Below are 144,179 nucleotides of genomic sequence, written 5' to 3'. Positions count from 1 at the left end.
TGAGAGCAGCCATAACTGCTCCCTCCACCCGCTCTGTTGATCCCGTGAGACCAGCCCCACCCAAGCCCTGCGCAGAGCCATTTGCCATATAGCCTCAGGCAAAGGCTAGATTAGCACCTCCCTAGAGGACAGAAGTTTTCCCACTGCCAGTTGGCCTGGAGGTCAAATCCCCCTAGTATTAACTACAACAATCAAGGCTTAACTACAACAAGACTGCACACAAAGACCACTAGGGGGTGCACCAAGAAAGCATAAAAAATGTGGAGACAAAGAAACAGGACAAAACTGTCAATGGAGGATATTGAGTTCAGAACCACACTTTTAAGGTCTCTCAAGAAATGTCTAGAAGCCGCCGATAAAGTTATTGAGATCCTCAAGAAATCTAATGAGACCCTCAATGTTGTGATAAAGAACCAACTAGAAATTAAGCATACACGGACTGAAATAACGAATATTATACAGACTCCCAACAGCAGACCAGAGGAGCGCAAGAATCAAGGCAAAGATTTGAAATGCGAAGAAGCAAAAAACACCCAACCAGAAAAGCAAAATGAAAAAAGAATCCGAAAATACGAAGATAGTGTAAGGAGCCTCTGGGACAGCTTCAAGCGTACCAACATCAGAATTATAGGGGTACCAGAAGATGAGAGAGAGCAAGATATTGAAAACCTATTTGAAGAAATAATGACAGAAAACTTCCCCTACCTGGTGAAAGAAATAGACTTACAAGTCCAGGAAGCGCAGAGAACCCCAAACAAAAGGAATCCAAAGAGGACCACACCAAGACACATCATAATTAAAATGCCAAGAGCAAAAGACAAAGAGAGAATCTTAAAAGCAGCAAGAGAAAGACAGTCAGTTACCTACAAAGGGAGTACCCATACGACTGTCAGCTGATTTCTCAACAGAAACTTTGCAGGCCAGAAGGGAGTGGCAAGAAATATTCAAAGTGATGAATGCCAAGAACCTACAACCAAGATTACTTTATCCAGCAAAGCTATCATTCAGAATTGAAGGTCAGATAAAGAGCTTCACAGATAAGGAAAAGCTAAAGGAGTTCATCACCACCAAAACAGTATTATATGAAATGCTGAAAGGTATCCTTTAAGAAGAGGAAGAAGAAGAAAAAGGTAAAGATACAAATTATGAACAACAAATATGCATCTATCAACAAGTGAATCTAAGAATCAAGTGAATAAATAATCTGATGAACAGAATGAACTGGTGATTATAATAGAATCAGGGACATAGAAAGGGAATGGACTCACTATTCTTGGTGGGGAAAGGGGTGTGGGAGATGCGGGAAGAGACTGGACAAAAATTGTGCACCTAGGGATGAGAACAGTGGGTGGGTAAGGGCAGAGGGTGGGGTGGGAACTGGGTGGAGGGGAGCTATGGGGGGGGGGAAAGAGGAACAAATGTAATAATCTGAACAATAAAGATTTAATAAATAAATAAATAAATAAATAAATAAATATTAAAAAAATAAATAAACTAAAAAAAAATAAAAGAGTTCAATCAACCAGGAGTTTGACTGCTTTGTATGATGTGCATGGACCACTAGGGGGCTGCACGGAATGAAGGAAGGCCCTGGCCAGCAGCCGGAAAGCCCCAATTGGCCCAGATCGCCATCCAGGCCTAGGGACCCTACCATGCATGAATTTCATGCGCCGGGCCTCTAGTTTATAATAATAATCTACCACCACACCTGATTTGTCTCTGGTTTTGAGGTAACTGCAAATATATGTCATAATGATTTCATTTTAATTGACCATGGTATACATAACTAATTGAAATACTAGCAGGCAGCTGCCATAGCAAATTCTCACAAACTGAGTGGCTTGCAACAGAAACTCATTCTCTCATAGTTCTAGAGGCTAAATGTTCAAAATTAAGGTGTTGGCAGGGTCACGTTCCCTCTATACTAGGGAAGCATCCTTCTTTGCCACTTCATAGCTCTGGTGGTTGCCAGCGATTATGGGTGTGCCTGGACTTGTGGCAACATAACTTAAATCCCTGTCTCAGTCTTCCTATGTGTTCTTCCCTGTATTTCCTCTGTGTCTCTGTGTCCAAATTTCCCTCTTTTTTATGAAGACACCTGTTATTGGATTTAGGACTCACCCTAATCAAATATGACCTCATCTTAACTTGATTACATCTGTAGAAACCCTATTCCAAATAATGACTGGGTAGATGTGAATTTTTGAGGGGGTACCAGTCAACCCACAAAAGACAGAGTCAACTGGAACTCTCATCAGTGGGAGGAAATATACCTCAGCAACTTGCTGCCATCGAGGAGCTAAAGAGGAGATCACAGCAGCCAAGAGAAGCAATGGCTATACAGCAAAGATTGATCACCAGTCTTGATCTGAGATGACATTGAAAGCCAGGACTACCTGTGTGTCCTCAGAAATGCCTGGAGACAGAATCTTTAATGATGCAGGGTTCATTCACTCAGCTGACAGCATTCATTGAAAACCTGCCATATGCCGAGTACCTTGTTAGTGTTGGGGATAAAATGCTGAACAAAAGGAGACTGGCCTCTGCTCTTGAGAATTTCATTGTCATCAAGGAGGATGAGAATTTGAAGGGTATCATTTGGATATAAAGTAAAATGCAATCCCAGAAAGCTGAGTTGAAGACACATGTCTTACACTGATTATAGAGTGATCGATAGTGCAATAAATGTTTGTGGATTGTCTCCCACGGGCCACTGTGCTAGGTACTGGCATCAAGCAGCATTCTCCTTGCTCCCTCTCCTTCAGTTTTCCCTTCCCTGTTCCATGGAATCTTTAGCACAACAAATCTACAAGGTACTGATATCCCTATGACCTTCTTAAAACAGTATCTTTGATTGGTGTGCTTCATTTGGAAATAGCCCCATAATAATATCAAATATCAGACACTTGATAATTCAGCATTCCAGCATGAAAAAACCAAATCAATGTCTCCCTGTCCTTCTCCTTAACTTCTGTTTAAATCCTATACCACGACACAAAAACACACAGCAAAGCAGATGTTCACTCACTCACAGTTACCGAGCATCTACCTTTTCTTTCCTAAATAAGTATTGCATATTTGCTTGCTGATCAAATGAATTTAGTGTAAAAGAAAGAGAATTCTGATAAGTGCTGTCATAATTTAGCCAAAGAAGCAATCATTACAGTTCAAAATTTCAGAAAAGTTATGCTTTTCAAGATCTTATAAGAACCAATCTCAAGCTCTTCTTTAAGTTTCAATTTCCCTTCAGACATAGTTCCTGTTGTGTAATGCTCCTTTCTTCTTCCTTTCTCACCTTTTCCTCTGATCACCCACCAAAGATAGAGAATCACTTACTATTAAGTTTAGTCAACCACATGCAATTTTTAATATTTACCTCTACATATAAGTTAGATGAGTAATTTACATCTATCTGATAAGAGCTTCTAGAAATGAAAGTCCAGGCTATGCTTTGTGAGCATACCTGATATGACTTGGTTCACGTTTCTATTACAATTATGACCCCTTGATATTTTGGAGATGACAGCGTAATGTGGTTAAAGACCACAGGCTTTGGGGGCAAGTCTGGTTTTGAGTCCCTACTCTTCCATTTGCTGCCTGAGTGAACATAGGCAAATTACTTAAATTTTTTTCATGTAGACACCATAGCTACAGTTTTGGGCTACAGTGAGAAGTATAAATAATATTTGAAAATTGGCAAACACTAAGCACTTGATTCATGGAAGTTATCACCATTAATCTAGTCATGCCCAGGAATCTACATAATCTCTTGGATCTATTTATGGTAGCTTTTGACCTTTCCACTTTGGGCTTTTTTATATCATCTATGCATGTCCTTATAAATATATAAACCTAGTGTTTTCCAAATGTGAAAGGGAAAATCCAATTAAGATTACATTGCATTAAAGTGAGTGTGCTGAAATTCAAGCTGTGAGATATTAAACAGATTAACTACCATGGGCTGTGGGTGAGGTCATAAGCCTACAATAATTTGGCAGAGCTAAACCAGACTAGCACAGACAGACTTGTGAATTGGCACATAGCACAAAAGGTAATTCTCCTTAACCCCAAATATAGATGTTGACTCATGCAGCCTGGGTAAAACATCTGAGGAACAAAGTGATATCATCCAAGAAGTCAGGATGACATCATTCTGCAAATGTTTCTCATCTGTCTGGTTTTTGGCATTACATTTTTTTAATCTCCCAGTTCTCATAGTTTCCATCAGCTGCTCTTAAAAACTACCCTCTTTGAGGGAGGCAACATCAACTCCTGCCTATCTTTAAATTTCCTATACATTATAAATATTTTTCCATGTCTGACACAGTCTCCAGCTCCCACTCTGCTTATTCTGTCGAAACTGGTCTCAAAGAGTCACTAAAAATAATCTAGTTGCCCAATCCAATGGGTTCTTTTTCATTTCCTTCCCACTGGAACTGTGTGCAGTGGTTGACACTGCTGAGGAATGCCTCATCCTTGCCCCACTCTTTCTGTGCTTCCTTATACTTGTCTCACGATTCTCTTAATTCTGAAGATCACTTCTTACAAGCCTCCTCCGCTTGTTTCTCTTCCACACCTAACCCTTAGATGTGCTCCAGAGCTACCATTCAATCTTCCTCCCGGCCACAACCGTCCTTGGCAAGCTGATCTCCTAAGTCCTCACTCTCAATCACTGCTTCTGCAATGGCCGTCTCAGAACCAAATGTGTTCAGGTCACAGCCCCAACTAAGAATCATTTTCACTGCTCCTTTCAGGATAAGCTCACACATTCTAGGAAGACTGTGAACCATTCATACCCTGGACCTCCCACATCTTTTCAGTTTCATCTCCCCATACTGAGCTTCTCTTCCTCTACGCATGCTGTTTCTTTATTTCTGTACTCTCTGCCTCTAGAAATCTTGGAGATCCTCTAAAATCCAATTCAAATGTCACTTCTGGGGGGGAAAAAGGCACTTCTGCAAAGTCTTTCTTAGCACCTTCCTCCCTGCCACCCTGGGGAAATTAGTGGCTTCCTCAGAATTTGTATAACATAGTTTGTTTACTGGTATAGCACTTACCACATTTTTTTACTGATTGTCTGTTCCTTGAGTTCCAAAGAGCAGTGACAGTACATTCTTTGCCTTATTATTCACACCACTCAGCATAGTGCCTTGCAGGTAATTACGTTCTCAATAAATAGTTCTCCATTTAAACTAAATCTATTTTTCAAAGATTGTCTGATAATCAGGTTCAGTTGTGGAGAGAGAGAGAGAGAGAGAGAGAGAGAGAGAGAGAGAGAGAGAGAGAGTATCTCTGCCATGAATTTAATGTATTTTAGGCCATAGTAGGCTTTCATGGCAAAACTCTTTCCCACTCTTCCATATAATTAAACTGTGGTCAAAAGAAAAGTGTCCCGTGTTTTATATGCACAGTCAACCCCCAGGTCAGCTAGATTCCAATGCAGAATCACCAGAAAGAACCAGAATGCCAATTCTACTCTATGCAAGTAAAGAACCTACTGAATTAAGTTGAGTAAGCTCTTCGAGGACACCAGTGTATCATTTAGTAAATTTCTTCTCCTAGGAGATTAAATAGGGCCTGGTTTTATGTTATAATAAATGCCCATGAGCTCTAATTTTGTTTAGGGGGGAAAAAAAGGTTACTTAAAACTAAGCCTGGATCAACTCAAATGTATCATGTGGCTGACCGAGACAGAAATAAAGCTCATTATAATGGCTGTGAAGAGCACTATTTTTCTTCCTTCACCTGCTCTATTCAGTCAAGATCTACTTTACCAACGCTCTCTCTTTTGGAATATATAGTGGTGTTCCTTGGCTCAGATTCCATAAAGGCAACAGAAAATCTATTGTAAATAACTGAATGGGCACTGCTCAATAAAGGTGCATACAATTTACAATATGTATTTCTATAATGGACAACATATCTTAAGCAATAGCATGTATATGTGAAACACTGGCTATATAACTTATATGGGTTATGTGATTTCCCTAAAATCGCCCTATGAGGTTAGAACTATTATTATCTCCATTTTATAGATGAGGAAACTGAAGGTCAAAAGGCAAGTAATTTCCTAATGTCAAAGAGCTACTGAGCAGTGATCTAGGAGTCAAAGACTAAGTCTGACGCTTGTGAATTTAGAGCATGTAGAATATTTTTTATGTCAGTTACTGGTACCTGTTCATGAAGGGAATGATGACAACCCATAAGCAACGTGGATAAGGAAATGTGAGCAGTCAGGTCTTAATCTTTTGCACTTTCTTCTAGCCCAGTCTTAAGGACTGAGGAATGGAGAAGGGAGAAATGCCAAGGAAGCTAGATTATAAGAATACTCAGTTTCCTGCTCAAACTTCAGCTTATATGCACGTATGGATAAGTGGGGGCTGTGTTCAAAATCCCTTAAGTCCTTCACAGCAGGTCTGACTGCACCTTAGCAGACAATTCTACCATTGCCTGGGTCTCTCTTCCATTTCCCAGGGAGTCTGTAGCATGGAGCCCAGGGAACTCTAGTACATGATTGTCAAGCACTGTGACACAATCACTGAATTTATAAGGACAAAGCTTTTGTAAACCAACATTTCTCTTTCACTTTTTCCAGTATCTACTGGAAAAAATACTCCCATATTGCTTTGGAAGTGGAAGAGCCAAAATTACTTATCTAACTAATTCCATTCTCAGCAGAAATCTTAAAAACAGTTCTGTGACGTCCTACTTCCAAGATAAGCTATCTGCAAATTTATTTTCAGTTGCTAGTTTTTATGCTCCTGGCATGATCAGTCTACTCCTGAGAAACGTGGTTTCCTACGCTGTATCGCCAAGAATAAATGTAACTGTTGCTCAAAACAGTCACTTAGAGGCTATCATTTAAAACAAACGATAATTATTATTATTAAATGTAATAATACATTCTATTGGCTAAAATTGCATTTCAAGATCTTAGATGGATTATTAACAGTCATTAACAATGATGGTATGTCAAAACAAAGCATTTGATAACACTATACTGCTGAGGGTGTGAGAAAACAGACATTCTTACATATTGCTAGTAGGAGTATCAATTGATGGAACTTTTCTTAGGCAGTAATTTGGCAATAGCTATTGAAATTACAAATACATTTACACATGATTCATAGGTGATTCATTGTAGCATTGTTCTGTAGCAGCAAAAGACTGCTGTCTAAACATCCATCAGTAAAGGACATACAAGGCAAACCTAAAAAAGATTGAGAAAGCTCTACTGGTGATATTGATATCTGAAGTGTGTGTGTGTGTGTGTGTACTGTGGTTATGCTGGTCAACGTTTAACCATCAGCTCCCCAAAGTGTAATTCCAGGAATGTTTTTTGACAAGGAAGACGAAAATAAAACATTGAAGATGTATTGGGGAGCTTCACTGGTTCATCAACGATGTAAGTGACTTCTATGTGGAACTGGATAATGATTTTAGATACTGGAAGAGCATTTCCTCATTTTTTTGTTATATTCACAATGATAAACTTTTAAGCTTGACAAATATTAACATTTTTACCATTATTTTGTTTTCAAAATATATCTTTATTGATTTCAGAAAGGAAGGGAGAGGGAGAGAGCGATAGAAACATCAATGATTAGAGAGAATCATAGATTGGCTACCTCCTGCACACCCCTACCTCCCCCTTCCCCCCCCCCCCCACACACACTGGAGATTGAGCCTGCAACCCAGGCCAGGAATTGAACCATGACCTCCTGGTTCATAGATCAATGCTCAACCATGGAGCCACGCTGGTCTGGCACATTATTTTCTTAATTAATAAGTGTATATAATTAATGAAACAAAAAAATTAAGTCCTGATTTGTATCATTGCTGATTTCTGTGGTGGAAATACTCTTACAGCAGCCAGTTTCAAGATACCAATGTGACACCACTGAATACAGAGTTGGGAAAAAATGCACTCTCCTATATGCACATTGTTATATGATATTTTCACCATATAGATACAGCAGACACACATAATCTCAAGATACATAGATAACAGCAAAATATAGTAAAACAATTTTAAAATAATCATTTTTTAGTATTTATTACCTTTTTCATAATTCATTGAGTTGTAGCAGCATCTTTCAGTAAAAGCAGCCTTGCTGCTTGGGTCCTACAACCCAGCAGATTCCATGGTAGCAGGGGTACCTGCGGAAGAAAAGATGCCACGTGAGTTCTTTGGCAAGTCCCAAAGGGAGGATTGCAAGGCAGACCTCTAGGGCTCTCAAAGCAAGGCTGTGCCATCTGCTGCAGAAAACTATGCTTCGTTGCATATGCAGCTCCTGGCAGGCCCTGATATAGTCTAAGGACTTCATCACGGACATCAAGTGATCCTGTGGTCAGAACTGCTCAGCGTGAGCTGGACGCTCTCAAATCCCCAAGTTATAAGGTTAGGCGGGCCCAGCAGCAATCTATGGTAAGAGAGAATCAGTGCACTGGAGCATGTGCTTGAGCAGGTGTGGAAGGCAAAAGGAGCTGCAGGAAAGATGACTCAAGACCCTGGGATCCCCCTGCTATTACACTGACTGGGGTAATAGTCACAGTTCACACCTATGACCTCATGGTGGTTTCCTGTGACCAGCTAACAGGAAGAAAAACCCAGCTTGGTTCACAGATAGATCAGCCTGGCAAAGTTGGTCACAAAAGGATGGGTATGTCTCTGATAGCATCTGCTTCCCCCAAAAGCCACAAGGGCTGGGACCTGTCTCACCTCTGGCTGTTGCTGGTGCCTAGTACCACTTAATAAATGTTTGCTGAATAATTGATTGAACGAATGAATGAGTGGAAGGATCAATTTACTTTTTTACAAAGTAACAGCAATAAAAGCATCTTGGAAAATATCTGTGTGGAGCCCTTCTTGACTATCTTCCCATACGTGGGTTCCAGTTTGCCAGTTCTCACAATGGGTTTTCTGCCCGTTTTTGAGGCTATTTGTGGAATAAATCTAGGTCAATGGTCAGAATATGCTGCTTCAACTGTCTTAGCGTTAAAGAGACAATCCCCAAATAGTGACATGAAGCAATGACATCTTCCCAGGTTCTCCACGCTTGTCTCATAGTCATGTTTACCATGTAATCAAACTATGCCTTTGGGCAGGCAGAAGTGAAACCACGCTACCCATTTATGTTACATTGATCATTAAATCTGATTATTTAGAAGTTTTCAGCTGAGACTGTTGTCACTTGGTTCTCTACATGAAGCTTGCTGAACTGTATGATCAATGAGGACAGCTACTAGAATAGAGAGACATTGGCAGTGGAGATAAGTTTCTGTGGGAGAGGAACCCTTTTCTGGTCCCTTCTCAAGTACGCAATGGAGAGTCAAACCCCCCTTGGCATGCTCAGCAGCAAAGTGAAGTTCCAGAACAGTCCTCTTGGGTGATCAAAAGGGAATGTGATGGGGTGTTATGGAAACCAAGTCTTCCCCCTAAACAAAACGTTCAATGAAAACTAGCAAAATAATGTTTTCAGTGCGGCAAATGTAATGTTCCTGTAGTTGCCTCCGATTTAGTATAGGTGGTCTGAACGAGCTCTAAAATATGATACAATATGATGTAATTTGAAATATGATATGATAAAATGAGATGCTTTACTCCTGTTGGTCATTTATTTTGTCTGTGCTTCCTCACCTATTCCATTGCCTGGTTAAACTCTTCTCTTTCTCTTCATTCACCATGGCCTGGGTTTATTAACTTAACAGAATTATATTTCACACGTTGTGCTGATGGTTTTAAACAGCATTGAGAACTCTAGGCCCTATAAATATAAAAGGTAAAAAAGAACTATAGCAAACTTCCCATAGAAGGGCAGCCTCCGTGAGGATCAGAAGGGGCCTGTGTTCTTTCTCAGAACTAAACTTTTTTGCTGACTTTGCCTTCCATGCAATCCCAGAGACTTCCAAAGAGTTCTGTTCTTGGAGCTCTTTAGTTGTTCCTAAATTTGTTTCACTGTCACAGGGAGCCAGGTCTTTTGCTGATTTTAGTTGCCTGTTTTAAGGCTGCTTTTAAGGTAGACTGGTCCCTCCCCGCCTTACCCCCAATTGCAGTTTACATTCAATATTGTTTTGTATTAGTTTCAGGTGTTCAGATAGTGGTTACACAATCATATACTTTACAAAGTGTTCCTCCTGATATTACCAGTACCCACCTGGCACCATACCTAGTTATTACAATACCAGAGGCCTGGTGCACGGATTCATAAACGGATAGGGTCCGTAGGCCTGGCCAGCGATCAGGACCAATTGGGGCCTTCTGACTGCGGGCTGGGGTCTCCCTTTGTTCTGCGCCACCCCCTGGTGGTCAGCGCATGTCATAGCGAGCAATTGAACTCCCAGTCTTCTGGCCAAACTCCCGAAGGGACACTTTGCATATTAGCCTTTTATATATATATAGATTATCTTAACTGGATTTACTTCACAGTAAAATGGTGAAAGAAAGCAGAAAAAAATCACATTCTGCGTAATATTTATGTCTTGGAACACCTCATTATAAATTCACAGGAGATTTCTTCAGATAAAGCTTTTCATTGTTGCTCCTAACAAAATAATGGATGCCTGGCATTCTGTTCCTGACCTAAAAACTAAAAGGTTTCTTTAATTTCAAAAATAGTGAGTAAGACATACCCCATTCCCAGATCCTTCCCAGTGCCCGCCAAATTCTCTTTCTGGAATACCACCATGCTGTCCAGTTAATAGCTCAAATCCTGTTTCTCTGATGATCCACAAAATAGCAGAGCCCTTATAAAGGAATGGTCAGGAGGGTCTGGACCCTGATGCCAGACTAGCTCTGCCACTTACTACCTGTGCAACACTGGGCACATTGCCTAAACTCTCTGTGCTTCATTTTTCCATTTGTAAAGTAGGGATCATAGTGGCAGGTACCTCACAGACTTATGAGGAGGAGTAAGTGAATTCACCTTTGTGAAGTATTAAGATGGTGCCTGGTAGGTAGTAAGTACTATGTGAGTGTTGTTAAATAAAATTTTATCTAACAAAATCTATTACTGACTTACTTTTTCTCTCCAAAGTCAGAAGTATTTTTATCCCATAAATTCAGTATAAGTATTTGTAATTTTAATGCCTTTTTATATAAATAACATATCTAATCAGAATCTTTATCATAGCTTATAAACAAAGTAGATGTCCAACAATAAATAAATCATTAAAATATTGACATAATTAATGTTTAAATGAAACATAAACATATTTTCAATGTGTTTAAGCAAAAAAAACCAACACAACAGGATGCATAAAAGTATGATTATTTCCTTTTTTTATTGAAACAACGTGTTATACGGTAATGTCTGTTCAGATAGACATAAAAATGTCCATAGTGGTTATTTTGGGTGATGAAATAATGGATGGTTTTTATTTTCTTCTTTTCCAAAGTCTAGGTCTCCTAAATTAACTCCAAAAATATCCATTACTTATGAATAAAAGGAAACTAAACATAATAATAATAATATAATTTTATGGTTGTGAAATTTTATTTTCTCTCCACAGGAATCTCTATGGAAAATGGAGAAATACACAGGAGTGGGCAAAAGTAGGCTTATAGTTATGATATAAGTAAATAATACAAGAATAAACTCTGTTTCACATAAAACTGTAAACCTACATTTAATAATGTAATAAGGAGACTTAATGAGATTTTTTAATAAGGTGATTTTTTTCATCCCATTGCCTTAGATATATCCTAAGGCACTGAACGTTATTTTGAACACTCTTGTATTTACTAGCTGGGGTATTTTGATCATTTGTTCTCACTTTTACTTTACATTAGTTGTGGATATAACCAGTTTGATGTTGGCTTATTTTGTAGAACCAAACTTTGAAAACTCAACACTAAATTTGAGAACTGAAGTAGATATTCTGTGAATAAAATAAAGTTTCTTCAATCTATTAAACAACAGAAATGAAACGTATTAAGGCATTATTTATGAGGTAAGATAGATGGCTACTTAATTGGAAACATTTTCCAAGCGCCAGAGAGAAAACTTACATGTACCATCTTACCAATACTACAATTAGGAAGATTTTACTAGGTCACTTCTGATTTTGCCCTTCTTCAAGTGTGCTTTTGTTTCTCCTCAAGCTCAGTTGTGTTTTTTTCCAAACTCATCTGTGAGCCTTATGTTACTTTCTTCAATCTCCTTTTAAAATGTTCAATAGATGCCTAGCTGGCGTGGCTCAGTGGTTGAGCATTGACCTATGAACCAGGAGGTCACGGTTCGATTCCCAGTCAGGGCACATGCTTGGGTTGCGGGGTCCAGCCCCAATCAATGTGTGGGGTGTGCAGGAGGCAACCAATCAGTGACACTTTCTCATCTTTGATGTTTCTATCTCCCTCTCTCTCCTTCCCTCTCTAATAGATATAGATATAGATATAGATATAGATATAGATAGATATATAGATAGATATATAGTTCAATAGATTCCTAAGTAAAGTCCTGTGAAAATGCCAACGACTACCATTCTCTCCTTTTTTCAAACCATGAAGGGAATTATCTTTCTCTCTCATACTAAGAACCATAAACTTAAAAGCCACAATGAATCAGTACATTGAGGAACTGATAGATTAATACATTTAAATTTGAGAGTAGTCAAATTTGAGGGAAATCAGTACATTTTTGTTCTCCCACAAAACTGAGAACCTAACTTGTCTCTCATTGAATCAACTGTTAACCCAGTAATTTACACACTTTTAAAAAATTGATTTGAGCGAGCGAGAGAGAATATGGATCAGTCCATATTCGCCCCAACTGGCGATCAAACCCAAAACCTATTGTACATGCCCTGATGGGAATTGAACCTGCCATACTTTGGTGTATGGGATGATCTCCAACCAACTGAGCCACACACTTTCTTTAACCACTAGAAATGTTTGTTTCAACCTTCCTAACTCTGTGTGACCATTCTCCCTTGCTATCATACTTCTTTTATTCCTAAGAGGAATTCCCCAGTGAACTGCTGAAAACTTTCCACCTTGCTTCCCTTGAAGAAGTTCTCAGGTTTAGGGGGAAGAAAAAAGTTCTGAAAAGAAGATGACCCAGTTTTCCACAGTGAAAAAATTTTCCTCACCCACAGTGGCAACCTTACAGCATTTCCCCCAAAAGCTATAAGATGGTGGGGGAAAGGAGTATATATTTTTTCTCATTTAGTGTTGAATAAAAGATGTCAAAAATCTTACTTAGAAAATCTACCAACCCAGAATCAGTAGAGAAAACCCAGAAAACTACAAAGAGGTTTTTTAAAAAGAAAAAAAAAATTAAGGCAAGGCCTCTTTTTCCTATAATCAAATTTCTCTATTTACTGAAAGGTTCAATGAGGCTTTCTTGTTGCAAATCGTAAGTACACAGTTTCTTAACCAGTGATACAAGTTAGGAAAATATTTACTTAAGAAAACAGATAGCCCTTTAATGCTATGTAAAAAGACAATGATATTTTAGAAAAACATTCAAATTGAGCTCAGAATAGAAAGTATTAAACTCTTTTTATCTATACAAGGAAATTATGAGATATTTCTGGAAAGCTGAGATTTTCTATTCTTTCTCATATGCTGTTTTCCTTTAACTTATTGGTGTTTTATCTCCTGCTGCTAACTCTACAAGAAAGATTTCAAAGCTATTCTTTTGTAGTGCCTAAAAAGTTAACTCCAAATTTTTTTTACTGCCCCCTCCCTCTCACCACTCCCATGAATCTATTCTAATTACTTCCGTGTAAAATTTTTAATTCACTATTTATTTATTTAACAAATACTTTGAGTGCTCACTATATTTCAGTCAGTGGTTTAGGCCAGTGGTTGGCAAACTGCGGCTCGCGAGCCACATGCAGCTCTTTGGCCCCTTGAGTGTGGCTCTTCCACAAAATTCCACATGCAGGCGCACACGTATAGTGCTATTGAAACTTCGTGGCCCATGTGCAGAAGTCGTTTTTTGGCCTGGGCGAGTCTATTTTGAAGAAGTGGCGTTAGAAGAAGGGGGGGGGGGGGGGGACGGTGTCGGTCAGTCCGGCGACGGGAGACGCGGCGTGGGGTGGTTGTGGGGGAGTGGGGGGGAGGCACGCATGATCCATGCACAAGTTGGGTGAGCCAGTCAGTCAGCAGTCTCATGTGTAGTGGTTAATGTTAGTCGCCTCCGCAAATCGCGCTGGTGACAAAAGTACCTACTCGAAGCATGAGGTTATCTGTATTTTTCCAACCAGCTGTAAATCCTACAGGTATTTTTGTCATCAATTTAAGAATTGTAATTATTTTGTGTTGGTGGCTTTATTATTATAAAATGAGGATGTTTTTAGCAAAGGCCAGCTTAGGAGTACCCTAATTAAGTTAATAACAATGTACCTACCTATACAGTTTAAGTTTAAAAAATTTGGCTCTCAAAAGAAATTTCAATCGTTGTACTGTTGATATTTGGCTCTGTTGACTGAGTTTGCCGACCACTGGGTTAGGCTCTGCGGGTGCTATGGAGAACATAAACAGACATAACCCTGACTTTATGGAGCCGATCATGAAAGGGGCATGCAGATATTAATCAAATAATCACACTAGTAGAGGTAGAATTATGAACTGCGGTTCACATTCTGAAAAAGCACACAGTCCAAGAGAGTGCAAACAACAGGATCCTTCCCTAGACAGAGGGACAGGTAGTGCTTCTCTGAGGACATTAAGGGCCAAAATTGGCTGGATCTATACACAAGATTTAATCTCCTTCTATAATAACATTGCAGATAAGTTGACAAACAACCTATTTATTAATTCTAAAGGTGAGCAGAACAAAACTGCAACTTGATCCTTTCTCCACCAAAAGTGGAGAAAGTTCCTTTTCATCTGATTGGCAATAGTTATTATCGCTCATTAAACATTATACATTAGAGAGGTGTTTTGTTTTCTTGCTATTTCCATAAATTATCTGAGTGGGGGGTTGGGGGAGGGATGTCAACATTTTTTTCACCATTTTGCTTCTCTGTCAAATGAATTATCCTTTGGAAATATTTTCTATATATAAAAGATGTTTCATGGGTTCTTACTGACAAATGCATTTCATATATATTGCTAAGTATAGATTCATAACTTATTCTTTTTCTCTCCTTTGGAAATCTGTAACTCTAGATAAAATTAATCCTCACTTACGTTTCATTGACTGCAGCACATTAAATTTTATTTCCAATTGATCTTTATTATTCATTTGAATCATTGCAAAGAAGGTAGTTTTATATCAAAACTTTTCTAAAACTCCAAATATATTTGGTCACTTTTCATTTGCTTTTATCTGATGTTTTTATTTTATTTTATTGATAATTTTTAATTAAAAAATTTTAATGTTGAGATTATTGCAAGTGTCCCACTTGCCCCTCTTTGCCCATTTCCACCCTTGACACCCCCTCCCTTGACCTTCTCCAAACTATTGTTTATATTATTTTTTTTGTTTATTTTTACTAAAAAGTAAATACATGTATAATAGAGAAAATAAGATTTTCCATATAAAATAAAGTGAAAATTTAGCAACCCTGAGCCAGAGATAATCACCATTAATACTTGGTTGTATACTTACATTATCTATATATATAAAAGCCTAATATTCAAAGTGTCCCCTCAGAAGTTTGACCAACCAGGAGTTCAATCACTCGCTATGACATGCACTAACTACCAGGGGATGGTGCCAAACAAAGGAAGGCCCTGGACAGCAGCCAGCAGCTGGAGAAGGGAGGCCCTGGCTGGCAGCCAGCAGCTGCTAGGGTCCCTACCTGTGCATGAATTTCATGCACTGGGCCTCTAGTTTATAAATAATTTGCTATATTTCCTCAGAATTTTCATAAGGTGGTTGAGTAAACAAAAATGGCAGCACTGTTCCCCTCAACTATAGTGATCCATTTCCATGATTTTTTTCAAGTATTAACTTATGTAAACACTAGAGGCCTGGTGCATGAGATTTGTGCACTTGGGTGGGGGAGGGGGGGTTCCCCTCAGCCCAGTCTGCACTCTTTTGCAGTCCAGGAGCCCTCGGGGGACATCCGACTGACCCGCGGGGAGCAGGCTTAAGGCGGCAGTCAGACATCCTTAGCACTGCCCCAGAGGCAGGAGAGGCTCCTGCCACCACTGCTGCACTCGCCAGCCATGAGCCTGGCTTCTGGGCTTCTGGCTGAGTGGAGCTCCCCCTGTGGGGGCGCACTGACTACCAGGGGGCAGCTCCTGCATTGAGCATATGCCCCCTGGTGGTCAGTGCACATTATAGCAACCGGTTGTTCCTCCATTTGGTCTATTTGCATATTACCCTTTTATTATATAGGATTTATTAAGTCACTACTGTGTGCCTACTGCAAAAATAGCATGTTTTAAAGCTGACACATAAGTAATAGTGCCACCGAGTTTTTTTAAAAAAATAGAGATTTGTCTTCATTTCAGTTACTTTATTCTAATTTTCTCTCATCCTACCTTAAATTTGACCAGGCTTTCTCTTTATCTCATTCATTTCATCATTTTGCTATCGACACAGCATTTCGGTCTACAGAAATCACTAAGAATTTTAATTTTATAATCTGTCATTTTAGCTAACCCTCCTATTTTTGTGTTATCAACATATGTGTCATAATTTCTTCTAAGCCTTCATTTAAATCCCTAATAAAAATGTCAAACCATTTGTAGGGCACAGTAAAGCTGGCTAAAGAGAAAGAACAAAAGCAAGGTAGCTTACCTTCACAACTCCAGTGAAAGGACAATGGGAGACAAAATAAGAAAGAGGCCTATGGATGCAGCAAAGACCTGTTCTGGATGCACAGCGGGAAGTCCAGCATAAAAGAAAGGAGGTTACTGAGCCTACATTGCATACCTAGAGCAGTGCCCATGGTGAGAAAAGGTGGGAGAACGGGAATCAATTCAAACAAGGCAGCACAAATCTTTGATAGTTTACAAGGGAGAGCTATGTATAACTCAAAAAGTTGCATGCTGATGCCATGTACATTTGCCTGGGACATTACAATAAAAATACGTGCTTTTCACTGCTAATTAGAAGACAAAAGGAAGATTTGATTGAGGATGTTTGAGTTAGTGTCTACTGGTATCTTTGTGTAAATTCGAAAGAGATGACTCTCCCGCAGGCTGACGTAGCCCTGGCAAGAACAGCACAGGTTGGACTTCAGCTCTCACTCACACTTTAGCCAGGTGTTCCTGCTCACTGACCCCATGTGGTTTGCTGGGACTTTACAAGCTATGTTTCAGCTTGCCCGCGGGCTTCTTGTTAGGCTCTGACAATAGGGGGTGCTAGAGGGGGTCTGGAGGGCTGGAGGAGGAAGAAGGGACTGGCTACTTCTTTTTTAATTTATTTTTTTATTGTTTACTAGAGGCCTGATGCACGAGAAATTTGTGCATGGGTAGGGGTCCCTAGGCCCAGCCGGTGATCAGGGCCTATTGGGGACGTCTTGCCCAGTCCTGATCAGGACCTGGCTGGCCAGGGCCTGCCGGCTGCCAGCCATGGCCTCCTGCTGGCTGCCAGCTGGGGCCTGCGGGACAGGGCAGGAGGGACAGGGGAGGAACCGCAGGAGGTTTGCCGGTTGGGGGGAGGGACGAGGGAGATTGGCTGGCCGTGGGAGGTTGGCTGACCACCAGGGGGCGGCTTTTGCATTGAGCTCCCCCTGGTGGTCAGTGTAGATCATAGGGACTGGTCAACTGGTCATTCTGGTCATTTGATCACAATGATAGCTTAGGCTTTTCTATATATAGATTGTTTAAAGTATTACATGAGTCTCCTTTTTCCCCCATTGACTTCTCCCCAGCCGCCCCCAACCCCAGCACATGCCCTCACACCTCTGCTGTCTGTCCATTGCTTATGCTCATATGCATGCAAATAGGCTACTTCTTAGTTCTTGCCAGTGACAGCCCATTAACACTTCTACACCGGAACAGCGGTTAGGTCCCCGTTTGCAGTTTCCCTCAACAGTGCCAGTTCCCAGACCCTTCCTCAGAGGTGGGCCCCAGCTCAACGAGGCACCTCCTCCAAACTAGGAGACGCCAACACTAGCTGAACAACACGCGGCTCCTCAGACCGCTGAGTGTCAGCTCCCCAGGGCACCTCCTCTAAGACTCTACGTTTTCATTATTCCAACCTTTTGACTTTGTACCCTCAACCCTGGAGGTCATTAGCAGTTTCCCACAGTTGCTATCGCTGTGATACGTTAGATTTCCCTTTTTGCCTTTATGGGGGAAAAGTAGAAATTGAGTAAACTGATAATAATAAAGTTCTACATGTAGTAAGAAACATGGGTCCTTTGTCGTGAGGCTTTATCTCTTTCTCACGGGAGGGTTTCAGCAGAATAGTCATCAGTTTTCTAAGTGTGCTCCTGCAGGGTCGTAGTCAGTGTCAGGGCAGGGGGTCGTTAGTCATTGCAGCTGGTCCTGGTGTCCCCCACCTGGTTTTGCTGCTTTTCTGGGTCTGGAGCTGAAGTCTAACTGAGGGCGAGATGTTATCTCTAGGGGGGTGACCTATATCTACTGTAAATTGCTCTGGCAGCTTGTCAGCTATCTGTCTCAGTTTCCCTATTCCACTTGTCCTGGCTTGCTGGCCTGTGTCAGTAGTGGCAGAGTTGTAGCAACAGCAGCACAGGACAATTACCAGCTCCAACAACAGCAATCATAGCAAATCTATCAGTAAAAATGGGATGTGGCTTCGAGAATCTGGAACCATCACTGGGACTCTGTGCAGCTTCCTGCCAAGTAGCAGCTGTGGTGGTTCCAACAGCAGCAGGGACAACCGTGGAGTTCGGAAGTCTCAGCAGCACTGTGGGCTGGGCCACACCCTTTTCCCTTTTGCCCCTCCAGGCTTAGGGGTTGGCAGCTTCCTATAATTACTGATATCTGGGAAGCGTCCTTTCACATCTTTGCCTGTTCAGGCCTTCTAACCCTTTTGCAAACTATTCTCTGTATTGACGGCTAAAGATTAGAAATACTTAGAGTTGTTGCTATTGTCCTGACAAGCCACCAGAAGATACAAACATGGCATTACCCTCCTCCCAAGGAAACATAAAATCTTTCATGGCTGCAATATTCTGCATGACATAGTTTAGGAAATGCAAACAGCCCCAAACCTATCTACCTTTCTTCTATCTTCTAATTGTTGTTTATTCTTCAAATGGGTACTTGACTAATTACAGTACTTATTAATTAAAATATAATTATTCCTTATATTTTATTATATATTTTTGACCTAAGTATTACTTAAATTCCATATCTCATTCACATGATTCACCTAAGTATTCTTATTGATACCTATCAGATCAAATACAAAGCTAATTTTGTTTACCATCATTCTGTGTACTAATATAGAAATATAACCATCAACCAACTTATTTATTTTTGAGATAACTTACATGCAGTAAAATGCACAAATATTAAGCATACAGCTTAATGAACTTTTCATATAAATGTAATATAGTTTACATATGCATGCATTATACCAATTATATAAGCATCTGCTAAAGATATACAATACTAGAGGCCTGGTGCACGAAATTTGTGCACAGGTAGGGTCCCTAGTTTTGGCCGGCGATCAGGGCTGATCTGTGGGGCAACTGGAGGGGTGATCAGGGGCCCCCACTGGCACATGCCTTGGCCAGCCTGGCCTTGACTGCTTACCAGCCCCACCCCTGAGCTGCCACCACTGATCACCTCCCTCTGCGGGGCAACCAGTGGGGTGACCAGTGGAGCGATTAGGGAGCCCCCCGCTGGCACCCGCCTTGGCTGGCCTGGGGCCTGTGGGCTGGGGACAGCTCCTGTCTTGAGCATCTGCCCTCTGGTGATCAGTGCATGTCATAGTGACTGATCATTCTGCTGGTTTTTCTGCTATTCAGGTGATTTGCATATAAGGCTTTTATTTTATAGGATTTCCAGCATCCCAGAAAGTTTCCTCATGCCACTCTACCAATACTCCATTAAAGTTAATGAGTATTTTTCTGTGTTTTCTTGAGTAATATTATTTGATCAAAGATTGAGGTCTTTGATCATCTCAAATTAATTAATTAGCTAGGGATGAGGGTTAATTTTTTTTCATATGGGAACTCATTAGACTTGACACCATTTATTGAAACAAGCATCCTTTTTCCTGCTGAACTGCAGTGATCTCTTGTTTGTAAATCATGTGACTATATATACATAGATTTGTTCTAAGCTCAGTATCCTATTTGTCTATTCTTGCACTAATATTTACACTGTCTTAGTTATTGTAGCTTTCAAGTTTAGTTCTGACATACGACAATTTAAATTAGTGTCCAGTTTTTTTCCTCTCCATGATTCCCTTCTTTATTCTTGGCCCTTTGCCTTTCCATATATACATTTTCAAAGAGAGTCTTTAGCCTAATTTAATGTAATTATTGAAATGCTTGGATTTCTATGAACAACTATATGCCAACAAGCTGAACAACCTGGATGAAATGGATATTTTCCTAGAAAAATATAATCTTCCAAAACTGAATCAGGAAGAATCAGAAAATTTGAATAGGCCAATAACAACTGATGAAACTGAAGTGGTAATCAAAACACCCCCAGCAAACAAAAGCCCTGGTCCGATGGCTTCACAGGGAAGTTTAACCAAACATTCAAAAAAGAGCTAACACCTATCCTCCTCAAACTATTTCAAAAAATCCAAGAGGAAGGAACATTTCTAAGATCTTTTTACAAGGCCATCATTATCCTAATTCCAAAACCAGATAAAGACACTACAAAGACAATTATAGGCTGATATCACTAATCATCAGAGAGATGCAAATTAAAACGACAATGAGGTACCACCTCACACCTGCCAGAATGGCTACCATTGATAAGTCAACAAACAACAAGTGCTGGTGAGGATGTGAAGAAAAAGGAACCCCAGTGCACTGCTGTTGGGAATGCAGACTGGTGCAGTCACTGTGGAAACAGTGTGGAGTCGTTACCTGAAAAAGAAAACCATTCCCTTTAGCCATCACCCTCTAATCCCTCATATCCTCAGCCCTGGGCAACCACTAATCTACTTTCTGTTTCTATAGATTTGCCTATTTTGGACACTTCATATAAATGTTTGAAAAAATGCACTCGGTATGAGTGTGGTATTTATCAGTGTGTGTGTGTGTGTGTGTGTGTGTGTGTGTGTGTGTGTGTAAGAAAGCAAGAAGGAAAAGAGCAAGTTGTGAATAATACATTGAGTCAGAGAAAATGGGAAGAAATTAAAAGTAGAGATAGGATGGGGTTTTATATTTTCTTGGGCATGGACAATCATGTGTGCTTAAAGATCAGATTTATAAAGAAGGATACTGAATTCTAGGTCCTCGGTGAAGTTTACCAAGAGAAACTAACATTTCATAGATGAACTAATGCTCCTAAGTATACAAATTTTGGTTCTCAAATATCTGCTGCAGAAAGATTATGCATATTTTAGCACTGCAAAAAGAGTCAACAAGTTGAAACCAGTTTTTTCCTTCAAAGTACTTCAAAGGAAAGGTATACCTCAGCCACTCCTATCCTTATTTCTAAAAGGTAAATAAAGGTGACTAAGACAATTGGTGATCCAAATTAAATCGACATTTTTTTTAAATAGACAAAAAAAAGACCTTATGAGAATTTTGAGTCTCATTACTTATAACGAGTCCTTTTTATTCCTATAACATGCCAAGCTTGTTCCCGCCTTGACTTTTTTGAACTTGCTGTTTCCACTGCCTGAGCCCTGGCTCTTGGCTCAGCTGGTTCTCTCAAATGATCAGTCTCAGCTCAGCCCTAACCGGTTTGGCTCAGTGGGTAGAGCGTAGGCCTGCGGACTCAAGGGTCCCAAGAGCATGTACCTGGGTTGCGGGCACATCCCTAGTAGGGGGCGTGCAGGAGGCAGCTGATCGATGTTTCTCTCTCATCGATGTTTCTAACTCTCTATCCCTCTCCCTTACTCTTTGTAAAAAATCAATAAAATATATATATTTTTTATTTTATTTTTTAATTTTTTTTTATTTTTTTTTTAATTAAATCTTTATTGTTCAGATTATTACATTTGTTCCTCTTTTTTTCCCCCCCATAACTCCCCTCCTCCCAGTTCCCGCCCCACCCTCCGCCCTCACTCCCCACCCACTGGCCTCATCCATAGGTGCACGATTTTTGTCCTGTCTCTTCCCACATCTCCCACACCCCTTTCCCCCCCAAGAATAGTCAGTCCATTCCCTTTCTATGTCCCTGATTCTATTATAATCAACAGTTCATTCTGTTCATCAGATTATTTATTCACTTGATTCTTAGATTCACTTGTTGATAGATGCATATTTGTTGTTCATAATTTGTATCTTTACCTTTTTCTTCCTCTTCCTCTTCTTAAAGGATACCTTTCAGCATTTCATATAATCCTGGTTTGGTGGTGATGAACTCCTTTAGCTTTTCCTTATCTGTGAAGCTCTTTATCTGACCTTCAATTCTGAATGATAGCTTTGCTGGATAAAGTAATCTTGGTTGTAGGTTCTTGGTATTCATCACTTTGAATATTTCTTGCCACTCCCTTCTGGCCTGCAAAGTTTCTGTTGAGAAATCAGCTGACAGTCGTATGGGTATTGCCTTGTAGGTAACTGAGTTTCTTTCTCTTGCTGTTTTTAAGATTCTCTCTTTATCTTTTGCTCTTGGCATTTTAATGATGATGTGTCTTGGTGTGGTCCTCTTTGGATTCCTTTTGTTTGGGGTTCTCCGCGCTTCTTGGACCTGTAAGTCCATTTCTTTCACCAGGTGGGGGAAGTTTTCTGTCATTATTTCTTCAAATAGGTTTTCAATATCTTGCTCTCTCTCATCTTCTGGCACCCCTATAATTCTGATGTTGGTACGCTTGAAGCTGTCCCAGAGGCTCCTTACACTATCCTCGCATTTTTGGATTCTTTTTTCATTTTGCTTTTCCGGTTGGATGTTTTTTGCTTCCTCGCATTTCAAATCATTGACTTGATTCTTGCGCTCCTCTGGTCTGCTGTCGGGCGTCTGTATAATATTCGTTATTTCAGTCCGTGTGTGCTTAATTTCTAGTTGGTTCCCCAATATAAGATCGAGGGTCTTATTAGTTTTCGTGTAGATCTCATTAAGTTTATCGGCAGCTTCTAAACAGTTCTTGAGAGACCTTAAAAGTGTGGTTCTGAACTCTATTTCTTCCATTGACAATTTTGTCCTGTTTCTTTGTCTCCGCATTTTGTTATGCTTCCTTGGTGCACCCCCTAGTGGTCTTTGTTCGCAGTCTTATAGATAAATCTTGATTGTTGTAGCTAATTCCAGGGAGGGTTTGACCTCCAGGACAAGTGGCTATGAGAATCAGCTGTGTCAGCGGTGAGAGAACTTCTGTCCTCTAGGGAGGTGCTAATCTAGCCTTTGCCTGAGGCTATCCGGCAAATGCCTCTGTGCAGGGCTTGGGCGGGGCGGGTCGCACAGGATCAACAGGGTGGGCCGGAGAGAGCAGTTATGGCGGCTCTCAGTCCTGTCCCCAGGGGCTCTGCCTCTCTGAGTCCCAGCACCCTGCTGCAAAGCTCGGAGAGAAAGCTGCACTCGCTCTGACGGAAGCCAGACAGTCCCGCTTCTCCCGTTTGAGTCTGGGTCCCTAAAGACTCGCCCGGATCTGGAGCTCAGAGTCTGCGACTCCCTCCCGATTGAAAACGCCAACCGCGCCCTCCGCCGCCAGCCCGCTCTGCGCACTCCGCACCTCAGAATTTGACTTCAGCACTGCGCCTCCTCTGAGTGTCCGTATGCGTTTCTCTTTCCTCCTAGTTGTAGGACTTCCACTCAGCCAGCGTTCCTGGGGTTCTGGGTGATGTCCGTTCCGTGTTTTAGTTTCACTTTTGAAGTAGTTGTTCAAAGCAGCAAACTCCGGCGTTAACCTATACCGCCATCTTGGTTCTCCTCTATATATTTTTTAAAAGTCTCAGCTCAAACACCACAGATAGGTCTTCCCAGACAACTTACCTGAGATTTCCCACCTCTCCTCACTGTCCCTCCCCACCAGTCTGTATCCCACCACTCTTTTATATTGTCTTCTCAGCTGCAGAAATGGTCCCTGTGCTACTTTCCCTGCCCGGTGATGCAGCTGCTTGGGGCCGTTGCTCCAAGGCCCTGGGCCCGGCAGAGCACACACACTGGGCCCAGTAGTGTTGAGGGCCCGAGGGGAGCCCCTGGTGGCCCTGTTTCTAGCCTTCATAGTTGTCAGGAAACTGACACCTGTGCCCTTTCAGGGGGAATGTGCAGCGATCTAGTGTCATCTGCTTGGGCGTTCCCTGCCCCAAGGAACCCCGACTCATTCCTCACTCCAGCCCTGAAAGAAACAGGGTGGGTTTTCCTCTCTCCTCCCCCAACCCCAGCCCCAGACTTTTATGCTACAGTTTCATTCATGATTGTGATTTCTCCATGGGATTTTTTTTTCCCCTTTGGTGACATTTCTATCATGGAAATGGGAAGATTTCAGAGTGCTCTGTAAAGATCTCAATTGTCTCTGACGTGTGTGAAGGAGATTGTACATTGCCTGATATCTCTTTATCAATGAGAAATGTCACTAGCATTTAAGCATTCTTTGCTTATCCGCCTGAGTTTAGTTTTTACTTTGTTTTACATTTTGTTTGGGGACTTGGGGCAAGCTATTTAATAGAGTTTTGCAACAGAGTATCTGAGACATGGAGTGGTGATGTGACTTAAGTCACATGGCTTGTAAGGGGGATAGCGAGGGTTCAAACCCAGAGTCTATGCTCTAAACCATTTTGTCATGTCTTCCAAATAGAAGAGAGTTGTTCAAAGTTAATGCATCAATAGTCTTTCTTTTCTTTTTTTTTTTTTGAAGATTTATTTTTTATTTTTATTTTTATATATATATTTTTACTGATTTCAGAGAGGAAGGAAGGAAGAGGGAGAGAGAGATAGAAACATCCATAATGAGAGAGAATCATGGATCGGCTGCCTCCCGCAGGCCCCCCTCTGGGGATCAAGCCTGCAACCTGGGCATATGCCCTGACCGGGGATCGAACCGGTGACTTCCTGGTTCCTAAGTTGACGCTCAACCGCTGAGCCACACCCGGCTGGGCAATGCATCAATAGTCTTTCAACCAAGAAGTTCTTACAGCAATATTCAGGAGACTACATCGTGAGTTCTGCGGCTATAATCAGGAGGCTATATACTAAGAGTCTGCCTTTCCTAAACTCAGCTTATGCCTCCTGAGCCTAAAGCCAATGCTTCTGTTATCCTCAGTGGCTGCATCTAATTTCCAGCAAAATCATGAGAGTCCCATTCAATGCTGAGTCACCATAGAAGGCCTGGGTTCTGGGTAGTGTGCTTTAGTTGGCAACTATTCATTTGTTTTCATTTAACCAAACTGAAAGAAGAAAATAAAAAAAAACGCTGACATTGAATTTGCATCTCAAAAATGAAAAAGCTTTCCTGAATTCCTATGTATCAACCATTGTTGGAAAGAATAAGTACGGATGAAGGGAATTAAATTTAATCCCTCTGGTAAATAAAGAGAACCTCAGCCAGGGTGAGGGAGCAATCTCTTCCGGCACCTCTCTGTGCTTAGGCAGGATGGGGATTTACTGTTCTGTTTTGTGTTCTTTGTTGAAGCATTTAGAATAAGCCACTGTCCGAGAGAGCACAGTATGCCAGGATGGAACTTAACCCTTTTAATATTTCAGTCCATATTCAATCTTTGTTGGATGTTTCCCTTTGGAAAAGACTTGTTTTTAATAAGCTATTTCTTTACTGTGAGTTGAGAACAATAATATCAAGATCATAGATATGACCAGTATGTCTAAGGATTTTCTGAAATTTTAAACTCTGGCAGAAAAATATTTGTAACTTAAGAAAAAATCTTCCAATATTAGCCAATCCTGGGTCTGAAAAATATATATGATCATTGTAAATAGTCTGGATAACTACAAGAAAGTGTTTCACTTTAACTGTCAGCAGGGTTATGTGACTTATATGGGTCGTCTATATCGTCAAAATGTTTCTTTTTTTAAAATATGTTTTTATTGATTTTTTTATGGAGAGGAAGGGAGAGGGATAGAGTTAGAAACATCGATCAGCCGCCCCCTACACACACCCTACTGGGGATGTGCCCGAAACCAAGGTACATGCATTGACTGGAATCGAACCTGGGACCCTTCAGTCCGCAGGCCAACGCTCTATCCACTGAGCCAAACGGGTCAGGACTCAAAATGATTCTTGCCAAAATAAAACAAGATAAAATATGAGCCCTGGGCCACATGCTTGCTCAGTGGTCAGAGCATCAGCCTGTGCACCTGAGGGTCATGTGCTCAATTCCAGTCAAGGACATGTACCTGGGTTGCAGGTTCGATCCCTGTCCTGGGTCAAAGTGCATGTGGAAGACAACCAATCGATGTTTCTCTCTCTTCCTCTCTGTCTCTCCCCCTCTCCCCCTCCCCCTCCCTTTTACTCTCTCTAAAAAATTCAATGGAAAAAATAGCCTCATTTCTCAGATGAGGATTGGGGGAAAAAAAAAGATAAACGAAACCATAGCCCTGGCCAGGTGGTTTAGTTGGTTGGAGTGTCGGCCCATACACCAAAAGGTTGCAGTTTTGATTTACAGTCAGGGCACATACCTGTAGTACACTCAGTTAGGGTTCCATCCCTGGTCAGGGCGATTATGGGAGGCAACCAGCAGCCAGCCAATAGATGTTCTTCTCTCTCTCTCTCTCTCTCTCTCTCTCTCTCTCTCTCTCAAAATCAATAAACATATGTCCTCAGGTGAGGACAGGAAACCATAACAGACCTTAACCACAAGAGGAAAGAATAAAGAGAAAAAATGGAACCACTAATTGTTGTATCTGCCCTACCTATCACTGTTTGACATCAGCATTTCTCCTTGTACCTATGCCCTTAAACAATCTTAGTAGGGTAAATGTACCATGCTGTCTTATCTTTCTTTTTGAGATAGCAGTTATCAAAAATTTTGGTCCCAAGACCTCTTATACTCTTAAAAATTATCAAAGAATTTTGGTCATGTGGATTATACCTATTAAAATTAAGATATTGTTAAGGTATTAATTTATTTAAAAATAATAATGAAACCATTACATATAAGTATAAATAATATAGACTTTATGAAAATTTTGTTTTTCAAAACAAAAAACAGTGAGAACAGAAAGATTTTACAAATGCTGAATTGTCATATCTGCTTCTGTGTGCAATCTTTAGATGTTGTTTTGGTTGAAGTATGTGAAAAAACTCTGGATATGCAGTTTAAACAGGGAGGAGTATTTTACTAGCCTTTCAGATAATTGTGGATATTCTTCTTTGATATTGCATTAAGATTCAGCACGTGGCAGTATATAAAAGATTAGTTGCAATGCAAAATCAAAAATCATTACCAGTAAACTTTCTTACTGTATTATATTAACATCAATTGCATTTGAATGGATACTTTACCTGTGAATTATTTTGTAACATCAAGCATTGGTCATTTTGGGGGTGGGGGGATGGTTTGCTGAGCTATTCAGATCTCCCATATGTTGATCTGTTTCATTAAACAATATTTTTAAAATCACAATTATTAATATCATTACTGAACTCATCAAAAAGTTATCAGAAGAGTCTTTAAATATTGGGAAGATATCAAGCTCATGTGAAAGGTACAAGTTTTCCAAAATTATAATTTTTACTTGAACCAAATTTTATGTCATTGGCAACAAATATTATCATTTGTATTCCTTGAAGTGACAGGATTTCTTGGTTCACTTTGGGACAATATCTCTTAATATACCTAAGTATGAATAACTAGTGTATCTCTCAGTTTTAGTAAATGCTATTCCCTGAAAAAAGCTGCTAGTTCACCTCACAACTCAAAAAATTGTCTAAGTTCTTTTTCCTTGACAGAGCCATTGTACATGGATATGTAGAAGAAGTCATATCTACTTATATGAAAACCCTGGGTGTAACATCATAGCCAGAACTGAGACCAACCAGAAGGAAGTCAGTCCTGCATGGGTCGCCTTGGAAACAGCTGTGCCCTCCCCCAGCTGTTTCCTGGAGGGTGAGGTTTCAGGCAGGAACCTGGCCTCAGGGCAAGGTTTAAGGCAGGAACCCGCCCTCAGAGCAGGGCATGGAAGTGAAATGATTTGTAATGGATCTATTATTGAAGCTACCTTTGGAAATATTATATCTATAGATCAGTGGTTCTCAAGCTTGGCTGCACATTAGAATCACCTGGGAATCTTTTCAAAATCCTGATTTATGGGCCTCATCCTCCGCAAATTCTGTTTCTTTGTTACTAATGTTGTGGCCCCACCCCATAACAAAGAAACAATTTCTGGAGGATGAGGCCCAGGAATCAGTATTTTAAAAAGATTCCCAGGTGATTCTAATGTGCAGCCAAGCTTGAGAACCACTGCTATAGATAATATTAAAAATATACTTAAACATGCAATTCTTTGTCCAAAAAATGAGCATGTTCAAAAATTAAATGAAGAAATTTTGGATATACTCGATGGAGATTTTCACACATATCTGAGTGATGATTCCATTGATTCCACAGATGATGCTGAAAAGGAAAATTTTCCCATTGAATTTCTTAATAGTATTACTCCTTCAGGAATGCCATGTCACAAATTAAAATTGAAAGTGGGTGCAATCATCATGCTATTGAGAAATCTCAATAGTAAATGGGGTCTTTGTAATGGTACCAGATTTATTATCAAAAGATTACGACCTAACATTATCGAAGCTGAAGTATTAACAGGATCTGCAGAGGGAGAGGTTGTTCTGATTCCAAGAATTAATTTGTCTCCATCTGACATTGGCCTCCCATTTAAATTGATTCAACAACGGTTTCCCGTGATGCCAGCATTTGTGATGACTATTAATAAATCACAAGGACAAACTCTAGACAAAGTAGGCATATTCCTACATGAACCTGTTTTTGCACATGGTCAGTTATATGTTGCTTTCTCTCGAGTTTGAAGAGCATGTGATGTTACAGTTAAAGTTCTAAATACTTCATCACAAGGGAAATTAGTCAAGCACTCTGAAAGTGTTTTCACTCTTAATGTGGTGTACAGGAAGATATTAGAATAAGTTTAATCACTTTATCAGTCATTGTTTGCATCACTGTTGTTTTTATATCATGTTTTTGTTGTTTTTATATCATGTTTTTGTTGTTTTCATATCATGTTTTTGTTGTTTTTATATCATGCCTCTGTTGTTGTTATATCCTTTGTTACTGTTTATTTATTAATACATGTATATATTATTTTCATATACATTTTACTAATTTCCTTTCATCTCTCACACTTCTATTATAGAGAAAGGGCAAATAGCAATATTAAAATATCTTTGCTAATTAATTACCTTTTAAAAAATATATATATTTTATTGATTTTTTACAGAGAGGAAGGGAGAGGGATAGAGAGTTAGAAACATCGATGAGAAAGAAACATCAATCAGCTGCCTCCTACACACTCCCCACTGGGGATGTGCCCACAACCAAGGTACATGCCCTTGATCAGAATCGAACCTGGGATCCTTGAGTCCACAGGCCAATGCTCTATCCACTGAGCCAAACCAGTTAGGGCAATTAATTCCCTTTTAATGTGCACAAATTTTGTGCACCGGGCTACTAGTCTATATATATATATATATATATATATATATGCCTAAGCGACAGTTCAATCAATAGCTATGACACGCAATGACCACCAGGGGGCAGATGCTCAACACACAGGCATGGAAACGTGGAACAGACTGAAGAATCTCAGAGGGAAGGGGGGTGGGGGGGAGAGCGGGAAGAAATTAACCAAGGTTCTTATATGCATACTAGAGGCCCAGTGCACGGATTCGTGCACCGGTGGGGTCCCTCGGCCTTGCCTGCGGGGATCAGGCCGAAACCAGCAGTCCGATATCCCCCAAGGGATCCCAGATTGTGAGAGGGCGCAGGCCAGGCTGAGAGACCCCACTGGTGCACGAATCCGTGTACCTGGCCTCTAGTAGAATAATAAAAAGATGTATACAAGGGTCAGGATTTAATAAAATTAATTTTTACTGCTTCATCAAGGGAATCCTTAAATGAAATTATTTGTTTTTGTTTGTTCCTGTGCATGTATGACAGTAAAGTCTGTGATGACTAGCTTGAATGCAGTGCCTTGATTTATGCTAAGGATCCAGCAGTTTCCCCAACATTGCTTTTGCCTCATCAGTACAAATGCCAACACAGTGAAAAGGGTAAGTAATGTCTTAGCTGTATTAGAAAAAGGGTTTTGATGGCACAGGCGCAGGGGTCCACTAAGAATTGATTTCTATAGCACATTAATTCATGGATTAACATGTACCACTTTCTAGTTGTTTTTTTTACTTTGATAGTAGGTAAATAATATTTTGAGTAAATGTTGCCATTGAGATAACCTGGTATTTAATTAAATACAGTATATGGGTTGCTTTGTCATCAGGTAGACCCATGATCCTCAAACTTTTTCATTAGATACTCCATCCAAACAAATGTTGAGGTGATATCCCTGGTATGTATATATTTATTTCTTTATAAACTACATGCGTAGTGCTATATATTTGACACACTATAAGTCATGCCTACAAAGATAGGCATTTTGAAAAGATGAGATCGAAATTAAACAATGTTCTTAAATATAATATTTTATTTTCCTATCAATAAAACATTTCTTTGCCTTCACAGAAAAAAGAATGTTAGTAACAGAAATATAATTGAGTATGTTTGTTTTTATAAAATTTGGTTTGGTACCATGGAGTAAAGTGATATGAAGTTCTGGTTACAAATTTAATTTATTTCAATATTTGGTATTAATGGTTCTCACATCTAAAGAAGAAAATCCTGCAAAAAATTAGCTCTTTTGTCTTGGCCGCCAATGTGCCATCCAGACTGAGGAAGACCCGGAAACTTTGGGGCCCAGGAGCCACAGCCATGGCTGCATCAGCAGCACAATGAGCATTGGGAGGCGGAGGCAATGCCGCTGGCACACGCACACCATCACAGAATCAACTTCGACCAATCTCACCCAGGTTCCTTTGGCAATGCTGGTATGAGGATTATGTCTTCAAGAGGAACCAGAGCTTCTGCCCAACTGTCAACCTTGATAAACTGTGGACCTTGGTCAGGGAGCAGAGACAGGTAATTGCTGCCAAAACCAAAACCAAACAACAGGACTGGTGCTGCTCCTATCATTGACATGGTGCAATGGGGCTACTACAAAGTTCTGAGGAAGGGAGAACTCCCAAAGCAGTCTGCATCGTGAAGGCCAATTCTTCAGCAGGAGCGCTGAGGAGAAGATTAGGGCTGTTGGAGAGGCCTGTGTCCTGGTAGCTTGAAGCCACACAGAGGGAAGTTCATCAAATGCCCACAAGTGCTTTTCAAAAAAAGAATTATGGAGTTAATTGAAGAGTTAGCATCATACAAAATCAGAGTACTAATTTTTCAGTACATCCACCAATTATTTTTAAAAAAATTTAAGTAACAAATATCCATTTTCCCAAATGTCAACAATTGTTCTTGCAAAGTTTTTGCATTTTCATATTTTAAACAAATGGGTTCAAAAGTAACTTTTCAGAAGATTTAAAAATAGGACAGATAGTTTTTAGAAATATAATAAGTGTTTTGATGGAAGATTTTTAAAGCTGACATACATAATTTTTGGCAGCAAAATCCCATAAGGATGGAAATATGTCCAAACATCTATTGTCAAAATGCCTTACATTAGAGGTGTTTCTTTCAAAATACCTATTTTCTCAGTCATTGTTAAGTGTTCCCTTTCCCTTAAAATGACAAATGTGTTTATTTTGTGTCTTATTTCCATACAATCTCTTAGAGAACAGTTTTGCAGATTCTTTAAAAAGTTAAATATACACCTATCATATGACCCAGCCATTCTACTCCTAGATAGTTACTCAAGAGAAATAAAAGTATATGTTCATATAAACTCTTGTACATAAAAGTAGTTTCATTTGTGTTGGACAAATATTTAAAACAACCTAAATATCCATACAATTAATAAGGGGTAGTCCTCAGACAGGGTAGCATATGCCTACACTATTCTTCACTAACTACACTGCCTGTCCATACAGGCTGCCCTCCAGCTAGGAAGTGGCAGAGTTCTATTGTGTGGCCTATCCAGCACACACACACAGACATATACGAATGTGCACATAAAAGATAACTTACCATCCAGAGAAAGCACTCACTTCCTTGTGGCTCACCCAGTACTTCTCTATGATGAACCTAAACGTCTTATACCAATGGAGTTGTGTCACTGTGCTTTTGTTTTCAGACAAAAATAAACATTTGATCATCAGACTCAAGTTATTGGCCCCAGGACGACACTAGTTCAAATCAGAATCATAATACTAGCTGTAAGTGGACTCCAGGGGAATCTTAACTCCTGGCTGCTGTTACCAAGCTAGCTAATCCCCAGGTACTCTTGGAGTCACAAAACATCCTATCCAACCACTTCTTTTAAAAAAAAAAAAAATATGGAACGCTTCATAAATTTGCATGTTATCCTTGTGCAGGGGCCATGCTAATCTTCTCTTTATCATTCCAATTTTAGTATATGTGCTGTCAAAGCGAGCACCCAACTACTTCTTTTTTAAAAAATATATATATATGTATATATTTTTATTGACTTTTTACAGAGAGGAAGGGAGAGGGATAGAGAGTTAGAAACATCGATGAGAGAGAAACATCAACCAGCTGCCTCCTGCACACCCCCTACCGGGGATGTGCCCGAAACCAAGGTACATGCCCTTGGCCTGAATCAAACCTGGGACCCTTCAGTCCACAGGCCGATGCTCTATCCACTGAGCCAAACCGGTTAAGGCCAACCACTTCCTAAATAGAACTAAAGTTCAGGGTCAAACTGCCCTCTTGTGGTAAAACACTGATATCTGTTTGGTCTCGGAAGTCACAACCAGCGGCATCAGTGCCTTAAGGGAGTTTTCCCACCACTATCTGAGGCCTTCCTTGGGCAACCAGGGGGGAAAAGATAACCCTAAAGAAGCAGGGGCAAGGATGAGGAGCAGGGGCACAGCAGCGAGCAGATCATCTTTGAAGTTCTAGTTACTGTTGAACTGTTCAGAAGGAATACAAGGGAGAGTGCGGGTTAGTCCTGTGGAGGAAGATCTCCCAGCAATATCTACAATGGGTACTAGCAAGCCAGTTCTGCTAAATTCAAACAGATAAAACAATATCTGATGCTGCTTACAAATGTGCTGCCTTATGCCTTATAGAAACTGTGATTTTAAACATAGTTTGCATTGAATATTAAGTCTTATTAAACGCATACCTCCCAGTTCAAGAAAAAGAATGTTATTATACTGCCTCAAAAGGCCCTGGGTGCTCTTCCCTGATGGCATTCCTTTCTCCCCACCAGAGGAAATCACTACCCTGAAATTTGTCTGTGGAATCTCCCTGCTCTTCTCTAAGTTATTTGAACATGTATGTACAGGCCTGCCCCACATGCAGCCCTGGTGGAGAATATGTGGAAGGCCAGGGGCCACACAGCCAAGTGCATAACATGTATCAAGCTAGCATGTTAATGGGTTTTTTTGTTTTTGTTTTTTTAAATATATTTTATTGATTTTTTGCGGAGAGGAAGGGAGAGGGATAGAGGGTTAGAAACATCGATGAGAGAGAAACATCGATCAGCTGCCTCCTGCACATCTCCCCACTGGGGATGTGCCCGCAACCAAGGTACATGCCCTTGACCGGAATCGAACCCGGGACCCTTGAGTCCACAGGCCGATGCTCTATCCACTGAGCCAAACCGGTCAGGGCGTTAATGGGTTTTTTTAAGTATGCTTTGTCCTCCTGTCTTGAAAAGTGAGCCTTCCTAAAGATGTGGAAGGCCAGTCAAATATTCCTGATTACCAAAGAGGTGGAGCATTTTTGCATCGTTATTGGCAATTCCTCTACTGTGGAATGATGAAGTATTTTGTGATTTTTTCTTTTATTTTTTAAATTGCATTACTGTTTTTCCTTTTTATTGAATTTATTAGGGTACCACTGGTTAAATAGTTAGTTTTCAGGTGCACAATCCCACAACACTGTATACACTGTATTGTGTGTTCACCACTCCAAAGTCAAGTCCCCATCCATTGCCATTTATCCCCACTATACCCTTCACCTCCACCCACCTGCCCCCCTCTCCACCACAATCACCTCACTGTTGTCCATGTCCATGAGTGTTTTTTTTCTTTTTTGATCAATCCCTCTGCCCTCCCCCAGCCACCCAACACCCCAACTCATGTGATTTTTCTAATGGATTGTCTTTTCCTTATTGATTCATCGGAGGGTTTTACATTTCCAGATAGTAACCCTTTGTCCAATTGCAAGTATTGCAAATGCCTGCTCCCAGGTTGAGCTTGCATTTCCACTCTTTTGGAGTACTTTAAAATTTTACTGATTTCAGAGAGGAAGGGAGAGGGAGAGGGAGAGAGAGAAACATCAATGATGAGAGAGAATCATAGATTGGTGGCTTTCTGCATGCCCCCTACTGGGGATCAAGCCTGCAACCGGAGTATGTGCCCTTCACCAGAATCAAACCCTAGACCCTTCATTCTGCAGGTTGCTGCTCTATCCACTGAGCAAACCAGCCAGGGCTGGTTTTAATTCAGTTGAGTCTATTAACTTTTTTTCAATTAGTATGTGTAAAAGTTTGAAACCATGTCTAACACATATTGTTTATTGTAACTTATTTTCCTTTATGATGTGAACTTTTTGCATCTATTTAATGGACAGAGACTTGACTTGGAATAGTGAACACTCAATACAGCATACATATGATATGTTGTGGAATTGTGCACCTGCAACCTGTATAATTTTAACAAGTGTCACCCCAATAGATTTAAAAAATACATAAAATTAAAAAATATTTTCCTACCCCAAAGTCATATTTTCCTGTCTTCAAAAACATTTTTTACATTTGCCCTTTACATATAAGTTTTTAATCTACCCGGCACAGATTGTGTGTGTGTGTGTGTGTGTGTGTGTGTGTGTGTGTGTGTGTAATGGCTTTATTGAGATACAATTCACATACCATAAAATTCATCCTTTTAAAGTACACAATTCAGTGTTTTAGTATATTCACAGTTGTTCACCCCCATCTTATTCCAGAACATTTTTATTACCCCCCCCAAAAGAAACTCCACAGGCGTTGACTTTAATAATGGCATGTATATAACCAATAACCAATGTCCCAGCACCAATTCTATTCTCGTCCATCCTCAATGATTTGCAACAGCATCTGTCACAAATCAAGTTTTTCTATCTCTACAATTTCTGTTAGATCTCTATTCTCTTCCATTGGTCTATTTGTTTATTCCTGTACTGATATGTGCTATCTTAATTACTATTAAAGGCAAGCTCTATCATTCTATCTTTCCTCAGAAGTATCTTGGTTTCTATCGAAACTTAGTACTTCTGTATAAATTTTAGAAATAACTTGCCAATTTCCATAGAAATCCCATTTGGGCCCTAACCGGTTTGGCTCAGTGGATAGAGTGTCGGCCTGCGGACTAAAGGGTCCCAGGTTCGATTCTGGTCAAGGGCATGATGTACCTTGGTTGCGGGCACATGCCCAGTAGGGAGTGTGCAGGAGGCAGCTGATTGATGTTTCTCTCTTATTGATGTTTCTAACTCTCTATCCCTCTCCCTTCCTCTCTGTAAAAAAATCAATAAAATATATATATATTTTTCAAAGAAATCCTATTTGGAAACTTAGTTAAAATTATGTTAAATCTATGCACCTATTGAGGAAAATTGACACATTTTAAAATATTGACTCTTCTTCCCATAAAATGGCTATAACTTGCTAATAATTTTTGCATGTCCATGAGTGAAATTGTCATCTTTATTTTTGTACTGTCAGATTTTGATAATGAGTTTTATCTGTTTTGTGTAAAATTGGAATTTTTTCTGAAAGTTTGGTAAAACTACTAAACTGATCTAGGTTTGGCACTTTATTTGGGGAGAAGAATTTTCACTATTGGTTGAATTTCCTTAAAGGTGAAAGAAGGATCATGATTTACATATATTCTTGATCCTATTTGCTCTTTCTAGAAATACCTATATCCTTTTGACCAAAATTTTCAAATATTGGGAAGAAGTTTATTTTAAAATCAATGCATATGACATTTTAATTCTTCATATTGTTTATTTATGCCATCTTTCTTTTATGCTTGATCAAGCTTGTCTAAGTGGTCAATTTTATTACTCATTTTGAATCCCCAACTTCAGGCTTTCCTAATTCTCTCACAGTAAGGTTTTCTTCTTAATTTCTTCTGTTAGCTTTATTATTTCCTTCCTTCCTTCTTTCTTTCAGTTGAAATTTTAAATTTTCAGCTTCATTTTTTCTAATGTAAACAAGAAAATACTTGCATTATCTGCTCTGCTGTGTTAGCGCAATGCCAGAAGTTTCTATATAGTTTGTTTTCATTAAGTTCCGAATTATACCCATTATGATTTCCCTTTGATCCCTGAATTGTTCTAAAGTGTTGGGTTTGTAATATTCACCTTTATTAATTTTATCCTGGATGTGCACACAAGATGTTCTGAATCAGAGATCGATTTCCTATTACTTCAAGTAAATTCCTCTGCCCTCTTTGGTCCAGCCTTAGCCCTGTGGCTATGTGATGTGTCATGGGATTTTTTTCCTATACAAGTGAGGAAAGTATCAAGTGAAAACAAATCCAGATGTAGGTATGAGAAGACTATTAGAGAAACTACTGCAATAGGGAGAAAGGACTGTTGAAATAGGGGCAGGAAGACTATAGTAATAGAAAGAGTGCTCTGATCATAAGATTTGCAAGCATCTCAAATTTCAAAGATGAGGTGGAAAGAGACTTTTTTAAAATCCTTACCCGAGGACATGTTTTTCATTAATTCCAGAGAGAGAGGGAGGGAGAGGGAGAATATTACCAAGAGAGAGAAACATCAGTTGGTTGTCTCCCATAAGCTCCCCAACTGGGAACCAACCTGTGACCCTTTGGTGCACAAGACAACGCTCTCACCAGCAGAACCATACCAGCCAGGGTGGGATATTTTTAAATAGGAAGAAGTAAACAAGGCTAGAAAAATCTGGGTGTGAAGATGAGCAGATGACCTAATGGGACAAATGATCAGGGAATGTCTTTTTATTTGTGGTCAATTTTCAGGAGGGGTCATTAAGGGGGAACTATTCCACATTCCAGTACAAGGATCTATGGGGAAGAAGCCTAAAGTTTTGTCAAGTTAGAGGACATTTTATCTAAACTGGTCTGTGGGACAGATAAATTATTTATAAGACCAAGAGTGGGAATTGGAGGGTCTGGGGTCTGTAAACAAAGGGGTAATGCACAGATATTTCAGTCACAGAGGGAAAAGTAGTTGTTTGCCATACAGTAGGTTGGAGGGTTTAACTGTCTTAGTTTTCCAGGAACACAGGGTTCAAGTAAGTTGTCAGTGGCCAGGCACCCCATAGGCAATGGACAGGGAGATGGGTAGGGGATTGTTTTACGTCACACTACTACCTCTCAACATTATGTCCTGAGTGGGAATGTCCTCGCTGCCATTTGTGTGGGGGAGAATTACAATTGTACAGGATGTCTATCCCAATAATATAGTCACAGTAGAAGCCATGGCCACAGTGCATCAGAAAAGCCTCAAGGGCCTGGCCAAAATGTTGTATTTATCTCCCTCCCTCCCTCGTCACTTTGCCCAGATCTCAAGTTCAACTCAGGTGCCCCTTCCCCCCATTGGACCAAGTATAATAGTAACTTAGGTACCTACATCCAACAAAGCCATAAAGGTTTGCACCCCTGGTTTCCCTGAGGGCTCCACGAAGTTCCAACAGGGCACAGGGTCTGTGGTCCTTTGGGAAGACAGAGACGATGGCCCCACCTCTAAGATTTCCCTCCTTCACACCCTTGCAGAACATTTGGTCCTGTCCAAAGGTCCACAGACACCTGGTCTACGCCAAAAGTTCTTTGACATATGGTCGTGTCCAAACTGTCCACGGCGATATTTGGTCCCCGCCAATCCATCTACCTAATGGCATGTGCCATTACTAGCTTCTGAAGCAAGAAAAGCTATTCTTGGCAAAGCAGACACCACACAATTATTGGATCAATAAAACAATGGTATTTTTAATATATTAATCCTGTAAACCAAAAGTACAAATAACTGTTATGGGCTATTTAAACCCAGGGAACTTTTCTAAGCATGGATGTTTTGGACAGGCCCAAATATCAAGGATCATTCAGCACAGACCAAATATGCTCATGGATGTTCTGAATGATACCAAACATCAAGGGACTATTGGCCTGGGTCAAATGTCTCTGTGGGTCTTTTGGGCAGGACCAAATGTCTATTAATTTTTTCTTTTTAATCCTCACCCAAGGATATTTTCTACTGATTTTATTTATTTTTAAATGTATTTTTGCCAGAAGCCGGCCCATCCTTGCTGCTTGACACAGTTGCTGCAGGGAAGAAACATCTGCACAACATATGTTTCAAGGGACCTGGCGTATATGGCATACTGTTCTTAATATGTTTGCTCCCTTTCTTGGCGCTATGTGTTTTAATCAAGGTCACCTCTCCAAGAAAGGTTGTTTCCCGAGGTACGGATATTTCCCTGAAGTTAGGGAGGGAATAAAACCCCTTAACTAAGTGCCAGGCGGTAGTTAATCACTTTAACTACAATCATGCTTAAGCTATAAAATCTTTACTCCCTGGAATGGATATAAGAAACGCCCTAACCTTTGGAATAGAAATTGATAGGATTAAAATCAACTGGTATAAATATAGATGTAACAAGACAATAAAACACAGAACCTGGCTGGAGATCCTGGCTAGAACCAGGCAAGAGAATCCAACCATGCTGATCAACTGAACGCTGCCTTGAGTCCTTCCTTCTTCGCCGACTCCGTCCATACCTTTGGGAACCCCTGGACCTGCTGGGGCTGGACCCCAACATATTTTTTTTTAAATATATTTTTATTGATTTGAGAGAGGAAGGGAGAGGGAAAGGGAAACCCCACTGGGAATCGAGCCCACAACCTGGACACTTGCCCCTGACCAGAATCAAACCTGGGACTCTTCAGTCCACAGGCCAACGCTCTATCCACTGAGTCAGACCAGCTGGGACTAAATATGTTTTTATTGATAGAGATAGATACAGTGATGAGAAAGGAACATCAACATTGATTGGCTACCTCTGCACATCCCCCACTGGGGATCAAGCCACCACCCCAGGCACACACCCTGATTAGGAATCAAACCGGTGACCTCCTGGTGTATAGGTCAACACTCAACCACTGAGCCACACTGTCCAGGCTTTTCTACTGATTTTAGAGAAAAGGAGAGGGAGAAAAAACATTGATATGAGAGAGAAACATCAATCAGTTGCCTCCCATACACATCCCAACTGGGGATCGAACCCACAACTGAGGTATGTGTCCTGACTGGGAATCAAACCCCCAAACTTTTGGTGTATGGGACCATGCTCTAACCAACTGAGCTACCCAGCCTGTCTACTAATTCTTAAACCAATTTAGATCTGGGTTAAAGGGAAGGGAGAGATAGATGAGGGGATGAAAGATAAGAACATTCAGTTTTTGGTCTTCCCAAAGCTGTTTTCTAGGCAGCGAGATCATCATTGCCTATACATCTATTTTAGCTTTGAGAATCTCCTGATCCAATAAACATGTCTACAAAACTATGGATATGAGAAGCTATTGTATATAACCTTTATGGATTTTGTTCTATATTACCTGAAACTGGGGGAACAATATCAAATATAAAGTTTCTTTCAGGTAGGGGTAATATTTTAACAGTAGTCAACCTACAGCTTTAGGCTACAACTTTTCCTACTGTCTCTTGGGGCTAATTGTATTGATAGGGTTCGGTATTTTGAAGATTACTTTCTTTTGTGGTTCTATATATATATATATATATATTTTATTGATTTTTCACAGAGAAGAAGGGAGAGAGATAGAGAGTTAGAAACATCGATGAGAGAGAAACATCGATCAGCTGCCCCCTGCACACCTCCCACTGGGGATGTGCCCGCAACCCAGGTACATGCCCTTGACCGGAATCGAACCTGGGGCCCTTCAGTCCGCAGGCTGACGCTCTATCCACTGAGCCAAACCGGCTTCGGCTCTTTTGTGGTTCTTTATCATCTAGAAATCTCATGCCAGTGTTTAAAAATAAAATGCATTTTAAGTGATGTCAGAGAAAAGCCATACAGTTTAAATATCTATTAGTATAGACAACATTTAACATAATTTTAAAAGTTAATGATTCTATAAATTACATTAAAGACATTAAAAGTTCCTCTAAGCAGCATTTTTCAAGAACTGTGGCAGAGCTTGATTATGATGAGAATAACAGAGAGACTCTCTGACTATTGTTCTTGCTCTTTCTTAAACTCTGGATAAGTAACGGATTACAGGAAATGTAGCTCAGGATATCCTAAAAAATGCAGCCTCGGGAGATAGAAACAGTTAAATTTTATCTTCAGCTTTCTATGGAGAGAATCAGTAGATTCAAGGATATCCAAGAGCTGGATGAGTAATCATACTTAATAATGCTGACACAAATGTTAGCAATAACAAACTAAAGTGCAATAGAGAAAGTCATATTGAAGTAACTGATGGAGTGGAAGTATGTTCTGGTTAGATTACAATGCAGCAATAAAGGTTGAGAATTTACCAAGATCAGAAGACAGAACCTTCAGATAAATACAAAGAATAGGAATTAATCAATGACTCAGGAAACATACTTCACTGCTGAAATTAAGGGGAAGAATGAAAAGAAGCAGGTGAAAAGTTATAGGAAAAAAGTAGTTCAGAATGAAGAAAAATTTTCACAATAGCATGGGAATTCCATAGAGAAACAAGTACGATCTACTAGAGTGGGTATGAGGTTCTGGAAAAAGAGGAAAGTTTCCATAAAAGTGACCTAATCTCTTGTTCAGCCACACTAATTCTGTGTTTCTTAAAAGCTACAGGGTTTCAAACGTTCCTTGCTCAAGCTCCAAATTTCTACAATGCGACCTCTAAAGGGGCAGAAGGAAACCAACCTAAATTGAAATATCCCGTATTCTGCACTTACCACCTCTCCTCTGGCTTGAGGGATGTTTTTATTTGTAAAAAGACTGTAGAATGATAAAAATAAAGATAGACATTATGTCACAACAGAATTTTATAGCACAGTTGTTTAATTAAATTATAATCATTAATGCAATAGCTGCCTCAATTTCATTCAGATAATAAAAAATGATATAATGATGGTTTAAAGCTGATTCAATCACAATTTTACAAGCTAATTTATCAAGAGTGAAAATAGAAGACTATTAAAAGTAGCGAAAAAGATAACATATTATAGTGCTTAATGTTTCTGTAACTGTTGGCAAGGCCTACATCTAAATCTGATACAGAATTCTTTATGGCATTGAAACAGTTCTTTTCTCAGCCACATGCTATGTATGGGCACTATGAGTCTGGAAGAGACTGGCTGTGGGTACCACTTCTTGTCTTCAGCTGTGACTGCGCAATGTCAGCAAGTGCACTTTGTATCTTTTCTAGAAGCATGTCCCCTCGGTAAACAACATCCTCCAGACATGTAGCAGCCTCGTGGTTTTCTTCTTCTAGCTTATACAAGCTTGCAGCCTTTATAAGACACAAATTTAAAAATCTTTTGAGAAATGAAAAACTTGGAGATTAATAAGAGCTGAGAAAGAAAGAAACTGCGGAAGTATTTACTTTTAAATCTGAATGACTATGCAGGCATAGTGAGGGAGCTTTCAGTGGCAAAAATTCTAAAATCAGGGAACTATTAAGTTTCCCAGCCCTAGCCGGTTTGGCTCAGTGGATAGAACGTCAGCCAGCAGACTGAGAGGTCCCAGGTTCGATTCTGGTCAAAGGCACATGCCTGGGTTGCAGGCTCGATTCCCAGTGGAGGGGGAGGGGGGAGCAGGAAGCAGTCAATCAATGATTCTCTCTCATCATTGATGTTTCTCTCTCTCTCCCTCTCTGAAATCAATAAAAATGTATTTTTTTTAAAAAGTTGCCCTTGTGTGAATTATTTAAAATAATAAATTTTAATTAGAGATCTCTGGATGTCTATATATGACTCCTTCCACACTGCTTTTGGACACTACTATTCTACTCCACATCCAGAATGCCATCCTCCTCTCATTCTTTGCTAGGTAAAGAGCCAAACTGAGAAAAATTGGAAGAGTCCTTATAACTCAAAATTGGAAAACTATATATACACCAGAGGCCCAGTGCATGAAATTTGTGCACGGGTAAGGTCCCTAGGCCTGGCCAGTGATCACGGCTGATCTGCGGGGCAATAGTGGGAGCCCCCGATGGCACCACCTTGGCCAGCCTGGCACCACCTGCCACTGGTTGCCTCCCTCTGTGGGGCGACCAGGGGGCCCCTGTTGGCACCCACCTTGGCTGGCCTGGGGCCTGAAGGCTGGGGGCTGCTCCTGTGTTGAGCATCTTCCCCCCGGTGGTCAGTACACATCATGGCGACCGGTTGTTCTCCCATTCGGTCGATTTGCATATTGGGCTTTTATTATATAGGCTATTCAGTGCAGTCTTTAACAGACTACACTAATCCACAATGAATGAAACTCCCACTTTAAAATTCAATCTTAAACTTTAAATATTACAACAAACAGTATTAACACTTTGCGGTCCAATGTTATTTTTGGAATTCAAACAGTCTGGTCCAAATTAATCGCTGGGATTGAATGTTGAACTTTTTAATGTTCTTATTGCTCGACGTTGGACCTGCTCCTAGTGCCTGGTCTGTCGAGTCAGCCTCGAGGTTGGACCGAAAAGGGTTAAATCTATCTCCTTTAATTCAAAATTCCCTATTAGCAAAGTACTCAAAGGAAAAGAGATTTTTACCTGTAAAGCAGCTGTAGATTCTTCACTTGGCAAGGAATCTATCAAAACATCAATGTCTTTTGCTGTTCGTGCAATCAATGCAGCAAAAAGCTGGGCATATTCTAGAAAAAAACACTACTACTTTAGGGTACTAGAGAAACTTAAGTTTTCAGAAACAGAAACTAAACATTAAGTTAATGAAACCAGAAAACTTAATATATAACTTTTCTATACTAGGCTTCTAATGATTAATGTGTAATTTTAACACATCAAACCTAATACATGTTAAGAATTACCCTTTAATACTAACTCAAATTGGGAATTAACCATAAGATAGATCCCTTCTTAGGGCAATATAATGGTCACTTGAATAAAAAAATCTATAAGTGGGATGCCTTCTTTATTAAGATCCCAGAAGTGCCCTTGCCAGTTTGGCTCAATGGTTGGAGCACTGGCCCCCCTAGACTGAAGGGTTCAGGGTTCAATTCCAGTCAAGGGCATGTACCTTGGTTGCAAACATGATCCTGTCTCTGGTTAGGGTGCGTGCAGGAGCAAAACAATTGATGTGTCTCTCCCCCTCCCTTCTACTCTCTCTAAATTCTTCAGGTGAGGATTAACAAAAATACAAACAAACAAAAATAAAGTTGATTTCTAAAAAAAAAAATCCCAGAAGTAAAATTCAGTTCAATTCCTACAATTTTTCCTCTAAAGGAATAACAATCTGTTATTTGACATAAACAGAACTATGACATGTTATGTCAAATTGATTATAACAAACTAATTTACTTTATGACAAAGCTAACAATATTCTCACACAACAATATTTTTGAAAGCTACAAATAAGCCACATTTCTCAATAAATCTAATTTTAAAAGATTACAAGTAATATGAGAATCAAACTAAGAGAAGCCAAGAAAACGATTTACCTTCTGTAGGATTCGCTGGCTGATCTTTGTTAATTGCTGTCTGAATATTACTAAAAGAGGCCGGAGGACCACACTGCTGCAACACTCCAATGGCATTACAAAACTGATCTGCAAGCTTGAAGCCAAAGGAAACATGTCAAAGTTAGAAAGGATTTTACTGGTAATGCAACAACAATAAGTTTCTATAATAATGACCTCCGAGCAAGAGAATAAAACAGAAAAAAGTAATTTTGGATAAAATTAACAGCGATTAAATGTTCTGACCATTCAAAGAAATTATGTTTGGTAGCAATCTACTTGAAAGAATTAAAAAGAAATACAAAATAATTTTTCTTTTCTTCCCAAGGTAATAAAATGATAAGAGAAATACATGCCAATACTTGTTGCAAGCACAAGTAACGACTTTTGGGGGGTAGGAGTGGAAAAAAGCAAATTTGACTGGCTAATATCTAAGTATAGCTCCAAGGTAAATAAAATAGTATGTGCAACTCATGTACAAGTATTGATCCTTTTTTTGAGATCAGCGTAGTTACAAGTCTAAAGAAATAGTGGGAGAAAGATAGTACCTAAATATTTAGAAATGTTTTTCTTCATGACTTGAGTTTTCAAACTCCTGGTGCTCTAAAACTATTCCATAAGCAGTTTTGAAGATCTAGAATACTAATTCTTTACCAGCTCCAAACTCCCTGCCTCCCCGCCAACTTCTATTAATAGTCCTGACCTCTCAAATCTCAATTCCTTATTTTCAATCTGTGAATAAGCATTTCCACTAAATTTCTCTGCCATTATTTGAATGACAGAACTCAATGTAATTTGTTTCCTTTAACATCTAATTTGTATTGAGATTCTCCTAGTCAACCAGTACAACTTCAGGCTCTTACTTCCCTTTCATCTTCAACTCCTGCTAATACTACAAATTTTGCCCTTTTCTCCTATCATCACTGCTGCTCTGTTAGTTCAGCCAGTTACCTCACATCAGGATTGTTATAATAGCCTCCTTACTGTTTTCTAGTTCACTATGTTATTCTACCCTGCTTAAGCATTTTGAGCTCACCCAGCATGGCCTTCAAGGTGAATCTCCAATTCTTCAGGCTGTTTCACAGCTTTCAATAATCCAAGTCAACTCTACTTCATCATTTTCTACTGCTCCTTCATATATACCTGGCTAGTGATAAGCTAATTCCTGACTACACTGCTTTTGCTCACATCTTACAAATGTAATGGAGCAGTCGTAAGTGCTCAGAAACTGTACAAACATGGATTCTAATTCTGGTTCTAGTAACTTGGATAGGGTTGTGTTTTTTTTAATTTTTAAATCGGGAACATTCTCACATTACAGCATTGTTATGAGGAATAGAGAAAACACAGAAAATATTCAACACAGTGGCTATCTGCTCTGTGCTTCAAAAGCTCTCAAGATCTATTTACTCAACAAATATTATCAAAAATCAATTTTATGACATGTACTGTATATGTATAAACATTACAGAGATACAGAGAACTAGACAGTTTCTACCCTTACAGAGTTCTTAGAGTGTAAAACAAATGTTATCCTTGTGGGATTATGAATGAATTTCTGAAATACTGTTAACATTTTTATAAAATTATGTAGACATAAAACTCATTAAAAAACAAAAATATTTTAATAATTTTACAAATAATTACAATTCAGATAAACGCTAAGAAGATTCCCTCTATTTTAGGGAATTTACTCTATATTCCAATTTACTTCGGCACTTACAGCTAAAACACCTGATTCACTGTACCTCCCTAACCACATACTGCTTTTGCATTATTTAAAATGTCTCCTGAGTATATGACATCTTTCTAATCAGACTGTAAACTCCTTAAGGAGCATCTCTCTGTAAACATGACATGTGCTTATATATACTGTAGGCACTCAATACTAGTAAACCTAGAGGTTTTCCCCCAAAATCCAATCACCAGCATGCCAACCCTGGCCTTAAGGCCATATTAACTTTGTTTTCACTCTCCTTCTGGCTACAAGACAGGTATGAATATGGAGCATTTCCCTAAATATCATTTCTATCCAACAGCATCACTCCGACTGGATTTTGTAAAACCTCAAAGGAGTATCTTCCTGAGGGAGGCTGTCTGGCAACCCAGGGAAGTCGCCACTAGGTAGAATTTATCTTGGTGAATTCATCAACATTTAGGGGCTGGTCCTCTCTCTCGGCCTTGAAAGGTCGTCTTTTATACACACACGGGGTAGGTCAGTTTCTCACAAGCAGACGCACTCCTCAAGTGTACAAAAACTGATGCAACCACACTTTGTGGCAGCCTGCGTGAAAACACTGGCAAGGGGCCAGGCACTCAGCTTTTCTAATCAACATATTCTCTCTTTTCAAGGGCATCTTACCCGGGACATCAAAGTAGAAACAGAATGACAATGAGAAACAGAACTATCAATAGAAAACTATTAACTATTAATGGTAATAAGTACACGAATCCTGTGGTTTGCAGATATGCTCCACGTGGGCCTACCAGGAACAACAATCAGGAGGAGGAAAGTAGGGGGACGGGGGCTACTTACAAGTTAAGATACGCCCTTCAATAGGAGGTAGGCTTTTGGGGAGAAACTAAACAAGACTTAAATGAATGGAAATATACGAGGATTAGAAAACTCACTACCATTGAGATGTCACTTTCCCCCAAAACTGTTTTATGCTGGGGAGTGGCCAAGACATGGGGCGAGATCCTTGGCCAACTGGGAGGAAACAAAACTTCTCACCTCGCCATCACTCCCGCGCCAACACGAAAGCTTTGGCAAAGGATACACTCGGCCAACGACCATTGATCCAATCACCAAAGCACCGGTTCTCCCCCGCGGGTTAAACCTGATTAGAGGGGAAGCGCGGCCGCCACTTCTCCCCGCCTCCCAAACGGGAAGAGATCCTATCAGCATCCCTGACAAAACAGCTGTTCCCGGAGGACGGGGCAGGACCGGGAGGTCTGAGAGGCCGGGCACAGAGACGCTCCCTTCCCCGCGGAAAGAGGCCGCGCCGCGCCCTCCGCCCCGCAGGCAGCCGGCCCCAGCCCCCCCGCCCGGCCGCCTTTTGCAGACGCCGTTTCGGTCCGCCCTCCACTCCCGGGTGTCGCGTCTCGAGCCCCTTTTCCTCCCTCGCTTTACCGAGAAAAGGGGAAGACGGAGACTAATCGAGTGGAATTGCTCACCGAATTCACAGCGTCCTGCAGCTGCGTGAGCCGGTCCGCCATGTTTCTCTCCTGAATGAAAGGACGCTGGGGCTGCTGGTACGCGATTGGGCAGCGCTAGGGTGCGTCGTGGCCAATCACAGGGCCGCGTTCTCGGGAGGGGTGGAGTCGAGCACAACTTGACAGGTAGGACTTGGCTGAGGCTTATTACTCACATCACTTAGACCAGTTCCATCCGGGAAAGGCCTCCGCTGCGTCTATTTGCAATAACTTGGGGGCTGTCTGGGGCCCTCTGGCTTTGGGAGCTAACATACTCTACTGTTTTCCAGGCTTCTAGGTAGTAAACACTTTACGGAGATTAGGTCCTGCGGTTTTTAAACCTTAATTTTCCCTACCCTCCCACCTATTCCTTTTATCTATCTATCTATCTATCTATATATTTATGTATATATATACATATATATCAAAACTAATAAAAGAGAAAAATGGTAATTGGCGTACGACGATACCCTTTTCATTGGCTAATCAGGGCTATATGCAAATTAACTGCCAACTATGATTGGCAGTTAACTGCCAACAAGATGGTGGTTAATTTGCATATGTAGGCACAATGCAGGGAGGCGAAAGGGAAAGCAGGAAGAAGCCCCCTGCCACTGACAGTGATCGGAAACCCAGGGGGGAGCTAAGAGCTGGGGCCGCCTTTGCCCTGCCCTCCAGCCATGATCGGAGAATCAGGCGCCTTTGCCGCCCTGGCCAGTGATAGCAGGAAGTAGGGGTGGAGCCAGCGATGGGAGCTGGGCACGGTCGAAGCTGGCAGTCCCAGGAGCTAGGGGTCCCTTGCCTGGGCCTAAAGCGGAGCCCACGATCGCGGGGCCGCTGCAGCTGCGGGTCCCCGCTGCCCAGGCCGGATGCCTCAGCCAGAGGCTTCCTGCAGGGGCAGGGGCGGAGCCCGCGCAATCGCGGCGCCCCCCCCCCCCTGCCACTGCAGGTCCCCGCTGCCCTGGCCGGACGCCTAGGCCAGAGGCGTCAGGCCTGGGCAAGGGGCTGATCCTGTGATTGGAGGGTGATGGGGGTCAATGCCTGAGGGCTCCCAGTATGTGAGAGGGGGCAGGCTGGGCTGAGGGACACTCCCCCCCCCCCCACACACACACACCCAGTGCACGAATTTCGTGCACCGGGCCCCTAGTGTGTATATAGATAGATAGATAGATAGATAGATAGATAGATAGATAGATATTCATTTCAGAGAGGAAAGGAGATGGGGAGAGAGACAGAAACATCAATGATGAGAGCGAATCGTTGATCCGCTGCCTCCCACTGGGGAACGAGCCCACAACCCCAGGTTCATAGGTCAAAGCTCAACCACTGAGCCATGCCAGCCCAACCCATGTATTCCTTTTTAAACCTCTACTTGAGTATTTATTTTACGTTGCTTTTGCTTTCTAGATGAACCACAAAACATACACAGCAAGCAACTCAAGAATACTTGGGAGTCACAATACCGACTTAGACCTCAATAAATACAAATTAAAAATCACCGAAATATCCGGAATGGCTGGATTAGGTGCCTCCTCTATTGTTTTTGAGAAAGGCCTTTATCCGAGTGGAGACTGGGTGTGTGCTTTAATTCTGAGTGTGTGCTGGGGAAACTGACTGAAACAATTAAGTACAGAGTGAGCTGTATTGCCTGTGTTGGAAGAGTACAGAGAAGGAAGGTCTCCATTCACAGAAGTGAGAAGAGCATTTGGAGTTAGGGGGTAAGATGTGAGTGTAGCAACTAATACCCATCTCTTGTTTGTGTGATTGAGGGAAGTGGAGAGGAGAGTGGAGGTTTACAGGGTGTAGTCGGAAGAGAGAGGTTCCTGGAAAATAATCGACAGGCACAGGAAAGGTAGGTTCAATTTCTTAAAAGATGAACTGTGCAATTTAGACTTAGAGTCGGGATCTTTTGGGAGTTTAAGGGGGACGAGTGATAGTATAAACTTGGTATTAAGGGAAGTTAGCCTGGGGATAGTGGGAAAGAAAATTGCCTGGAATCAGCCAATGACTGGTTTGTGGACTTGAAACAGACTCACTCTTTCTCAGGCTATCTCCGATTATCCTCCGGGGATAGGGAGAAAATGAGGGAAACTGTCCATGGAGAATTTAGTTTTGGATCTACTAGGACCCTAAACTAGGAAGCTAACTGGGAAGCTCCACTTCTGCTTCACCTCCTCTCCCACTCCCAAATAATCCTATATAATAAAAGGCTAATATGCAAATAGACCGATTGGTGGGACAACCAAACAACCGGTCACTATGACATGCACTGACCACCAGGGAGCGTGTGTGGGAGATGGTGGGCGTCAGCCATGGCAGGATGGTGGAGGAGGTGGCCTGTTGCTGTCATCAGGGTGAGCCTCTGGTGGTTACTGAAGAGTCTTTGTTCCTGTGAACCTTGGTCCTACCTGGCACTCGCACCTGCTGCCAGCACTGGCCCCGCTGGCACCTGCTGCCGGTGCCCAGGCCAGTCCCAATCGCTTGGCACCATCAGCGGGTATGAGTGGTGGCTGCCAGCCCTGATTGCCGTTGGGAGCTTCTCTACCTCCTCCTGCTCCTAAGGGGCAATCAGGGCAGCAGCCGCAGCTTACACCTGCTAATGGCGCTGGCCCCACTTGCACCTGCTGCTGGTGCCAACCCCAATAGCTCCCCACCAGCAGTGCATGGGAGCAGCGGTGGTAGAGGGGCTGCCGGCAGACAGGGGACTGGAGGCTGCAGAGGGAGGGGCCGGGTAGGGGTATGGAGGATGGGCCGAGACCTGCCCCTGTGCCTACCATAGCCCCACGGCTCACAGTTCCTTTCAAGGTGCACAAATTTGTGCCCTGGGCCCCTAGTATTAATAATATTAGGTCCCTGTTGGGACCTTATTCAGAACCTTTGGTGAGGCACATGCCCCCATACTGGAATTAATGAGAGATAACTCCAATTTGTTTTACCTGTAATTTGAGGTAATTGGTGATGTTTTCCTCCCATCCCCAGTTGAGCGTGTACCTTATTTATTGATTGCCTGCCATGTGCCAGGAAGTATGTTGGGTGCTAGGTTTGCAAACACAGATAAGCTAGACTCACCAGGAGGGTTTTGCAGTTATCCAAGAATGTGTAGGTGTTGACCCTGATAAGAGAAGAAGGGCTATTCAAAAAAATATATATCTTTATTGATTTCAGAGAGGAAGGGAGAGGGAGAGAGATACAGAAACATCAATGATGAGAGAGAGCCATTGATCAGCTGCCTCCTGCATGTCCCCTACTGGGATTGAGCCCGCAACCCAGGCATGTGCCCTGACTGGGAACTGAACCATGACCTCCAGGTTCATAGGTTGATACTCAACCACTGAGCCACACCGGCTGGGCAAGAAAGGCTACTTTTTGAAGGAAAAATTAACGTGGATTGATGACTGCTTGGATATAGAGGGATAAATGAGAAAACCCACTAAAGGAGCATACTAAGTTTTGTAACCTGATTGAAAAGGACTGAAGTGCCTGGGGTAGAGCAGCCATTTCAAGACCACTCATGTTATGACACAGCTTTTGTTCTGCCATTCAATATCTTCCTAGCAGGCTTTCAGTAGCTCCACAGAGACCTCAGGTTCATGTCCAGCCACCTCTGACTGCTTTTCCAGGGTCACTGTCTTTTGGCTGAAATACAAAAATAAGCATATGCTTGGTGTTTGCCTATTTCCTTAGACTCCTTGCAATCCCTAACTATGCTCTACCGTTTCACACTTCTGGGCACACTGTATAAGACACATATAATTCCCTCTTCCTTGTATGAAATGCCCACACTTCCATCCTTACCTCCATTTTGTCCCTTTGTTGACTGGTCACTCAACTTTCAAACTGTATTTTAAATATTTCCTTCTTTGTAAGACTTTCTCTCAAACTCTAGTTAATTGCTCCCAATCTTTATCACAATTGTTCCTTCTAGTACATCTATTATTGCACTTAGTGTACTGAGGTGTAAGTCATGCATTACTCTGATTCACTCAGCACCATGAAATACTTGGGGGCAGGTAACATATTTTAATTGTTTCCATATTTCCAATAACTAGCACCAAGCTTGTAGCCTGGCACATAGAAACCACTGAATAGTATATTTACAGGCTGAATGAATGAACTGCCCAGCATAATGATTTCCATATAACAGTTACGAAATAAACATTCATTGAATTTAATAAAAACAAAGTAATGTAAGTTGCTACCCACAAGAAGAACATGAGTTTAAAAATACAGAGTGAATAGAGTGGAACAGGCTAAATGGTCAAGTTTCATAGCGGTCTTCTCCTGCCTTACCCCTGGATCCCTGCTGTCATCTCTGTCCAAGATGTCTTGAGTTCCCACTCCTCCCTCCCTCCCTCCCTCCTTCCCTCCCTTCCTTCTTTCCTTCCTTCCTCTCTTTTCTAGCCCTTAAGCAGATTTTAAGACTCTAGTTATCTACTAGTATATCTTGGATTAGGGAATCTTCTCAGTTTTCAAGTTTCCTTTAAATTCATAGAAATAACAAACTCATCTGCCAAGCTGCTGAGCCCATTTGCTCAGGTCTCCACTGGAACTGAGTAAGGGGCCCCAGCAATCATCCTGCCAAGCTGTCACAGTATTTCAGAGCCAAGATAATGAGACCCTCTTATTATTGTTGATATGTATCTGTCATCAGCTATCCTCTGCAGGCATGGGGCACTGCAATGCAGAGGAATAGAAGAGAGAGAGTAGGGTTAGTTCAGGGAACTGCAGTTAATGCAGTGTGGCCAACATAGAAGAGTTTGAGTTTAGTTGCAGCAGAACCCAAACAGATAGACAGAGCTATATGATGAAATACTATATGGAGAGCTATATGGTGTAATACTCAGGAAAATGGGCTGTTATCCTGAATGCTTTTACAAGAAAACTTTTAAAACTATACATAGCTTCTCAAAAATAATACTTTCTTATTCAAAAGCAATACATGTTCTAAGTAAATTTTTTTACAAAGAACAGACATATGCAAAGAAAATAATTCTTAATCCAATCACCTTTACAATTTTTAACATTTTGACATATTTTTCAACCTCTCTTTAATGAATGTAAGCATGAATGCACATTTAAAGGAAAACAAATAAGGCTTATAACTGTATATATTTATTACTTTGTAACCTGCCTTTTCATAAACACTTCCCAATCAGTTGCCTTTAAAACATGATTTTTGAAGGGCTACACAGTATTTTATTATATGCATGTATCACAGGTTATTTAATTAATTCCTTATTGTTGGGCATTTAGGTGGTTTTTGTTTTGTTTTTTCCTGCTGTAAATAACATCTTAATGAATAGTTTTGTACACTAATTTTAAACATCTAATTTTTGGTACATATTTATAGGCTTAAATCTAAAAGTGGAATTATATCAAAGCTATGAATATTTTAAAGATTTTTGATGCAGATTATGCTATAAAAACTTGTTTCAAGTTTCACTCCTTCTAGTCCTATGGTAGAATGTCTACTTCTCAGCTCTTTCATTCGCACTGAATGTTCTCATTCTTTTAAAATATTTACAGCTTATTTCCTTAATTTGATTTTTTTTTTACTAGTGAATTTGAACTTTTTTCCATGTTTTTATTAGCCACTTATATTTCTTTCTTTGTGTGTGAAATTTGCTATTCATGTCCTTTGCTAATTTTTATCTTTTTTTTGTCAGCTTGACTTTACATATTGTTTAGGGTGGGGTTTTTTTTTAACTTTCATGAAATTTAAATTTTTAAATAGCCAGACCTACCAATCTTTCTCTTATGGTTTCCTTCTTCGCTTTTTTGTTTACAAAGTTCCTCCCCTGAACCCTCCCAGATTCCAAATGATTTTGCTTAAATAAATTCTTAAAATTAAAAAAAGAGAGAAACCATTCTGAGATCAGTTTTCTTAAAACAAACAAACAAACAAACAAACGTATTTCTTGTAGCTGTTATGATTTTATTTATTACTTTGGGATTGAATTTTGACAGTGTGGGAGTTTTAAGCCTCTCTCCCCACTGTCGGAACACAATTTATTGTGTAATCCATCGCTGGTTCAAATGCTACCCTTAGCTCCTGTCATCTTCCTGGGATTCCATCTTCTGACAGTTACAGGAGGGGGAGGGGGGGCATGTGGGAGAGTGAACAAATATCCTAGGGAATAAACAGTGCAACCAAGGTGTGAAAATTTAGATCAGGCAGATAGAGAACATATGGCGTTTGCTACAGAGTTTTAGCTTAGTGGTGGATTAAGTACATACATATGTAATTTTCAAGATAGTTGCTCATTAAAATATATAAATGAAAATTTTTAGCGGCAGGAAAAGGAAAGCAGGGCAATCTTCCCCAAATAATTTTGTCTGTAAATCCAGTTCCACACGCGAGCCACCTGTCACATGGACTCCTGCCCTTTAAACAGCACCACTCAGGTATGAGATCTGCGAGAGGAAGTTCAGATGAAGGTCTTGAGTCTTCGAGGATATTTTGCTTAGAGAAAACGGAACTTTATTTTAAAATACGGTGCTCATTACCAGCGCAGTAACCGCTACAGAAGCAGCATGACCCCCTCAGTTTTATACTGACATCGGCCTGCGTCGCTAAGGCGATTGCAAGGGGGGAGGGGCTGGGGAAGGAGGAATTATTTTTGCGTTTGAGCACCCGATTCCTCCTTTTCATTTTCTTTTTGCAAAAGACCGTTAAGGTCGGGGACAGGAGCCTCGAAACGTTAGGCCGCAACACAGTTATTTGGACTGTAACGGTGGTTTTCGTAAATGGGAGAGATAAAAAAGGGAGAAGTGCAGCTTACACCACATAACTTCCTGGGGTCTCCCCTAGCCCTGAGCAGAGATCCTGGGAACGCCGCCGGCTGCGAGGCCCCCTCGCGCCACTCGGGGGCGCACTCCCTCCCTGGAAACCTCCCTCCGTCGCCCCCGCCCGGGGCTACGGAGCGGTGACGTCAAGGGGCGGGGCGGAGACGCGGTGCCCGGCGGCGGGGGGCGATCGCCTTCGGAGAGAACCTCTGGCTGCGGCGGGCGAGTGCGGCCGTGGTTGCTGGCCAGCCCCGCGGCCCTGGCTGGGGTGCAGCGCGAGCACCTGGCGGGCGATGGCGCCGAGCGCGAGCGGCCTCGGGTGGCGAGGGCGAGGCCCCGGGGCCCCGAGCGCGCCGCTCTCCGACGTCGACATCGGCTCTGGCGGCGCCGGGCCCGGGCGGCTAGGGGGCTCCTTCGGCTGATGGCGCTGGCGGCGCTGGCATCGCAGCCCGGGGTGGCTGGTGGCGCCGAGACCGTCGGGAACGCCAGCGTGGGTAAGGTCGGGGCGCCTCCCTTCTGCACCCCAAGGGGCCTTTGCATTTCTTGCAAGGTCGAGGTCCACCCCAGGTCTGTGCGCCCCGCAGCCGAGGCGGCGCGTTCGGAACCCGCAGGAAGGGGTCAGGGTCCTTCGTGCAGAAGGACATTCCCTTTGCGAAGGAGGCGTCCTCACTCCGGCTGTGGAAGTGGGAAGAGATGCGTAACTCTCTTGTTCACACACATTCCTGTCCCCCTCGGGGAGGGGAGCAGCCATGTTTGTGGGTTTCATTTGACACTTGAAAGCACCTCTGGGCTCCCGAGTGGCGTGGCTGAGCCGCGGGACCGTCGGGCGTGCAGAACCGAGGGCTCTGCGACCGACGGCCCCGCGGACCGCGCAGGGTTTTTACTTCCCAGTGGGGATGCTTTTCTAATTGGTGAGCTCGACGGAGTTGGACAGGAAAAGCGGACTCAGATCGGGCTTTAGATCGTAGGTCATGTGCTTGGCTGAATGGGTTTTATAAGTAATTCGTGGTTTGTTAACATACACGCTGTGAATAGCACTAACTGTGCCAGGCTGATAATCACGTGCTTTTCCCGTGAGGTTAGGCGCACTCTTGGTTTTGTTTGGAGCGTTAAGACACTACTTACAGTTCTGAAACATAATATTTTCTGAATAATGTGATTGTGCTCCTAAATACTTATCTTTGAAAAGCTCTTGTGCAAACTGAGTTCTAGAATCTTTGCATAGGACTTAAGGCCAGAGCTGAAAAGGGCAAGTTCTATTTTTGCAGGAAAATAAAAAATGAGCCTTTATTTATTTATTTTTTTTATGGGGCACTACATTCACTGCAATGCAGAATGTGCCAGGTGGTTTTTCATGACAGTATGTTGTTTTTTTGTTTTTAATCCTCATCCGAGGATATTTTTCCATGGATTTCTAGAGAGCGTGGAAGAGAGAGGGAAAGACGGAGAAACATCAATGTGAGAGAAACACATCTGTTGGTTCGAGCACCATGCCCTTGCCTGGAATCGAACCCAGGACCCTTCAGTAGGCAGGTGGACGAAGCTCTATCCACCGAGCCAAAGCGGCAAGGGCAAGGCAGTGCTTTTTAATCCTCACGACCCTATATCACAGCCCTCACTTGGCAGAGGACGGAGCTGAGGCCCTAGATGATGATGCCCACCACACAAGCAAACAGCTCTAGGGGCACAGGCAGCATCTGAACCCAAGTATGTCTTGCGGCAAATTTCCTGGTCCTTCCACTTCACCACAGCTGCCCCGAATAAGAATATTTTACTTTGCACTGAATTCTTCCGGGAAATCTCATTTCTCAAAATAGCTTTCTGACACAGGTGAAGCATGTGAGAGATGGAGTTTGCAGTTGATCCGGGAGGGCTGCGGTCCAGAACTTTTCATTTCTAGTTCTGTGCTTTAGTATTTAATAACATCTGGACATTTTTACACAGAAGTTGAGAAACCTGAGTAATCGAGAGCTTAATATTCTTCAGGCGCAATTTCGTGCCTCTTCTGTGATGTCAGCACTGATATTTCCTCTACCATGATACTCTTTTTGCCTGGCAGCAGTATTGTTGCTCTGTGCGGAAGGACAATGTGTGGGAACTTAACTGCTGAGTGATAATTAAAGCTCATGTGCCCAAGCCGGTTTGGTTCATGAATAGAGCCTCTGCCCATGGACTGAAGGGTCCCGGGTTGGATTCTGGTCAAGGGCATGTACTAAGGTTGCGGGCTCAATCCCTGGCTCTGGTTGGGGCACCTGTGGGAGGCAGTCAATCTATGTGTCTCTCTTACATTGATGTTTCTCTGTCTCTCCCCCTCCCTTCCACGCTCTCTAAAATTCAATGGGAAAACATTTATGGGTAAACATTAATAAAACTAAAACAAGCTGATGTTCTCCACATCAGCCAGATAGAAATTAACAAAGACTGCCCTGACCGGTTTGGCAGAGTGTCCGCCTGCGGACTCAAGGGTCCCAGGTTGGATTCCTGTCAAGGGCATGTACCTTGGCTGCGGGCACATCCCCAGTAGGGGGCGTGCAGGAGGCAGCTGATCGATGTATCTAACTCTGTCCCTCTCCCTTCCTCTCTGTAAAAAATCAATAAAATATTTTTTTAAAAAATTAGCGAAGACTTAGTTCAAGACTTACAGTCTCCTCATTTGTTTCGATTTGAGGACTCTGATAACCAGACAAACTGAAGGAATTAAGCAACTGCTGTAATTTAGGAGGATTTACCCATCTTTCCCAGGAAAAGCTAACTTGCACCACAGGGCTAGTGGCTCAAAAGCCAAATAAATCTTTGAAGGTGGCAGATCAAGTTTCTAGAATGAGGAAGGTGCTTTCGGTGGCCAGCAGGGCACAAGGGGTGCACCACACGTTTAAACAGTGTTCCCTTGTCTCGAAGTTCCAGTTCTCTGCTGCCTTTAATGTCTTTTGTTATTGTTTGTTTCATACCCATTAACTTACATAGAATTACATAGTAATTGGAGGTGAGCACAATGTCTTTTGAACTTCCTAATATTTGTGCTAATGATAATGCCATAAGTAAGGCAGCAGGCCATTTTTGTAGTTAGTTGCAAGTGGTCTCTTTCTCTGGAAAGGGTGTGAAAGATGCCCTGGCTGGTGTGGCTCAATTGGTTAAGCATATCCCATGCATCGAGAGGTCACAGGGTTGCAGGCTTGATCCCCAGTAGGAGGCGTGCAGCAGGCAACCAATCAATGTTCCTCCCTCTCCCTTCCTCTCTTTCTAAAAAAATCAATAAAAACATATTTTTTTTAAAAAGTATGTGAAGAGTAATATGCACATTTTGTGTTTCCTTTCAGCTTTTGGTGCTAATGAAAACACATAAGACATAAATGAGAAATTGGTCCCTGCCGACATGGCTCAGTGGTTGAGCTTTGACCTATGAACCAGGAGGTCACGGTTTGATTCCCGGTCAGGGTACATGCCCGGGTTGTGGGCTTGATCCCCAGTGTGGGGCATGCAGGAGGCAGCCCATCAATGATTCTCTCTCATCATTGATGTTTCTCTCTGTCCCTCTCTCTTCCTCTCTAAAATCAATAAATATATCTAAAAAAAATAATAAATAAATAAATGAGAAATTGGGAGGTGCTGTTGCACGTTGACCAGTTCAAGTAGCTAAATTAACTGCTTTTGTTTTTAATATTTAATCTGAAGAGAATTATGAAGACAGCTTTCACAAATCTTTCCTAGAATTTGGTTGTTGTATGAAAGCACAAACAATGCTTTCATTTTAGAAAAACAGAGGTCCATTTTAGTAAAATAGTAAAAAGGAAGAGTTGAACAATTTCAAGTTTGCAAGTTTAGGATTTGATTGGGAAAGAAAAGGGACTGGGTAGCTCTTGGTGGAATAGAATTCTTGGAAAGAAGAAGCGACTGCGTAGGAATGAAGAGTAGGAAAAATAGAAAAGAGTCCCCTGTTATATGGGTCAGATGGAAAAAAAAACATTTTTGGCAGAAAAAACAGGCACTTCTTTTTAGAGGCGAGCTACAGACAGCATAAGGCTCTGTCTCTTTGTTGGCCATGTGCTCTGTAATATCACTTGATGTACTGTTTCCCTCCCACACCCAAAGTCATAAGATCTAATTATGCCTCATAGAACGTTTCTCACAAATCCCTTCCCAGATGGCTTAGAGGTGAATTAAGTTCCTGTTAACTTCTTCGGGATATATTTTGGTTATGTGCCTTTATTTGCCATGTGTGCTTTTATGAGTAAAAGTTAAATGCAGATTCTGCTAGACTGTACTGTTCAAGTTGTCTTGGTTTTCAGGATTTTTCCTTGTCACTTTAAGGAAGTCTCCTTCTCACCTTGATGTTTTTGATGGGTGTGCCAAGCATTTATTAGTATACCTGTTAGTCCTCTTCTTCCCACGCCTTTATTTGTAGGACCTTACTGAATGCCTGACGTAAAACAATAAATAAGATGAGCCTCTGAAACACTGGAAAGCTAATGGAAGTTAATCATGATACTTTATTGTGTAGTATTGGACTGTTTACAAAAATTTCCCCATTTATTTGAGAATTTCAGCAGCCAAGTGATTTATGTAGCACAGTTACCTCCATTTTACCATGAGGGAACTGAGGCCCTGAAAAAAGAAATTACTTCCCTGAGGTGACACACTTGAACTGTCATTTACTAAACAGTTACTATGTGCCAAGTAGGTGACCACTACTGTACTAGGCGTTGGAATGTCAAACACGACAAATCCCTTATAGCCAGGAGTCAACCATAACTGATTTTGTTAATACGCAATCTTCTGTAAAAATGATGAAATGGCTATCAGACTGCAGGGGTAACACTACACTGCCAAAGGATCTTCACACAGAAGTTAGGTCAGCGATAACTAGGAATAGGAAAAATATACTTATCCTGCCCTACCTCATCCAACATTGAGTTAGGAGCTCTCAAACCTGGCTGACCATTAGAAATCAGCTGGAAAACTTTATTTAAAAAGGCATATTGGTGAAGAGTCAACTAGAAATTGAAATTTAAAAGAAAAAGTAAATTAACAATAGTATCAAGAAACATGAAATATTTAGGGATAATTATAATGGGATATGTGAAGACCATTACAGAGAAAACTATACAACAATCTTTTTTTTTTTAACGTATGTTTTTATTGATTTTAGGGAGAGAGGAAGGGAGAGGGATGGAGAGATAGAAGCATCATCAATGAGAGAGAAATGTCCCTTGGCTGCCTCCTGTGTGGCCTCTACTGGGGATGGAGCCTGCAACCTGAGCATGTGCCGTGACCGGGAATCCTTATGGTGCTCCTGTTTTATAAATTTCAGATGAAGAGTTGAGGCAGAAGCTGTGTTTTGAGTGCCATTAAGGTTTCTTTCTGAAAAGAACACCTCACTGTCACTGTAGAAATTTTATAAACAATGAAATGTGTAAAGAAAAGAGAAATCACTTAAAATATATTCCCAGGGATACCTATGTTTAATACCCCTACTTATTTTTTCAAGTTACTAGTTGTTTAATAATGTATTTTAATTTCTTTGGTCCTGTCTTTCCTTACTCTCTTTTAAAGCAATGAACACTTCAGTTCTCCAAGTATTTCTTATTTGTGATTTATCTTCACCCTGGTTTACCTATTTAGTGGATTATTTGAGAATTAGCTTGGATGAAGAAAGAACTGGTGTGCAGCTAGGAGAAAGATACACAGAGAACCATGGGTAGAGTGAGTGAGTTAATAAACAGAACCAGAAATGGATGGGAAAGGCCTAGATGAGGTGTTGGAAAACTGTTTACAACCTGTCTTTTATGTGGACTCTGAACTTGGTCCTTAAACAAAAAGCTCATTTTTCCAGAATACCCCTGGTTCATAAAGTAAGTATGTGAGGTGGGCGTTCAAATGACATTTTTGCCAGTGCTGATGGCACCTTCTTTTGCAAACTAGGTAATACAGTCCTATTTGACAGTTGAAGAAATTGAGGTTTAAGAGAATTGAGAAACTTGCCTAAGATCACACAGCTCGTCCATGGTGGGATAAAATTGTAGCCACCTCTGTGTCTCCAGGTGACTTCAGAATTCTTAGTTCCTACTGTTCTTTAATATCAGTGCATTCACAGTTGTCAGTAGATCCTTAGGGTTGTTAATTCTTAAATTCAGGGGCTCTGTTCAGATTAGAATTGTTGTGGTTGCTACCAGATGGGTGTTTTTTTCTGGGCTCTGGGAGCCAGGTACCTTGAGCATCCTCAGCCACTTGAAGAATTTTTCTCATCTTTTGAAATACCTTTTTCCCATTTTAGTTCTTAGTTCTGCCGCTCACTAGCCAAGTCACCCTGGTGAGCTGCTTCACCTCTTTAAGCTTAATTCTCATCAGTGAAATAGGGGCAGTAATAAAATTTGTCAACCAGTTTTCTTTCTGAGGATTAAATCTGTGTCTGTGTTTATATATGTGATTTCTACAAACTGATATTAGAGGTTCGTATATTATAATGAAACATTTCTCTTGTTGTAGGTCTTATTGAATTTTCTGTGGGGAAATTTAGATACTTCAAGCTCAACAGACCCTTTCCAGAGGAAGCTATTTTGCGTAATATTTCCAGCAATGTGACTTTTCTTATTTTCCAAATACACTCACAGTATCAGAATACAACCATTTCTTTTTCTAAGGTAAGTACAAAGGATTATTTCTGTAAAAACTGTTTCTGCAGTTTGTGTCCTTATATTTAGCAAAAGCATCGGAATTATTGGATGCCTCTTTATGTTTAACTTTATGTCTTAAACTTTAAAAAAAAAATCAAAGTTGGTTTCTGTCAAATTAGTGGTTTAGAGCAGCTAAGAGGTGACTGTCTCAGGCCTTTCTTGAATGTGGTGACCTCTGACTTAATGAGGAGGTGGTAGAGTGCTGAGTTTGGGGAAAGGGTGAGCTGTGCCAGAGTTTCCTGTCTGAATGTAGTTAAAGCTTTCCTCATGATTTCCCACTTTTTTTCTCCCTTACTCGCCTGGGTCCTTGATGATTTTTACCTGTGAATACATTTTAATGGGTTTCCCTTTCTGTTTAGCCATTTAATGTGGTGTTGAATATGACTAAGATATATATGTTTAATAAGACCCTGAAGGATCAGCTTTATTCTTTGATGCCTCTTGGAAACAAAAAATATCCTAACACTGAGTTAATCTTCTAGCAGCATTCAGAACTCTTGCAGAAATCATCACTAAACCCTTTAACCTCAGCCTCAGCTTTGGGAAGTTTTTCAGATGCCCTGGCTTAGCCTAAGCTATTAAGGACCTGCCATTATGTTAAGCTTTTACAAGTCTATTTCTATTTAGCCTATATGACTCTTTAGACAAATAAATTCCACTATGTATGTTGTGTGTTCTGTTTGTCCTAAGCCTATATTCTAATACCCTAGATTTTGTTAAACAAAGCTCTTTTAGTCCAGTTCATATATATTTTATAGGCCTTGGTCATATAATCTCTCAAACGAAGTCTTTTGTATATTTCTATCCTGACATCCTGCTTCTGTCATGAAGGTTTTGAAGTTACATGCCTGTGGGTGGTAGTTTAATCGACTAGAAATGGAAGAGTTTGATCCTGGAAAACAAGAAGGAATAAATTGTTAATTGCAAGAGATGACAGTGCCTGTGACCCATTTACGCTGACTTTGCTTTAGTTCATGGCAGCCAGAGCAAAAATCAAATCATGTTAAATTTCCTAACTTCCTTAGGAGGAAGAACATGCCAATTACTCAGAAGAAGCCAAGTTTTTTTCTGGCACTATATTCAAAAGGAAACTCCCTATTCAGGCCCTTACATAGGAGACATAGTAAAATGGCACATGTATAATTTCCTTCTTAATAACATTACTACACAGACAACATTTGAAGGAAGAGAAAGGGCAGAGAAGAAAAAGGCATTTATATTTATTGCATGTCTACTGTGTGCTAGGCTGGCAGTCTTAGCTCCTGGGGCCATAGATTTGAATCTGCTGAAATTGATGGACTCTCTACCTGGCAGAGCGTATAGATACATGCGTGATTTCATGGGGACTTAGGGAAACTCTCTGGGCCTCTGGGCTCCTAGTTAGGAACCCCGTGCCTGGTTTTCCATATAATTAATTTAATCCTCACAACAGCTCAACAAAGTAGTTACAGTGCCTGCTTTTACCTCTGAGGAAACAGAGCTCGGATAAAGGGATGTCGCCATAACTAATGTGACAAAAGCGGCCTGAATGAACAACATATGCCAGTCACAGTCCTCCAGCTCAGTTCCCTGCAGGAAGGATCTTCGTTATCTTTAATTATAACAATGTTCCTTCACGGTGCTGCCTTTAGTTCTCACCGTGTCTGTACTACTGAGAGGATAACCAGACTGCATGTAGCTCTGGAAGTGAGAGGTCTGTGGGGAGAGGATTGTTTCTGTGTCCTCTGCCCTTCCCGACGAAGTGTAGCACTTAAGATTTTTTTTTTTTAAATATATTTTATTGATTTTTTTACAGAGAGGAAGGGAGAGAGATAGAGAGTTAGAAGAGAGAGAAACATCATCAGCTGCCTCCTGCACACCCCCCACTGGGGATGTGCCCACAACCCAGGTACATGCCCTTTGACCGGAATCGAACCGGGGACCCTTCAGTCCACAGGCCGACGCTCTATCCACTGAGCCAAACCGGTTTTGGCTAGCACTTAAGATTTTTAGGCTTATCATGGCAGCTGGTTCTTTGAAACTGTCGATTCTGTAGTTTGTCAATTAGTATTTGGGTCATTCTCCCTTATGATTGTCAGATTGAAGCCTATCTATCCCTTACGGAAAAATCAACCTGCCAGTCAGTCTGCAGTTATGGAAAAACCTGGCAAGGAAACCTAACATAGGCCAATCACAGTCCTCCCACTCGGTTTCAGCTAGCTTACATTACCCTGCAAATAGGACTTGCTGGTATCTTAAGAACTTCCCGACCACCTAGCCCATCCTGCCCTGTTTCTGCATTGCTGTTTCCAACGCTCTATAGAGCTCGCTCTCGCCCCAAATCCCTCAGAAACAATATTCCACAGCATGTCAGGCATGCACTCCCTTAGCCCATGGGTTGTTTTCCCCTGAAAAAGGATATCAAACTTGTGATGAAATTATTTTAGTTTCATCATTCAACAGTAGTGTTAGCACCTGACCTAGTACATCTTAATTTGGGGGATAGAAAAGCTTGGGAATTTTATTGCATCTGATCAAAGATCATGTATTTTAAATATTTCTGCCATGTGTTTGTGTGGGCAAATGCACATAGAGGTGAAAAGAGCCCTTTAATTTTCTAAGGAAGGTCTGTTTTGATTCTGTTCTGTTTGGGGAAGATTTGGAATAGGACATGCATAGTAGATCAATTATGGAATTTTAATATTTTGCTCAACTCCCTATTCACGATGACTCTTTTCTTCCTTATTGCAGACTCTCCTCCCCAGTACCTCGGGAACAGGCACTGACAAAGGACTGGTTTTCATTCTTAGACCAGAGCAGAGTATGTGCTTTTGGTATTTGGAGACTTCAGATGCTGAGCCTGTCCAAAATATGGCCATTCCACTCTCCTACTCAGAGAGAGGTGGTAACCTTTCTGTCTTCGACTTCTACTACTGTCTAGAATATGGGACTTATTCCTGAATATTTGGGGAAAACTGTAATCTTATTAAAAGTGTTTATTGTAAGTACAATATATTTAACCAGAAAGGTTTTAATAGCAAGGGAGCCAGAGAATTGTCATGATGTTGAAAGTCCTGAAAGGAGCTAGGAGAATACATTTATTCATTGGAAAAACATTTAAGGAGTCCTTGGAAAAGCGGTAACAAAAGGGCAAGACACAGTCCTTAACACTTCGGTTGGTTATTCTAGGCAGAGGAGGGCACTGAAGGAAAATGGAGTGTTTGGAGAATAGCATTAGTGGGTGTGGCTGGAGGCAGAGTGGGAGGGCCTTGTATATAATTTGAGGTTTACATTCTATTCTGAGATCGGTTCTGGGGAAGCATAGAGAGTGTTTAAGCAGAGGAATGATGTGATGCACTTCATCTCTTAGAAAGTTAACTCCAGAAGCAGTGTGGGGAGTGGGCTGGAGAGGCCCGTGGCAGCACTAAGGATGTCCAACTGCCACCTTAGGCCCTCTCCCCACAGGGAGCGGACCTAAGCTGTCAATCAGACATCCCCTGAGGGCTCCCAGACTTCGAGAGGGCACAGGCCAGGTTGAGGGACCCCCTAGAGTGCAGGAATTTTGTGCACTGGGCCTCTAGTTATTAATAAAATGGAATGCCATAAATGTGTGTTTAATTAAATATTCAAATACCATTCTGATACATGGTCTTGGGAGTCTTTGAGGTCTTTTACTCTTTTTTTTTTAATGTATACACAAAGACTCTTGCAGAATTGATATGACACTGTCTTTCTCCCTATTACTCATGGAGTTCCTTTCCTCTTTGGCAGTGTTTTTTCCCCTCCATCCCTGGGTTCTTATGTTCTTTTTGTAGGTTCATAGTCCCCAAAATCTAATAAAGACCCCTTTCCCTAGGAAATGGACACTTTCAACATACAATTTCAGGGTGTTCATGGAGCCCCTAAAACCCATTCTTGGATCCCAGCTTAAGAATCTCTTGTCTCTTCTGACCATTTCAACTCTAGAGCAGAGTTTGACAAACTACAGACTGAGCCAAATCTAGTTCGCTGCCCGTTTTGTACATAAGGTCTTATTGGAATGCAGCCATGTTTACTCACTTATGTGTTGTCTGTGACTGTTCTTGTGCCATGAGGGCGGGGTTGAGTAATGGTCACAGAGACATTTGGCCCTTGAAGCCTAAAATCAGCACTATCTGATCCTTTACAGAAGAGATTTGCTGACCCTTGTTCTAGGGCCCTTAACCTCAGTTAATTTTACCCGCTTAACCTCAGTCATGAGGTGGTACAAAACTAGAAGCTCTGTATTTAACTTATATATGGAAAGTTGTTGAAAGAGTAGAGTTCTGTCTTCTGAGTGTTATTTGAATATATAAAAAAATTCTGTGTTGAGTGACTTCTTTATTTTTCATCCAGATCCTATTCCTGGAGGCTGTAATTTGGAGTTTGATTTAGATATTGACCCCAACATTTATTTGGAGTATGATTTCTTTGAAACAACTATCAAATTTGCCCCAGCAAACCTAGGCTATGCAAGGTATGTCTGCCTCTTAGAATTACTTTTAGAACACGTATGACTAGATTCAATGAACTCTCTCAAAAGTCATCATTCTCTTTAGTAAAATGGAATTGTTTAGTTTTTTTGAATGAAAGTAATTCATACATTGTAACTAATACTTGAGCTGCCATTTATAGTTAATATTGCCCCCCTCAGTGTGTATGAAAGGCCAAATGTTGAATGTCTTATGAGCGTAGAAGTACATCTTAGTTTTCATAAAGAGTTTTATATATGGAAATCCTTTTGGAGCCTTGAAATATACTTTTTTGGGGTAAGGATTTTATTTTAATTAAAACTCTGCATTAGTTTCTAGGTTAATAATAAGGATAGCTAATGTTTGAGTAACATTTGAATGCTCTCTGTGCATCATCCACAGTGCTGAGTGTCCTATGTTCTTTATCATTTAGTTCTAACACTTTTATCAAGACGGGGCAATTGTTCTTATTTTATAAAAAGGTTCCCTAAGGGTCTTTGAGAGTAAGTGACTTTCCTACTTACCAGTACAGCTAACAACTGACAAAGCTAGCATTTGACTCTAGGCCTGACGGACATTAACGCCTGGTTATATAACCATTCTGCCTGTCAGTGTGTTATTTTCCTTCGTAATGCCAACATTGGAATCATTGTTTCAGAAGTTTGAAATCTGAGCTTTTGGTTCCTTTTTATAGATGGGACTTCCCCCACAAGAGATTGATACTCAGTTTTGTTGGTTGACTTTAGAGGCACAGATTCTCCGCCATGTGACACGAGGACGGGGCAGGATTCTAGGTGGAGGTTGCAGTATGACGTCTATCAGTACTTTCTGCCTGAGAATGACCTCACTGAAGAGGGGTTGCTGAAGCATCTGCAGAGGATGGCCGAAGTGCCTCAGGTGATGGCCAATGCTATTAAGGTAAATCTGATTCTCGTGCTTTGAGTAGCCAGATTGCGACACCTTTCTAGGAGCTGAGTAGGGGAGAAGCTACCAGGAGCTTATTTCTTTACTGTTTCCTTGGTCTTTCTGGGATTTGCACTTTATTCTCTTTTGCTTATTATCTTGGGAGTCTTTGCAAGTGATATATCAAAGTAATGTTGGCCTTTAAAGAGATGCATGTAAATTATGTTACATTTTAGTTGCAGCCACATATATGACCTGATAATCTTGAGATGTGGATGGAAGTGGGTGGTGATTTTCTATATACTCCTGTACCTATTAGATTAAAACTTTTGGCAAATACAAAGGTTATAGTGTTATGAGAAACTGTTTAAGGATATACTCATTGGCATTAATATTTAAACCCAAACTCCAAATCTCTCACTAGGAGAAAAATTTTCTTTGAGCTGTTGCCAGAAGGTTGAGAGATTACCAGATTATATGGAAAGAGGTGATGGAAACAGGGCATATGTGGTTAGTCTAGAGCAGTGGTTCTCAACCTTCTGGCCTTTTAAATATAGTTCCTCATGTTGTGACCCAACCATAAAATTATTTTCGTTGCTACTTCATAACTGTAATGTTGCTACTGTTATGAATCGTAATGTAAATATCTGATATGCAGGATGGTTTTAGGCGACCCCTGTGAAAGGGTCACTTGACCGCCAAAGGGATCATGACCCACAGGTTGAGAACCGCTGGTCTAGAGGCTCAGTCTGTTGTAGAGCAAGATCTCAATTTGTTGCTCTGTCACCTAGGATGTCATTGCCCCATGCTAAGAGGGAGCCTTATACAAGAAAACTCATTGTGGTTATTCACAAATTAGGAAGCTCTATGGGAAAAGTTTATTAAAATAGGAAATTTTGAAGACCATGTTTATGTATGTATTTATTTGTTAATCCTCACTCGATTGATTTTTAGAGAGAGTGGAAGGGTGGGGGAGAGAGAGAGAGAAAGAAACATCAATGTGAGAGAGACACATTGGTTGGTTGCCTCCCACACATACCCCAACCAGGGCTGGGGATCGAGTCTGCAACCAAGGTACGTGCCCTTGACTGGAATCGAACCCAAGACTCTATAGTCCGCAGGTCAACACTCTAATCTACTGAGCCAAACTGTCTGAGGCTATTCTTATGAAGAATATAAGAACTCATGGAACAGGACCTTTTTAAGCTACTTTTTAACTTTTATTTAAGAGTTAGAATATTGTATGCCGAAATTCAAGGAAACCCTCAGTGACTAATGAGGACATGTTAAAAAGACTCTGGAACCTGTTTGAAGAGGCTCACACTGGCCAACTTTGGGACAATTCAGTGATCAAAAAATAAAATGGTCCTAACCAGTTTGGCTCAGTGGATAGAGCATCGGCCTGTGGACTCAAGGGTCCCAGGTTCGATTCCGTCAAGGGCATGTACCTTGGTTGCGGGCACATTCCCAGTAGGGAGTGTACAGGAGGCAGCTGATCCATATTTCTCTCTCATCGATGTTTCTAACTCTCTATCAATCTCTCTTCCTCTTTGTAAAAAATCAATAAAATATATTTTGAAAAAATAAATAAATAAAATGATTGATTATAAGTCTTGAATAAGTAAAAACAAGATCTATACTTAAAAAAAATGAAAAAAAAAACTCCCCAGTTACTACCATTGGAAAAGGCCAAATTATCCTGAAAATTTGTTAAAAGGGAAGAAATTTGTCTTGCCTTTTTTGAGGGAGGAACTGTAATTCATTCTCAATGATGAGAGAAACAGTGCCAACTAATAAATCTTGAAGACATAATTTGAATTAGTAAATCACCATTTTGTGACCCTCAATGCAGTAATTCAGGCAAGGATCATTAGGCGAAAGATTGGTGAGGGACAGGATATTTCCGGGATGCCTAAATAGCCTGCCCAGATTCTAATTGTAAAGGGTCCACTGTTTTTAGAATGGAGTAACCTGATTGTCTCCTTCTTATCCCTGTAATCAGCACAGCCTCACTGATCGTGGGTTCACCTGCATTAGGTGCTCACATGAAGGCAGTCTGACATTGTCACCATTATCATCACCTGGAAAGGATACTAGCAAAGCATAGCCTGAATTCAGTCCTTGGACTTCCTGTTTACAGGAAACATAGGAGGTGAAAGTACAAATTGGACACCTTGAGCACAATCTAAAAAATGCAGATTGTGGAATATTCTATAAAGTGACTGCCCTTAATCTCTTCAGAAGTTATTGGGTGAGTGGGAGTAGGGTAGTGGGAAGGACTGTTCTAGATTACATAGGCTAGCGATAAATACTGTGCATGCAACTTGGTTGGATCTTGGTTAAAGAGGAGAAAAGCTATAAAAGATGTTTAGAAAACCCAAATATGGAATTTGTAATAGGTAGGAATTTATTAAACTTCTTAGGTGAGCTAAGGTATTGTGGATATTTAGGAGATCCTTCATACATCAGACCTTGCTACTCAGAGTGCAGTAGATGGATGCTTAGCATTGACGTCATCAGAGAGATTGTTAGAAAAGCAGAATGTCAGATACCTCCTCTGACCAACAGAATTAGAACCCGAATTTTAACGAACTATCAAGTGATTCATAGACACATTAAGTTTGAGAAACACTGTCTTAGGACATGCATACTGAGTTATTTAGAAGTGAAATGTCATGATATCTGCAACTTACTTTAAAATGATTCCACAGAAAAAAATGGAAGGGCAAAGAGAAGGAGGAAGGGATAGATAAACAAATATGGTCAAATATCAACAGTGGTAAAATCTAATTAGTGCAATGTAGTTTATTAATTGTATTATTCTTTTTCTACTTCTGTAAAGAAGGTTTCATAATAAAAACATGGGTGACTAGGAAGTACATCTTGTGGAACTTGACCGAATACATTGCCCAGGAAACATATTTGTGAAAGCTAAACAATATTTGTGAGCAGTGGAAGTCCTATAAGCGGCTCAAAATTATTCCTGAAACTCTAATTTTCTCACTTATTAATAGAAACATAGCTATGTATTATGATTATACTAGAGGCCCTGTGCACGAAATTCGTGCACTGGGGGGGGGGTCCCCTCAGCCCAGCCTGCACCCTCTCCAATCTGGGACCCTTCGGGGGATGTCTGACTGCCCTGTGGGATCGGGCCTAAACCGGCAGTTGGACATCCCTCTCACAATCCAGGACTGCTGGCTCCCAACCACTCACCTGCCTGCCTGATTGCCCCTAACTGCTTCTGCCTGGAGCCTGATCACCCCCTAACCGCTCCCCTGCCAGCCTGATTGATGCCTAACTGATCCCCTGCTGGCCCAATTGCCCCCAACTGCCCTCCCCTGCAGACCTGGTCGCCCCCAACTGCCCTCCCCTTCATGCCTGGTCGCCCCCAACTGCCTTCCCCTGCAGGCCTGGTCCCCCCCAACTGCCCTCCCCTGCAGGCCTGGTTGCCTCCAAGTGTCCTCCCCTGCTGGCCTGGTCGCCCCCAACTGCCCTCCCCTGCAGGCCTGGTCCCCCCGAAACTGCCCTGCCCTGCTGGCCATCTTGTGGTGGCCATCTTTGACCACATGGGGGAGACATCTTGTGCGAGGGTATGACAGTCAATTTCCATATTACCTCTTTATTATATAGAATAAGTTTTTTGTTTCTTCTAGGACATGTATTACCCTTTTTAACACATTGTATGCGGGAAATGTATTTATACGTTCTACCAGTGTAGTAGAGCGCGGGACACGTATTAATACGTTTTTTATAGACTAGCGGTAGAATGCGGGTAACGTATAAATACGTAAACTAAAGTTATCGTAATTTTACTGAACGTTGCCATTTGTGCAAAAAATTAGCAAAAATGGCCCGCGCCACCTGTTAGCGCGCGATAAAAACTACCCGCAAACAATGTGTTAAAAACAACCTTTCAAAGGGAATTTTTGAAGTTAGGGAGTATTGCATAACAACTACATGTAATGTCTTCTTATTTCAGAGCCTGTTAAACAAAAATAAGTTGGTACTCTATGAGGTGTTAACAAACTTTGCCAGCCCTGTAACTGGCAGTAATAGCTAACACTTGTTGAACACTCACTCTTGTGCCATGCATTGTGTTAAGTATTGAGGAAAGACTAGTGAGCAAAATAAATATGGTTCCTGCCCTTATGTTGTTTACAATCTAGCAGGTAAGAGAAAAATATTTTTGCTTTGTCCTAATTAGTCTTTACATGCTACTTATATCTTATTTTATTTAATTATTAACATTTAACACTATATAAAAACTTTAGAACTATTTTGTGTAAGAGCTTGTTTATATTAGTACATACAAACTGTGTATGACAATCTTTTGATAAAACTAAGCATGTTGGTGTATTTTTTTAAAAGAAATATATTTTAATATTATAATTTGATATCACATGTAGGTGGATTATAACAGAATAGCCTTTAAAAAAGTCTAAACACTAATCATGCATTATGTTTGGCTTCAGGTGGTTACTCTAACAGCTAATGATAAGACAAGTGTTTCCTTCTCCTCCCTCCGGGGACAAGGTGTCATTTATAATGTAATTGTTTGGGATCCAGTTCTCAATACATCTGCTGCTTATGTTCCTGCTCACACATATGCTTGCAGCTTTGACGCAATGGAGGGTAATTGTCCTTCTCTTGGTGAGTATATGGAATTAAACTTTGCAAACTCTTCTTTGACTTTGAAGATCTATATCAACTAATATAGAACTTAAGAATATTGAAAATGCTTTTGTGTAGTACTCATTCATTCATGTATTCTACAGATGCCTCTTAAGCCCCTACACTACTCTACTCTCTGCTGTCTGTTCCCAGCACTGGAAGATACCAGTGTGTGTGTGTACTTAACATTTTATTTTGAAATAGTTTCATGGAAAAGATGAAAAAATAGTAACAATGTTTGTATAATCTTCACCTAGATTCTTCAAATGCTAGTTAACATATTTTGCTATTTGCTTTTTATTCTATTTACTAGAGGCCCAGTGCACAAATTCATGCATGAGTGGGGTCCAGCTGGCCCAGCCCCAATTGGGGTGGATGGGGGCTGGGCCTGTTTGGGGGAAGAGATGGCAGGAGATTGGCTTGCTGGCCCACCCCTATTGGGGCCAATCAGGGCTGGGCTGGTTGTGGGGAGGGGCCATGGGCCATTGGCTCCACCCCCAATTGGGGTAGGGGGGCCATTTGGGGGTGGGGTCAGCCATGGGGAGGCACTGAGGGCGGTGGGCCAGCCGGCCGGCCGGCCCTGTCCCTGATTGGGGTTGCGGGGGCTGATCAGGGGCGGGGCTGGCTAGGGAGAGGGGCTGCAGGAGGTTGGCCAGCCAGCCCCGCCCCCCCATTGGGGTGTGGGGGGTGGTCAGGGGTGGGGCTGGCTGGGGGGAGGGGCTGTGGGCCTATCGTGGTGGGGTGGGCAATTGGGGGTGGGGCTGGCTGTGGGGAAGGGAGGGTTGAATTTGGCTGGCTGCCCAGTCCACCCGCCCTTGATTGGGGGGGGAGAGTCCGATCAGGGGTGGGCCAGCCCCACCCCCTGATCTGGCTGGTTCACCCCTGATCGGGCCAGTTCACTGGCCACAGTGGGCCTCATAGCGACTGGTTGTTCTAGCTTTACAGTTGCTGGCTTTTTATTTATACAGATAGCTCTATTTAGCATTCTTCTTTTAAGAAGAGCTTTTGGTCATCAACTTGGGATGAATTACAGTTCCTCCTTTAAAAGAGCGGGCTACATTCCTTTCCTTCATCAGTTCCCAACCACGGGTCTTAAAATAAGCAGAATGTGGCATTGTCTTTCATTTCCTCTTTCATTTGGGTTCTTCCTTCTCAGCAAAGCTGCTATGTAGGTATATATTGTGTCCTACAAATCCTGGTCTTCTGTCTCGTGTTTCTCACTTAAATGTAGGTCTTTGTGGTATTTCCATCTGAGTCTTAAGTGTTTTATGTATTTTGATTGGTGGTGAGTTTTTTCACATGAGTTTATATAGGTGTTTTGTATTTGGTTTTAGTTTAGGGATTATTTTCTTGTGCTTATCTCAAAGGAGTCATGATGGTGATGAATGTGTTGTAGTTTATTATATTTTGTTTTTAAAAGCATGTTTTTATTGACTTCACAGAGAGGAAGGGAGAGGGAGAGATAGAAACATCAGTGATGAGAGAGAATCATCTATCAGATGCTTCCTGCACACCCCCCTCCTGGGGATCGAGCACACAACCGAGGCATATGCCCTGACTGGGGAATCGAACCATGATCTCCTGGTTCATAGGTCAACACTCAACCGCTGAGCCACACCGGCCAGGCTGTAGTTTATTTTTGAAGAAACAGAATTATTTGTTTTAGGTATACTCTCTCCTCCTCCTTTCCCACTTCCTCCCGCCCCCTCCCCCTAGAATATGTTACATACTCCTATCAGGAAGAATATATTTTTTTTATTTTGTTATGCCAGCAGCCATTGCCTACATACATTAATTCATTTAGGAGCGACTAGGATATGTTTAAAATAAATTATACATGTATGGAATAAATTACTGTCAGTTGACTTTGCTTTTTTCATGAAGCTTTGTTGTATTGATTAAATACAAAGTAACAAATTGCATGTATTATTCACTCAATTTTCATTATTTTTAGGAAGAGTATCAACCAAAGTGTTTTTCACTCTGTTTGCCCTGCTTGGTCTCTTCATTTGTTTCTTCGGACACAGATTCTGGAAAACAGGTATTGTGTCTGATGTAGTTGCTATTGCATGCCTCATGGTCTTTTTTCTTAAATGCTGTGGGGAATTGATGATCTTTAAGGAGAGTAAGCAACTGTTGACCTCCACTGTCTTCATAAACTTGTGGTTGGGTTGTTTTAGTAAAGATTGTACTGAGTTGCTCTGCATTTTTATTTTTTCTCTTTTCCCAATAATGGAGTTTACCACCTCCTCTTGTTAGTGGAATAAAATGTGATTTGTGCAGCAAACTTCTTCACTTGCTAGATATCCTAGTTGGTTAAAGATAACAGGTTAGGAATCAGGATGTCAGTGTAAAAAATATATATGTATGTGTGTGGCTTTCAGTGTTGGTTTTCGACATGGTTTCATATAAATCAGGCTGTGGGACTCCATGTATAAGTCATTAACAAGGAGTATAAATGGAGCATCAGAGGGAGAGTGAACATAATCCTGATCGCATAAAACTCTATAAACTTGCTTAAACAAATTGTTTGAAATAGCAATTCCTTTTCCTCCATCAGTATACCTTTTTTTCTTGATTGAGAAGAGATGATTGTGAAGAATATTTAATTCCTCAAAGTGTAGAATGGTTCTGTAACAAAGAATTTAATTCCTCAGCTGCATGGAAGGCCCCAAAGATATTACTGGGTATGTTAACGGATGAAGATAATGGCTGGATTGTTCATTCTAAAAAGGAAAGGATGAATTAAAAGGAGACATAAAAGTCACATTTTGCTTTGGAATATTTTGTGTGGCTTTTTTTTACCTTTTCAATCTATTTTCTCTTAAGTTGAAATTTAGTGTGCAATTTCAGATCAGACACAATGACAGAAGTACTATTCTTATTTTAAGAAGGAAGTATAACTGTATTAAAATGAGCTCTGAAATTAACAACTTAGCAATTGAAATTGACCTAAATACAAGAAGGTATAATCTATGGTTAACACTTTAATAGTGTACCCATTTAATAGTAATATTTACTCCCTATGAATTCTGCATTTTTCCTGCCTTTAGATAATTATTTCTCTCCTCCAAATGCCCTAATGTGGAAGCATGAATTTGTACATTAAATTCTTAAATTGCATTGTAAAAAGAATACCTAACCATAACTTGTGTTTTTTTTCTTTCCTGATGGTTTGCTACTAGAATTATTCTTCATAGGCTTTATCTTCATGGGATTCTTCTTTCATATACTGATTACCAGACTGACACCTATTAAGTATGATGGTAAGTAAAAATAATATAGCTTAATTAGGTGTTCAAAAGGAAGTTGCTGTGTTTACACTCCACCTTTGCTTCTACAGTTTGTCCAGTATTGTGTATGATATGCTATTTTGTGTGTAAAATAATGTAAAACCTGTATTCTAAACATCTTTTCTAAACTGCTTGTTCAGACCTTCTCTTCCAAGTTTTTGGTACTTGGTAAATTACTTGGTATTTAGGGAAATGAAAGGTCCTTATGGATTATAAACCTGTGTTTCAGCTATGATGATATACTGAAATATGAGATTTACAACAGTTAAAATGTTAAGATTTTCTTCACCTTAAAACAGCGGTTCTCAACCTGTGGGTCGTGACCCCTTTGGGGGTCGAACGACCCTTTTACAGGGGTCACCTAAGACCATCGGAAAACACATATAATTACATATTGTTTTTGTGATTAATCACTATGCTTTAATTATGTTCAATTTGTAACAATGAAAATACATCCTTCATGCCAGATATTTACATTACCATTCATAAGAGTAGCAAAATTACAGTTATGAAGTAGCAATGAAAATAATTTTATGGTTGGGGGTCACCACAACATAAGGAACTGTATTAAAGGGTCGCGGCATTAGGAAGGTTGAGAACCACTGCCTTAAAACAAACATAACCCCTCTGTCCTTGTCATGTTTAACAGAATGCTTGTCATTCCTTCTTCCTAATGTATTGGTTGTGCCAAGTCATGCCTGTCACCAGTCCTGGGAGGTTTAGCCCTCCAGCTAGGGTTCATGCCTCAGACTGGCTCCTCCCGAGAGAGAGCGAGCCCATGCTGGTCTCATGGCACCACTGAAGAGCCCACCCACCGCTGTTGGTGCCTGACCAACAGAAAGGCAAAGGGCAGCCCTGGCAATGGCCTATTGCATCTAAAGCAGGCAGTCAGAGAAGCCACCTCTGGTCACACAGTTCCTCTTCTGTCTTTGTGCAGTTCGTCTGGTCCTGACAGCCATCGCCGGAGGTCTTGGTGGGATCTTCTTGGTAGCTGCTTGGTGGCGATTTGGCATCCTCGCGCTCTGCATGCTGTGTGTTGGACTAGTGCTGGGCTTCTTCGTCTCTTCAGTGGCTTTCTTCACTCCACTGGGTAAAGACGCGTAACTCAGTGTTGCGTGCGTTCAGTTATTGTTTGAAAGGTCTCATTTGGGCTCTCTAGGTACAAGTACTGCCTCATCAGGGATGTGGGGTCTTCTATAGAGCTCTGGAAATTGGCACTTGATGATGTGGCACTTTAGGGAGGGTCAGTACAAATAAGAAGCCCTCTTTCCTCAAAGATACCTGTACTAGATGACTTCTAGAAGGCCTTTAGAGACAGCTTTGTTCCTATTTGTGAGATCAGGTGTGTGTCTAAGTCTGTTTCTGTTAGAATTAGTGGGGGGAAAATGCATTCTTAATATATAGCAAAACAGTGGGTTTTGTTCTTCATTTTTTAAACCCTGGAACTCTTTCCTCAGACGAATCTTAAGTAGAAGCCCAATAGAGCCCTCAGGTAAATTGGGCGCTGCTTTGACGGCAGCTGACTTGGGCAACTCAGTGCTTTTCTCAGTCTTCTCTTTTACCCCGAACCTCCACTCCCACCCTTTGCCAAACTTTGTGTTCCTCAGGTACCTACTTGTAGTCATCTTAGGGCCGCAGCACAGGGATGGTTCTGTTTTGTTGTTTTTTGTTTGTTTGTTTTGATTTTTTTACATAATTCAATTTCGATCCATGTAAAAAATCTGGTTAACTTGTAAGTTAACTTTCTTTGCAGTTGTGCAGTAACTTACATTTCCTGATTGTTGTCAAACATGGAAAAAGAGTATCTACATTCCAAGGAACTCTATTAGGCTATTTCTTTTTATGTTATATTTAGTGTTTGTATTGCTATATCAGATTAAAGTAGATGGAAATGTTAGAAATAAGTATAGTTGTCTTTTGAGGCTATCAACTTTGAGAACACAGGGTATAACAGAATGTAGCTGGTGCTCTATAAAGATTTTTTTTTTAAGACCAGAGAGAATTGACAACCTTTACTGACCATTGAGAGGCCCTTTTGTTCTAATTTTAGCAAACCTAAAGCCAGGTTCATTCCCACAGCGCCCCTCCCCCCCCACCCGTTTGCAGGTAGCTTTATTTATTTATTTTTTATTTGTCAATTAGTGTTAATGGGAATGCAGATTGGTGTAATCATGATGGAAAACAGTATGGAGGTTCCTCAAAAAATTAACAATGGAACTGCCTTCTGACCCAATGATTCCACTTCTGGGAATATATCAGAAGGAAGCCAAAGCACTAATTCAAAAGAATCTATGCATCCCTATGTTCATTGCAGTGTTATTTACAGTAGCCAAGATATGGAAGCAACCAAAGTGCTCATCAATAGATGAGTGGGTAAAAAAAGCTGTGGTACTCATGTACAATGGAATATTACTCAACCTGAAAAAAAAATGAAATCTTACCATTTGCTACAGCATGGGTGGACCTAGAGGGTATTGTGTTGAGTGAAATAAGTCAGACAGAGAATGACAACTACCATATGATTTCACTTATATGTGGGATTTATAGAACTCCTACTCTTCCAGGATACATGGGTCTCAACATGTGGGGCCACCTTCAGGTGGACTGAGCGATGGTGCCACTGTCAGTATTAAATAATTCTCAGGCCCGACCTGGTTTGGCTCAGTGGATAGATAGAGTGTCGGCCTGCGGACCAAAGGTCCCGGGTTTGATTTTGATCAAGGGCACGCACCTAGATTGCAGTCTCCTCCCTGGCCCAGGCCCTGGTCAGGGCGTACGTAGGAAGCAGTCAATCCATGTGTTTCTCTAACATCAGTATTTCTCTCTTCTCCTCTCTCTTCAACTCTCTCTAAAAAAATCAGTGGAAAATGTCCTTGGGATTAAAAATAATAATAATAATTGTCAGGCATAAATTCTCATTTAAATTTATTTATAAATAGGAGTTCTAATATGTTCATCTTGGGTCACCCAAGGTATGCCATATTTTGGAAAAATTTAGTAGGAACAGATAGGTGGTTAGCTCCTGTCTTTCCTGATGCATTAGGAGATCACATCTTCCAGTATGCAGTGGCTGGGCAGGACCTGATTGATGGTAAAAATCTACTAAATGGATTTTGCTGCCTCAGTTGGGTGGGAGTTCATATCATTAGCTCTAAATCCCATTTCCTTGTATTTTTTACTTTGCAGTACAAAATCATGGAATCATATAAATTTAGAGCTGGAATGGATGGTTTGGAGTTTGGAGATGAAGTGGTTCAATCTTCTCATTTTATGGGTTAGGAAACTGAGGCCTAGCTTCACAGCCTGTGATGGAAGACATGGATTAGTCAGGCCTCTTGTGAATCATCCTGGGAATAAATGCAGAGCATTTACCTGCTTGATTTTACTCCCACCCTTCTATCTGCTGGGACACACCTTTCAAAGGTGATTGTATTGACAGCTAAATGAAGAAAATGAGAATTCATTTCTAAGTGCCAACACATTCTCTGGTTGTTACACATTAAGCCTTCTATGTATGTCCATGTTCAGATGTTGAGAAAATGAAATTTAACGTAGTGAACATGTCTACTCTTTATTTCTTTTTGCTTTTTCAGGAAACCTAACAATATTTAGTAATGATGCTGTGTTCTGGGTGACGTTCTCTTGTATAGTTGTTCTCATTCCAGTAATTTTCATGGGCTGCCAAAGAATAGTAAGTGTTTCATCAACAGTTAGATTTATTTATTATATTGTCCTGGGCCTTTAGTTGTTCACTTATTGCATCAGTTTGCATGTTTTATTCACAAGTACCATATGATTTCACTTATATGTGGACTCTAATGAACAAAATAAACTTAACAAAGTGGAGACAGACTCATGGATACAGAGAACAGACTGACAGCTGGGAGTTGGGCCTGGGTGAGAAGGGTAAAGGGATTAAGCAAAGACTCATGGACACAGGCAACAGTATGGTGATTGCCAGAGAGAAGAGGAGTGAGGGGAGAGAGAAGAGAGTAAAGGCAGGGGGTAAATGGTGATGGAAGGAGACTTGACTTGGGATGGTAAACACACAATATAATATACAGATGATATATTGTAGAATTGTGTTCCTGAAACCTATATAATTTATCAACCAATGTCAGCCCAATAAATTCAATAAAAAATAAAATTTAAAAATATGCTTATAACAGTGGGAGCAGAGAAGGTTGGACTCACTGTAATGCAACAACCTGATGGATCATTAGCCATCTCTGCAAAAGAGTGGTTCTTTGTTTAATTAAACTTTATTGTTGAAGTTCTTTCACAGGGAAGATACCTTTTATATAAGGTAAACTGTGTTTTAAGAACTCATTATGGGTGTCAAAGATTGTTCTTAGTTTATAGGAACCTTTATTCAGCTCTAAGACTTGGTCCTTTTCATGTGAGCAGAAGTGATTCCCTGTGTTTGAGGCCAGTGATAAGAGTTAGCAACTATTCTTGTTCTACCAGAGGTAAAGCTTAAAACTTCCCTCTCTTCCACAGCTGAACATCCTGACTTGTGGATTCATTGGCTCCTATTCGGTGGTTTTGGCCATTGACAGTTACATGTACACAAGTCTTTCTTACATCGCTTTGAATGTCCTCAAGAGAGCACTCAGCCCTCATTTCCGCAGAGCTTTCACACGTGTGCCTTTTCAAACTAATGGTAAGACCCTAAATCCAAGAATCAGAGCGATAGTCAGTTAGGAATATTGGCTCACCTGTGCTAACAGAAGCACTTGGTGATTGAATGAAAGAAAATTAGCTGGAGGACAGAAAGTTAACTGGACATAAGGAGGAAGCAAACACCATTCAAATGCTGTTAATAACTTATGATCATAGAAACAAAGAATTTAAATTTGTTAGGCGGTTAAAGTTCATACTTCTAAAACTCTACTAAATGAACTTTGTTAATTTCTCAATCAGGATTACTTAGGCTTACCTGGTCAATTCCCAGTTGTGAAGAAAATGCTGAGAATAAAGATGGCACCCAAGGGTTGGGTGGGATGAGGGATGAGAATGACAACCTGTTTTTTTAGGTTATTCCGTTTCCCTCCTTTAAAAAAGCATGTAATTGAAAGCAAAAGTGATTTTTAGTAAGTATATTTTTTCCTTAGTTGTAGAATTTCTACCCATTACAGATTTTCCATGAACTCTTTGAAGGAAAAAAGACCACTAAATTAAATGGTCACAAAGATTGTAAGATTTGTTGGTTTCAGAAATGTGAAAACATGGAGGATGAAAAAGCCTGTCTTAGAACTAAAGATATATAAGCACAAATCTTTCCTTCTACTGTCCTGAGCCTGCCCCCTCATTGGATAAGAGGTTGATGGTAGAGACCTTGAAATCCACATGTCTTGGAAGTTTACATACAAGACACTATTTCGCCAAGCCTTTACTAGAAGCCCAGTACAACTTGTTGCACCTCTTCCTACATTTCTAATTGCACTCTATGTGAGTGGGGTGATGAATGGGAAAAAAGAGAGCAAGCATGGTGGCGTCCAGTGTTCCACGATGTATGTGTGTGAGGTATACCTGGAATGCTGCCTTCTTCCCCCGCCCCGTTGTGGAAAACACCACAAACAACTGTGCCTGTGGGCACTGGTCATAAAGTATTGGAATGTGAAGGACCCAAACAACTGGTTCCTTCACAAGCTGTCTGGACTTTCATGTGACTGTAACAGGAAGTTCCTATCTTCAAATATAAGATGATAGTTTCTTCACTCGTTCCTTGGTTTGTAAGTAAGGAAATAACATATGTTTGGACAAACTCACCACAAAGACTTATATTACTAAGAAAAGATGACATAGATTTAGGTAGGCTATGAAAGGTTACATGTTAGATCTGCTTGGTTTTGAAATACGGAAGTTCCAACTGTGCGTTTTACTGTTTTTTAGACTTTATTATCCTGGCAGTATGGGGCATGCTGGCTGTCAGTGGGATTACGTTGCAGATTCGGAGAGAAAGGGGGCGACCGTGTTTTCCTCCCCACCCGTACAAGCTATGGAAACGGGAGAGGGAACGCAGAGTGACCAACATCCTGGATCCCAGCTACCACATCCCGCCACTGAGAGAGAGGCTCTATGGCCGATTAACCCAGATCAGAGAGCTCTTCCAGAAGGAGCAGCCGGCTGGAGAGAGAACACCCCTGCTTCTGTAGATGCCAGAGGGCTCGGTCAGTGTGATCCTGAAGAACACAGGCAGGCACTGCGCAGCTTTGGCGTTTGTGCCCAGCCTGCTTCAGCAATCTCCAGTGCAAGTCTAATAAGAAAACAGGCTTGTGTATCTGTGTGCGGTGTCCTTACCGATGCATGGAGATTATAATTCTAAGTGATGAAAAGATGACCAAAAAATGGGTGATAGGGAAGCTTTTCCGTATTCCAAAATACTTGAGAAATTACCTCTTGGTTTACATGATCAACTTGTTCCATTAAATAGATACACGCACACACACACACACACACACACACACACGCACACAAATTAAAAAAACTGATTCTCACATAAAGCCCTGATGTTTTCTTTTCACAAGTCCTGGAAAATTTCTCACACTTTAGTCCGTCTAAACCTGGGGGGCAGGGGCACAGAGGGTGGTTTGACTGTTAGACTGAGTTTTTTGCTACTGTTTAGAGATTTAGGGATTTGATACTGGGTATTTGAACTTCTGAGTACAAAAGGAGAACTAACTTAAAAAGTCTGATTACTTAATTGCATCTCTCTTAGTATCATATAGTAACAAAAGGTGTCATTCTTTTGCTTATTTTTGTGATAAAAAACACATTTACCATATCATTTTAAATGTATAGTTTTTGCTTTTTTATTGTTCAAAATGGTAATTTAAATAGCTAAATTATTTCAATTTGAAAATAGATCTAATTTATATAGATAACAGAACTTTTATATGGATGATTAACTTACATTCCAAATAATGGCCTGGTTTGTTTTCTGGCCCTTTAAAAGAGTATTGATAGCTGATCTCTAATTTAAACCATATTAAGTGACATGAATTTTTGTTTTGTTAATCTTTATCTGCATTTTGTAGTTCTTTCGGCTAAATTAGCTATTAGCACTGATGTAAAATACAATTTCAAAAAATCTCTATATGAAGCCCTTTGTACCATCTGTGTTTTAAAGTGATGAGGAAGTCAAAGCACTCAGTGTTTAATGGAGCTACTTTTGAAGTAGAGGCTTGGCATTTGTAAGAAAAGTCTCTTCAGTTTTAACTTTTTTTTTTCCCCCCCATCCTGAGAATGTAACCTGGGTGCCCTGGGCTGCATAGCTGCTCCTCTTGGCCTTTTAACTGTCAGAGCCTCTGCCACCAGCTCTGCCTGGGACTTGACATGCCTGAGTGACAGGGTGGTTGTATGCACATTTGTGAGTTAACCACCATTTGAAATGATGCTGCTTTAGTTTTTTCAAAGCGCAATAGATTTTTGAAATTTCAGGTAGCCGGAAAATTTTCAACTTTTACTTTTGAAAGTGTCTTGGAAATGATTTATTCTGTAATCCACACTATTTATATAACCGCAGTAACACTTAAACTTGAAGGAAATTTTTTTTTTATAATTCACCGTAGGGATTCTGACTTCTGCCATATCTTGGTATGTTCTAACAAAGTTATATAAAATGTTTGTGAGTTATTTTCTATACCATCAAAACGCACTGCCAGTGAAGACTGTAAAGAAACAACACACATTTTTGGAGGGGGATACAAATTGTTAAAATTTATGTTAATTTGTGAGTAATAAAAAGCTCGTTTGTACAATTTTTTAATAATAAATTCCTATTTTGAAAAAAATGCTAAAATGTCTCATTATTATAAAAATCTTATAAAAATTTTTTGCCAACTATCTTTGTACCACAGTAACAAGACATAAGACAGTTTCATAGCTATAAAAACAATTATTTAATTAAAAATAATTATTTAAAGAATCAGTTTAAGCACAAATGAAATCATAAGAAATGAAGGAATTCTGGGGCAAGCTGATGTCTTTAGTGGGTTAGTTCATTAGAACTTCAGGTATGTCAAACTGAAGGAAAGTAATAGTATTGGAAACGTATACTGTCCTATTTTGTTTCTGATTACCTGCTATAGGCTACCTACCATGTTTTCAAACCACAGTAGCTCACCAGTGCTATAGATCAACTGAGTTCCATAGAAGATGAGATAGTAACTGATTTTAACAAAGAAATTGCTAGAATATTAGACCACAAATGGACTTTATTTTTAAAAAAGTATATTTTTACTTATTTCAGAGAGGAAAGAGGAGAGAGAACCATTAATGATGAGAGAATCATTGATCGGCTGCCTCCTGCTCACTCCCTACTGGGGATCAAGCTGGCAACCCAGGCATGTGCCCTGGCCAGGAATTCAACTGTGATCCTTTTTTTATTTTTAAAAAAGGCTTTATTGTTGCAAGTATTATATAGGTCCTCCTTTCCCCCTATTAACCTCTTCCAGCCCACTCACCCCACCCCCTCACCACTCCATTGTCCGTGCGCACAGGTTATGCATATATGTATACAAGTTCATTGCAACAGTGATCTCTTGGTTCATAGGTCAATGCTCACCACTGAGTCGCACTGGCTGGGTAGGAATGGACTTCAGAAATCATGTTATCTGAACCCTTTATCATATCATAATTATGTTGTTTTTGTGGTGAGAATAATTAGGAAATCCTTGATGAAGGAGCCAATTATATGAAGTCAGTTATAAAGTAGTGCCCAGACCAAAATTTGGGATGCCTGACTCCCTTTCCAAATGTGCTGTTATCATAAAGAAAATGCAAATCACTGATTACTTCTCATTTTTCTCTGGTGAACTGGTAGGAGGCTTCTAATGTTGCAATGATATTGCAATGATCTCTTCTTTGGGGGGGGGGGGGCGCTACAATTTTATGCAATGAAAACATGTTTTTTCCAAGTTAATTCTCTGAGGTCCTAGTTTGTTATCCATTTCAAAGAACATAATACTAAAAAAATTCAATATCCATACTTATCTCCACAGCAGCATTTGTATAGAATGTTTTAGTATAAAGTTCACTCCTTGATGTATTTGATACCTGTTATTAAATATCATTAAAACCCCAAGAAGAGATAAAAAAGCCCAAAAATAAATGTCAGCATTATTTTCAAATTAACTTGGAGAGCACACCAATTTTAATCACTCATCTTTATTGATAAAATAGGCTCCTATGCACTACACACCTTCAGAATAAATGTAAGGTTCTGCTTAACAAAAAAGTATGGGGTGGAAAACTGTTTCTATATGACAAAGTAAATGTCTTTAAATAGCAAGATCTTAGAATTCTATCCAAGTAAGAAGACTAAGAATAAATTAATTCAACTTAATGGTTTACAAAAATAATTATCAAGTAATGTTTTATAATAGAGCTGCCTCAAACTGCCTCAGACAATCTCAACTGTGTAGCTTATTTTCTTTCATTCTAACTTGGGATAAAAACTATATGAATGAATGTGCCATCAAATTAAGGAATACTTTCCCAAAAACGAATAGAAAAGTTAAAAAATAAAAACTGTCATTTATTTATAAAACATTAAGGCCTCTGAATGAGAACAAAAATCAATTTAATGTTTGGGTCAATAGCCCTTTTCTATTCAATCAGCCCTATCAACCCCACTTACCCCAAACTTAAGATAGAAAAATTCTGAAAAGTAGTTTTTAATTTTACCAATATATGAAATTATACATAAAAATTACCATGTAAACATTTAACAAATTTATACTCAAAGTAAATTTTCTATTATGCTAATTTTAATATGTATTTAATATAAATGAGCATAATATATTTATATCTGATACTTCTTTGATCTTTTTATTCTGTAATCACCAAAAATAAGAAAAAAATTACATTTCAATTGATAAAGCACATTTCTATTTTTGGTGGCTTTTAAAAATTTACATACTGGATATATATTTTATTAAAAAAATAAAACAAATACTCCTAACTCCATGGATTTTTTTGTCCCTCTTTAACTGGAAAGTTATAAGAAAAATCTCATAGGTTATGAGGACCACATGGGTGCTTTAAGAATAGATCCAGAAATTACTTTTTTAATTTACTTTTTCTATCTCACTTAACAGTTACTTTTAAAAAAGGGACTCTATGAGGCAGAGGATATCCCAACTTACTTTGAAATAACCACACCTAGCTTGCTTTATCAAACATTTCAACTGTTAGCTAAATGAGCTACACAGTATCCTTAAATATCAACCACATAAGAGAAAAATCTCTTCATTAATGATTTAAAAGCAAAATTTATTCTTTCAGAGTAGTTTAACCTACTAAATATGTCTCTTATAAGATCTTCTTTCTTAGAAAGTAGTATTTCTTCTCTTTCATTCCTGAAATGCTTTCTCATATGCTTAGCAATTATGGACAATTGTTTGCTGAGTATTATGGTAAGTTAGCTAAAATTAAATTACCTCTTTTGTTTATGGTGTATATAAGACATTCCTACAGCCTTTCAAACTGATTTTTTTTTTTTTTGGACAAGAATTTAAATTAACGGGAAGGTAGATAGGCAATCATTAAAGCTAAAGTCTCATGGTACATAAGCTATTTGTTAACTTTGACACCAAACAGGGAGGATAAAACTTAGTATGATGATCTTCCACTCACCAAACTGTGGCAAAATGTGTATTTTAAAATTGGGATAACTTCATGAATTCCCACACATTTACTGGGAATATTCCAAGTATCATCCGGAAAGCCAACAGCACTACTGGAAGCTCTTGAAATGTTCAGCAGTCACTGTAAAAATCTTCAATTTGTTCAGCAATTAACAAACTCTTGTTTCTACTTTTCAACTGCATTTTGGAATAAAGTCTAATACCATGAACTATGCATTTTTTGTTGCTACCTCTTAAAAATGTCATTTACAGTGCACTGTACATATTAAAGGGGAAAAAAGAGTAGCGTGAGATTGATTTTCCTGTTAATTCATTAACGTCAGTAGACCAGTCCCAGGGATCATTTGGAGCCTTGTAAGAAACTCAGACTCTTCAGCTCTTCCTCAGACTCAGGTCGCTATTGGTCACTAATGCTGACAAAGAAGTATTTTCTGATACATCATCTTTTCTAAGGTTCAGAAACGACTCTCGGGTTATTTGAAGGATCTCTCTTAAGCCTTTGTTTTCTTGCTATAAGAAAATAAAGACAAAGATGCAGCGACCAAGTTAGCCAGTTACAAGAGCACAAACATACAGTATAACAAATAAGAAGCAAGTTCTGTAACTGACAGAAATGCACTGAATGATATATATGCAACTGAAGTTGACAACCTGAATCCAGAGAACACTTTATTTTAAAGAGGTAGGAATCATGTGTTCAATGGCTTCTACCTCTGCAAAGTCTTCTTATTTATGCAGCTATAATTGTAGACAGAACCTCAGAAATTGCCTTATTTTAACATCTAGATTTATATTTAAATACACTCAGAAAGTTTGTGAGTAATACCCTGGGACTACAACCTCTTAGTACTTTAGTACTTTTATTACCTCCATGATAGCATGGAATACAAGACAAGCCATCTGGTTTCTTACCTTACAGGAATTTGACAACAGGGCTGTTTGAGTAAATCATGATGTTTTTCAAAAAGGAAAGTAAGTGACCAAATCTAGACCAAAAGGTAAGCAACTTTGCCTTTTTTTTTTTTTTTGTAGATATAAGAAATGTGCACACATTTTAAAATAATTTTCATAATTTATTCTCTATCACTCTGTCTTTGATTTTACTTTCTAAGTTCAATGGTAAAAGGCAGGGATCAGCAAGCTACAGTATGGCTTGGGGTCTGTTATTGTAAATTAAATCTTACTGTAAATTTTGCATTACAATGGTAGAGTTGAGTAGTTGCAACAGACTATCTAGTTTGTAAAATCTAAAAAATTTACTATCTGGCCCTTTACTGGAAAAGTTTGAATCTTGTATGCTTAGAGAGAGAAATAATTTTGGCCCTGTACAACCAATTTCTCCACCATAATTTTAAAATGAAGCTTTTAAAGTACAAAAGTCTATTCTACTGATTCGGCTTATTCAACAATGGTTTATGCTTTCACTACACAAAATAAAGGACCATGATTTATGGGATATATTTTCTGGCATAGATCTTTGAGCAGTTTCACCTACTTTTACAATTTAAAACTTACTTCAAGCTGAAATATTCTTTCCTGTTCCTTACAACCCTGTTGCTCATCAATTTCAATGGCTTTCTTCATTACTGCTGCCATTTCAGTTATCTGGTCAATATGTGCTTGTAATTCCTGAAAAAGAGAGATGGGAGTTGCAAATTAGTGAAATACTGTATTATTGTTATTTTTGGATCCTCTCATCTTTATAAAATCTTTACTGCCACTTAATATGAATGTAATATTCACATACTGCCATTTAACATGAATGTAATTAATATAATAAACAGATATTTACAAGAAAGCTGACTGACCATGATCGTGGTTTTGAAATCAGACTTTAGGACTAGAATTAAGACTAAGCAGCATAATTTAAGTAAACCCACTAGTAAGAAGAGAGCTCATTTCACATTCCTTTCACTACAAATGATCAGCAACTTTTCTTTTTTGCACCTACCTATATGACTTGTCAAAGTAATGGGAAAGATAAAACTTTCTGACATATTCCACCTCTTTTCCCTGAAGTTTTCATGATTTATAAATCTTTTCTGTACTACCCATACCTAAAAATCGATCTCAATCCAATCTAGAACTTTCTTGATTATAATCCTCTTTGACAGTAGAAACTGTATCTTGTTTATATTTGCCTATAAGTGTTCAGTACATAACAGATAATACATACTGAGTAAAATGAACATAGATCTGCTTTTAAGTATTAAAATATTAAATGGCCTTCTTTGCAAACTGTTCAAAATATAATTTCAGTATAAAATAGTCATCCACTTTTTTAGTACAACAAGTAACACAAATTTCTTCCAATCCCATTCATTTTTCTTTTTTTGCACACCTGTACTAGGCAACAGAAATATGAATTCCGTTAAGACATGTTCCCTGATTTTAAGGAGCTTACAGTCAAAGTGAAAGATACAGACAAAACATTTAAAATCAACATAAACTTAAGAATAATCATTTTTTAAATGAAAACCTTCTACAAACCATTGTTCACTGGCACTTGAGGGTTCTTCTACTATATTAAGACCAAAAGTTAAATATAAAAGTTAATAGCTCTCCAAATAAACATTAAGCCTCTTAAGTAGTTGTATATTCTCTAATGGTAGAATGGATTTGAGTAGGACCCCCCCAAAAAACAAACAAACAAACAAACAAACAAACAAATTAGCAAACTATGGAGGAAATAAGATGAAGAAGAGGAATATCTTTAGCAAACACATTTAATACTTTCTTAACCAACAAAAATGTAGGTCCTTTCTATACAACTCTAGTACACAGAAAAGGCAAAATATAGATCTGACATCATCCAATATGGTGCTATTTAAATTTACATGAATTAAAATCAAATACATTTAAAGAAATTAGCAATTCAGTTCCTCAGTTGTAGTAGTGACACTTTAAGTACTCAAAAGCCACATGTGGCTCTCAGCTTCCATATTGAACAGTGCAGATAAAGAACATTTCCATCATTTCAGAAAGTTCTGTTGGATGTCCCCAAATTAGATTATGGTAGCAAGAATGATATCAAGACAAACATCTGTCATATTCTTAAAAATGATTAAAATCCCTCCCAATATAAAGGAAGCATGTAATGTTTAAAAGTAAGTTAAATACAGATAACTGCAGGGACAAATTGAATAAGGGAAATGAGAAAAAATTTTGAATACAAACAGCTAGCTCAGTTTATGATTTGATATCCTATGGGACTGACCTAGGTTAAATGATTACACAGGAAACAAATAATTCCTTGCCTTTAAAATGGAAAACAAGATACCACCATTTTTTTTTCCTTCAGGACAGAGTCTAAGAAAATCATCATGAAAAAAAACCACCCAATTCTTCAATCAGAGCAGTATTTTTATAGGCCAAGTTCATGAATGATTCACTTATTACAATAAAATCTTTGGAGAAGTATCATAGATCTTTTATTGGGCATAAGAGGCCAGACCTGTGTTTTTAAAACTAAAGGCAAGAAGTGTTAGCAAAATAATCCTTGAACTGTCTTGACATGCCTTTCACTTGTAACTTTTTTGCTTAGGTTTATTTCAATTTGGCTCAATAAAGACCAGCTATAAGTAAAGTAAAAAACAAACAAACAACAAATAGACAGCTAAAACACAATGGAGAGTATACTATACTACACTTAATAACACATATACAAAGGCATTTTATTACAAACTCAAACTAAAAGACAACAAACTGTCAAAAATCTGAGTTAAAACAGTTCATTTAATAATTTGAACAAAATTTTTATAAAATCAGATTAAAATGACTGCCAAGAACATATCTTTGATGTCCAGAAAGAGAATAACTGTTTAAAGTTTACTAAATTTGCAGCAGCAGTAAGGGCAACAAAATGAAAACTTGCCTGAACAACCTTTAAGGCCTGCCCTTATCTAACAGGATGTGTATGATATAATACACAGAGAGTCAATGACAGATTTAAAGTTCCTATACTAAATATTTTTGCATGGCTAGCACAGCATTTTAAAACTTAATTTCATTTATGTGCTGATTTAATCTGGTAGAAAAATTCAATGTAAAAAAACTCTTTAAATGGACCCCCCCTTCCATCCGCACCCCCAAAATTGACTGTTTTATATAGTGTACATTCTGATTTGCTTCCAAGTGCCTTCTCTCCAGTCCATGTTGAGGTGCTTCAAGGATGTGTCGAGATGCATCAAGGAAGAATCCTTCGGAGCTGTTACGATGTACCATGTCAATCTGTAGTACAGAGTCATTATAATGTTAATACGGATATTATCCGTAATTTAAAAACTGAATGAGTGTTAGTTCATGCGTGTTAGCCAACTGTTTGAAATGTTTGCTTTTTTAAGATTTCCAAAAAGGCATCTGTTCAAAAATAATGAATAAAATGAATATTTGGATGAAAATGAGGTCTCATTTTGATTTTTAAATGTGTGCTCAAAAACTTTCAGATTAAGGGCAAAATTCTAGATTACATAACATTTGACCTTATATCAGATAGTTATGTTTGTATCTGTATCTCCCATTATACTGTAAGCTCCTATTATAGAATAATGGAACTTATTCATTCATTCATCCTATTATTAATAATAACTAAGCCAGTGCAAATGTTAATAGATGTTTGTTTAATTGAGTCAAAGTGTCTCCTTTTTGGGGAAAACCAAAATCACAAACATTAATATGTATTAGTTAGAATTAATAACAAGTAACTGAATAGTCATTTTATGGAAGGTAAGAATTGGCACATATGATGACAAACTTAATTTATATAATAAAAAATGATGGTTTACAACTATCTTAAGAAGTGTTTCATTTTGCTAATTAATAAAACAGCTCTCTGGTGAATGGTAAAATCTCATGTGTTTCAGAAAATATTCACTTCTGTCATAGCTACTACCAGATGGGAATAGCAAGCTGCAGTATCTTACTCTAAGCACTTTTTTTGGTCAAAGTATTCTTCTCTTTAGATCTTAAAAATTTATTTCTTAGGTTACTTTTATTTTTTAAAATGTATTTTTATTGATTTCAGAGAGGAAGGGAGAAGGGGATAGAAACATCAATGATGAGAGATAATTATTGGTCAGCTGCCTCCTGCACACCCCTCACTGAGGATTGAGCCTGCAACCCGGGCATGTGCCCTTGACAGGAATTAAACCTGGGACCCTTCAGTCCGCAGACAGATGCTCTATCCAGTGAGCAAAACCAGCCAGGGCTATTTCTTAGATTACTGAACAGAAGGACTTCTGAAATTTCTCAAGATTACATTTCTTGCCCTAACCGGTTTGGCTCAGTGGATAGAGCATCAGCCTGCGGACTCAAGGGTCCCAGGTTGGATTCTGGTCAAGGGTATGTACCTTGGTTGCGGGCACATCCTCAGTAGGGAGTGTGCAGGAGGCAGCTGATCGATGTTTCTCTTTCATCGATGTTTCTAACTCTCTATCCTTCTCCCTTGCTCTCTGTAAAAAATCAATAAAATATATTTTTTAAAAAAAGATCACATTTCTTTTAACAATTTTTAAGTCAATTCATCTTTGAACCTTTAAAAAACCCTTAAGTTATACATTTAAACATAAATATTTTTATAATAATCTCATTAACAATAGATACATTTTACACTCAAAAGATTGCTACTTAAATATCCAACATTTTCCTTTAGGTTAGGAGATGAATACAGCATAATTAACTAACATTCAACTCATATTTATTAATTTACTACTTTACTATTTGACACAAGACTACTAACTTCCTCAAATGTGCAAAGTTGTCAAACAAAGATCTATTTCCTAGGTATTTAATTTTAATAGAATTAATAATTTAAAAATATCTACAAGCCCCAAGATGGAAGAAACATTTCAAAGAATCTAAAATGTGTTTCAATAGTTGAGAAAGATAAAAATGTCTTATAACAATCAATATTTCTTAAATAATATTAGTTATAACCACTAATAGTTAGCTCACCATTATCCATTATAGAAAATGGCCTCATAATTACAATCTATTCTAATATTTTTATTCCATACCAGCAGTTAAAATTCAGTTTAAAATAAAAGGTAAATGGTAAAGATTATTCTACTTGTCTTCATAGGAGTTGTTATCAAACACAAGGGACATACACAAAAGGTACAGACACAGGAATAACAAATGAACAGAAGGAAAAACTAATTTTTAACCAGTTTAGCTATCTCTAAACATTATATTCCTGATATGTGATTTGGGGGGAGGAGAGCAAATTTAGTATGTTGGTTCTTTTCCTCTCCCTGACCCCCCGTTCTTTCCATTATAATGAAGATGATAGTTTGGATGAATCAGCCTTATTTAGAAAATAGTTTTAAGAAAAACAAATCTATCTTTATCTGTGTTCAATTTTTTAAAAAAGTTTTTAGCATTCCAATTTTTGTTTTTGCAACAGATGTCAATACAGAAATCTATTTAAAGAAATATTTCTTAAAAGCAGATAACCTTATAAAAATAAATTTGAATTGAATACTTACCTTTATTTCCCAAATAAAGTTTACTTTTTAATATATATTAAAGCTACTAGGAACAATGGTAGTTAAAAGAGTAAATAAAATAAAATGATCTATAACAAGAAATGAAAAAATAAGTTAACCAATTGTCCTTCTATTCCATTTCCAATTATATTTATAGAATGGATTACCTTTGAGTGCTGCTCTTTTAACTTCATTATTATACCCGGGTCATCTTTTTTGCTAGCCATTAGCAATCTAAACATTTGTTCACGATACTTGCTCATTATCAGTTCCAAGGCAGACTGATGTTCTTCCAAGGATGTACGTAATTCTATCAAGAATAACAGTATATTTTATTCAAACTTGAGTTAAAGATGTGTAAAATATTCTCTCCCGTATTACTTTATTAAAAAAGCAACTTATAAAGAGGGTATTTTAAAAAGAAAACCTGATGAATAACAATATAACTATATAGGATAGTATAGAAATAAAAGATACCAAATGAAGTCCTTTATTAGTTTTTAAATTACCATTTAAAACACATTTTTTGAGAATCATTTCAATACCCATTCAATGAATAACAATTAGGTATCAGATGATGCTCTATATTAGGAAAACCAAAAGGCCATGGAGCTCAGAGTGTAGTCGAGAAAACAAATACATCAATAATTGTCATACAATGTGGTAAGTGCAGAGATGTGCTCTACTCAAATATATATGAGAAGTCTGTGAGAAGAAATTAGTGAAAGCTTCACAGAAGTATGGTATTGAGGTGAACCTGTATTCCTTGAGCTGAAAAACAAAAAACATTCTAAGCAGGGAGGCATGAAAGTGACAGTACATTTAGGAACTAGTTTGGGATGGCAAAAGCAAAGGTTTCATAGAGAAGAGAGGCATGGGAAGAAGAAGAAAGAAAAGAAGGCTTGGAGTTGACTTTGAAGGCCATTGGATAAAGAAACAAGTACACAAGGAAACTGACAGGTTCTGTGACTTTAAGCAAAATGACATATAACAAAATCAATTTTACCAAAGACTAAATGACATAAAAAATAGTTAACTTCCTATAGCATTTCATCAACTATAAAACGAAATGAACAAATTGATGTTATTTGAAGACCTGATGTTGTACAATGAGGGTTCCTAAGCTAAATAATATGATCAGATAATTTTAAAAAAATCAATCTGATGCCAGTGTTGAAGATGGATTGCAGGGGATGGAATCAGGGAGGCGAATTAGGATAGTTCAGGAAGAGACTATGAACACCTAAGCTGGGGAACAAAGTGGTGGGATTGCAGAGAATAAAATTGAGTTATTTCATACGTAACAACAATGGCACAAACTGAGTATTTAAAGTCAGAATGTAAGATGATTCCAAGCAAGGCAGACATTCAAATGTAGAAGAGAAAAAAGGGCAATAGACCTATGAAGTAGAGATGACATTAACATCAAAAAGTAAATTTAGTTGATTATTTTCCCATGTTTGACTATTAATTGATCCCAAGTTAACAGTACAATTGTAAAGTTCTCTCTCTTTTTAAAAAAATATTTTTATTGATTTCAGAGAGGAAGGGAGGAGAGACAGAAATATCAAAGATGAGAGAGAATCACTGATAGGCTACCCCCTGCATGACCCACACTGGGGAGGGAACCTACAATCCATCTGGGCATGTGCCCTAACTAGGAATTGAACTGTGACTTCCTGGTTCATAGGTCAATGCTCAACCATTGAGCCATGCCAACTGGAAGCAAAGTTCTCTTTTGATTTGCTATATGTAGAAATAATATATCTTGCCTTTGTTTTCTTGTTGCAATTCTCTGATTTGTCTGTTTTCTTGCTGGATTCCCATAACTAATGTAGACCGTGGCCGATGTCTTGCAACTTCATTAAGTTCTTGAATTTCTTCCTGATACTAATGAAAATATTAAAAAAGAACATGTGGGAAGAAAATATTTGAAAATGTAAATCTGAATCATATATCAGATAAGGGTCTAGTAAACAAAATATATAAAGAATTCTCACAACTAAATGAATGATAAGAAAACCCAATTAAAAAATTGACACATAAGGTAAGTTCTGGGGATATAATGTATAGCACAGTGACTATAGTTAACAATACTGTATTGTGTGTTTGAAAGTTGCTAAGAGGGTAGATATTAAATGTTCTCACTACACACATGAAAAAGGTAATTATGCCAGGTGAGGGAAATGCTAACTAATCTTATGGCAATCACTTCACAATATATGTGTATCAAATCATCACACTGTATACTTTAAACATATACAATGTTTTATGTCAATTACATCTCAATAAAGCTGGAGAAAAAACTGGCAAAGGATTTGAAGAGACAATGCTCTAAAGAAAATATACAAATGACCAATAGCACATGAAAAAATGCTTAAAATCATTAGTCACTTGGGAAATGCAATTCAATATAAGATACCACTTCATAACTGCTAGGATGGCTTTAATAAAAAAGACAAATAACAAGTGTTGGAGAGAATGTGGAGAAATTGTAATCCTCATATATTACTGATGGGAATATAAGATGTAACTACTATGAAAAACAGTCTGGCAGATCCTCAAAAAATTATACACAGAGCTATTATATGACCCATCCATTCCACTCTGAGTTATATACCCAAGATTACTGAAAACATGTCCACACAGAAACTTGTACAAAAGTATTCATAGCAGTATCTACACTAATAAAAGAGAAACATGGTAATTGGTGTACGATCGATACCCTTCCCATTGGCTAATCAGGGCAATATGCAAATTAACTGTCAGCCAAGATGGCGGCCGTCAGCCAGGCAGCTTGAAACTAACATGAGGCTTGCTTGCTTCAGTGACGGAGGACTCCAACGTTCCCCGCCGGCCCGCTGCAGGCCTCTGAGCCTGCAGTTTCAAACATTGTAACAAAAATAGAAGCTAAACAAAACCCCAGAAACCAGCTTTCAGCTGGCTGGCTGGGATCTCAGAGCTGGAGTTGATACAGAGTTTCGAGAACCAAAACAAACCAGATACCTGCTTTCAGGAGCGGAGGCCTAAGAGCTGGAGCCTCAGAGCTAAAGCTGGCCCAGAATAAAAAAGAAAAAAGAAAAAAAGGAGCAGTTGGGAGCTTCAGTCCCAGCCTGAAAACAGTCCTCAGCCCCTCACCAAGACTGGCCAGGTACCCCAGTGGGGACCCCCACCCTGAAGGGTGTGTGACCAGCTGCAAACAGCCATCATCCCCTCATCCAGGCTGGCCAGGCACCCCAGTGGGGACCCCCACCCTGATCCAGGACACCCTTCAGGGCAAACCAGCTGGCCCCCACCCATGCACCAGGCCTGTATTCTATATAGTAAAAGGGTAATATGCCTCCCAGCACCAGGATCAGCGGAGCTGAGAGGCCTCTCGGCACCAGGATCAGTGTGACAGGGGGCAGTGCCCAAACCCCGATTGCCCTGCGGCTCTGTGTGTGACAGGGGGCAGGGCCACAACCTCCCTATTGGCCCTGCTCTGTTCATGACAGGTGAAGGCGCCCCAACCCCCTGATTGGCCCTGCCCTGAGTGTGACAGTGGCAGCGCCCCAACCCCGATTGGCCGTGCTCTGTGGGTGATAGAGGGCGGTGCCCCAACCCCCTGATCCGCCCTGCCCTGAGTGTGACAGGGGGCGGTGTGCCAACTCCCCTATCGGCCCTACTCTGTGAGTGACAGGGGGGAGCTCCCCAACCCCCTGATCGGCCCTGCTCTGTGCGTGACAGGGGGCAGCACCCCAACCCCAATTGGCCCTGCTCTGTGCGTGACAGGGGGTGGCGCCACAACCTCCCCATCGACTCTGCCTTGAGTGTGACAGGGGGCGGTGCCCCAACCCCCTAATCGGCCCTACCCTGAGCGTGACTGAGGGTGGCATCACAACCTCCCAATCCGCCCTGCTCTGTGCATGACAGGGGGCGGCGCCCCAACTCCCCAATTGGCCCTGCTCTGAGCCCAACCAGGGGCTGCACCTAGGGATTGGGCCTGCCCTCTGCCACCTGGGAGCAGGCCTAAGCCAGCAGGTCGTTATCTCCCAAGGGGTCCCAGACTGCGAGAGGGCACAGGCCGGGCTGAGGGGTTCCCCCCTCCCCCCCGAGTGCACAAATTTTTGTGCACCGGGCCTCTAGTTATTTATAATAGCCAAAACATAGAAATAATCCAAATGTCCATCAACTGATGAATAGTAGACACAATGTGACATATCCTTATAATGGAATATTATCCTATATAGAGACCCGGTGCACGAAATTCGTGCACTGAGGGGGTGGAGGGTCCCCTCAGCCCGGCCTGCGCCCTCTTGCAGTCTGGGACCCCTCAGGGGAATCAGGCCTAAGCTGGCAGTCAGACATCCCTCTTGCAGTCAGGGGCTCTTGCAGTCTGGGACCCCTCGCTCCTTAACACTGCCTGCAACAGAGGTGGGAAGGGCTCTCGCCACCACCGCTGCGCTGGCCAGCTGTGAGCCCAGCTTCTGGCAGAGAGGTGCTCCCCCTGTGGGAGTGCACTGACCACCAGGGGGCAGCTCCTGCGTTGAGTGCCTGCCCCCTGGCAGTCAGTATGCATCATAGTGACTGGTCGTTCCGCCAGTCGTTTTGCATATTAGCCTTTTATTATATACAATAATAAAAGGCTAATATGCAAATTGAATTATCTATTTATATAAAAACCCTGGGTGTAACATCACGACCGAGGCTCGACCAACCAGAAGGAAGTCAGTCCTGCAGGGGTTGTCTTGGAAATGGTTGCAAACTCCCCAAGCTGTTTCCTGTGAGGGCGGTGAGATTTCAGGCAGGAACCCGCACTGAGTCCTGGGTCCTCTTAGCCACAGCTGCGCCCTCCCTGAGCTGTTTTGGGTAAGGGCGAGGTTTGAGGCAGGAACCGGCTTTTGGAGCATGGACACACTGAGTCCTGGGTCGCATTGCCAAGGGCTGCACCCTCTCTGAGCTGTTTCCCAGGAGGGCAAGGTTTGAGGCAGGAACCGGCCCTCAGAGCGTGGAGGCATATCTTTATAAAGTTTTACTACATTATATTAGAGGTCGTGGTAGTACTGTTTTACCCACAGTGTCTACAGGAATTGCTGCAAATTTACTTCTCGGTGGAAGCACCTTTCATTCCCAATATAAATTACCCATTCCACTAAAAGAAACTTTAATTTCTAGACTCGATATAAACAGTGAAGTTGCTAAAACTATTAAAAAGGCCCAACTTCTCATTATTGACGAATGCACCATGGCATCCAGTCATGCTATAAACACCATAGACAGATTACTAAAAGAAATTTGGAAGGAGGGAGCCCCATTCCTTATAGAATCAGCTGTTGGTCAGCTTGCTGTCAGCAGCCTGCCAGCCAGGAATCCCATTCACCTGCACCCTGGACCCTGACAGCAGGGAGGAGGGAATATGTCTTATAGTGAATGGTTAGTAAAACTTGGAGATGGCAAACTTGATAGCAGTTTTCATTTAGGAATGGACATTATTGAAATCCCCTGTAAAATGATTTGTAATGGATCTATTATTGAAGCTACCTTTGGAAATGCTATATCTATAGATAATATTAAAAATATATCTCAACGTGCAATTCTTTGTCCAAAAACTGAGCATGTTCAAAAAGTAAATGAAGAAATTTTGAATATACTCGATGGAGATTTTCACACATATCTGAGTGATGATTCCATTGATTCCACAGATGATGCTGAAAAGGAAAATTTTCCCATCGAATTTCTTAATAGTATTATTCCTTTGGGAATGCCATGTCATAAATTAAAATTGAAAGTGGGTGCAATCATCTTGCTATTGAGAAATCTCAATAGTAAATGGGGTCTTTGTAATGGTACCAGATTTATTATCTAAAGATTATGACCTAACATTATCGAAGCTGAAGTATTAACAGGATCTGCAGAGGGAGAGGTTGTTCTGATTCCAAGAATTGATTTGTCCCCATCTGACAGTGGCCTCCCATTTAAATTGATTCAACAACGGTTTCCCGTGATGCCAGCATTTGTGATGACTATTAATAAATCACAAGGACAAACTCTAGATAGAATAGGCATATTCCTACCTGAACCCGTTTTCACACATGGTCAGTTACATGTTGCTTTCTCTCGAGTTCGAAGAGCATGTGATGTTAAAGTTAAAGTTCTAAATACTTCAGCACAAGGGAAATTAGTCAAGCACTCTGAAAGTTTTTTCACTCTTAATGTGGTGTACAGGGAGATATTAGAATTAGTTTAATCACTTTATCAGTCATTGTTTGCATCACTGTTGTTTTTATATCATGTTTTTGTTGTTTTCATATCATGTTTTTATCGTTTTTATATCATGCCTCTGTTGTTGTTATATCCTTTTGTTACTATTTATTTATTAATAAATTTACATATTATTTTCATACACATTTTACTAATTTCCTTTCATTTCTCACACTTCTAGTACAGAGAAAGGGCAAATAGCAATATTAAAATATTTCCGCTAATTAATTCCCTTTTAATGTGTACGAATTTTTTGCACTGGGCTACTAGTATAGGATAATAAAAGGCTAATATGAAAACTGAATTACATAGGATAATAAAAGGCTAATATGCAAATTGACCAAATGGCAGAACGACTGGTTGCTGTGATGCGCACTGACCACCAGGGGGCAGATGCTCAATGCAGGAGCTGCCCCCTGGTGGTCAGTGCACCCCCACAGGGGGAGCACTGCTCAGCCAAAAGCCAGGCTTACGGCTGGCGAGTGCAGCGGAGGTGGCGGGAGCCTCTCCTGCCTTTGCAGCTGTGCTAAGGATGTCCAACTGCTGGCTTAGGCTGGTTCCCACGGGGAGTGGGCCTAAGCTGTCAGTCGGACATCCCCCGAGGGCTCCCTGACTGTGAGAGGGCGCAGGCTGGGCTGAGGGACCCCCAATAGCACGAATTTCGTGCACCGGGCCTCTAGTTTGGTAATAAAAAGGAATGAAGCACTGATATCTGCTATAAAATGGATGAACTTTGAAAACATTGTTAAATCAGTCACAAAAAGCCCAACATTGCAAGATTCTGTTCATATGAAATGTCTAAAATAGGCAAATCCATTGAGAGAGAAAAATCAGTGATGGCTTGGGTAAGAGAGAATGAGCCTTGGGGTGATGAGAATATTCTGGAATTAGTAATTATGGTTACACAACCTGAGAATATTCTAAAATCCAATAAACTGTACCCTTCAAAAGGATAAGCTTTATGGTATGTAAGTTTTATCTCAATAATATGTGCAAAATTATTATCTTTTTTAAATAACTAGGAATCTAATTTTATTTTCAAGGCATTTTTATGAGCCACTAAGTAACACAGTCATTATAACATTGCTGGTTCTAAATTTAGATGTCAAATTCTTTTCACAGCTCAATATCAGATATATGTTCACTGGAATACATAAGACAAGCTACACAGTTAAGGTGGTATGTAATCTTTTTAGGGCAACAGAGTTGCAAGACAAACGAAGTAAACTTGTTCCATTATTTCCAGTAGTTTTGATAAAAGCAGGATCCCAGGGTTGCTTCCTTTTAAAAAATGAATGAATTTCATGAGAGTAGGCTATGAATATATATTTCCCCCTACCGATTTCATAATATCAGAACTTTTATAATTCTCTTAGAGTTAAAAATTTTTATCAGAAGAGAGATTTTTTTTTAATTCCCTATAAAAGTTATTGATTTTATTTTTGTGTTTTATTTAATTAAATCTTTATTGTTCAGATTATTACATTTGTTCCTCTTTTTTTCCTCCCATAGCTCTCCTCCACCCTGTTCCCACCCCACCCTCTGCCCTTACCCCCCCACTGTCCTCATCCATAGGTGCACAATTTTTGTCCAGTCTCAGAAGAGAGCTTTAAATGGTAGCTAAACTCCATGGCCCATTGGAAAGTCCTTACACACAACACTAAGGATAACGAGAAGTGAAGCTCTTTTCATTTCTTCTTTAACAGGCAAGGTAGCAAATATAAATGCAATAACTGCAAAAGGTATAAAGTAGATATTACTCTGCATTATTTTAAAAAATTGTTAAATAACATCATCTAGCTAGTTTTATAAAGAAAAACATAAACATTTTCACATTATAAAAATATGAGAGCAAAATGTGTCTATATTGGTAAATGACATTATCTGGTCTTTGCCAAATGTATCTGGACTGAATAAATTCATGTATTTTATAAACTCAAATGTGTGTCTGTCAGAAAAATTGTGATCAAGTCTACAGATTTTAGAATATATATAAAATACATATTTCACCTGAGCAAAACAAAAAATTATAAAGTAAAATTGAAACATACATGTTAAGCTACCTTTAAATTTTAAAAAGAACATCAAAAAATAATAATTACATTCTAATTAAGCAGAAGTTAGTGATTCAAACAATACATAAATATCAATGATTGCTTTTTAAAAAAATGAAATCAACAAAAAAGAAAAAAAAACAAACCTGCTTCATTGCTTCTACTCGCTTGTTGAGAGCCGTGGTCTGCTCAATCAGAGATTCTGCTGCATCATCATGATCTCTCAGTCTCTCAACAAGAGCTTTGGCATCAGCAAGTGCCTTCTCAATTGTGCAACTCATTTCTAAAGGAATACCTGTAATAAAAATTGAAATCAAGACTCAAAACAAAGGTGGCACATCATCCTATTTCAGTTTCATGTTCACAGAGATATGCTTCTGGAGCAAAATTTGTTACAGGACTGTTCATTGTAAGTAGAGAGAAAAACATTTAAGAACACCCGTAGCTTTGCTTCTGTTAGGATGGCACAAGACAAAGTGAATTTATAATATTTGAAAAAATTAGAATACATACAAACAGTTTGCAGACATAATAAAAATGCATGTAAAATACCATGAATTTATGATGGGGGAAAAAAGTAAACATCCAATGGACACATTTTATATCATACAGAAATAATGTTCTTTATGAGGCCATTCCCCATCTTGTCATTTTTGAAAGATGTCACTTTATTAATCTGTATTCTGTGGTCAATCTGACTATAAGATCCTTCCTAGCTTTTGCTTGGTCAGGTGACCTGAGATAATGTTTACACACACTACTGACCAGCCAAAGTGGCCTCTATGTGTCACGCTGGCAGGTGGGGTCCCTCCGCCTGGCCTGTGGGGATCAGGCCAAAACCGGCTCTCCAACATCCCCTGAGGGGTCCGGGATTGCAAGAGGGAAGTTCTCAGGTGATGCACCCAGGAATCCGGCTCCCTCCTCTCTGGTTCCCGGGTACATCACCCAAGAACTGCCGCTGCCAAGTCACGTAGCTCGGCAGCTCCTGCATTAAGTGTCTACCCCCTGGTGGTTACTGTGCATCATAGTTACTGGTTGGATGGCCACTTAGCCTTTTATATATATATATATATAGAATACACACACACACACACACACACACACACACCATGAGATTTATATATATCCATTCATCTATTGTTAGACATCTAGGTGGCTTCCATATCTTGGCTCTTACTAGTAATGCTGCAATGAACATACAATTAATATATCTTTCTAGTTAGTGTTTTGTTTTTGGATAAATTCCCCAGAGGTGTAATTGCTGGATTGTATAGCAGCTCTATTTTTAATTTTTTGAGGAAGCTCCAGTTTTTCCTAGAGGCTGTACTAGTTTACAATCCCAGCAACAGTGTATGAGGGTTTCCTTTTCTTCACATCCTTATTTGTTGATTTATTGATGATTGTCATTCCCACAAGTGTGAGGTGATATTTCATTTTGGTTTACCTAGTCTTAGCCTTCTCTCTAACCTAAGTCAACCCAAATGGACCTCTAGAGCACTGTAGAATAAAATAAAACTGCTAAATAATCATTTTAATTAATTCAAACTGTTGGTAGCTTTCTGAACCTGAGGACTACTACCTAATAATGTCCTTTGGTCAACAGGACAAGTGTATTCCCATTTATCAGTGAGGAAAGACTCAGGGATTCCAAATGAAAGGAAATGAATGACAGCACCATGCAGCAAGGAAGGAGTCAAGCTAGTACCAGAAATAGAATTTCCAATACCCAGGCTAGTGCTCTACTCAGGAGCCAAGGTGGATCCCAGGACCCTATTTGCTTTTAGATAAATAAAAACTATCTCAGTATTCCTGGCTGGAAAAACAGAGCAAATTCCCCGACTCTATTTCACCAACAGGTCTACCAAAATATTATAAAAATTGCATTTCAAGCCAGCACTAGAAAATAAATGGGAGTGTTAATGCAGAATGAAATAACAAAATTTCAAAAAAAATTTTTAAATGTATTTTATTGATTTTTTACAGAGAGGAAGGGAGAGTGATAGAGAGCTAGAAACATCGATGAGAAAGAAACATCAATCAGCTGCCTCTTACACACCTCCCACGGGAGATGTGCCCACAACCAAGGTACATGCCCTTGACTGGAATCGAACCTGGGACCCTTGAGTCCGCAGGCCGACACTCTATCCACTGAGCCAAACCGGTCAGGGCTCAAATATTTTTTCTTCTAACCAGTAAAAGCCTAGCATCCATTTTTACTAGACATTAGAGTTAATTATAAGACCAATGGATGTGTACTGATAGGCTTTCTCAATTACAATTAACATTCACTTTAAAAAGTATTCCCTAGACTGCTAAAAAAATACTACTATCAAAATAAACTATATTTAAATTTTGCTTTGTAACTATAAAAATAATGCTATTCTGAGAAATGAATTTTAAACATCAGCTAATTCAAAGCATTATTTTATTAGCATTTCAGAAAAACAGTGACACAGAGTTTCTAAGAATCTGCATGTTCATTTCCTGTATGTGAAACCACAGAAAAGTTTAGAATGTTTTATAATATGCATTAACTTTGCGACCTTTTTTGAAAAACATTGTGTTTCCCCTCTCTTTTTGGGTTGGTAAATGGAGTGGGAGGGAGATTGTTTCCAACCTCTCTAACAAGTTTAAAAAATATATTCCAGTTAAATAAAACATTTTAAAAGGGGTATTCCCAATTTATCTACCTATTTTTATCATGCTTAATTATTACTTACATTATCTTCTATAGGTGGGCCCAAATTACAGGTGAAATTTTTCTAAAGCAGGTTTTCCCCCTGGATTAGCTATATACTCGCCTACTTTGCCACCCAAAAACACTGACAGTCAGACTCCTGGCAGCGGGTTCAGAACATTCTGCTGCTGATAAAAGAGAAACCACCACCCACCTATGACAGCAACTGACAGCTGTTAATTTTAGATTTTGGTTAACAAAATTTTAAAGAAATTCAAGTCACTCTTCTTTCTCTTTTACCCCAAAATTCAGTATCCTATAGTTGGACATACAGAAATACTATGACTACCAATATGCCATTGAGTGTCTTCAAATGTCAAGAATCTACTTTAATTAAATATTTTTATTGGGTTGCTCAGGCAGGTATCTCTAATGTCAATTAATAGATAATAGACACGGAATAGAAAAAGAAAAAGGCATAGTATGGCTTTCTCATAAACTTACACTCTAAAAAAAAATCAAGAAAAATGCATCTAAATTGTATCCTATCTAATAATAGACAAACATGGTAATTAACTGTACCTCCGACACACTTCCCATTGGCTAATCAGGGCAATATGCAAATTAACTGCCAACCAGATGGCGGCCAGCAGCCAGGCAGCTGAAGCGAACAGGAGGCTTGCTTGCTCCAGTGATGGAGGAAACCAAGGTTCCCTGCCTGCCGCTGCTGGGCTCTGAGCTTGCACTCTAAGAAACAATGTTGCAATTATAGAAGCTAAACAAACCCCAGAAACCTGTTTTCAGCCAGCTGGGCCTCAGAGCTGGAGTTGCAACAGTGTTTTAATTATAGAAGCCAAACAAACCCAGATACCTGTTTTCGGCAGCCAAGGTCTCAGAGCTGGAGGCGAGACTCAGAGCTAAAGCCCGCTCTCAGCTCCAGTGACAGCCACAGAAGGTAAATAAATCCCAGAATAAAAAGAAAAAAAAAAGAAAAAAAGGAGAGGTTGGGAGCTTCAGTCACCCACCAGCCTGAAAACGGCCATCAGCCCCTCACCCAGACTGGCCAGGCACCCCAGTGGGGACCCCCACCCTGAAGGGGGTGTGACCAGCTGCAAACAGCCATCATCCCCTCATCCAGGATGGCGAGGCACCCAAGCGGGACCCCCACCCTGATCCGGGACACCCTCAGGGCAAACCAGCCAGCCCCCACCCGTGCACCAGGCCTCTATCCTATATAGTAAAAGGGTAATATGCAAACTGACCCTAACAGCAGAAGGACTGGGAATGACTGGTCACTATAACACACACTGACCACCAGGGGGCAGACGCTCAATGCAGGAGCTGCCCTCTGGTGGTCAGTGCGCTCTCACAGGGGGAGCTCTGCTCAGCCACAAGCCAGGCTGATGGCTGCCAGTACAGCGGTGGTGGTGGGAGCCTCTCCTGCCTCCTCAGCAGCACTAAGGATGTCTGACTGCAGTTTAGGCCTGCTCCCCGCTGGCAAGTGGACATCCCCCGAGGGCTGCTGGGCTGCCAGAGGGATGTCTGATTGCCATTGTAGGCCCAATCCCCTGGGGAGCGGGCCTAAGCCAGCAGGTGGTCATCCCCTGAGGGGTCCCAGACTGCAAGAGGGCACAGGCCAGGCTGAAGGACCCCCCTTCCCCCCCGAATGCACAAATTTTTGTGCACCGGGCCTCTAGTATAAAAATAATCAGCTTATACAGACACATCAGGGTACTTGAAAGCACAGTAAATTTTCAGTTCTTAAAAATGATGAAATGAACATGTCTGAGGGTTTACGAAGCACCTTTATGAAGATGAATTTTTAAGGTTGGACGGAACAGAATTTGAAGTAGGGGCATAGAATTAATGTTTTAAAATCACATGTTACCTTAGAATTGTGGCTAAATATAAGTTACATATACATTCAAAAAGATATGACAATTCAAGAAGGAAATAACCTAATCTAAACCATTGATTTCTAACCAATGGGCCAAGGAGCCATTGGAAGAGTTGCATACACCAAACACAGTCTGTAGTCTAAAATATTTCTCTCACACATATATCCCACTATTTTTCAAATATAGACGCATACTAGAATAACAAAATACAAAATTATTTAAAAGCATAGTTTTTTGCCATTATGTATAATCTCAATCAACAAATACAACTACTTGTGTGTTAGCGGTCCACTGTTCCTCATATTCAAACAGGTCAGTCGCCACGCCAGCGTGACTCAGTAGTTAAGCATCAACCTATGAACCAGGAGGTCATGGTTTGATTCCTGGTCAGGGGATATGTGGGTTGCACGCTTGATCCCTAGTGTGGGGCATGCAAGAGACAGCTAATCAATGATTCTCTCTCATCACTGATTTTTCTATCTTTCTCTTCCTCTCCTCTGAAATCAATAAAAATTAAAATTTAAAAAAAACCACACACACCAAAAAACAGGTCAGTGGCCATTTAGCTAACATACAATTTTCCTTCTGGCTCTAAAAATTCTATGATTTTTTTTTTTTTTTTTTTTTTAGAAAGTGACCTCTGACCAACAATTCCACCTTCTTCTTCTTTTTCTAAAATATATTTTATTGATTTTTTACAGAGAGGAAGGGAGAGGGATAGAAAGTTAGAAACATCAATGAGAGAGAGAGAAACATCGAACAGCTGCCTTTTGCACACCCCCTACTGGGGATGTGCCCGCAACCAAGGTACATGCCCTTCCTGGGAATCGAACCTGGGACCCTTCAGTCTGCAGGCCGACGCTCTATCCACTGAGCCAAATCGGTTAGGGCTAAAAATTCTATGATTTTTTAAGAGCACTAAGGACTCCTATGGTGAATCTTTAGAACTATTACATTATTTTTATATAGGTTTATACATAAATAATGCCTGCTAGGCACCAAGTATTAGACTAGCGTTTGCTACAAAGATGAATTAGCCATGATTCCAGACTCAAGCTCACGTATATGAACAACTAATACCACCTAATAAATACTGCAGAATTGTTTCAAGTGCTTTGGGAGCACAGTGGTATTATCAATGTCACCTGGGGAAGTCTGAGGTGACAATGATCTATGACTTGGGTTTTGATAGGTGGCAAAAAAAATAAAAAAAGAGTAAGGATTCTAGATAGATGGTACAGCACATACAAAGGCACAGAGCTGCCAAGCTGGTGTGGCTCAGTGGTTGAGTGTGGCCCTATGAACCAGGAGGTCTCAGTTTGATTTCCAGTCAAGGCACAGGCCTGGGTTGCAGGCTTAATTCCCAGTGTGGGGCATGCAGGAGGCAGCCGATCAGTGATTCTCTCTCGTCATTGACGTTTCTATCTCTCATCTCTCTCTCTTCCTCTCTGAAATCAATATTATCTTCTACACTAATAAGACAAACATGCAAATTGACTGTACCTTTGCTACATCTTAAGCCACGCCCACCAGCCAATCAGAGCGACTATATGCAAATTAATCCAACCAAGATGGCGGCCAGCAGCCATGGAGCTGGAGCAAGCAGGAGGCTTGGTTGCCCCAATGATGGAGGAAGCCAAGCTTCCCGCTGCGGGTGGCTCTGAGCTCCACTCAAAGCAACAAAGTTTTAATTATAGAAGGTAAATAAATCCCAGATACCTGCTTTCAGCTGGCTGTGGCCATGGAGCTACAGCCAGCAGGAGGCTTCCCTCCTGCCTGTCCTGGCCGGCTCTGAGCTCCTCTCAAGGCTACAATGTTTCCATTATAGAAGGTAAATAAATCGCAGAATAAAAAAAAGAAAAGAGAAAAAGGAAAGGCAGGGAGCTTCCGTCACCAGCGGGGCTTGGCCAGCCTGAAAACGACCATCAGCCCCTCCCCCAGACTGGCCAGGCACCCCAGTGGGGACCCCTACCCTGAAGGGGGTGTGATCAGCTGCAAACAGCCATCAGCCCCTCACCCAGGCTAGCCAGGCACCACAGTGAGGACTTCCACCCTGAAGGGGGTGTGACAGCCCGCAAACACCCATCAGCCCCTCACCCAGGATGGCCAGGCACCCCAGCGGGACCCCCACCCTGATCCGGGACACCCTCAGGGCAAACCAGCCAGCCCCCACCCGTGCACCAGGCCTCTATCCTATATAGTAAAAGGGTAATATGCAAACTGACCCTAACAGCAGAAGGACTGGGAATGACTGGTCACTATGACACACACTGACCACCAGGGGGCAGACACTCAATGCAGGAGCTGCCCCCTAGTGGTCAGTGCACTCCCACAGGAGACCTCTGCTCAGCCACAAGCCAGGCTGATGGCTGCCAGTACAGCAGTGGTGGTGGGAGCCTCTCCTGCCTCCTCAGCAGCACTAAGGATGTCTGACTGCAGCTTAGGTCTGCTCCCCGCTGGCAAGTGGACATCCCCCGAGGGCTGCCGGGCTGCCAGAGGGATGTCTGACTGCCATCTTAGGCCCAATCCCCTGGGGAGCGGGTCTAAGCCAGCAAGTAGTCACCCCTGAGGGGTCCCAGACTGCGAGAGGGCACAGGCCATGCTGAGGGACACCCCCCCCAGTGCACAAATTTTTGTGCACCAGGCCTCTAGTATATATGTGTGTGTGTGTGTGTGTGTGTGTGTATATATATATATATACACACACACACACACACACACACACACATTTTTTAAATGTCAAAGGCACACAGCTGTGAAAGTGCACGACATCTTTGGGGCTACAGCCAGCTGCCTGGTGTGGTCGGATAGTAAGGTATCTGGAGAAGCAAGACGAGACTAAGAAGGCAAACTAGATTGGGACTGACAGTAAGAGGTCCTGAATGGTGCTGCTTACCCATCAGGAAACAGTTCTGTCGGCAAAATCGGTGACGGAAAAAGTTTAGGCAGCGACATAAACAGATGTGTAGTTCAGAACGGTAACTCACTGGGAAGGATGATGGCGGGGAAGCTTAGCTGGGGGAGGGCACCTGCACCATTCTGGGGAAAGAACAAATAACATAGTGCAGTGCGAGTGGAAATGCAGAATCAAGGACGCAGGTTCCCAGCTTGGCCAGCAGGACTGGACCCACTATCAATCATGGGTTGCAGAAGAATGGCAGGAAGAAAACCAGGGAAGGAGTAGCAATCCTCAGAGGGCAGTTTCAAGAAGGAGAAAAGAGCCAAGACCGGTTTGGCTCAGTGGACAGAGCGTCGGCCTGCGGACTGAAGGGTCCCAGGTTCGATTCCGGTCAGGGGCATGTACTTGGGTTGCGGGCACATCCCCAGTGGGAGATGTGCTGGAGGCAGCTGATCGATGTTTCTCTCTCATCGATGTTTCTGATTCTCTATCTCTCTCCCTTCCTCTCTGTAAAAAAATCAATAAAAAATATATTTAAAAAAAAAAAAAGGAGAAAAGAGTTCTCTATGTCCTATGCTGCAGAGGTAAAGTGAAAACCGAAAGGGTCCGCCTTCCCTCCCCTCAACGGTGAGCTCCCAGGTGGGTTAGGTAGCAAGAAAACAGACAGAAGGTGTGTCCCGAGGGCCAGGGCCAAAGCTTTTCATTAAACTTTCCGCACCGCAGCCCCGGAACCAGGAGCTCAGACCTGAGGCCGGGGAGAGGAAGTACGGCTCCCCGGAGGGGCTAACCGGCAGGGGCAACCGAGGGCCGGGCGATCGGTAGCTCAGGAGGAGCAAAGCACCAGAGCGGCCCCGGCAAAGGAAGCTAACGGCTCCCCTCGCCTGCTCTGGCCCCTGGGTTTATTCCACTTACTCTGGTCTCAGTCCCTCGCAGCCGTCAGCTGTGGCGATCAGGGCTCAAAGCCTCTGCCCACGGGGACCTACGCACCCAAGGGGAGAGAGTCCTTCCGCCTGTTCAGCGTCTTCAGCGCGCAGACCTAGAACAAGGCTGAGGTAGTCCGCGGGCAACTGGGGGGTCCACAGGACTCGGCCCCATCACTGGACCGGGAACCGCGTCCGACTAGCGCTCCCACCAGCACTCCAACCTCGCGAGATTTCCTTCCTTGCGTCACCGTGGGGGGGTTGACCCAAGAGATTTACTTGCAGCTTCTCCCTGACTTGCGCGAGAGGTGGGGGCGGGCCCAGTCTAAGCCCCGCCCCGTCAACCTACTCAGGCTTTTTTCGCTTGGTTTCCCACCAAGTCTCGCGAGTTTTGCCAGGGAAACCGGCCTAGGTGAAGAGACCGAGAAGGGGAGCCCGGGTGGGAGGGCCTTGCGTTCAGGGCCCGTGGCTGGTTTAGCCGGTGTTGTGGTTGGTACTTCGCTGATGGGGAGGCTCTCAGGTTGCCCGGAACATACTTCCCAATGAGTGATGGTGGAAAATTAGCGGGTAGGAAATCTTGAGGGTCGGAGGCATTTTTTTTTTCTCTTGGCTCCGCCCTCTTCCCCGTTCAGCGACCTGGGCGTCTGGCCCACCGAGGGGGAAGGGCGGCTTGGCCGGGCCGTCGGAGAGTGCTGTGCGCACGCGCGCATCCCGGTGTGTGAGTGTTCGTGCTCGCGCGCACGCGCGCGCGCTCCCGCACTTAGGAAGCTGGGGAAGAAGCGGTGTGCTGAGCGATGAGCGGGGCAAAGCCCAGTCCCCTGCCGTGGGTCCCAGACGCTCCTGACCGTGCGCTGGCCCTCCCCACCCAACCGGCAGCCTTTGCCTGAGCGGCCGTGGTCCATGGCCTCTGTGCGTTTCCACTTCAGGACCAGGCACGAAAGTAAGCTAACCTCAGCCCTGAGGTCTTCCCTACCCGCTCACCTTGTGCTGTCCACCCCGCACCCTCCCGCAGAGGGTGTCGCGATTCCTCCCAGAAGAGTTTTGCATGAAGGGGAAATGCGTGCGAAAGCAAGGAGAAGCCAATAGCAGGATCGTAAAAAGTCAGTTCGTGTTCATGAACACTTCTGCTTTTACCATGTGCTTTTTGAATGTTGGATTGTCTATTAAGCATAAGGTTTTATTAACGAAGCAAGGGAGTTCTTATAAGAAAAAGTTTTAAGAGAGTTCCTCCTCCTTCCCACCCAGGCGCTTGGTAGCACCTAAGTTTTACTGTTCTGCATGGTCAATGACTGCGGTGGCTCGAAAGCTAAGGGGGGCATTGTGAATTTGGGGTCCTTTTCCGAATGCGAAGACCCGATATGCAGTTGTGTTACATGTCTGTTGTGTTTTGGTCTTCCCTATTGCTGTCACTTGTGTTTCCTGTTCATTCTATCCCCTTCCCTTTTCAGAAGTCTGGAGACTTTTTGGAGGGAAGCTCAAAACCGCTGACTTGGGTTAGTTTGGGGATTTGTATGTGATTGCTGTCAGCGAAGATCATCAAAAGTGTGTTTGAAAAAAGTATTTGTCGTGTATTAATGTTTGGTATTATGTAAAGGGATCAAGTACAATTACTTGTAAAAGTATTTTCTTTTGCTCAGTTTAAATTCATTCAACAAGCAAAAGAAATATATGTATGGACTGTAATTTTGCCTGTGACTGATAGAGTGACAGCTTAATAGGATGTAGCTCATCCCTTGAATTGATACTTTGTGGTCAGGACCTCATTAAATCTTGTCCTTTGTTGAACACATTTCTTTGGATACTGAATCTCCCAAATCTTCTTGAAGAAAAGACACATTGGAAATAATGTAAGATTTAAAGGTTCTGTATAAGATATTTGGCTAATACATTTTATCCCTTACAGGTTAAAACAAAATGAAGATTTTTTCTGAATCTCATAAAACAGTCTTTGTTGTGGATCACTGCCCTTACATGGCAGAATCATGCAGACAGCATGTTGAGTTTGATATGCTGGTGAAGAACAGGACCCAAGGCATCATCCCATTGGCCCCTATATCTAAATCATTGTGGACTTGCTCAGTAGAATCTTCCATGGAATACTGTAGAATAATGTATGATATATTTCCTTTCAGAAAACTGGTGAGTCTGAAGTACAAGCAAAATTTGGGGAATGTACTTACTGCCTGTAACATTTTTTATATATGAATTTGCTGTAAATTTAGAACTGTTTGTTTACCACTTTAAAAATGTGATATGTAGCCCTCCCCTTTGGGATTAAATGTCATGTGTATTTAGTTGGGACCAACAGTAACAGCTAACAATTGTGAAGCACTTACGGGTGCCAGGCGTATTCCAAAGGGCTTCATGTATATTAACTCCTCTAATTCTCACAACAATCCCATAAGGTAGCTATTCTAATTACTAGGATAGTATTCAAAGTATATAGTCACCAAAATAGAACAGGCACTGACCGTTGATTGTTGCAGCAGGGATGTGGTCTGTAAGCAGTCTGTCAGTCTGTGCTGGTGTGTACTAGTACCATCTGAATATCAGCCTTTTTTTTTTTTTTTTATTACTGTCATGTTGGAGATGAGGTGGTGATATATTAGAAAATATATAAAATGATGACTATGTTTCCTTTTGGGAGAAGGGTGCGATCATTTCATTTCACCTTACTTGATAATATTTTTTTTAAAGATTTTTCTATTGATTTCAGAGAGGGAGAGAGAGAGAAATATCAATGAAGAGAAAGAATCATTGATTGGGTGCCTCCTGCACGACCCTCACTGGGGATTGAGGCCTCAACCTGGGCATGTGTCCTGACCGCAAATTGAACCATGACCTTCTGGTTCATAGGTCGATACTCAACCACTTAGCCATGCTGGCCCAGTGATACTATTTTTGTTTTGTTGAATTTTACTTAAAAATTTAGAATAAAGTCCAAATTAATTATTTTGACTTTCAGTGCCCTATGTGTTATGGCCACTGCCTATTTTTTTTTTTTTTTTTTGAGCTTATCTCCTGCTCTTCTGTCAGCTCCGAACTTCATCCTTTTAAGGGTACTCACTTAAAGGCCTTTGCGATTGCTGTTCACTATTCCTGGAATTCTCTATCCCCAGCTCTTTCCATGGCTGATTTCTTTTGGTCATTTTGAATTTCCTTCAGTTGCAACTTGTGTAGAGAGCCCTTCTCTGTCCAACCAACCTGAAGTAACTAACCATCTTTTTCTTCACATTTATCACTCTGAAATGATCTTGTTTATTTGTTGGTTCCCTGCACTGCTCTCTTATCTTACCACACCTGCCAAACCCTATTTTCCCCACATTGTGATAGAACTGTTTTATTCCTCACTATATTCCCATACTCCAGCGCTGAGAATAGCACCTGACATGTACTAGGCATTCTATACTTATAAAATGGATGAATGACTCAATCAACAAATGAGTCCTAGAGACCTCATATTATTTTATTTTTAATTCTTTTTACTATTAAGTAGTAGCAAACTTTACATTTTAAATATGATGTGATCAGATGGAATTGGAGTTGAGTACTAATTCTTTCTTTGAAATCTTTTAGGTGAATTTCATTGTGAGTGACTCTGGAGCACATGTTTTAAATTCCTGGACTCAAGAAGACCAAAATTTGCAAGAGGTATGATTCAGGTTTTGAACTGTGGCCTTTTTGAAAAATTTCTCATCATTGATGTTTCAGTAATACTTTAATAAAAAATAATTTTAAAATTTTGATCAATATAGGATAATATATGCACATTGTTTAAAAACATCACCTAATACTGAAAGTGAAACAGCTATCTCCAATCCAGTCTTTCCCCACTTGAAAGCAAACTTTCAACTCTTGCTCATTTAGTATATACTTCTATATTTAAAAAAAAATTTATTTTACTGCCATTTATCTGCTTAAAGAAGTTTCCTTCTATTTCTAGTTTGTTGTAAAGGTCTTACATTTTGTCAAATGCATTTTCTTGTATTTTTGGAGATTATGTGATTTAAAATTTTCTGTTAATATGATATGCACATTAATTAATTTTTGGATTTTTAAATCAACTTTGCATTCTTGGGATAGTCCCCTTGGTCAAGATGTATAATTATTTTTATATGTTGCTCAATTTGGTTTGCTAGTAGTAATTTGTTGAGGATATTTGAATCCATATTTATAAGATACTAGGGGCCCGGTGCACGAAATTCGTGCACTGGGTGTGTGTGTGTGGGGGGGGGGGGAGTGTCCCTCAGCCCAGCCTGCCCCCTCTCACATACTGGGAGCCCTCAGGCGTTGACCCCCATCACCCTCCAATTGCAGGATCGGCCCCTTGCCCAGGCCTGACGCCTCTGGCCTAGGTGTCTGGCCCGGGCAGCGGGGACCCGCAGCTGCAGCGGCCCCGCAATCGTGGGCTTCGCTTTAGGCCCAGGCAAGGGGCCCCTAGCTCCTGGGACTGCCAGCTTCGACCGTGCCCAGCTCCCATCGCTGGCTCCACCCCTACTTCCTGCTATCACTGGCCAGGGCGGAAAAGGCACCTGATTCTCCGATCATGGCTGGGGGGCAGGGCAAAGGCGGCCCCAGGGCCACCTTTGCCCTGCCCCCCCAGCTCTTAGCTCCCCCCTGGGTTTCCGATCACTGTCAGTGGCAGGGGGCTTCTTCCTGCTTTCCCTTTCGCCTCCCTGCATTGTGCCTACATATGCAAATTAACCACCATCTTGTTAACAGTTAACTGCCAATCTTAGTTGGCAGTTAATTTGCATATAGCCCTGATTAGCCAATGAAAAGAGTATCGTCGTACGCCAGTTACCATTTTTCTCTTTTATTAGTGTTGATATTAGTTTATAGTTTACTTTTCTTGTGATGTCTTTGTCTGACTTGTGCCTATTCTTGTCACCATAATTGTTTTCCCATTATTTAGCTAATGGCAGCATTAGCTGCTGTTGGGCCCCCTAATCCACGGGCAGATCCAGAATGCTGCAGTATTCTACATGGCCTTGTTGCAGCAGTGGAAACCCTCTGTAAAATTACGGAATACCAACATGAGGCCCGTACTCTACTAATGGAGAATGCAGAACGTGTTGGCAATAGGGGGAGAATAATTTGCATTACTAATGCAAAAAGGTGAGACAATAACAGTAACTCTTTCACAGAGGGAATTGTACTCTTTCACGGCTTTTATTTTAAAAAGTAGGGACAATATGTTAGCATTTAAACGTATCACAAGTGGCCTTTCTAATATTGAAGCTTTGTTTATCCAACTCTAAAAGACTCATCTCAGTGAAAACTTTAGATTGTCATCATGTAGGTTAATTTGACTCCTCAGTAGTTTTTCATTTGGTTATTTGGTGTTGTGAATGAGCACCTAGAAACAATCCTTACTGAAGTAATGTTAAATACCTATAGCTGAACAGTGTGTTTAATTTTTTCTCTTACTGTTTATTCCTTTAAATTTATTGTATCTTTTTTGTGCCACTAGTGATAGTCATGTGCGAATGCTTGAGGACTGTGTTCAGGAAACAATTCATGAGCATAACAAGCTTGCTGCAAATTCAGATCAGTGAGTATAATCTACATTTGAAATAAATATTAAATTTTATAGTCATATATTTCATTCTAATTATTTCAATAATTTTAATAGAAACATAAATTTTTCTTCTGACTCTACTTTGATCAGAAATTTTATTCCCTATTTTCCCTTTCACTTTAAGATTTTACTTTTTCCCATAGGAAAGGTGATCAGAACTATAACATAATGTATAAATTTATAATGCATATTTGTTTTGATAGCTTGCTCTCATATTCTTTCAAATTTATAAAATGAATAAATTATCGGTGGCATTATTCATTATGGACCAAAACAATGAATTCCAGTATATGAATTTTTTTAAAGCAAAAAGCTATTAAAAATATGTTTTGGGCTGTTGCAATGTGGAGTCTAAATGAGATTGAGCTATTATTAATTTCCTTAAGTGGAGTGCTGGTATTATTGTTAATAGATAAGATTATTCTCACTAGGAGAAGCATGCTGAGGTATTTAGGAATGAAGTATTTCCTTCGCAATTTACTATCTATGGCATAATTAAAAAAGTGTATGTCTATTTAGGTACATAGAGAGAACAAATATAGCTATCACTTAGTGAATCTAGTTTAAGGATATATCAGCATTCATTGAATAGTATCGTTATTTCAACCTTTCTGTAGGTTTGGAAATTTTAAAATAAAAAGTTGGGGGAAACTTTTTAGCATTACAAGTTCTGTATTCTTCGAATAATAAGTTATAAGTCCAGGTTAGTATTGTCTGGTTTTGTCTTTAAAAAACTTTAGTAAAAAGGAAACTAATGCACAATATATTACTTTTCTCTGTGACAGTTATATATTGAAAATTATACCTGATTATAAGAATTTTCTTTTTATTTTATCCTTTAAACACAAAAATTATTTTTGCATTTGAATTTAATTAATATGAATTATTCATTTAATGTTCATACAAGTACAACAGTTATACAGTTTTTCTAAATATTTAGCTTTTGTGTTAACAGTAGTATCTGATTATAGAGATATGCTGTTTTGGTAAATATAACTCTCAATAGTTTACCTGCCTAGAATCTTTACATTGAATGCACATAGTTTAAAGACATCACCTATTACTAAAAGCAAAACAGTTATCTCCATTCCAGTCTTTCCCCACTTCCTAGAAGCAAACTTTCAACTCTTGCTCATTTGGTATATACTTCCACATTAAAAAAAAATTTTTTTTACTGCCATTTATCTACCTGAAGATATTTCCTTTTAGTTTGTTGAAAAGGTCTCAGATTTTGTCAAATGTGTTTTCTTGTATTTTTGGAGATTATGTGATTTAAAAAATTTTCTGTTGATATGATATGCACATTAATCAATTTTTGGATTTTATATCAACTTTGCATTCTTGGGATAATCTGTTTGGTCATGATGTATAATTATTTTTATATGTTGCTCAATTTGGTTTGCTAGTAGCAATTTGTTGAGGATATTTGTGTCCATATTTATAAGAATAGTATGTATTTTTATATTCTAAGTGAAAGTTTTTCTTTAAGTCTCATGCAGATTCAGAAGTGTGAGCTGGTTTTGATCCATACCTACCCTGTTGGTGAAGACAGCCTTGTATCTGATCGTTCCAAAAAAGAGGTAAGTGCAGAAGTAATAGAGAAAAGATCATTTTTAGTTAATAATAAATGCTGACAAGGGTTAGCATTATAATGATCACATTGCCAACATTTTCTGCCAAGAAAATACAAGGTGGGGCAAAGCAGGTTTATAGTTGTAAGTACACGAAACACATAGTTTATTATTTTGCATTATTATTTATTAATTATTGTGTTATTTATTAATTATTGTATTTTTTTATCAGAACAACTATAAACCTACTTTTGCCATACCCTGTATTTACAGTTTTCAAAGAACCTGTATAGCAAAACACCTAGTTTGGTTCTTTGTGTTATAATAGTACATTTTATAAGTGTTTTCTCTTTAGCCTTGTCTGAGTGGCTCAGTTGTTTGGAGCGTCATCCTGTACCAAAAGGTTTTGGGTTCAATTCCTTGGTCAGGGCACATACCTAGGTTGCGGGTTCAGTCCCCAGACTAGGTGTGTATAGGAAGCAACGGATCAATGTTTCTCTCTCTCCCTTCCTCTATCTAAAATATATAAAAACATACCCTCAGGTGTAGATTAAAAAATTTTTTTTCTTTTTTGCTTGCCTTTTGACATTTACTTAAATGTGTTGTAAAACCATACATAGTTTGCATTGTTCCTAAAATTTCAATTATTACGTTGGGTTTCAGTTGCTTTAATGATGTTTTATTCCTTAAAAATCTTTTTTTTCTCATTAGAAAAGTAATATACTCTAATAAAAATACACTCTAGTAGCATAGAAATTAACTTTACCCAATCAGATGGGGGGAAAAACTAATTTCCAACCTTGGTTTTCCTTTTTAAATAGATTTGAACATTTTTGAAGGAAAAGATAAATCTGTTGATTCTTAAAAGAATTTGCATCACATAGTATTCTCCGTCAGTGGTCTATGTATTTACCTAATTGTATTAAATGTGTATGTTTTTAGGTTCAGGTTTTTCTCTTAGCCTTATTTAATATAAACATGTGAAGTATTACCTTAGTCTATGAATGCTTGGTAGTTAAGTGGTATTGCTAGGTCATTAGCTTTATTGTTGTGTTTTTAGGTGATTTCTAGTATAAGCCCCCTTTTTACTAACTTGTACCTGCATCTTTTGATAATGTGGCATTATGTTGGCTTTACTTTGTGATAGCTAAAAAGCTTATTTACAATAAATATTTTTACCCTGGAATGAGTAAAGTTTTGTGTTACCTTGTTGTAAGTAAAGTTTGGCTGCCTTATCATAATTATTGGTGATAAAATATGATGTTTGTAGTGATTTCCACATTCCTTTTAAGTAGTTCTATCTTTCGGGTGTTGTCTTCTCAAAATGAATTATTTTTCTACAGTATTTCTATGGGCCACTTCAGATCCATTTTGCAAATAGATAAATAGAAGTAAAATTATAAATGAAAATATATATTTAAATCAACAACTCTAAGTTTCAAGAGGACAGGGAATTTGCCTGTTCACTGCTGTATCCTCCAAGAGCTCACACAGTTTCTGGCATATAATGTAGTAAATTCTGCTTGGTACCTATTTATTAAATGAATAAATGAATGACTGTCTGAACATTTATTGCTAAAATAATGATCATTAGTGCCTAGCCGGTTTGGCTCAGTGAATAGAGCATTATCCTGCAGACTGAAGGGTCGTGGGTTCGATTCTAGTCAAGGGCACATGCCTGGGTTGCAGGCTCGATCCCCATTAGTGGGTATGCAGGAGGCAGCTGATCAATGATTCTCATCGCTGATGTTTCTATCTTATCCTCTCTGAAATAAATAAAAATATATTTTAAAAAATAATGACCATAGTTAATTTATGGACCTTTGTATTTTTCCGAATTCTATAAAATGAAAACAGTCACTTTTTATGGGTTGAAGTAAACTATTTAGCGTTCGGTTACAGTGTATTAATGTTTTATGGGTGGTTTTTTTTCTCTCATACTTTTCTGTAGTTGTCCCCTGTTTTAACCAGTGAAGTTCATAGTGTTCGTGCAGGACGGCATCTTGCTACCAAATTAAATATTTTAGTACAGCAACATTTTGACTTGGCTTCAACTACTATTACAAATATTCCAATGAAGGTAGGCAGCTCTTTTTCCTGCTATGTTGAAAGCTCTGTTTTGCTTTTTAAACATTTGTTTGACATATATTATTTATTTTAATTGAACCTTAACATTTTTCTCCCCATATCATGTTTTCTGTTTTGCTAGCCCACATTCAGTGTCTTTGACCAGGTCAGTAAGTACTGAAAAGCAACAAGAAAGGATCACAGAACAAAATGCTGTATTTTTCTCTCTAATAAGAACACTCAGCTTTTTTGTTTTTAACTATGTTCTCATTATTTTCATCAAAGTATAATCTCTATCTTAAATGACCACTTTTTCTGTGATTCTTTTTCTGATAGTTGTGTTATTAGATTTTCCTTACATTGTGTATTCTAGTTGGTCTTTTATTTTCTGTATTTTTGTTTTTGCCCAACAAATATAAAGGTGTTCGTAACTAATAAGTCTGACTAGGGAAAAATAGCTCATAGTTTTAAATAAGTTTATTGCCTTACCTGAAAAACCAAAGGTGTGAGTCTTGGGATTTTATTAATGGATATTCTTAAGAACCTGTTGCCACCTGTTCCTTTTCATCATAGTATCATTAGCTTGTCTAGAACTAGCACAATGCCTGGCCCATAGTAAGCTTTAAATGAATTTTTACTAAGTGGAATTAATTTTAATTTTATTGATTATGTTTATAAATAAAGTAACCATCATATCTAAAAATGCAAAGAGACTTTCTTATAAGTCCCAATTACATTGTTTTGCCACCATATGTTGAACACTAAATTGCATAGAAATATCTTTGATTATTAATTTTCTCCTATACCATTGCCTGGTTCTTTAATAGAAATTGTAACTTTAACCCATAGAAACAACAAGTAAAGTAGCTTAATAGGTGTACTTTATTATACACTGAGTGGCCAGATTATTATGACCGGCCAGATTATTATGACCACCCCATCAGTACAATGAAGTGAATTAGTTATGCAAATAATGATAATAATAAAACCTTGAGAGTATTTGCTTAGGAAGTTTTCAATATTCAGTATTTTTGGAAGTATCAATGAAGTACTGATGGGGTAGTCATAATAATCTGGCCGGTCATAATAATCTGGCCACTCAGTGCATATAATTTCATGAGTTATAAGAAAAATAGCCTGAGGGTGACAGGTGCCTTGCTCTTAGAATTTGATTATATTTGTGTGCTGCTGGTGTGATTCTTTCTTCAATCTGTTTTTTTCTTGTAAATAGATAATATCAAAATTCCTGTTTACTATTTAGGAAAACTAATAAACTTGTTTATTAGTCAGTATTTGCTGTTTTATATAATTGACATTTGTTAATTTATTGTAGGTATTTAAAGATGCTGCTTCCTCCTTTAAACAATGATTTCACTTTCAATATATATAAACCATTTCAATTGCATTATATTTGTTTACAGACAATTTGTGTATATTTGCACAAGACAGTGCATTTGGAGTAAAAAAATTTCTAAAATTTCTGGATTAATCACGTGTTAACTCATGACATAATATAAGAAAAATAATTAGATACGGTATTACTAATATATAGCAAGTAGTTTTTTAATAGTTTATATTTCAGTGGAAAACTGTTGCATCTTTAAATAGATTAATTACTGAGCAAACTATACCATTATTGTAGGTAATTTTCATCCAGTGTATTTTATTTCATTGTAAACAAAGAGCAAAATTAATGGTTAATAAATAACTTCATTCTTTGGAAAACAAAACCAAGTGATTTTAAATTTTGCTTTAAGGAAGAACAACATGCTAACACATCTGCCAATTATGATGTGGAGTTGCTTCATCACAAAGATGCACATGTAGATTTCTTGAAAAGTGGTGAGTAAGAGACATTGGAAAGTCTTAATTTGTGAGATCTAACATGGAAGCTTACAAACAACTTTGAAGTGCTCTTCAGTAAACAAACCTGATTGACTTTAGTTCATTCCTTTCCAGACTTATTTGACAATGTCACCTATTAATGGTCATGGAACTAAGACTAAGCTATTGTGAAAGAGAGCCATTGAAGTCATGTCATAGTTTTTCTTTTCTAGGCAAACTGCCTTGGGAAAGGGAAAAGAATAGGAGCCAACTTGAAAGGGTGATGGACTTACAACTTATAAGCCCGGATATAAATCAGTTGTTTTGAAATATAGTGATATTTTTTCCTCTAAAAAGTATGTGACTCAGTAGGCTTTTTCTCCCAAAACAGATTCCCGCAGCCGTATCAGCATGGTTTAGGACTCTGGAGTTAGGAGATAACAGTTTTAGCCAAAGCTTTGCCACCAGCTAGCAAATCCTATGTGTTTCTACACTTCAGTTTATGTACTTATATATTAAAGACTAGAGGCCTAGTGCACAAAATTTGTGCACGCTGGGGTTGGTGTCCCTCAGCCTGGTCTGCACACTCTCATAATCCAGGACCCCTCGCGGGATGTCCAACTGCTGGTTTAGGCCCGATCCTGTCGGACATCCCTCTCACAATCCGGGACCACTGGCTCCTAACCACTTGCCTGCCTGCCGATCGTTCCTAACCACTCACCTGCGTGCCGGATCGCTCCTAACCACTCTGCATGCCTGCCTGATCACCTCTAACCACTCACCTGCCTGCCTGATCACCCCTAACCACCTTTGCCTCAGCCCCTGCTGCAGCGTCTTCGTCTGGAAGGACACCCAGAAGGTTGTTCAACTGTCTGGTCTAATTAGCATATCATGCTTTTATTATTATAGATATTAGCCCTAGCCAGTTTAGCTTAGTGAATAGAGCGTTGGCCTGCAGCCTGAAGGGTTCCAGGTTCAATTCCAGTCAAGGGCATGTACCTCAGTTGCAGGGTCAATCCCTGGTCCTGGTTGGGGTGTGTGCTGGTGGCAACCAGTTGATATGTCTCTCTCACATCAAAATTTTTCTTTCTTTCTCTCTCTCTCTCTCTCTCTCTCTCTCTCTCTCTCTCTCTCCCCCTCTCCCTCTCCCTTTCCCTCTCCCTCGCCTTCTTTCTCTCCCTCTCCCTCTCCCTCTTCCTCTCCTCCTCCCTTCTACTCTCTCTAAAAGTCAATAAAAAAAATCCATGGGTGAGGATTATCAAGAAAATAAATAATAAATAAAGCTAGATTAGATGAACTGTAATATTCTACCCATTTCTAAATAAAAATTTCTAACAGGAGAAAAACTATTAAGGTAAATAAATATATTCATGTTTAATAAAGGAATGTAAATAACTTGATTTTGAAAATACAATATATGGAAATTACTAAGAACCTGTGAGGTAATATCAATTTTTAATATGTTTATTTTTAAAACTTAGAAAAATAGTAAAAAATACTCTTTGTAACGCAACCTTTTCCTCTAAAATAGTTGTTGATTGACATGGACACCATATGCAAAATGCTATAGTAGCAATAGGGACAGAGATCTGTGGGAACACAGGGTTTGCATGTAATTGTATCTCTGAGTTGGGCAAGCTTTGCAGAGGAGGTGATATTAGAGCTGGATTTTGATGAGTAGGCCTATACTTTAGCCCAGATATCTTCTCTAAGCTTCAGATCTATGCAGAGGGTCCACAGCTTACAATGGTTTGACTTACAATTTTTATATTTTTCAACTTTATGATGGTGAGAAAGTGATACTCATTCACTTTGAATTTTGACCTTCTCCCGGGCTCGAGATGTGTAGTATGACACTCTCGTGATGCTGAGCAGCAGCAGCAAATTGTAGCTCCCAGTCGGCCTCTTGATCTCAAGGTTAAACAACCAATACTGTACAGTGTGCTGTGTTGCCAGCATTTTTTGGATATTGCGTTCTGAGCACATTTAAGGTAGGCTAGGCTAAGCTATGATGTTCAGTAAGTTAGGTGTATTAAAAGATGTCTCTTAGGCACCTATTACTCAATATACTCAAAACAACCTATGAACTTTGCCCTCTTTCAGTGAATGACCCTATTGCCTATTCAGTTATATAAGGCAGAAACCTCAGAGTCATCTTTAAGACATCTCTCTGTCATTCTTCATATCTAATCTATCACCACATTCTCTCTTTTTTCTTTTGGCTTAAACAACAGAAAATTTATTTTCTGTTCTGGAGGCTAGAAATACAAGATCAAGTTGACTATGCAGTTGATTTCTTCTGGAGCCTCTCTTATTGGCTTGTAGATGGCTGTTTTGTCTTCAGATGGCTCTTTATATTTGCATATGAGCACATTTACTTCATTTTATCTACCAAAGTGTATCTCATACATTTACATCTGCATATCCATTACTATTACATCTCCCTATTAATAGTCCAGCCTACTATTTTCTTACCTAGTACCTATAATAGCCTCCTTAATGGTGTGTCTAGCTACTCGACCTGCTAACTAGAATATCTTTCACGATGTGAATCAGGACATACTCCCCTTACCTTAAAACCCTCTAATGCTTTTCTGTTGCCCTTAAGATAAAAACAGAATTTTAAGTGTCTTAAAAGGCCCTGAAATCCTTCATGCTCTCACCTGCCACAATATTTTGGCATCTGCTGTTTTTCTTGCCTGAATGCTCTCCTTCATTTCTTTAGTTATTTTCACTTCACCCTTTTAGAACTCAAGTTACTTTTACTTCTCGAAGCAGCCTTCCCTGTTGTCTCAACGTAGGTCAAATCTCTCTGGAAAGTCCCTCATAGCGCTCAGTATATCTCCTTTAGAGCTTTGTCAGTTTTATAGTTTGCATTTATTCATTATCATCTATAATAAAAGTGTAATATGCTAATTAGACCGAATGACCTTCCGGATGAAGCAGGGGTTAGGAAGGAAGCCTGGGTCCCGGGTGCCAGAGGGAAGCCGTTGCTGTAGCCGGGGGAAGGAAGGCCTACTCTTGCACGAATTTTGTGCATTGGGCCTCTAGTGTTATTAATATCTGTTTACTGTAGACTGCATTTAGGCAAAAAATGCTTACTGTTAAATGTTATACATTTGTAACTTTCTAGGTCCCTAATTTTATGTTTCTTCTCATAAATTCATTAGGATTCAGTATAACTAATGCATTTTAGATTCCTGAAGCTTTTTTCAAGTACTTATTTTATTATTTAACTAGAGGCCCAGTGCATGAAATTTGTGTACTCTGGGGAGGGGGGTGCATCCCTCAGTCCGGCCTGTGTCCTTTCGCAGTCCAGGAGCCCTCGGGGGATGTCCTACTGCCAGCTTAGGCCCTCTCCATGGGGAGCAGGCCTAAACTGTCAGTAGGACATCCTTAGCGCTGCCGTAGAGGCGGGAGAGGCTCCTGCCACCGCTGCTGCGCTCACCAGTCATGAGCTTGGCTTCTGGTTGAGCAGTGCTCCCCCTTTGGGAGTGCACTGACTAGCAGAGGGCAGCTCCTGCGTTGAGTGTCTGCCCCCTGGTAGTCAATGTGCGTCATAGCAACCGGTCGTTTTACCTTCAGTCGATTTGCATATTAGCCTTTTATTATATAGGACTAGACGCCTGGTGCATGAATTCGTGTATGGGTGGGGTTCGGCCGGACTGCCCTGATGGGGGCTGATCGGGCCAGACCAGCAGCGGGGCGGGGATGCAGGAGATTGGCCAGCCATGCCCCTGATTGGGATGGGGGGTGATTGGGGGTGGGACTGGCCGGGGAGGGGCCACAGGTGGTTGGGAGGGCCGATCAGGGCTCCAATCAGGCTGGTTGGCCGCCGCAGTATACATCATAGCGTCTGGTTGTTCTGGTCCTTCCAACGTTCCGGTCACTTGGCTTTTATATATATAGATGGTGACAGAAGGGAGCAATTGTAGTCTTCAAATTTCAAAAAGTGTGCTCGCTTCGGCATCACATATACTAAAATTGGAACGATACAGAGAAGATTAGCATGGTCCCTGCACAAGGATGACACGCAAATTCGTGAAGCGTTCCATATTTAAAAAAAAAAAAAAATTCAAAAAGTTTTGCTATTGCCTTTCAGTGCAGTGATTGAGATGATTAAATTAATGAGAAATTTAGAGGGAAATCAAGTACTTATTTTAATCATAGGTAATATCCAAACTCTATTTGGTATTTTTCTAGGAGACTTCATAAAAAAATATTCTCCCAGAGGTATTTTATAAAATTTAAACTCTTTCAGAAATCTTGGGTAAACAATTTGAAGTTTATGGTCTTAATGTAATGTTACTGTTTCTCTGACTTATTTTTAAAGGTGATACCCACTTAGGCGGTAGCAGTAGAGAAGGCTCGTTTAAAGAAACAATAACATTGAAGTGGTGCACACCCAGGACAAATAACATTGGTAGGTATTTTAAAAGTTTCTTAAAGTGTTACAAAGGGCTCATTAATTTGCCTTTTTTGGAGTTTTTGTTTTTCATTGTTATATGGATTTAAGAAACAAGTATGTGTTTTTTTCTCTTTTGTGGAAATATTCGTTTATATTCTTTGAAATCAGTATTTTCTTCTATTTCAGAATTACACTATTGCACTGGCGCTTATCGAATTTCACCTGTAGATGTAAATAGTAGACCTTCTTCCTGCCTTACTAATTTTCTTCTAAATGGTAACTTTCATCATTTAATTGTTTTGACTGAGATTATTACAAGGGAAGTCATGAACTCTGGAAAAGCCATTTTTTTCAACATAGTTTAACCGTTTTATTTCCCAGAACTGCTTTAAAGTTATATAATTATAAATACCCTTAACTAGTTTACTAATGTTTAAAATTAAGATGACTTTATGTCTTTCAGGCTATTGTATCCAAGTAAGTTTTATTTATATATTTTTTTGGTATTTTTAATTTAAAATTTTACCATTAAAGTCTGCATGTTTTGTTTTTAAGATAGTATATAGTACAGACCATTATCTTGGCCTATTGAATTTTAAATTATACAGTGTATATGGACTTATTTTTCTTTGAACACTATACCTTTACCATAAACATTTTAAATATTATACTATGTTATTCTTACACACATGGCCTTAAATCTCTGGTTTCCTTGTGTGAAAAAAATATATTTTTAAAATTTTTATTTATTGATTTTAGAGAGAGAGGAATGGAGAGAAAGAGAGAAGGAGAGAGAAAGAGAGAGACATCAATTTGTTGTTCTACTCACTTATGCATTCATTGGTTGATTGTTGTATGTTCCCTGACCGGGGATCAAACCTGCAACCTTGGCATATCAGAGCAACACTCTAACTGAGCAACCCAGCCAGGGCCTGAAAAAATTCTTTAGAAAACCAAATTATTGGATTTCATTTACTAAATCTAAACTCTAATAAATTCTCTTAATAGAGTCTTATGGTCAACTCAGTTTTTGAATCACTGATAAGATGAGTTGGCCAGCCTTTATCATAAGATTAATTTCATAGTTATACTAAGCACAATTTGATTATCAGACTATGTAAAGTCCAGATTAAATAACATTTGGTCATGTGAAATAGAAAGTAGTTACAATAATAATGCTGATAAGTAGGTATTGTGGAAGTGAATTTAGACTTCATTTTCTCCTCCAAATGTTTTATAGCTTTGACAACTTGAGGGTTATCCAACACTTGTCTCACTTTTCTTCTTGATGTCCAATAGAAAAATTTCATATGAACTTGTAATTGAATGAAGAATATAACCAAACATTATATTAGAGACCACTATATTTATGTTGGAAAACCACCTGTATAACTATGTAAGCTTGGAGTGACTAAGAGAAAGCTGAGGCTAGAATTCAGACTTTTTGGACTTGAAACACAGAAAAACTAAATTAGCAGTGCTGGTTAAAATATGAGGGTTAATAAATAAAATGAAAAAATATAGACATAAACCTTAGGGGAAAAAATAAGAGCCTGTTTGAATTTCATTACTTTTGACAGGTCGTTCTGTTTTATTGGAACAACCACGAAAGTCAGGTTCCAAAGTCATCAGTCATATGCTTAGTAGCCATGGAGGAGAGATATTTTTGCACGTCCTGAGTAGTTCTCGATCCATTCTAGAAGATCCGCCTTCAATTAGTGAAGGATGTGGAGGAAGAGTTACAGACTACCGGATCACAGTAAGACTCTAATATCTATAAATTTTATGATTTGAGTGTATTCTCATTTAGCAAGTAGTTATTGAATGCCTATTATATGCTAAGATCTGTGACGAAAAGGAGTTTGGGAAGTTGATTATTTATTTTAATTAACAGTACTTGCTTGAAAGAGCTGTTTATCAATCTGTAGTCTTCCTTATGTATTCAGTGTATACTTAGAAGTATCTGAATAACATTGACATACTGGAATTATAGAAAAGAATAGAAATTGATTTGAGCTAATATTTTAAGTGGAACTTTATTTCTAGTAACTTAAATGGCAAACAAAACATTTCAATAGATTGCTGCTAATTTGAAATAACACTAAATCTTTGTGTTATTTAAGGATGCCTATAAAAAAATTTGTTTCTATTTTTGGTAGAAATTCCATTGTTCTGCTTTTAATTTTTCACTCCTCCTCTCCTAATTTATATTCGGTATTTTATTGCTGTCTTTTTTTTTTGAGGTGGTTGTGAAAATTAAATGTGATTGATGTGTATGAGTGCATACTTTGTAAGCCAAAGTGTTATATACTGTAAGTAATTGTTTTTGATTAGGCTTTTTATTTATTATTTAAATTTTTTTAATAAGGAGGAAACTAATAAATATTGTAGAAAATTTAGAGATATAGATATATTTAAAAGAAAGACTATAAATTACTTATAATTCCATCATTCAAAGAGTGATTCACTAATTCTTTTTTCTGTATATGATACAAAAGAATTAAATTATAAAAGTGAAGAAAAGTGGGTGGTAGGGGGAGCTGTAGGAGAAAATGCTTTGTTGCATATCACAGGACAGAAGACCTCAGGGAAACAGACTGTTACATGTAATCCATATTGAAACATTAGAAAATAGTTTCTAATTTTATCTTATTTGGTTATCATTAGGATTTTGGTGAATTTATGAGGGAAAACAGATTAACTCCTTTTCTAGACCCCAGATATAAAATCGATGGAAGTCTTGAGATCCCTTTGGAGCGAGCAAAAGATCAGTTAGAAAAACACACCCGTTACTGGCCTATGATTATTTCTCAAACCACCATTTTTAACATGCAAGCGGTAAGTGTTAAATAGTTTCAACTGCTCTTCTAGATTATTTATATATTCTTTTCAGAGACCATTTCTGAAGCAAAGAGTAAAATATCTGAGTTTACTACAGTTAAATAGTAACAGAAAATTGAAGTGAAAGTTATATATGATCTCGCCACAGTGATGTTTAAAATCAATTGAAGTTCTGCCTACATGCTTTGATATTTGTTTTTCAAGACAGATTTTCTTGGTTTATTTTTTTAAATGTGACAGGTAGTTCCATTAGCCAGTGTTATTGTGAAAGAATCTTTGACAGAAGAAGATGTGTTAAACTGTCAAAAAACAATATACAACTTAGTTGATATGGAAAGAAAAAATGATCCTCTACCTATTTCCACAGTGGGTACAAGAGGAAAAGGCCCTAAAAGGTAATTTTTTTCTTTATATATCATATTGACTTGATACATAGTATATTTTAAGTTAACTTATTCCATATGTAAATTATGTTTATGGATGTGTATATATACATATAATTGAGGTGAAATGCTATAGAATAGCAGAATTGCATACATTATAACTGAAAATTGTACCCTTACGTTTTACGAAGAGAAAATAAGTCCATGTTTAATGGTTTTCTTTCACTTTACCAGTAGAAAGTGACATTTTAATATTATTTAAAGAGTATTTCTAAGATTGTTATTTTAAATCTTTACTTCAGAGATGAACAATACCGTATCATGTGGAATGAATTAGAAACCCTTGTGAGAGCCCATATCAATAACTCGGAGAAACATCAAAGGGTCTTGGAATGTCTGATGGCCTGTAGGAGCAAACCCCCAGAAGAAGAAGAACGAAAGAAACGAGGAAGAAAGAGGGAGGACAAAGAGGACAAGTCAGAGAAAGCAGTAAAAGATTATGAACTGGAGAAGACTTGGCAAGATTTAGAGAGGTGATTGTTGATATTAATATAGCACCATGGTGCCTTTTGGCATATCACATTCTGCATTTAGATCAACCCTCATTTAATAGAAGTTCATTTAATGTGTATTTATTTCATTTATAACTAAGATTTTGTCATTCTTAAAATCAATAAGATCTTAGACTTAATGATTTTATTTTACGATTGGGGGCAAAGATAGTGTTTAATTTTTATCTAATTAACGTGAAAATTATAATTTAGGACATTTTGGTGTCAGTATTTATGTTTTATGAATATCAAAGACATAGTTTTATTTCTTTGTCAGTAAATATTATTGAATACTTGTGATATGCCAGGCATTTAGCATAAGATTACTGCCTTGGAAGTACATACAATGTTGCGCTAGAGATAGGCAAGTAAGTTAGTGATGACAACAAAATATGGATGATGCTGTTATAAAAATAGGCAAAGATGCCCTTGATAGCACAGTGAAAGAGCATAGTCCTAATTCTGAAAACCTTCCTCAATAGTACATCTTTTTCCTTAGCTTGTGATTTATAAATAAAAGTATCATAACATATGAACTGGCTTTGTCTTCTAACTTCTTGCCAGAAATCAGGCAAAGAACCAGGTAAATATTATAATGACAATGTGGTATGTCCCTTAAAACAAATCAGAACTTATTATGAAAAACTTCAAAGATTTATTCTACTGTGGAATACACATTTACCCATCATCTACTTTGAACAATTATCAGTTAATGGCACATTTCACATCCACTCTCACCACTAACTACCACTGTCCAACTCCACATGGAATATTTTGAAGCTAATTCTAGAAATTATTTCATCCAAAAATAAGTAGAGTGTAGAACATTTTTATTTTCTTGACCTTAGAAGTTCACTTCTTAGAGCCACCAAGCTTCTGAAACGGAATTGGCTCGCTTTAAGAAGGGGAGGGTTGAAAAAGAAGAGTGGGGGGAAGGTATTCTCATTCAGACCCCCCTGTTATTCAAGTAGAAGTCTGTATATTTTGAAAGTGTTTTTGTTCCCTTGGAAAATTCAGAATAAGCTTGGAATTAAGTTTCTAACTTGTGGAATGTAAATACACAGTACATAAACTAGGGAACAAATAATAGTAAATTACTTATTCTTTATAATTTGAAGTATTATTTGGCCTATATCTTTAAATATTGAATTGTGATATTTCTTCCAAATATCACTTTTCTTTTTGATGTTAGCTTCTTAAATTTTTCTCCATTTTCTTCATATTTTGTAGCAAACTACATTACTGAATATTACACTATTATGATGAAGAAAAGGGGATACTTGTGTTTAATTCATTAAGTTCTCTTATCTGATTTTAGATTGGCATTTAGCTTCTGATTAGTGTCTAGGTTTACTTTGTAAGAGCAGCTATCTTTTATTGAGACTGATATGCAAAGTCTAGTTTAATTATTGAACCATTTCGGTTTCTAAATATTTAAACTTTAAATTTTATTATTTGTCCCTCTAAAAGATTAAAAGGCATCTTAGAACGTGGAAAAGAAGAATTGGCTGAAGCTGAAATTATAAAAGATTCACCTGATTCCCCAGAACCTCCAAACAAAAAGCCCCTTGTTGAGATGGATGAAACTCCACCAGTAGAAAAATCAAAAGGTAACGTAGAACTGTGATAGCTATGTTTGTAAAAAGTTTAGTTCTGTTTTGTGCAGTGTTATTTAATACTAGAGGCCCTCATGCACCTGTGGGGTCCCTTGGTGTAGCCTGTGGGAATTGGGCCGAAACTGGCAGTCCAATGCCGCCTGCCGCTCCTGCTCATCCCGGTCCCTCTCTCTGCTGCCACCGCAGCTCGGTAGGCTTGGTGCCGCTCTGCTGTGGTCTCCAGGCTGCAGCAGCCAGCCATGAGCCCTGCATCTGGTGCCCATCGGTCATCTGAGCGGTGCTCCCACTGTGGGAGCGCACTGACCACCAGGGGGCAGCTTCTGCATTGAGTGTTTGCCCCCTTGGTGGTCAGTGCACATCATAGCAACCAGTTGACCAGTCATTCGGTCGTTTGGTCACTTAGGCTTTTATATAGATAGATAGATTGTTGTGTGTATCAGGAAGAGCTACTAACTGTTCCTGTTGTTTAGGGGATTCTTTGTTTACAGCCTTGAAGATAGGCAGCAGATACATTTGTCAGTATTAAAAAAAAAAAGTAGTGCCATACCTTCATTAATGAAGCCTCTGGAAAATAAGTACTTAAAAGTTTGTGTTTTAAGAAATTTTAATTATCTAAACTTGAATCTGTTTGTGTTCCTGACACTATACTAAGTGCTAGGTTAATTAAGACAAACTCTTTTTCTTAAACCCTTACTGAATTTAGGGAAAAATCTAATATCACCCATCTATCTATATAAAAGCCTAATATGCAAATTGCCCCCACGGGAGTTTGACTGAGAGACCGATTGCTCGCTATGACATGTGCTGACCACCGGAGGCGGTATGGAATGAAGGAAGACCCCGGCTGGCAGCCGGCAGCCAGAAGGCCCTGATTGGTCCTCATTACTGGCCAGGCCTAGGGACCCTACCCGTGCATGAATTTCGTGCACCAGGCCTCTAGTCCAAATGATAAAAGGCTAATATGCAAATAGACCAAATGGCAGAATGACTGGTCGCTATGAAATGCACTGACCACTTGGGGCAGACACTCAACGCAGGAGATGCCCCTGGTGGTCAGTGCGCTCCCACAGGGAGAGCGCTGCTCAGCCAAAAGCCGGGCGGGCTCTTGGCTGGCGAGCACAGTGACGGTGGCAGGAGCCTCTCCCACCTCCGCAGCAGCATTAAGGATGTCCGACTGCCAGCTGCAGGGAGTGGGCCTAAGCCGTCAGTGGGACATCCCCGAGGGGGTGCAGGCTGGGCTGAGGGACCTTCTCACCACTCCCCTCCTCCCCCCACGAGTGCACGAATCTCATGCCCCGGGCCTCTAGTATATTGATAAAATGTGGTATGAATAATTATTAGTAAAACTATTATAAATAATATTTTTATTATAAGGCCTTTTCTCTCTTTATACTTAATTTCTTCTTCAAGAATTCTAAGCATTAAAGATATGACTTGGGTTTGGGAGCTTCTGAAATCATTGTAGGCCTTAGTTATCTTGAAGGAAACTGGGTTTAGTCTTTTTAGGATAAATGGGAAATAGTATGACAAAGGACTGATTTCTTGCTATTATGCCCCACCAAAGGTGATAAGACCTCAGGGCTGGCCAGATTACAATTATTGGCAGCTCATTTTAGGGAGAAGGTAGGCTTGCTTGTTTTTTATATACTTCTGCTGTAGTGTGCTTATTGTTCTACATGCTAATATTCTCCAATTCACTGATTTCTTTGCAATCAGAGATAAGGGTAATCTTATATTTCCCTCTCGGGCATTTGCCAGGATGCCTGGAAAATGAATAAATGTATTGATAAATTATTCTACTCCTCATATGCCAAAATATGCCACTATTGATTAGGATGAGAATAGGTTTAATCTAAACAATGCTTCAACATTGCTTGGAATATAGAACTCAAAATTATTTATAGTGGCAAAAAGTTGCAAACAACCAAAACACATATTAGTAAGAAAAATGATTAAATGATTATGTGTCCATTGGGTGAAATTTATGTAGCCCAAGAATAACTACTACCACAAATGCCCACTCTTTCCTCTTGCTAAGGTACAGGAGCGAAAGTAGGTTTACAGCTGTGAGTACACAAAACAATTTATTCTTGTATTATCATTTATTAATTATATTACTAGAGGCCTGGTGCACGAATTCATGCACAGGTGGGGTCCCTCTGGGTGGCCTGCAGGGATCAGGCTGAAACCCGCAGTCTAACGCCGTCTGCAGCTCCTCCCTGCCACTCCCACTCATCCCAGCCCCACGGTTCCTGCTGCAGGCTCACGCCCAATCAATCATGATTGGGAGATGCTCGCGCTATGGCAGCAGCACTCGCCAACCATGAGCCCTGCATCTGGTGCCCTCCCGAGGGGACTGGCCTGCGGGATTGGGCTGAACCTGGCTCTCCAACATCCCGCGAGGGGTCCCAGATTGCAAGAGGGTGCAGGCCAGGCCGGGGAAGGACCACCGGAGGGCTCCAGGACATGTCCGGCCCATCTTGCTCAGTCCTGATTAGCTGGACCCCAGTCGGAGAATCTGCCCCCAGTGGTCAGTGCATGTAATAGTGATTGGTCGACCAGTTGACTGTCTGCCCCCTGGTGGTCAGTGCATGTCATAGTGAGCAGTTGAGCAGCCTTAGTATATCATTAACATATTACGCTTTGATTGGTTGTTCGGTTGTTCTGCCGTTTGGTCTATTTGCATATTTTCCTTTTATTATATAGGATTTTCCATACAAACGACTGGAAACCTACTTTTGCTATACTCTGTATATCGACACTGGTGGGGTCCCTCGGCCTGGCCGGCGCCCTCAATCTGGGATCCTCAGGGGATGTCGGAGACCTGGTTTTGGCCCGATCCCATAGGGCAGGCCAAGGGACCCCACTGGTGCACAAATTCGTGCACTAATTAAATTAAATAGATCCCTGATATCTTTCACCCTGAAAATATTAGAGGGGCCCATATGAGAAGCAACTTGATTGCAAATCATTATCTGCCCTTATGACTTTCTCTTCATGGCTGGTATTTGAAACTTGTTTTTTCTTGCATTGTATTTTACAACCTAAGTCGAATGTCTCTTCTTATTGGCAACTTATATGGGCCTTTTAATACACCTCAGATTCATCTGCTTTGGAAAACAACCTCCTAGGACTTCCCAAAGTGAATATTGTGTCTCCTGTATATTCTTCATGTAAGGTTGGGCTATTTCAAACATGAACTCTAGATAGATTTGGAGAAAATCTATTCAGCTTTCTTTGTATGATGCAGTAACAGAAAAACTAAAATGCAATCTTATTGATGTAGCTTGGCATTGAAAAAAAACTGAAATATTTATAGTTGTTAGAGCAGTGGTATTATGGATTGTATTACCTCCTTTATATGTTGTTGTTCTCTTAACTTTACCTAATAAACTTTTCTTTTTTTTTTTTTTTTTACTCTTATAATAGGTATGTAGTAGTATTTCACTATGGTTTTATTTTATATTAGAGGCTTGGTGCACGAAATTTGTGCACTCGGAGGGTCCCTCAGACCAGCCTGCACCCTCTCACAGTTTGGGAGCCCTCGGGGGATGTCCGACTGATGGCTTAGGCCTGCTCCCCAGGACATCCTTAGCACTACCATGCAGGCGGGAAAGGCTCCTGCCACTGCCACTGTGCTCGCCAGCCGTGAGCCTGGCTTCTGGCTGAACGGTGCTTCCCCTTAGGAGCACACTGACCACCAGGGGGCAGCTCCTGCATTGAGCGTCTGCCCCCTAGTGGTCAGTGTGCATCATAGCTTTCACTATCTTCGTATTTTTGGATTCTTTTTTCTTTTTGTTTTTCTGGTTGGGTGTTTTTTGCTTCTTCGTATTTCAAATCTTTGACTTGATTCTTGCGATCCTCTAGTCTGCTGTTGGAACTCCGTATAATATTCTTTATTTCACTCAGTGTATGCTTAATTTCTAGTTGGGCCTTTTTTCATATCCTCCAGGGTCTCACTAAATTTATCGGTGGTTTCTAGAAAATTCTTGAAAAACCTTAAAAGTGTGGTTTTGAACTCTGTATCCAGTAGTTTGCTTTCCTCCATTTCTGTCATTTGTGTCCTCTGTCTTTGTCTCCGCATTTTTTTATGCTTCGCTGTGTCGATAGAGTGGCTTTCTGTGCTAAGTGTCCTTTAGGGCCCAGTGGCTCAGCCTCCCCAATTACCTGAGGTAGACACTCTTAGTGCACCCCTTGTGGGCTTTGTGCACAGTCTTGTTGTAGTTAAGCCTTGATTGTTGTAGGTAAGACTGGAAGGAATTGACCTCCAGGCCAATTGGCTGTGAGAATCAGCTATGTCTACGGTGGGAGAACTTCTGTGCTGAAGACACCCTTCTGGGGCAAGACTTGCTTCAGTGGGGCTTTGGTGCTCACTGAGTCTGCCCTCTGAGTATGTCCCTTTTGGATCTGAGGAGTTGTAATTGGATGGTCCCACTCTGACCACTGGGTACACTGGCTCTTGGATCTAAGGAGGTGCTAATCTAGCCTCTGCCTGAGACTACCCAGCAGAAGCCAGCTGTAAAGCAATGCAAGTTGCCCTGGGGCCTTGGGGCAGCTGCCGTTTGTTAAGTAATTTTCAGATTACAAAGGGCGGACCTTTCATATGCAAAAGCCTCTGTGCATGGCTTGGGCGGGGCGGGGTCCCAGGGGATCAACATGGCGGGCGGAGCGAGCAGTATGGCTGCTCTCAGTCCTGTCCTCAGAGGCCCCGGCAATCGCTGCAAGCGCCTCCCAGAGAAAGCTGCCCTCGAATTCCGACTGATGCCAGACAGTCCAGTTTCTCCCCGTATGAGTCTGGGTCCCCAGAGACTCGCCCAGAACTGGAGCTCAGAGCTTGAGACTCCCTCCCGATTGAAAAAGACAATCGTGTCCTCAGCCGCCAGCCCACTCCGCATGCACCTCTGCACTTTTGTATTTTACTTCCGCACCGCACCTCCTCTGAGTCTTGGTATGCTTTTCTCTTTCCTTCTAGTTGTAGAATTTCCACTCAGCCAGCCTTCCTGTGGTTCTGGATGATGTCCGTTCTATCTTTTAGTTGTATTTTTGAAGTGGTTGTGCGAGGCAGCAATTTCCGGTGTTTACTTATGCCGCCATCTTGGTTTCTCCGGCTTATATGTTTTGATGAAGAATTCATTCAAATATTTTGATCATTTTTAATTTAGCTGGGGTTTTTTTTGTTGTTGAGTTTTGAGAACTTTTAAAATTTATTCTCGATACAAATCATTTGTTGGATATATGGTTTGTAGATATTTTCTCCTAGTCTGTGGCTTGTCTTCCTCCTAAGAATGATTTTGCAGAGCACAAGTTTCTAATTTTGATGAAGTCTAAGATACCAATTTGTCTCTTTATGATTATACTTTTTGTATTATATATAAAAATATGTGCATTACTCATCACAAATATTTTTTCTAAATACATTTTTATTGATTTTAGAGAGGAAGGAAGAGGGAGAGAGAGATAGAAACATCAGTGATGAGAGAGAATCATCAATCGGCTGTCTCCTGCATGCTCCACATATGCCCTGACCAGGAATCGAATCATGACCTCCTAGCTTATAGGTTGACGCTCAATCGCTAAGCCATGCCAGCCAGGCAGTTTTAAGTTTTAAATGTAAAACCTAAAATTAAAGAACTTCTAAAAGAATACATTAAAATAATATTTGTGCCCAGCTGGAGTAGCTCAGTGGTTGAGCATTTACCTATGAATCAGGAGGTCACCATTCAATTTCCGGTCAGGGCACATGCCTGGGTTGCAGGCTTGATCCCCAGTGTGGGCTCGTGCAGGAGGCAGCTAATCAATGATTTTCTCTCATCATTGATATTTCTATCTCTTTCTCCCTCTCCCTTCCTCTCAGAAATCAATAAAAATATATTTAAAAAAATAAAAATAATACTCTAAACTCCATTTTGAGTTTCTTAAAAAATAAGTTGCAAAGTATGGGTCAGTGTTCATATTTTTACACTAACATCTTAATTGCTCCAGCAGCATTTGTTGAAAAGCCTATCCCCTCTTCATTGCATTGCCTTTGTACTTTTATCTGAAATCAGTTGATTTTATATGTGGGAATCTATTTCTGGGTTTTCTTTTATGTTCCATTGATCTTTGTGTCTGTCCTTTGCACTACAATACTATCCTCACTACAAGTCTTAAAATCAGGTGGTGAGTCTTACTAACTTTTTTCTACTTTTCAATAGTTTTAGCTATTCTAGTCTGTTGCCATTTCATATTGTGCAGAAAAGAGTTAACATAGGAAGCCAGAGGCTATTAACATTAGAAGAGCCTGCTTGCAGATTTGGCCCTTGGCTGGCATCTGGGAATTTGGCTTTTATTTATTTACTAGAGGCCCGGTGCACAAAACTCATGCACTTGTGGGGGTCCCTCAGCCCGGCCTGTGCCCTCTCGCAGTCCGGGAGCCCTTGGGGATGTCCAGCTGTGGGGAGCGGGCCTAAACCCACAGTCAGACATCCTTAGCGCTGCTGCAGAGGCAGGAGAGGCTCCTGTCACCGATGCCGTGCTCAGCAGCCAATAAAAACCTTCGTCTCTAAGTCCTAAATGGGCTTTTCTGTCAATAGTATTGTACACATGTGGCTGTATTTTTGCTGCTGGTGGGAGTAGGCACTTGGTGTGAACCCTCATTGGAGGGAGAGAGCACAGAGAAAGCCTACAAATAGATTCCTCTCACTTTTGCTTTCCTGATCTGCTACATATCCTTGCTATGTTGCTCTAATGATTCTTCGCTGTGGCTTTAACTTTATGTTTAGTCATTTAAGACCGTCCAGCAAATCACCAAACTAGTAGGTGATCTTGGGACCCCCTAAACACATACATTTTTGAATAAGGTGAAGATGATATTGCTTTAATTGTACAAAACAATAGATTTAAAGGTAAATTGTTTAAATTTATAAATTTCAAAGTAATGAACTATCCTACCTTTTCCTCTTCTTTCCAATATAACATCAGGACCAGTGTCTTTATTAACCTTGTGGAGTAATAGGATCAATACTGCCAATTCCAGAAAACATCAGGAGTTTGCTGGACGTTTGAACTCTGTTAATAACAGAGCTGAATTATATCAACATCTTAAAGAAGAAAATGGGTTTGTATTATTTATTGTTAATTGCCTTATAATAAGTTAAAATATAATGAATACTGCTTGTTTGTTATATTCAGCAATTTTTATTAGTAATATTATGAACCAATACATATTAACTATAAAGAGAAAAAATTAACATCTTTGATTCTTAGCACTTGTAAAAGGCATGATTACTAGTATATTGATTGTAACTCTGAAAGTTTTTACTTCTTAGAGCATTTTTTTCATTGCTCAATAAACATCATAAAGGGAAAAATCATAGCGAAAACTTAATATGTAATACTAACTATAAAATAATGAAGGAAAATATTTTTTGATTAAGTAGTACAATATTAGGAAATTTGTTTCAATTGAATAAATCTCAGGTTTGATCATTTTAATCTCCTTTTTAGAAGAACTTTCGATAATGTGTGGCAAAGGAACCTCTAGTGAAAAAAGAAATACATCTTTTACTAAATATCAGAAGTTTTTTTCCTTTTTTTTGCTTGCAGAAGTATAGTGGAAAAAGTGGCCTTTGAAAGGAAACTGGGAAGGTCACTTAATCTCTCTGGGCCTCAATTTTCACTATTCTGCAAAATGTGGAAGTGAGACCAACTAGAGCAGCGGTTCTCAACCTGTGGGTCATGACCCCTTTGGGGGTCGAACAACCCTTTCACAGGGGTTGCCTAAGACCATTGGAAAACACATATTGAATATATAATTACATATTGTTTTTGTAATTAATCACTATGCTTTAATTATGTTCAATTTGTAACAGTGAAAATACATCCTGCATATCAGATATTTACATTATGATTCATAACAGTAGCAAAATTACAGTTATAAAGTAGCAACGAAAATAATTTTATGGTTGGGGGTCACCACAACATGAGGAACTGTATTAAAGGGTCGCGGCATTAGGAAGGTTGAGAACCACTAAACTAGAGGAACCCCAACCTTCGTTCTTTTCTACGGTGCTGATATTCTGCTTGATGAATATATGAGTTTAATTTCATATGAAAGGTATGTAAGGAGAAAAAATATATGGATGGTTAATGTTTCATTTTACCTATTCATTTTTTGCCTTCTGTTTTTCAGAATGGAGACAACAGAAAATGGAAAAGCCAGCCGGCAGTGAAGAGTGACTCGAGGAACTAAATTTACTATATTGCATAAATATTTTGGGCAGAATTTGATATAAGTACTTTTACAGCAAGATTGTATAGTTATGTTGCCTGGACTGGTTTTTACATTTTTAAGATATTTCAACTAACTTTATCTTTTTTGTATTAATTGTAAGATTGGCACATATGTCAAAAAAATACATTTGAGATTTGTCCTCCCAAATCACACAAATTTATTTTATGGTAAAAGGTTTTCCCTCTGGAAATGTTTTTTAAAAAATTCGTAGGCTTCTCTTTGCCAAATAAAACTATTAAAAATGTCTGAAATGCAAAATATTGGAGTATTCCTTTAGAAAAATATATTTATTTAATGACTGACAACTTTTAGAAATTAAAATTTATCAGAATTTAGGAGACATTTATAAAATTTTGCTGGTTAGTCTATAACATATAGTGTTTTTCAAAAAAAGAATGTTTTTTATTTTAAATTATTTTTATGTTGCCCATTTAAAAACAAAATTTTCAGGTAGTTGGTGTAAATTTATATTTTCTCATATTGGACAATGTTACCTTTTTTTCTGCTAAAAATTTACTGTCCATTGACTTTTCATATTGAAAGAGAAGCACAAAGGAGATTACAGACTTAGTGGAAAGGAAAGTCGCTAGGTTATTTGGTTTTCTACTTGAATAGAACCTTGGTCTGCTCATCTCAGAAATGTCATGGTTATACTGTGAATGCTTGATGACTTGTCTTCTTGTGTTGCTTCATCTGGAAGCTCATAACATGTTGTGAGAAACATGTTATTTAAATGTTGAATGCTAATTCTAGGCTTGTCATTTTTTCTTGAGTGTTTAGTAGAGGAGGAGAAAACTCTTTGTTTAAATATAGATTTATTATTTTCTATGAAAAAACGTGTTTATTTTTTTTAAATTTGAATTTTTAGGTTAACATTGGTTAGTAATATAATACAGGTTTCAAGTATACAATTCTATAATACATCACCTGTATATTGTGTGTTCACCACCCAAAGTCAAATCTCCTTCTGTCACCATTTATATTCCCTTTACCCTATTCTACTTCCCCCCACCTACCTTTCTCTTTGGTAATCACCATACTGTTGTCTATGACCATGAATTTTATTTTTAAATTTTTGCTTAATCCCTTTATCTTTTTCACCCAGTCCTTCTACCCTCTCCCACTGACAGCTATCAGTTAGTTCTCTGTATCTGTGAGTCTGCTTCTATTTTGTTTGGTAGTTTATTTTGTTCATTAGATTCCACATATAAGTGAAATCATATGGCAGTTGTCTCTGACTGGCTTATTTCACTTAGCATAATACTCTCCAGATTCATCCATGCACAAGGTAAGATTTCCTTCTTTATTAAAAGCTGAGTATTATTTCATTGTGTAAATGTACCACAGCTTTTTTATCCACTCATCTACTGATGGGCATTTGGGCTGCTTCCAAATTTTGGCTATTATAAATAAAGCTGCAGTGAATATAGGAGTGAACTCAAAGGGAAAATGGGAGGCTACTATTGTCTCCCTTGCTGACGCTGAAGGTATCAGAGACTTTTAGATGACTGTGCAAATCTCAGGTAGACTTAAACAGAGCCACTCCATTTGCTGAGAAATGTTGTCATTGTAGATAGTCTTTCTGAAGGTGTGGCTATATTCTCTATTACTTCCTCAGAGATTGAGAATCCAAGAAAATGAGAATACTTGGATAGGCAAGGAGAGCTTTGTGAATACTAAGGTTGGCTAATTGATTCTGAGACGAAGTCAGATACAACAGGATGCTTTTGTATTTTTGTTCTGTGGATTAGGGATTTATTTCCCACTCTGTAGAGTCCAATTTTTCTAGTAACATTGATACTGTAGAAGTTCTCTGAAAGTCAAAATCTGTGAATGAAGTAGCTGTTAATAGCAAAGAAGGAATGACCTCAGGGAAAACAAGAATATCCAAGGTTGTTGTCAAGGACATTTCCTTTAATGAATTCTGTGAGACTATTGTATGCAGTGGCCTTGTAATCTTCATGCACCTTAGTGTGTTTGGAGTAAAGTCAGGATCAGGAATAGGAGTGATTTGTCTTAAGGTAGCAAATAAGCTGGGGATCGATGGTGCCTCATCTTTAGAGATCCAATGAGTCACAAAGGTGGGTAATGAAACGGAATAGCTTGCTTAGTTTTGTTGACTATGTCATTTCAATGACTTCATTGTTGTGACTGGGATATTCCTTAACTGTCTAAGTCGTCGTCTTTGAGATTTTTGAAGTAATCTCCAACCTTCAATCTGATATCCTAAAATTTGAGCAAGGAATTTAGAGGAAGCATGCTGTTGAAAAACTTGAATTAGCTCTGGCAGTAATGTAGAAACCTCATATTCCATAGGCTAGTGGAATTGTACAGCCAACACTGGAAGATCTCACAGTTGCTTATCTTGCTTCTAAATGGCTCATAGTCACCAAAGAAGCATCCAAGTGGAAATAGTCTGCCAGAGTGTACAGCACAAAGAGACACTCTTGACCACTCTTAAATCAGCAGCTGATTTAAGAGTAATTTCAGCTACAATGGTGGAAAACTCCTTTGAGCTTCCTTGGGCTCTAACACTTAAGATTTAAAAGAAGAACACAGTATGGATTATTGCTCTATTAGTGATCCCTTATTTTTAGGTAGTCCTTCATAATGTATATAGTATTGTCACGTACATTATTTCACTGCCACCTCCAATAAATAGGAGGGAAAGGAGGACAATTATCCTAATCCCTAATATATAGTTGCAAAAATGAATTCAAAATGGCTTGCCCTAGCTGGTTTGGCTCAGTGGATAGAGCGTCAGCCTGTGAACTGAAGGGTCACAGGTTCGACTTTGGGCAAGGGCATATGCCCACGTTATGGGCTCAATCTCCAGTGGTGGGCGTCAGGAGACAGCCGATCAAGGATTCTCTCTCATCATTGATGTTTCTTTCTCTCCCTCTCCCTTCCTCTCTGAAATCAACAAAAAAATTTATTAAAAAAACCCAAAGTGGCTAAGTAAAATGTTCAAGGGGACAGAAGTATCTGATCCGAATCCAGGTGTTCTGACTTCAAATTGGAAGGTAGAGATTTCAGTGGAAAAGTTGTGGGGTTTGGAGTTAGAAAGTTTAATCCAGTTTGTCACTTAGATTAGTTATATGGTTTTGAGTTATTTAGCTAATTTAAGCCTCAGTTTCTTAAAATAGAAAGCAGGAACATTTTACCTTGAGAGAGAGATTTTGAATATTAATTGATATGAGGCACTCTGGAAGTTACCTGGCACACAAATAAATCTTTCGTTCTACTGCACCTTTCCTGTTTCTTTGTTTTTCCTTTCCTGTGACCCTTCTTATCCTTTCCTTCCTGTTTTCTTCCCCGTGTCCTTCTCTTCATCTTACCTTTTGTCTTTTCTCTCCTTGCCTCCTTACTGTCCTTTCATTCTTTCTTTTGCTCTGCTTTGTTATACTTCTCTAACATCTTTTGCATCTAGACCAGTGGTTCTCAACCTTCTGGCCCTTTAAATACAGTTCCTCATGTTATGACCCAACCATAAAATTATTTTCGTTGCTACTTCATAACTGTAATGTTGCTACTGTTATGAATCGTAATGTAAATATCTGATATGCAGGATGGTCTTAGGCGACCCCTGTGAAAGGGTCGTTCGACCGCCAAAGGGGTTGCAACCCACAGGTTGAGAACCGCTGATCTAGCCCAACAGCGGATCTCCTAGTTAGTTGTTCCTTGCAGTTACTAAAAGTGCTCCTTTAAGTTCCAGCCCACAGCTGGCCTTCAGTTTAGAGTTGGAGTCATGAGGCCAGTGTGGAGAAGAGCATGGTTTGCTGAATGGAAACTCAAGTAATAACTCACAGATCCAGAAAGGCTCTGAGGGTTGGATAACGCAAGTTTACTGTTCAAATGAGCAGGCATGCTCTACCAAAAAATAAAATATAAATAAGTATGCAAATAATTCTAGATCTTTCAAGAAAAGAAAAATGGGATTTATTTTTAGGGTAAAATCAATTCTACTTTTTAAAAAAGTGTTTTGATTGATTTCAGACAGGAAGGGAGAGGGAGAAAGAGATAGAAACATCGATGATGAGAGAGTCATTCATTGGCTGTCTCCTGCATGCCCATACTGGGGATTGAGCCTGCAACCTGGCCATGTGCCCTGATCGGGAATCAAACCTTGACCTCCTGGTTCATAGGTTGATGCTCAACCACTGAGCCACATTGCTGGCTGGGCAAATTCTGTATTCAAATTTAATGTATTCATAAGGCTTCCATTTCTTCCCTCCATCCCCAAGACTTTATTTATTTTTATTGATTTCAAAGAGGAAAGGAGAGGGAGAAAGAGATAGAAACATCAATGATGAGAGAGAATCATGGATCTGCTGCCTCCTGGTGCTCCCCACACTGGGGAGCCCACAACCCGGCCTTGACCGAGAATAGAACCATGACCTCCTGGTTCATAGGTTGATGCTCAACCATTGAGCCACACTGGCTGGGCATCCCCAAGACTTTAAAATGCAGTAGCTGCCATGGAGTGTATAAGGCTTTTCAAAATCTAGGCTCTGCTAACGTCTGTCTCCAGCTTCATCTGCTGTTCCCCAACTTGCACTGTGTTTAGTAGGGCTAAACTTCATGTGGCTTCCCAAACATACCATGCCCCTTTAATGTTTTTGTGACCATTAAACAGGTCCTTTTTAAATCCTATAATGCCCTTTCTCCTTCTCTGGCTGGCTAACTTCAACTTTAAAAACCCATCGCGACACAACCTCATCCAAAAAGATCTTGGCAACATCCTCCCCCATACTGAGTTAAGGTACTGATTTTTTTTTTTAATATATTTTATTGATTTTTTCACAGAGAGGAAGGGAGAGAGATAGAGAGAGTTAGAAACATCGATGAGAGAGAAACACCAATCAGCTGCCTCCTGCACACCCCCCACCAGGGATGCGCCCGCAACCCAGGTACATGCCCTTGACCAGAATCGAACCCGGGACCTCTCAGTCCGCAGGCTGACACTCTATCCACTGAGCCAAACCGGCTTCGGCAAGGTACTGATTTTTGCCTCTCTGTCTTACATGTGGTTTTGTTATTGCATTTACTTTACTATAATTTTTTTTTTTACTGTCTGTATACCCTACTGAGCTATTGGACTGAGTTCCTTGGCAGCAGTTTACTCATATTATCTCGTACTTCTAGCTCAGGAATCTGGAAAACAGGAGGCATTCACCAAATCTTTGTTGAATGAATAAGTGAATAAATGAATGAAAGAATGAAGAAAGATGCAATATGTGAAATCACTTTGTATCACAGTGTAGGACTTAGTTATTATTGACCTTACTATAATTTTCATAATTTTTTTGAAAGTTAAAAGTAACTTACTAGAGAAAAACTTTAAAATTTTAGATTAAGAGGGATAGTTAACAACATAATTATGTCCATAATGGGAAATTATTTGAGGAAAATAAAAAAATACTAAAAATGTGAATTGTTAAAATATGTAGAACTACCTTTTATTTTAATAGATAGTGCATGTATACAATATAAAATTCATAAGGTACTAAGAAGAACATACTATAAAATAGTGTAAGTTCATTTTTCATTTCCTCAGCCTGGTTGCCCAATTCCCAGTTTCTCTCCCTTATTGTTACCATACTATCCAGATGCCTTCTATGCTTATAAGGCATAGGTATACATGCTGCCTTTTGAAAGAGAACAGAAAGGGCTGTTTTCAAGTAGTGCATGTATGGTAAAATAAAATGGTATGAGAGATAAAAACTTAGTTCTCAAGTTTTTATTTTGAGAGGTTGTTTTCCAGTTTGAGGAAATTACCATACTGAACTTTGTTTTCAGATCCTGTTGATTAGCAGCATTGTGAAATGTCTCTACTTGTCTCCTTTGATTTGGTCTTCTGCTCCTCATTCTTTCTCTAATACAGTGTTTTACCTCTTCAAATCCTGCCCTTGATTCACACAAAGCTGCCCTGGCACTTTTTAATAAGGATACTCATCCACTTGGAGAAGGAATCAGGCTTGCTCCCCTCACTTCATTCCTCGCCAGCATATGAAGAGTACAGATGATGGAGGCTGTTTGTGTTTGCTGGAAACAAAAATCCCCAGATACTAGCACTATGATTTGGCAGTTTCTTCCCTCATCTCCTCTAAGTGCAGTCTTTGCAAAGTCTTCACAGGAGAATTCTATTCCTGCTGTCTTGGCAGTTTGACATCATGAACCAGTGAAACCTGTTCAATGACACATGAAATAAAGTCTGAACTTGCCTTCAGGAAGAGGTTTTAAATTTGTCTACACTATCCCTGTGGCAGAGCATTGATACCAAGAGTTAAAGAGCTCTATTAGTTTTAATCATAAACCAGTTTTTTTAACCCTAAAAACAGACATTCTTTTATTTCAGGCTTATAAAGGTGTTACGGAAAATATAATCTTCGAGTAGGAATCACAAAGTAATCATTAAAGTCATTAAAATACTTGGCTAAGTGTTTCACTAAAAAATGTTTACCAAAACCTAGCTACAACTCAATATGACTGACAATATTCTATTAAATTCATATATTGGATTGTTTTTCTTCTCAGACTGCATTCCTCATGGTAGATTGTTATTTATGAGTCTTCAAAAATGTTTTCATTTTCTTGGTTACTGCTCTGAGACACCTGTATCTACAGGAAGCAATTTGGGAAATTTAAGCCCTGTTTATTTTTAACATCTATAAGAATACAATGTTGAACAGATAGGTTAGAGATACTTAGGTGTTTACCTGAAACAGACTTGTTTTCCCTTGGAAGGCATGTGGTGAAATTGGATAATAGAATAATTTTCCAATCACAGCAGCAGTGTCTGGCATGCCATGAAGAACTCGGGTCTCTTCACACGAACAGAGAGTAGTCACAGCCAGCATATTCACGGAGACAGACGTGAGCAGCAGCAGATTTGGAATTGCTGAAACTCTTCTGATCCAGTTCAGGGGCAAATGGGTGCCGGTGTTGCCCGCTCCCCTGCATTTCTTACTGGTATCCATTGCCTCAGTATAGTTAGTTCCACTCAGGTAACTGAATATCACTTTACTGAACCGAAAATGGCTTAAAAACAAAACAACATTTGAGCTCAACTCATTAGTACTTCTTGTGAAGGGGAAATAGATTTTATCTATTTTCAGAGCAATATGTAAGGTTTAGAATCCTTTTGTTTTCTTATATTATTCACATCAACTAATGGAGAATTAAAATAATAATTCCTACTATCTCAAACATTGTTACTGCTCTATAGTAACAATAAATTGAGTAAGAGAGAGAAACCACTGATAGATTTTAACAGTGTCTGCCTTGTGTTGCTTCCTTTAGTCATCTCCATCCAGCTCCACCTAGAGATGAATATGGGACCCTTAAAAGAATGAATTAAAGTAGTACAGTGAAGACAAGCACAAAACAACAACAAAAAGCCTTCCCCAGAGGCAGCCTTATTCACATTTTTA

At 39.8% G+C, this 144,179-nt stretch overlaps 4 protein-coding genes and 2 non-coding genes across 14 annotated transcripts; 3 read left to right on the top strand and 3 right to left on the bottom strand.

The window, feature by feature from the left end:
- Positions 1-30,601: 30,601 nt before the first annotated feature.
- Positions 30,602-47,088, bottom strand: MED21 (mediator complex subunit 21). Of its 2 annotated transcripts, none has more exons than XM_059682435.1 (4): positions 46,994-47,088; positions 43,799-43,913; positions 42,894-42,994; positions 30,602-31,345 (listed from the first exon to the last, which is right to left on the bottom strand). In XM_059682435.1, the coding sequence occupies exons 1-4, from the start codon at positions 47,033-47,035 to the stop codon at positions 31,094-31,096; spliced, it is 510 nt and encodes a 169-aa protein (XP_059538418.1). In that variant the 5' UTR covers positions 47,036-47,088; the 3' UTR covers positions 30,602-31,093. The 2 variants fall into 2 exon arrangements, with proteins under 2 accessions (XP_059538418.1, XP_059538419.1); XM_059682436.1 differs by lacking the exon at positions 30,602-31,345 and adding an exon at positions 40,217-41,642 and having other exon boundaries at positions 46,994-47,084.
- LOC132228864 (U6 spliceosomal RNA) lies at positions 32,460-32,566 on the bottom strand. Its single transcript, XR_009451475.1, has one exon. It is a non-coding gene; the product is annotated as a U6 spliceosomal RNA (small nuclear RNA).
- A 3,887-nt stretch (positions 47,089-50,975) lies between the features above and the next one.
- Positions 50,976-80,279, top strand: TM7SF3 (transmembrane 7 superfamily member 3). The gene is made up of 13 exons (XM_059681133.1): positions 50,976-51,021; positions 53,833-54,291; positions 60,281-60,435; positions 63,199-63,349; positions 64,822-64,942; positions 65,684-65,855; positions 70,316-70,493; positions 72,469-72,555; positions 73,700-73,780; positions 74,745-74,897; positions 77,401-77,498; positions 78,308-78,470; positions 79,703-80,279. The coding sequence occupies exons 1-13, from the start codon at positions 50,976-50,978 to the stop codon at positions 79,963-79,965; spliced, it is 2,127 nt and encodes a 708-aa protein (XP_059537116.1). The 3' UTR covers positions 79,966-80,279.
- A 2,681-nt stretch (positions 80,280-82,960) lies between these two features.
- On the bottom strand, positions 82,961-107,882 carry FGFR1OP2 (FGFR1 oncogene partner 2). Of its 2 annotated transcripts, XM_059682427.1 has the most exons (7): positions 107,625-107,882; positions 99,385-99,533; positions 92,717-92,834; positions 91,112-91,254; positions 88,576-88,689; positions 85,975-86,088; positions 82,961-84,969 (listed from the first exon to the last, which is right to left on the bottom strand). In XM_059682427.1, the coding sequence occupies exons 2-7, from the start codon at positions 99,517-99,519 to the stop codon at positions 84,832-84,834; spliced, it is 762 nt and encodes a 253-aa protein (XP_059538410.1). In that variant the 5' UTR covers positions 99,520-99,533; positions 107,625-107,882; the 3' UTR covers positions 82,961-84,831. The 2 variants fall into 2 exon arrangements, with proteins under 2 accessions (XP_059538410.1, XP_059538411.1); XM_059682428.1 differs by lacking the exons at positions 88,576-88,689; positions 107,625-107,882.
- A 146-nt stretch (positions 107,883-108,028) lies between these two features.
- On the top strand, positions 108,029-137,004 carry INTS13 (integrator complex subunit 13). Of its 7 annotated transcripts, none has more exons than XM_059682421.1 (18): positions 108,031-108,572; positions 109,081-109,125; positions 109,536-109,771; positions 111,209-111,283; positions 112,548-112,750; positions 113,106-113,186; positions 114,703-114,793; positions 116,736-116,864; positions 118,609-118,693; positions 123,009-123,098; positions 123,270-123,359; positions 124,664-124,842; positions 125,751-125,921; positions 126,165-126,319; positions 126,610-126,840; positions 128,329-128,468; positions 135,435-135,570; positions 136,645-137,004. In XM_059682421.1, the coding sequence occupies exons 3-18, from the start codon at positions 109,547-109,549 to the stop codon at positions 136,682-136,684; spliced, it is 2,121 nt and encodes a 706-aa protein (XP_059538404.1). In that variant the 5' UTR covers positions 108,031-108,572; positions 109,081-109,125; positions 109,536-109,546; the 3' UTR covers positions 136,685-137,004. The 7 variants fall into 7 exon arrangements, with proteins under 7 accessions (XP_059538409.1, XP_059538408.1, XP_059538404.1 ...); XM_059682423.1 differs by lacking the exon at positions 108,031-108,572 and adding an exon at positions 108,590-108,732; XM_059682424.1 differs by lacking the exon at positions 109,081-109,125 and having other exon boundaries at positions 108,031-108,199.
- On the top strand, positions 122,630-122,736 carry LOC132228857 (U6 spliceosomal RNA). The gene has a single exon (XR_009451468.1). It is a non-coding gene; the product is annotated as a U6 spliceosomal RNA (small nuclear RNA).
- Positions 137,005-144,179: the final 7,175 nt, after the last annotated feature.

This window comes from Myotis daubentonii, chromosome 2 (assembly GCF_963259705.1).
Source record: "Myotis daubentonii chromosome 2, mMyoDau2.1, whole genome shotgun sequence".
Lineage (NCBI taxonomy): Eukaryota > Metazoa > Chordata > Mammalia > Chiroptera > Vespertilionidae > Myotis > Myotis daubentonii.
This window is presented reverse-complemented; position numbering and strand designations above follow the sequence as displayed.

Excerpts from the sequence above, each read along its gene's own strand:
- TM7SF3 (XM_059681133.1), top strand. The coding sequence starts at position 50,976 with ATGCATTACTCTGATTCACTCAGCACCATGAAATACTTGGGGGCAG. Across the intron at positions 65,856-70,315 it reads TGATGGCCAATGCTATTAAG|GTGGTTACTCTAACAGCTAA; the intron begins GTAAATCTGATT and ends GTTTGGCTTCAG. Across the intron at positions 78,471-79,702 it reads TGTGCCTTTTCAAACTAATG|ACTTTATTATCCTGGCAGTA; the intron begins GTAAGACCCTAA and ends ACTGTTTTTTAG.
- FGFR1OP2 (XM_059682427.1), bottom strand. The coding sequence starts at position 99,519 with ATGAGTTGCACAATTGAGAAGGCACTTGCTGATGCCAAAGCTCTTGTT. Across the intron at positions 91,255-92,716 it reads ATTGCAACAAGAAAACAAAG|AATTACGTACATCCTTGGAA; the intron begins GCAAGATATATT and ends TATTCTTGATAG. Across the intron at positions 84,970-85,974 it reads AAAGAATATTTCAGCTTGAA|CAAGAAAACAAAGGCTTAAG; the intron begins GTAAGTTTTAAA and ends ATTTTCTTATAG.
- INTS13 (XM_059682424.1), top strand. The coding sequence starts at position 109,547 with ATGAAGATTTTTTCTGAATCTCATAAAACAGTCTTTGTTGTGGATCAC. Across the intron at positions 109,772-111,208 it reads TATTTCCTTTCAGAAAACTG|GTGAATTTCATTGTGAGTGA; the intron begins GTGAGTCTGAAG and ends GAAATCTTTTAG. Across the intron at positions 118,694-123,008 it reads TGTAGATTTCTTGAAAAGTG|GTGATACCCACTTAGGCGGT; the intron begins GTGAGTAAGAGA and ends TTATTTTTAAAG.
- MED21 (XM_059682435.1), bottom strand. The coding sequence starts at position 47,035 with ATGGCGGACCGGCTCACGCAGCTGCAGGACGCTGTGAATTCG. Across the intron at positions 42,995-43,798 it reads GCCAGCGAATCCTACAGAAG|AATATGCCCAGCTTTTTGCT; the intron begins GTAAATCGTTTT and ends GTTTTTTTCTAG. Across the intron at positions 31,346-42,893 it reads AATCTACAGCTGCTTTACAG|CACTTGTGGGCATTTGATGA; the intron begins GTAAAAATCTCT and ends TTTTTTGAAAAG.